The sequence below is a fragment of the Mixophyes fleayi genome, chromosome 8, assembly GCF_038048845.1.
Source record: "Mixophyes fleayi isolate aMixFle1 chromosome 8, aMixFle1.hap1, whole genome shotgun sequence".
Lineage (NCBI taxonomy): Eukaryota > Metazoa > Chordata > Amphibia > Anura > Limnodynastidae > Mixophyes > Mixophyes fleayi.
The window spans coordinates 138,307,731-138,429,626 of NC_134409.1; the positions used below are offsets into that span (position 1 = coordinate 138,307,731).

General features: G+C 40.9%; 7 protein-coding genes and 1 pseudogene across 9 annotated transcripts; 6 read left to right on the top strand and 2 right to left on the bottom strand.

Moving 5' to 3' along the window:
• Positions 1-4,301: 4,301 nt before the first annotated feature.
• Positions 4,302-5,188, top strand: LOC142100277 (olfactory receptor 1L3-like; annotated as a pseudogene).
• A 5,252-nt stretch (positions 5,189-10,440) lies between these two features.
• LOC142100279 (olfactory receptor 5A2-like) lies at positions 10,441-11,382 on the top strand. Its single transcript, XM_075184206.1, has one exon. The coding sequence runs from the start codon at positions 10,441-10,443 to the stop codon at positions 11,380-11,382; it is 942 nt and encodes a 313-aa protein (XP_075040307.1).
• A 6,653-nt stretch (positions 11,383-18,035) lies between these two features.
• On the top strand, positions 18,036-18,977 carry LOC142100280 (olfactory receptor 1G1-like). Its single transcript, XM_075184207.1, has one exon. The coding sequence runs from the start codon at positions 18,036-18,038 to the stop codon at positions 18,975-18,977; it is 942 nt and encodes a 313-aa protein (XP_075040308.1).
• A 9,914-nt stretch (positions 18,978-28,891) lies between these two features.
• Positions 28,892-29,821, top strand: LOC142100281 (olfactory receptor 5B12-like). The gene has a single exon (XM_075184208.1). It carries the CDS (start codon positions 28,892-28,894, stop codon positions 29,819-29,821), a length of 930 nt encoding a protein of 309 aa, XP_075040309.1.
• A 644-nt stretch (positions 29,822-30,465) lies between these two features.
• LOC142100208 (troponin C, slow skeletal and cardiac muscles) lies at positions 30,466-40,410 on the bottom strand. Its single transcript, XM_075184141.1, has 6 exons — positions 40,262-40,410; positions 34,006-34,036; positions 31,913-32,059; positions 31,714-31,828; positions 31,104-31,240; positions 30,466-30,717 (listed from the first exon to the last, which is right to left on the bottom strand). The coding sequence occupies exons 1-6, from the start codon at positions 40,283-40,285 to the stop codon at positions 30,686-30,688; spliced, it is 486 nt and encodes a 161-aa protein (XP_075040242.1). The 5' UTR covers positions 40,286-40,410; the 3' UTR covers positions 30,466-30,685.
• Positions 40,411-53,980: 13,570 nt separating this feature from the next.
• On the top strand, positions 53,981-106,658 carry FBLN2 (fibulin 2). 2 transcript variants are annotated; one of them, XR_012678623.1, is made up of 14 exons: positions 53,981-54,096; positions 56,850-58,167; positions 78,166-78,271; positions 90,523-90,652; positions 92,316-92,502; positions 94,135-94,269; positions 94,686-94,829; positions 95,739-95,867; positions 97,023-97,148; positions 98,960-99,076; positions 99,518-99,646; positions 102,390-102,513; positions 104,048-105,046; positions 105,185-106,658. XR_012678623.1 is itself a non-coding variant. In XM_075183763.1 (13 exons), exons 2-13 carry the CDS (start codon positions 56,901-56,903, stop codon positions 104,403-104,405), a joined length of 2,952 nt encoding a protein of 983 aa, XP_075039864.1. In that variant the 5' UTR covers positions 53,981-54,096; positions 56,850-56,900; the 3' UTR covers positions 104,406-106,658. The 2 variants fall into 2 exon arrangements, 1 of the variants encoding a protein (XP_075039864.1); XM_075183763.1 differs by having other exon boundaries at positions 104,048-106,658.
• A 2,087-nt stretch (positions 106,659-108,745) lies between these two features.
• Positions 108,746-113,933, top strand: BORCS6 (BLOC-1 related complex subunit 6). The gene is made up of 4 exons (XM_075183764.1): positions 108,746-108,888; positions 111,618-111,772; positions 112,189-112,272; positions 113,752-113,933. The coding sequence occupies exons 1-4, from the start codon at positions 108,858-108,860 to the stop codon at positions 113,875-113,877; spliced, it is 396 nt and encodes a 131-aa protein (XP_075039865.1). The 5' UTR covers positions 108,746-108,857; the 3' UTR covers positions 113,878-113,933.
• A 587-nt stretch (positions 113,934-114,520) lies between these two features.
• Positions 114,521-121,054, bottom strand: BRK1 (BRICK1 subunit of SCAR/WAVE actin nucleating complex). Of its 2 annotated transcripts, XM_075183765.1 has the most exons (4): positions 120,890-121,054; positions 118,505-118,587; positions 118,131-118,166; positions 114,521-114,831 (listed from the first exon to the last, which is right to left on the bottom strand). In XM_075183765.1, exons 1-4 carry the CDS (start codon positions 121,005-121,007, stop codon positions 114,805-114,807), a joined length of 264 nt encoding a protein of 87 aa, XP_075039866.1. In that variant the 5' UTR covers positions 121,008-121,054; the 3' UTR covers positions 114,521-114,804. The 2 variants fall into 2 exon arrangements, with proteins under 2 accessions (XP_075039866.1, XP_075039867.1); XM_075183766.1 differs by lacking the exon at positions 118,131-118,166 and having other exon boundaries at positions 120,890-121,052.
• Between the last annotated feature and the right edge of the window lie 842 nt (positions 121,055-121,896).

Sequence of the window (121,896 nt, forward strand, 5' to 3'; positions counted from 1 at the left end):
AGGTAAAGATGAGTAATTTGAATTTGATTCTGGAGGAGCCAGTGTAGGGATTTGCAAAGTGGTGCAGCAGATATGGAGCCGTGAGAGAGGAAGATCAGTCTTGCAGCAGCATTTACAATGGATGAAGTGCGGATATATGGGTGTCAGGAATGCCAGATAGCAGGAGGTTGCAATAGTCAAGATGGGAGATGATGAGAGGATGGATAAGAGTTCTGGTAGTATGTATTCTGGCAATGTTTTTTAGGTGGAGTTGACAGGACTGGTAGAGAGTCAGGAATAAAGCAGAGGGTGGAGTCAAGTGTGAGACCAAGGCAGCGGGCTTGGGAGATGGAGGAAATTGTGGTGTTATTAACAGTGCGGAAGATTTGAGGGCATGTGGTAGAATGGAAGAAGATACGTTCTCTATGGACATGTTGAGCTTTATATATATATCTGATATGTAAGTTGGTTGCTTGTCAACAAAATCGACAGAAGATTGTTTTCTTGTAATTAACGTACACTTACATTTTGCTCAGGGAAATAAGAGTTATCGAAATGTAGCATAATTATTGTTATTATTATCTATTTATAGGGTGCCACAAAGTTCCGCAGCACCTTAGGTGACAGTAGTACAAACGAAGTAGATAGTTTACATAAACAAACAAAAGTTTACAAAAACAATCTAATGTTTACAAAAACTTACATAGGACACATAGAACAGAAAAGCGCATGTAACATGTACAAGTAGTAATACCAGACATGTAAATAAATCTAGTCACATTACAAAGGCCAATTCTCTGGCAATAACAAGGACGACACGAGTAGCCACAGCTGACAAGAGATGGGTACTCTATATTCTGTGAATTCATCTTTACTTGTCAGTTGGGGCTTATTGTTAATTCTGCAAACTCTCCTTTTATTTCTAAAGCAAAATAGAACCAACGCTCCACTTAGAATCTTCCTTCAAATAAAGCCGAAATCTACATAATGGAAGTAAACAGAACAAAGCTCTTTTCAAGCACCGTTGCTGTTAAGTATCATTATTTTATACAGTATTTTGTCACTGGGTAAGATAATCCTCAGAACTATTATTTGTCTGCTACAGAGCTGCTAAGTATCTCGCATTTACTGGCCTGTTATACTAATTATTCCCAAGACACAACAGTGAATTAATTCCATTAAGTTATGTTGCAGATTTGTGTTTGTTGTGTACAGGGACCTAAACTCCCCAGTTAGCTAATACACAGTCAATGTTACAGTTTAATTCTTTGACGTTTCCAGATAAACGATATTAACCTTTTCCATGTAGCCGTAATCCTGAGCTCGGAACATAACATGTTTACATATCAATCATCTACAGAGGCGTGGCTGCCATCGCTCATCTATTCACAGGTGAGAGATGACACTGAGAGAGGGGCGTGTCCAGGGTGGGCCCTGGACCAATAAGCAGCCCTGTCTTACATAACACAACCGCTTAGAATTATATATCTGCCCAAACGAAAACATTTTTAAAAATGTGTGCTTAGATATGACGTCTGTCTGTTGCAATATGGCCGACCACATGCTAAGCTCACAGTTACTGCAGCCTAAAAGTCTCTCTATATTCCCATCACCAAAACTTTATCTCTACCCCATACAATATCCATATACTGTCACACATTTATGCAACACGCTTGGATCTACACACACATGCACTCACCCTCAGACACAGAACCGATGCCCCCCCCCCCCCTATACCTCCAGTCACTCAGTCTCAATTATATGGAAACACAACTGGGCCACTATTCAGCGGTCACCAATGGATTCCCGCACTTCCCATGAGCTGGTTTCTAAACCATGTAAAGTGTATTCATCCCACTTATCATGAGGTTACACTTACCTACACCACGGATTGCACACGTTGGTGTCACCTAATATATATAGCTGATCATGCTCTTTGTCCAACCTCCCAGGGGTATGAAACTCATTTGGCATTAAATGAACTCTTAATCAAATCCACCATATCTGCTTCCATCACCATATAACACCCACCTGATCTTTAACGCCCTTCCACCCTCTTACACATATACTCCTGTTTTTACTAACACTTTGTACCATCACTTACACCAAAACACGTAGAACATATCTCTATTTATTCTAATATTTTTATCCTTACCATCACTCTCTTTTCTTTTCCACCTTAGTGTGCACATTAACCTTAAATTTACACCCTTCTGTAACCCACAGGATAGTACACCAATACATATTTCTCCTTCCATTGGAGTGCCTCGATGCTTCATCCTTGGCCCCCTGCTTCCTCACTCTACATATCCTCTCTGGATTAGTTAATCTGCTTCTTCAGTCTACAGTAACCCCTCTATGCCAGTGATACCCAGCTCTACCTGTCCTCCCTAGACCTTTCCCCCTCTCTCTTATTTCCAACTGTCTCTTCTCCATCTCTTCCAGGATGTCACAACTCTTTCTCAAACTAAATATGGACAAAACCATTGTCCTCTCACTTACTGCTGACAACACCATGATCTCAGCATTTCCTCATGTCCACTATCTGGACATCAACCCTGACTCCTCATTCTCGTTCTTTTCCCACATCCAATCCCTCTCCCACTCTTGTCAGTTTCATATCTGGAACATCACCAGGATTCATCTTTTCATCTTTCTTGATGCCACCAAATCATTAATCCAGTCTCTCATCATCTCCCACCTTGACTATTGCAGTGTTCTCCTATATGGCCTCCCCCTCTCCTGCCTCTTTCCTCATCAATCACTCCATAATGTTGTGATAATGTTGATCTTTCTCTCACTCTGATCTGTTTTAGCCTCTCCCCTCTGCCAATCCCTCTACTGTTTTGCCATCCCCTATAGAATCCAAGTTAAACTCTTTACCCTCACTTAAAAAGGTCTTGCCAGCTCATCTTCCTCTTACATCTCCAACATCAACTCTCTCCACACTCCATCCCACCCTCTCTGTTTCTTCTCCACTTTGATGACCAACACTAACTCCTTCCTCTAGGAACTTTTCTCATACTACTCCCCTGCTCTATCAAACTCCCAGTCTCCAGAGTATCAAATGCGCCCTCAAAATTCACCTTATTTAACAATGCCTACCAGACCGCTACCTAACCCCTACCTACCATCATCCTCTTGTGTCACCCCCTCATCCTTTCACTCCAGGCCATCCCCTTTAGATTGTAATCTCTCACATGCAGGGTAATGCTTCCTCGTGTAGCCTCCCTCCCTCCTATGCTATAAATGCTTCCTATCCTCCTTCACCTTCAACTACCCTCACAATCCTTATAATTGGCTGGGAATTACCATCTGTAATATGATTTGATTTTTGTTCCCCATCTTGTATTACTTCTTGTATTTGTTACTCGCACTTTTCAACTCTACTTCTGCCATGTACCGCGATGCATAACTTTGTGGCGTCCTATAATAAAGGTCAATGATAGCAATAATATTTTATCTTTTATCTTCATCATTATTATTAACACTATTATTAATTATTGCTGATTATTCATCTTCACTAAGTCCTTGAATATTCTCCCAAGTTTAATTGAAAGTATTAACTGACCTGCTACTACTTCACCACTTAGCAACATATCCTTAAGTCCTGAGCTCCTCCACAAAAAATATCATGATCCAGAACATTGAGAGTTTCCACTTAGTACTATGAGCAGATACATATCACTCTCTTCTAGGTGTACTACAAGTATGACACATTACTTCTAGTGTACACAATGTATCCCAAAACAACCATGTGCATCTGTGTTTTACTATACATAAAATACAGTCTAATACAAAGACGGAAGGCACAAAGACAGGTTGAGACAAAGAGAAGTACTTAGATTAACACCAAAACAAGGATGTAGCAAGTTTGAATCCAAGGAAACAAAGCCAGGGTGGACAAAGGGAAGGGAATTCACTAGCAACCTTCACTGTTTTATCAGGTCTTATGTACTCCTGAAGGTTGTTGGGGACTCATTAAAGCTGGGCTTATTTGGATGGAGAAGACACAGAACATATAGAAAATAAACACATCAATAGAACATGTAGAGAAACATATCACAGTGTTTGCTCGAATAATCTAGATGTTAAGGAGCAGAGTCCCCAGGCCAAAACCCCAGCAGAACCTTACATATTATAATTAATAGTAGCTTTGTGGCAAAACATGACTCTACGGAGTAACATGTTTTTCTCACTTTGAATTGAAGTCGAGAGGTTTTGCAGCTGTGGATTTCTGGATTCTCCTAAGACCAAAGCTTTGAAGTTCTTAGTAACCTTCCTCAAGCGTTTACAATAAAGGAGATTTTCAGGAGGACACAATGGGAAACCTGACCAAAGTGACAGATTTTCTTCTCCTCCGACTGTCCCATCTCTCACTTACATTGTGTATCCTATTTTCAGTCTTCCTCCTCGTCTACCTGATGACTCTTCCAGCAATTGTTCTCATTCTTTTCTTGACTATCACTGACTCATATCTTAGAACCCCAATGTATTTCTTGTTTGGTAACCTATCCTTGTTGGACATGTCCTACTCATCGGTCACTACACCAAGAATGCTTTCTGAATTAATCACTAAAGAACGGACAATACGCTTTGCCGACTGCTTGACTCAGGTCTACTTCTTCATTTTCTTTGCTACCATAGAGCTGGTCCTCTTGGCCATTATGTCTTACAACAGATACATTGCAATTTGCCATCCTTTCCATTGCATTGATATCATGTCCCAAAAAGTGTGCATTCAGCTGGCAGCACTTATATGGATATTTGGGCTGTTCTATTCCTTACTGCACAGACTTTGTTTACTTAGACTTACGTTCTGTGACTCAAGAACCATTCAAAAAAAATTTTGCGATTTTCGAACTTGTTCAAGATCCCCTGCACTGACACCTCCATCAACCTATTAGTCATATTTATTTCAGGAGCTGAATTTGAATTTTTTATCTTTGTCGTTACGTTTTTTCCTTATCTTCGTATTTTTAACACTGTCCTTAAAATTCGAACAAAAGGAGGGAATGATAAAGCTCTCTCCACATGTATTGCTCATCCGACTGTCGTAGTTATCTTCTATGGTTAAATAATTTTTATTTATCTGATCCCCACAACAAGTTATCTGTTTGGTTTCAACAAGGTAATGTCAGTAAATTATGCGGAAATCTCCCCTTTATTAAATCCTTTTATTTACAGCCTGAGAAACAAAAAACTGTAAATAGCCATAAAAAGAGCGTTATTTCACAAACAATCTCTTTATAAAAGCTATGAGTTTTCATTTGTGAAGTGGGACAAGGGAGAATAAATTTGAAATTAACCTAAAACATTGATTTATTTCTGATATTTTTTCCAGAAAACCATAACAACCAATTAATTAGATTAATAGAATCTGATGAACAAATATATAAATATATTTTATTCTGCATAATAACATTTTTTAAAATAAGCTTGATTTAATAAACATTGCTATCAAATTAATAGTGTTATGCTGTTTTTTTTTCAAACTAAAAGCTTCCTACATAATGTTGCATTTTCTGCGCTTATAAATAAAAATGAAAGTCTTTGCCAATTCTCCCCTATCTCTAATATGTTGTAGGTATGTACAAAAATAGTAACTTTTGGGTTATATTTGTTTATATAAAGCCCAGAAAATAAGACATAAAAACTCTCAACAGACATGTCCTATGTTATAGCAGCGTTGCTATTAAAGTTTATTGATGCGTATATTTTGTTTTAGCTTTGTCATATCTTTTATCATATCTGTGTATTTCAGTTTTGTCCAGTTAGTATAAACTTAAATCCGATTTCCATTAAATAGTAACTTTTGATTTATAATTGGTTATATAAAGCACTGATAACACATTTATATCATAGGAGAAATAGACAAGTCCTATGTTATAGCTGCATTGATATTAAAGTGTGTGTGTCATACTCTTTGACCTTTTGTCACATATTTTATAATATCTTTCCTCTTATTTTTGCATTTTTCCAGTCAATGTACATTTAAATCAGTCTTACATTAATCACAATTGCCATTTTTTAACAAGAAAACAATTTGTGCGATAGAATAAATGGTGCAAATCCTCAATACTTTTTGAACTTTTCTAGATGTCTGTTTTTTACATTATTTTGCACAAAATACACTGCAAGTTCTCTATTCCGGTATCTAGTTTCAACTCATGAAGGTTGTACTCTGAATTTACTTCTATGTAAAATAAAATACAGTATGCTGAAACAATAAAGGCAGTGTAGAACCTGTAATTCCTATTATTATCCATATAATAATCCCTATAATAATATTCTATATCCCTAACATTTAATGCAGAAAAATGGAATTTCTATTTTTCTGCCAGAGAATTGTTGACGTTAGTACATTTATTTTTCTTTACAAAAGACAGAACGGAATAGAAGATTTTAGATGAACAATTATTGCAAATATTACATGAGAAAATAATACATTTAACTTTAATAATGCTTTTTGATTCATTTTTAACTTAAATAAGACATTCTCACCCTTATATAAAATTGTTTAATTATGTTTTATTATTATTGCGTTGTGGGGGTTTTGGAAGGCTTGGCAGGAATTTAAGACTAATTTTATTTAACTTAAAATGTAAGATTTATTTTCTTATGACTTCTAAAAAATTCTATTTTGCCACATATTTCTATCATACTGGATTTAGTCTTATCCTCTGTTTTTGAAAACTTTAAACCACAGTTCTCTCATAGTCAGAATATTTGTAATAATAAAATAAATAAATTACAAATTTCATTAAATTGGAAGCACTTTATTATTGTTAGTAAGTGGTTATAAATCACTGACAATTTAGAGGACACTGTTTGTTAGAGTTTATACAAAGAGATATAATATGAGTCATATTATATGACAAATAATTTTAACTACTTGCAACTACATTTAATACTTAAAAAGGTATGGAATTACAATGCCCTACTTTTGACTTTAAAAAGATCTATTTAATGATTAGAATGTATTTTATTATATTGAGAAAAGAAATATGAGTGTGATTATACTTTATTTATAAAAACATGCTTTGTTTTTTTAAAAACTTTATTGAGTTTTAGCAATTTTATAAGGTCTGTTAAAATTGTCAACAAATGCAGACCTAAAGACAAGCAAATTTCCCTTACTACTGAAAACAGTAGCACAGAAATTATCATTCAGCAAAAAGGAGCTAGAGTTATAGAACATGTGTTAACATGCTCTGACATGGGCTGGGCTGTTTATGATATCCAAGCCTATGGTTTTACATGTGTAAACACATGTTCTCACAGGGAAAGTAAATTATAACATATCAAATCTGTAAAAAACGAATACAAGTTTTAAATCTATCAACTTAGTTCCCTTAGCACACTTGGGTGGATGTTATTAGCTCCATTGATGGGTATGTCAAATGTAATCGTGTTGAGACTTAACTGCAACTCTTCCTGTGTTAGGGTATGTGCACATGGGTGGTTCTGTCATCTGCTTGATGTGAGTTCTGTTTCTAAGTGGTTGCAGGTAGAGAAAGGGATGATGAATCCCTATTGAGTGATTGACTGCTTGTGTACACAGATTTCCTATCTAATTACCCTATATAAGCTGAACATAAAAAATTAGGACTTAAACTGTATGTTGGGTGATGAAGGATCTTTTTCTTACCTGATGTCCTTTACACATATTTTGACAGGTTCTTTTTATTTACACAATGACTTCTGAGTCTCATCAAGTATTAACAATTAAAATGCTATATATATATATTTCCTTAACACTTCTAACATTCAGAATGTTTAATCTCTTTGCTTATGTTTGAAAAGGTATTTTGCAGTCTTCTCTGAACTGATTAATCGTTGCCATTCTAAAATTCATAGTTTGTGTATCTCCGTTATAAAACATCTTATTAAACCTCAAAACAAGTGTTACCACTATTCCCTAAATAACCCCTCATCTGTACACTTTATACAATATCTGTTCTATTCCATGTCTCAGCAAAATGTATGTAAATAGTTTGTATCAATCTCTGTATTTAACTCCTTATTTTAAGTGAATGTTGGGTTACAGCTTTACTATCGTGAAATATTGATACTAAGAAGGAATAACAACAGACATCAAGGTACAAGTAAATTATTTTTTAAGTTAACTTTGGTTAGAGATAAACATATAGGTTAACATTTTGGAATTAAAAAAATAGCCAATCCGAATATAAGGTTTTTATCAGATGAAGCCTAATTTGAATAATTCTGACTTTCCCCTAGTGACATTTGCCTGCATTGTCCTGCAATTGATAACTTACAACCTAGGGTAACAAGAATAAGTTATTAGGCTCCATAGGCTGCAAGTAGAGAGAGAACAGAAGCAAGAGGTGAATGTAAGGGGTATTCTGTTTGTTTACGGCAAAAAGCGATCTGGTGAAAGACAACGATTGGTAGCACTAGCCAGCAGCCTGTCACTCTATATCAACATTATCTTCAATCTTACTTTTTATGTCAATCAAGTACAAATTAAAGTGAATAATACAGCATGTGTAATAATATTCTGCTCCAGCAACAAAAAAAGAACTGAACTGATTAAGTGCCCAAACACTTGTAATTCTGAAAACTAGACCTCCTGCCTCCCTTGCTATCCACTGTGTACCTATTACTGTGACTATGGGGAAACCAACACTAGGAGGTTCCTCATAACCACATTAACCAGTACCCAGGCTGGTCAGAGCATGGCTCAATGCCTCTAGGGACGTGTGCTTCTTTTACTAGAGATGACAAATGCTGCAACACTGGGGCTCTTGGAAAATAATGAACTGTGGTGGTGACCACTTGCTTAGACAAGTATGTATAAAATAGATCTCTCAACCTCACCCATTTTGTGTCCGATCTGTAGTGTAATTTTACAGAATGAATCAATTATTTTTCCTGTCCTCTTCAGCTCTACTTACCAGTTCTACTGATTATTATCTTTCTGTACATTAGTATTTTGTAGTTTGCAAATTCTATATGTCTAATTAAGGTCAGTGTAATATGTTCACAATAAATTTGCAATGTACAGACCAAAGATCATTATGATTTCAATTCAGAACAACCATTCTGCAACATGTAACCGGCTGACCGTCATACTATGCCCCCTGAATTGCTTTCCAGATCTGGGAGAGGGAAACTTGACAGTATAGCGATGTGAGAACTGATTAGCGCACTTCCCGCAGGCATTGTTCAGTATCCCCACTCTGTTCAAAATAAAATAAGAAATCTGGGGAACTGGGCACCATATTTAGTTAGAAGAGTATTTGATACTGACTGGTGCACTTTAAAATCAGTAAGTATATGTAGTTTTAAATTAAGTATATTTGGAAACTATACACACTCCACAATACTTGTGGTATAAAAATATTTATTACAAGGAATCCATAGAATCTTTTTTGCTTGAGGCAACAGGGCAAAATGGGGGGTTCACAAACTTAGAGGATTCATTGACAATGACTACAAGATCGTTGAAACGCGTTGGGTATGTTGGGGCTTGCAGAAGTCCGCTGCTCATTTCTGTCAGGAGATGGTCTGATGAGGTCCATCCTGGACCCCTTTGATTGTACACTAAAATCAAAGCCTGTTATTTTCGGTAGGAGCAACTTTACTTTATTGATCTTTATTTTAGAATCATTAAAAAGCTACGTATAAAAGGTATTATGCCAGATTGTTTCTTCTTTCACTCTCTGATTATGGTCACATGGGTCTTATGCTGGTGGGCAAATAAGAAAATTATCTTTGGTTATAAGATACAAGAATATATATTCAGCATTGTGGGCATAAAGCTGATTCCAAACTGTTGGAGAGTGAGTGGGACTTCTTAGTCATTGATATCCAACTTGAACAGCTCTATAATAAAAAGCGTGGAAAAATGAAAAATGTTCATTCTCACTTTATTTTTGCTAAATATAAATAACACACTGGGTTTGTGCATTTTTTTTGGTATACTACTTTATGTATTATATTATTATTTTGTATGTTGCAGACAAAAAAGTTTGCACAACAATGTGGATGTTAATAAGACAAGAAAATTAAGACTTTGGGATTCAAAGTACGTAGAAAGGATTTCACATGAATTATTGTGATTACTAGCTTGTGGGTATTGTTAAATGTATGGGAGAGAACTAAAGTTTGACATTTCTTAAATAAAGTTTGATAAATGTAGAGGTCTCAAGTGACAAATGTTTTCTTTGAAATTATAATTAATGCTCTGAGATTTTGCAAAAGCAAATTGCAACCATGCACTCATGGGCAGAGAAAACCTGTCTACTGGGACCATAATGTTTTAGATTTAAATATACCAGAAGTGGGAACATAAATCCAATGATATCAATGAGTAAAACTGCAACCAGCACATGTCATACTTTTTATGTTGTACTTTGAAGATTGATAGTGCTATTATTATTGCTCTATGTCAGTGTGTTTCACAGTCGAGAAAACACAGCAGGAAATAGCATGATGAAGAACCACACAATGATGAATGAATTTCTTCTTATTGGTTTATCAGATCATCCACAAACCATACATGTTCTCTTTGTGACCTTCCTCCTGATCTACCTCATGACTCTCATCATAAACCTTCTAATCATGTTCTTGGTCCTCACCGATTCCCAGCTTCACACTCCAATGTATTTCTTTCTTGGCAACCTGGCCTTCCTAGACATGTCGTACTCATCGGTTACTGCTCCAAGGATGCTCTTCGACTTGGCCACCAAAAGCCGGTCGATATCCTTTCCTGCCTGCATAACCCAAGTCTTTTTCTTCATTTACTTTGCCAGCTCAGAAATCTTCTTACTCTCAGCCATGTCCTATGACAGATACACGGCAATCTGCCACCCCCTGCAGTACACTCAGATCATGTCCTGGAGAGTCTGCACTCACATGGCGTCAGTAGTTTGGGTCCTTGGCTTTCTTACTGCATTGGTCCATACCCTGTGCTCACTCAGGCTGACGTTCTGTGGTCCATACACCATCCACAATTTCTTTTGTGACCTGTCTCATTTGTTCCAGATCTCTTGTACTGACACTTCTATAAACATATTAGTCATATTTATTGTAGGTGGAATTCTTGGTTTAGGAGCCTTTACAGTTACATTTTTCCCATACATACGTATCTTAAATGCAGTTCTCAAAATCCAAAGTAGTAATGGAAAGTTTAAAGCCTTCTCAACTTGCACGTCTCATCTTACCGTAGTCTTCATTTTTTATGGCTCCGTAATTTTTATTTATTTTGTTCCCACCAAAAGTAGCCTATTAACCTTAAACAAAGTGATATCAGTGACATATGCCTTGATTAACCCCTTGCTTAATGCCTTGATCTACAGTTTGAGGAACAAAGACCTGAATAATGGACTGAGAAAGGCATTTCATCACATACACTCGAACAAGTCATCGAACTGACCATTATTTACTGACAGTCAACCCAACAAACGACGGCATTTGAGGCAACCACTAAAATATTAAACCCCTATGATAGACCAAAACAATGAAATATAGATTCATAGGAAGTAGCAAGTGTTGTTTTCACAAGTGTTTTTATATATAGTTAAAGTGTATTTTTTAATAAATCAATATGATTGTATCTTTCATCGTCAGTTCATTCAATTTTACGATGACGCTATTATTGTCTTTAATAAGTAAGATAAATAAACTAAGATTCCTAATTTGAATGTAATGCATTTCACTCACTAGCTACTTTGAATATTAATTAAAATCTCCCATATCACTTGTGAAACATAGATCTATTTATAAAAAATGAAATTTGCATGTCTGTTTATTAGAAACACAGCCTTTTGTTGTATTCACAAGTCATATATAAAAACCTAGGTGTGGAAAGTAATTTCTGATTGGAATCAGCTCCAGTTTAATATTCTGAGATCGACTATAAACAATATTCAATATCTTAATAATAATAAGATACATGTTAAGTAAAAGGTTTAGAGTCTTGGAAAATTATACTATAAATTATGTTGTTAAATCCTTATAAATGTAAGACTAACTATGACTTTGCTAATTGTAATATTTCTATTTAAGGTTAACCTGTGATTCATTTACTAAAGATTCAGATGTGAATATTAATAAAAACAATGGCGCTATTCTATCCGCCCAGAGAGACAGAACTTACTGCATGTTATAACTAACTTATTTTTTAATTGCTGTATAACATTGTATTCATTTATGTATATTTGTGAACAGATCCCATTGTTCAAATAGTATGAAAATTCCACTCTGTGAATCAGTAAGAAATATTTCAGTCTTGAAATCTCAATCTAACACGTTAGCAACACTGCGTAATTCAATTTTAAACTAATGCTTTATTAATAAATGTATTTTTTTCCCTTGAATCAACTGGATTGGACAATCTATTTTTTTTCACTTTATTAATTGGACAATCTTCCTCTCGCCACTATCTACAAAATCACAGACTTCAGCCTACTAAGATAATGTATCATGTTATAGGTACAAAGGTTAGAACCTTTTTGGGTTATTTTATTCTTGTAAAAACAAAATGTTAGAAATATTAGTAGACTGGTTTCTGGATATAGGAGGTTGTTGTATGCTGAAAAAGAATCATCTTGGTAGGTAAGGAAAATTCAATCATATGTTTATTTTCATTTTTTAATGCTTTCCAAATCTGCCATAGGCCTTAATGTTATTACTTTAAATTTGAAATTTAGAAATGTGAACTGCAAATTGTAAGTTAATTTTATATTTGAAATTTGATAGAGCAAAGTGATATATTTTGGGATACTGGTAGCTGATAAAATGTTAAAATGGGAAATGTAATTGAACAACATTTTTAAAATGTTAGTTTAAAATAAGTGTAATATTTCGTTTAGAATATAAAAGTAAATACAAGTTTAACATTTTCTAATTTTGACTTTTTGAAGTTATTACAGTGAAAAAAACAGAAAAAAATTGCATTTTGCATATATGGTGTTACAGAGAAAATATCTGTTATAAATAAAGGTCCTGAAATATCACTGTAAACTTTTTATTCATGGAATAATTTGAGAGAGAAAAGAGTTTATAATTGAATAATGCAAACATGTCACATTAAAGTACAAATATATAGATAATGGATTTTTATAGTGCAAAGAAAAATAAATTACAACAGTGCAAAAATTACAATACGCAATGTAGTTATTGTTGGGCCATTATTAACAACACAATGACATATCTTTTTTTACAAACTTTTAATTAAAGCTGGTGTGAAATTAATAAGGATTTCTCCATTGGTAGCGTTTCAATAATATTGAAACTTAAACAAAATACATTGAATCCTGACACATTTCTATCATATGTGATCATGAATGCACACGGATGGGGAAGAATTTAATGTGTGCATAGTAAAAAAAACATGATTGTATATTTAGTGATCACTTACTAAGCTGAAAGTTAATTTCAACCAATATCTCTCACTAAACAGCCATGTGAAGGTATACACATAATAAATTTGATAGAAAATTAGGATATATTGGACCTAATTCATTAAGGAAAGTAAGACAAAGAATTTAGTCAGTTTTCTCCTAGACAAAACCATGTTACAATACAAGGGGTACAAATTAGTTTATTATTTTGCACATAAGTTAAATACTGTCTGTTTTTTCATGTAGCACACAAATACTTGATAGCTTTATTTGTGCAATGTAATTTAAAGTTGATCTAGGACATGCCCTACCCCAACTATAAATTTGTCCCCACGTTTTAAATTTACCACCCCCTCCAATGCAACATGGTTTTGCCAAGGTGAAAAGTTACTTTTTTTTCTTTTTGCTTTACTATCCTTAATGAATCAGGTTTATTATGTCTATTAAATATATTGTTGTATTAATCATTGATTATTATATTTCAGTCTAAACATAATTTTTAAATCCAACTAACTTTGAAAATACTCCTGATAAATCATTAAGGTATTTCTACAAGTTGATATATAGATGATATGTAAAATTATAAGCTTGAATATAATAAACGGGCAAGAATTCTTCCCAGGGTATTGAATGGTTGGTGTTGTTAACTTGGATAATCACGGTTTATTGTATATCTTTAGTATATTTAATACTTATTGATAGCTACGTATCAGTGTACTGTATTGGTGTGGGGTTTTATCTGTAAACGTATCTGTTGAGTTATGAACTAGCTGGCTCATAGATAAACTGCCATTGCCCAGACGTTTATGAAAATTAAAGAAAAGTTACTACCAAAGCTCCAGAATTTGTTCCAAGAGATTGAAAATATGCCAAGTCAAGAAGAAAAGAAGATTGAAGGACTATCAACCAAACCAAGTCCTAGTTATTTTCTCTTTATTTTACTCTTTATATTTTTCAACATTTTTATAATTCCTTTTTAGTTCATTACCCATAACAGAGAATCCTGAAATTGATACTGAGAGTTCTGTCAATGTTTTAATAAGATAACAAGCTTGGTCAATCCCCTTACTTTGCTCATAGATAAGGATTCCGTAAGCAAAAGATATGATAGTTATGACAATAATTAATATCTGGTGAGTAACATGTATGAGGGTTGTGGTCAGTCCCCAGAAAAGTATATTGGTTGACGTCATAACGGACTTATAAGATGACTCTATTAGGTATGTACAAAATGAAATGCAAGTTTTTATTTTGGATAAGATACTTTTACTTAACCCCAGAAACTGGTGAATATAGTGTTACCTTAGAATGCAAACTTAGAAAAAAATGTAAAAATTACCACCCACAAATGACATATTAATAATGTCAGAAGAATGAAGCAATTAATTAAGAGCTCATGACTTCATAAGCTGACTTGAAGAACTACTATTTGTCCAAATGTTTTAAGTCATATGTAAAAACTTTTGCTATTTCTTTTAAACTATAAAATGTTGGGTATTTTTAAATATTTAGTGGATGGAAATTATAATAATTACATTTTTATTTAGAAGTAGGAGGTTGTAGATATATTTTAATGGAACAGATAACTCAGTAGAGATAACTAATTAATGGTTGTTTGCATAATCCCATTTAAAAGGATTGTGTGATAGAGCATAATTTTGGAGAAACATATAGGTGAATGCATAAATGATTATAAAGGTCTGAATGACAGGTTTACAGAACAATAGGTATATAATAAGGAAAATATATATGTCTGCTCTAGACAAATTAAGCACAAGTTACTGTTCCATCATTGATATAGGCAACAATAGAGTGGTAAAATTGTATGATGTGTTGCTTGTTTTCAAATGTTTTCAAAATAAATTGCCAACAATAGAAAAAATTCATTGCAAGAAAAGATTTAATTTCTAAACTGTTCTTAATTGTTGTTTTCATTTACCATATTTTTGAAACAGTGTAGTCTAAATTATGTTTACATAGATTAGCTTTGAAGTAAGGGTACCGTCAGATGAGAATGGTAGCTTACGGGAGTCTGCATATTTGAAGACATGATTGTGTGTGTGTTTTATGCAGGGGCAAACGCAGGGGTTTCTACGCCACTAGTGGGCATGGTCAGCATGGATGGGGGCGTGGCTATAATATTAGACAGTGCTTGGCTGCTCTCCAACTCTTCCTATCCCTATAATATACATGGGCAATGCTGCATGCACTACTGTTAGGTGCACACAGCTCCTTTTTCAAGTAGAGCCGTGTGAAGCGGGGGCAGGGTCCAGCCACCTCAATTATACAGTGCCCTTGGTTTGGAGGGGGTTTCCAGGCACTAGGAACCCCCCCCCCCCCCCTCGATTTGCCTATATGATGGTTTCCCCTCTCAATTAGAAATGGGATGTAGCAACTGGTGAGGTCCTAATTAACTGTTACCGACCGGTGGTTGGCACGTTTTCATGAGTAACTGCAGCAAGGTTTAGAAAGGTGAGGGTTGGTTTTCGTTGTGTAGTGTCACTGCTTGACGGGTACTTCAGACCAGTGCGGGTGATATAACAAATATCTGTAAGTAAGTGAGGAAAAATGTCAACAAGTAATTAGTTGGGAACAAGTTGCGGTCAGTTTGATTAGCAGCTTGTGGCGTTCCTTTCTGGTTTTGTTTCACTCCCTGACCGGTTCTTCAGACCGTTGAAGTCGTTGCGCAAAACGACATGGATAATACAAAACAAAGGTTGAATATTTCATCATAGTTGTCCTATGTGTACCTATTATCTTTGTGCTCCTCGAGGCAGGCATTTGGTTGTGAAAGCAGCCCATAGCAATTGTGTATCATGTAAAGACAGGAACATTGTAATAATATAAAGTTGAAGTGTATCCTGGTGTCTAGAGAAAACAAGGAACTCTATAGAAAGGGTGACGGATGTGTCAGTCTGCGGAGTTGATCCTTGTATTGGTCTTTGAGGAAAATTAATGATAAGATTATCTGAGAAATAGACCTCTGGTGAAGGCCCAATATTGGGGGGAACACTATAGGAGACTTTTTAACAGTGTGACTACATAAGTCCCCTGGTGAAGGACCTATATCGGAGAGAGCACTGTGTCTGCAATGCAGCTAGAGACCTGCTGTGTTATTACTTTGACTGAAGATTTTCTAGAGACCAGTTGTGTAACACGGGAGCCTGGCAGACGAGGTGTTAAGTGCGTATTGTCGCTAACCAATAACGATTGTCGAACCTCGATTTATGTTTCCAACGCACAAAGATTTATTCGCAAAAAGTAGTATAATATATTCAAGCGAAGTGATAATAAGTACAGCCGTAACTTATCGCAGGCGCTCTGGATCCAGTGTACAGTCATTCAATCCTGAAGTCTGGGGACAAGATGTCTGAACACTAGATGAGAAGCTGCTGCTTATATGCACACAGGAATACAGTAAAACAATGAAGATGGTATAGCTTGCTTCTATTGGTCCAGGTTTCAGGAAGGTCCAAGGGGTTGTCAATCATTGGCTAGTTCATCCTAAAGAATCCAAAGGAGGGGGTCATCTCTCCAGGGGATATGCTCTGCTCTTCCCGCCAAGATTCCTTAGTCTTAAGTAGTTCATAATTCCCTTTCATTCATAACTTTTGTATGCACTCTGCGATTCCTTCACAGAGTGAACCAAACAGTAGAAAATGTTAAGAGGTTTATTATGATACCACACATGATATGATTCCTTCAACCTGTTCCATATATTTCACTAATGTGCATATAACTTATAATATAAAACATAAATACTACTATATTTCGACATAAATGACTATGTGTTGCAACTACCATTAATGTGTACTATTTTACAAGTATGCGTGTTTGTGCGAATGTATGTAAAAGGCTAAATACTATTGCTGCCACGTGTTGCAGCTGCGTACGCCCTTTTACGCCGTAACGTGCCCTTTTACGCTGTAGCGTACCGTACGCATATTTTCAGACAAAGACAACCAAGTTTGCTCGATTTTAATTGAAATGACTTTATCTAATTTGCTGACTTCGACATCACATATACTTGTTCCAGCTGACATATGTCTGGCCCAAATGCTACTATATTAGAGCTGAATGCATTTTGAGATGCGTCCGAATGAACATTTGCATGTGATTATGTTTTTTTTTACATATGCCTTTTCCTATGCACGTTTGGGGTGCAAATGTGTCCATTTCTAAATGTGCCCCTTTGTGACCAAGAGCAAACATTGTCATCTAAACAGAAATCAAAACAAACCAGAGAAATATCTGTGGTACAGAACAAAGTTTGCTTGTAAATCCCCCTACAGTAAGAGTCCAATTGTCTAATTTATTAAAGTGAAAACTTTTAGATTTTTAATAAACTTTAGTAAATGTATATGACTCGTACAGCTCTCAAGTGACAAATGTTTTCTACAATTATAATTTTTATTTTCTACAACTATAATTAAACATCTGAGACTTTGCAGAAATAAATTACAGCCGTGTGCTCATGGGACAGTGAGAACCTGCCTGCTGGGGCTATAATCTCATAGATTTAAATATATCAGTATTGGGAACATATATCCACTAGCAATGAATAAAACTGCACACAGCATGTGTCGTACTTTTTTGTGCTGCATTGTTCAGATTGATAATCCTATTTGTTTTGCTCTATGTCAGTGTGTTTCACAGTAGAGGAAGCCCAGTGGGGCGATGATGATGAAGAACCTCACAAATATGACCGACTTTCTTCTTATTGGTATATCAGATCATCCACAAACCATACATGTTCTCTTTGTGACCTTCCTCCTCATCTACCTCATGACTCTCATCATAAACCTTCTAATCATGTTCTTGGTCCTCACCGATTCCCAGCTTCACACTCCAATGTATTTCTTTCTTGGCAACCTGGCCTTCCTAGACATGTCGTACTCATCGGTTACTGCTCCAAGGATGCTCTTCGACTTGGCAACCAAAAGCCGGTCGATATCATTTCCTGCCTGCATAACCCAAGTCTTTTTCTTCATTTACTTTGCCAGCTCAGAACTCTTCTTGCTCTCGGCCATGTCCTACGACAGATACACGGCCATCTGCCACCCCCTGCATTACACTCAGATCATGTCCCGGAGTGTTTGTACTTACATGGCGGCGGTAGTTTGGGTCCTTGGCTTTCTCTACTCCTTGGTCCACACACTGTGCTCACTCAGGCTGACGTTCTGTGGTCCATACACCATCCACAATTTCTTTTGTGACCTCCCTCACTTGTTCCAGATCTCTTGTACTGACACTTCTATAAATATAATAGTCATATTTATTGTAGGTGGGATTCTTGGGTTAGGAGCCTTTGCAGTTACATTTTTCCCATACATACGTATCTTAAACACAGTTCTCAGAATCCAAAGTAACAATGGAAAGCTCAAAGCCTTCTCAACTTGCACGTCTCATCTTACTGTAGTCTTCATTTTTTATGGCTCCATTATTTTTATTTACTTTGTTCCCACCACCAGTAATCTCTTTACCATGAACAGAGTGATATCAGTGACTTATGCCCTAATTAACCCTTTGTTTAACGCCTTGATCTATAGTATTAGGAACAAAGACCTTAAGACTGCGCTAAAGAAGGCATTTCATCACATTTACTCAGAAAACTGGAGTGCCTGATCCTCATTCATCGACAGAGGTGTCCCAACAAAATATGGCCAGTTATGACCACATGATGGAGAACGAGCTCCTGGATCTGATTAGTTTTATACAATTTGGGGTTGAAACATCAACTTTATTTAATTTAAAAAAATATACAGTTGTAAAGTTGTCAATAGATTGCAATGTCTTCCCAAATTTTCCCCGAACTATCAGACCTGTTGAAAATTATCAGCTGTCACTTCAGCTGTATTTCCTGTTCTGAGACATAGAGCAAGGAATATACAGCTTTGCGAGATAAGTGGTTCCAACACACAGTTCATTGCAAGCATTGAAAGACAGAGAAACTGGCCTCCAGCAGATTTATACTAGTTACAAAGAACGTACAAGTCTTTTTTCCTAAAACTGAAACGACATACATATATAACATACTTATCATGTAATTTAACAGTAACAGCTCGTCTATGTAACATTTCCACAAAGATCATCCTACATTCTCATACCAGACCAATCAATGCATTTTCTGCTCATAATTACTTACAATAGCCGTTCCCAGAACATAACAAGAAACATGAATCATTTGTACTGTTACACAATTCTAAAAATGAAATAAATATGATTTATAGCCATATTAACTCTTTTCATACATTAGTGATGTAGAATTGTTGTCTTTAAAATATCCCCTAACAAACTAAGAGATCGATTCATATGAATTTTATAGTACAGCACTGTAGCAGCACATACGCAGGTGATAATATATTGAATATATTTCATAGTACATCTTTCAAGAGTGGAGACTAAAGTTGGTTATTCATCAGGATGAAGGACACTGTTTTATCCCACCCATATTTAATTTAGAAAATTGCATTTGAATACTTGTAATCCCCTGTTTAATCTTAAAAAAAAATATTAATTATCAAAATGTATTTGAAACCTACTTTCACTCCTGGGGGTAAATATATCAGACTGCGATTTTCCGTTTCCAGCGATTTTCTGGGGTGAGTTTTAAATTGGCGATTTATTAACCGGCGAATTAATGTAAAATCACCGGAGAAGTGTTTCTTTCCAAATTGCCATTTTCAAAATCGCTACAAATCGCAGTTTCAACGTTCTCCAATCGCCAAATGTATGAAGCTGCGATTTTGCAAACTCGCCCGAGTTTGAATTCAATATCGCCCACACTGCTTTCTATAGGCGAGATTGTCAAACACATCACAGTTACACTGCAGGGCAATGTTAACATAACAGGAGCCACAATGGGAGTTTAAGTAAACCATCTTTTTTTTGTAGAAGGGCAAAAATAATTAAACATTTAAAGTACAGACTTGTGACACTACATTTGCATGCTGACACTTGTTTTACCACTTGTAGTACCACAAATATGTACTTTTTAATTGTGTCCCCCATCAGGAAATTGTAAGTGTGCCGTATCATAAATATATAAATATTTCCCCACTGGTGATGACATAGTAAGTATTAATAAAAATTTTAAAAAAACACTTACATATAATCTATAATTAAATTTGGGCCATTAATTTATTCTTAAAAGAAATTGTCCCCCATAAGAAAATTCATAATCATTTTTGCGCCTCTTTAAAAAAAAAGATGGTTTATTCAAACTCCCATTGTGCCTCCTGTTATAGTAACATTGCTCTGCAGTGTAACAGTGATGTGTTTGCCAATCTCACCTACAGAACGCAGCGTGTTGTATCTGGTGGTTTTGAATTCAAACTCCAGCGAGTTTGACTACAACACAGGAGATATAAGGGTTTTAAAATCGACACAAATCGGCAAAGATTGGATTTAGGAAAGTCAATATCGCTGGTTAATACATATGGTTATTTTGCACTTCAAATCGCAGGTTATCTCTCGCGATTTGCGACAATTTTAAATCGCCAAAACAAATCGCAGCTTTATATATTTACCCCCAAATCTGTCTCTATGGGATGTATTCAATAAAAGGGGAGGAATCTAAAGATGTTTCTTAAAAACGTCTTTGATTGGGTGACTATACAATTTTTACACAATGCTCTATTAAAAATGATTTATTTGGGAAGTAAAACCATTCTTTGTCCTTTTGTAGTCTTTAAAACAGTATTTTGTCTGTGCTTTAGTAAAGCATAATTCCATATTTAAATAATACCTGCAATAAAGCTTATATAAATCTCTGTGTTTTGTTTCATTATTCTCGTGACCCTCAGAAATACCTCTTGTAGGAGCTGTGACCCCCGGTATTTGGGTTGTGCATTTTAAATGTAATAGATTTCTAGTAGGGGAAGGGCAACGTGTAGTCACAACACAGTGCTATGTGCAATGATTGTGTTAACTACAATTCATAATGTCCATGGCGGACATACAGCTTACAGCAGCGCTAAACACTGTCTGTGTCTACTGTGACATCATCAGCAAGCCGCTGGTTGAATCATCACAGCGAGAACACCTGCAGAGAAGGTAACAATAAATGTTAGTGGGAGATGGATTTCCAGAGAGTCCCAGGACTGCTACAGTAGAGCCTGCTAGACGGAGCAACCAAACTAAACAATATTAATCCACAGCAATACAGTCACTTCAGAATGATCTCTTTTATCTCTATTATAATGACTTGGCGTCAGATTTGGCTCAGCGGAATATACTTACCACTCAATATAGCACAACTTTGTAGTCAGCACTCATGGCTTATGACACAAGGCTCAGCACGTTATACTAAGTACTATATATGGTTTATACTGGCATCACATATGGCTGGTCATATTTTGTCAGGTGCTAGATCAGCTCAGTCCAGGATAGCTCCTAACTTTTGAATATATTTGTGGATACCTGGTCTTACTTCTAAGTTCCTAGGGAGCCTGTCTTGCTTCCTGCTTTGCAGACATATTTAATGCAGTCAGTGAGTATATAGTAAGACAGGCTGACAATAGCTGGTGATGACTTTTAAAGTTCAGCAATGCACCTTGTCTCCAACTACATTAGAGGAGGGAGTGTAGGTAAAGATAACAATATATGGTAAAAACATACATGCGGGTCTGTGCAATGGAGTTTGTTTAAGTAGCTGACAAACTGGTAAGTGTAGTGTACCAGCAATTGGATAGCAAATGGTCCATGCTCTTTGCACCTGGCCCATCCTCCATCGTTTAAGGGGCCCACAATGTTTCTGCTCAAGGTCCTATTTTACCCAAGATCAAACCTTTTAACTTTTACTACGTTATTTTTAAAAATGTTTTCTAACCTGATAACTGTTAGGTGCACAAAAAAATCCACTAAAATGGGGAAAAAGCTGCACCAATTTTAACTTCACTCCCTTCCCCTCGCCCCACCCCCACAGACCAGAAATAAGAGGAAATTGTACGAAAACAATAAACCATGCAGAACAATAAGAGTCATTTACAAAATTGCATCTTCTGCAATGCAAATGCACCTTTTGGGGCAAATAGTCTAATTGTTATGCTACGCACATGGGGCCTGATTCATTAGTGATCTTATCTGTCATTGTTGGCTTATCTTAAGCAAATCCACTCTGTGCATGCTCAGAAAAAGGAGATAAGAAGCAAAATCCACTGCGTAAGCGAAGAATTTCTTAAGTTAAGATGAAAATCCATCCTAACTTCACTCCTATCTCCCCGTTTCTTCTTAAAAATAAGCATCTTATCTTTTGCACAAGATAAGATCACTAATAAATCAGGCCCATGGTTTTTGCAGGGGTGGAGAGTTTTACATCTTCTGATGGGAGTAGCCTGAGGAAGGCCCTGTTGTGGGCACCTAGTTATGAACCCACATGCGAAAACTAGATGCCCCAATGAATTATATCTCCCATAGGCCCTGATCATGTACACACTCATAATTTGTTACTATCAACTCTGGATCACTTATTAATATGTACAGCAAGTCTCAGACTCCAGGAACATGAATATAAATAGAATGTAGAAGCATCGCTAAAGCTCATTGAAGCTTACTGTATGCTCTTCAGCCCAAACCTCATTTTAGCTTTTGTCACTATTACTTGCACTACTGAGATGAAACGTGGGTCCCTCTAACATCTTGGGCCCCGGCCTATAACCCAAAACACTGCATTTACATTCCACAACTTCTTAAGTGAGATGAAAACAGGTTTGGATCACAGAATGGTTGGGCCTATAACAAAATTTTGGTGAGGGCCCCACAATGATCCACCCACCTGGGGAAGAAAATCAGAGCTGAGGTGGCCTTGAGCATGTGCCGCCCGGCAGTAACGGCTTAGGCAGGGGTTTGAGGCCCATTTCATGAGCCAGCTGAAAAAACCTACTGAGCCCTTCCCGTTGAGCCCTAATCAACTCTTCACTTCTCAGTTAAGGTAGACGTCCAGCCGAGTCATTCGACAATAGAGAGGAGACAATGCTTCTCCAGTAGATTCAAGAGAATATATTCGTCCCTTTACTTTTCTAGCCAGAGCTGGTACTTCCACCAATTCCACACTATCTCCTGGTATGGTGGACCAGGTCATCTGGACAAGGCATCTGTATCTGTTTTAATTCTTCCCAGCTCATATTTGAGACTAAAGATATAGATAGGGCACAAGGGGTCTGGTCAAATAAACCAACCTCCTATGTCCTGTTGCATCTGGCGGTTCAGTGGTTCTGGTGCAGGTGATGGGGCTGTTTCTACATTACCCTACAAGTCAGTGAGCCTGGCTAATATACGGCACTGTCCTTCTTCATGCTCCTGATATAAGACTGCCCCTAACCCTTGCCTGGAGACATCAATTATTATTATTATTATTATTATCATAGATTTGTAAAGCGCCACAGTGCTCCGCAGCGCCGCACAGTAGGGAAGACAAGGACATACATAAAACAGGGACATACAAGGCAGACAAAATGAATGCAGACATGAAAACAAAGGGTATGGTTGACCCTGCTCATTAGAGAGCTTACATTCTAAGTGAAACAGGGCACAGCTAAAACAAGAGGAGCGAGTGTGGCTTAGAGTTGAAATTGGGACAGTTGTGAGGGTGCATTAGTGTGAATAGTGTTATCGAGGATAAGGTCACCTCTAAAAAAGTGACGGGTTTTCAAAGAGCGTCTAAAGATTTGAAGGCTGTGGGAAAGTCTCATTGAGTGTTGTAGGGAATTCGATAAGTGGGGAGCAGCACGGGAGAAGTCTTGTAGGCGGGAGTGAGAGGTGGTTACCAGAGACGAGACAAAGCGCAGGTCAGAGGTAGATCTAAGAGGGGGGAGGGAGAGTATTTTGATATGAGATTTGAGATGTATACAGGGGTGGTGTTGTTGAGGGCTTTGTAGGTAAGGGTGAGTAATATGAATTTCATTCTGGAGAACACAGGGAGCCTGTGTAGGGATTTGTAAAGTGATGCAGCAGATGTGGAGCGGTGAGAGAGGAAGATCAGTCCTGCAGCACCATTTAGGATGGATTGAAGTGTAGATGTATGTGTAGAACATACGGTTTCTCTGGATCTTTATACACCAGAGCCTTTCTCAGATGTTTCTTCAATCCTTGGAAAGCTACCTCAAAGAGATTCATTTATTTCCAAAGGATTCATTTATCCTATATGGCCCATATACTTTGCCAAAGAACACTCCTTGGGAGGCAGGTAACTCTTAGTCAAATTGATTAGTGCTTCTGTGACCTTTAAAAACTGTGGTACAAACCTCCTGAAGTAGCTACAGAAACCTAAGAAGGACTTAAACTTCCCAAAGTTTGCCTACTTTGTCAGGCCTGTGTCCATTGGTTGAAGCAGGATTGGTGGTTATGCCTTGTTGGCTGCATATTTTGCTGACTTGTGGAAAAACTGACATTGTCACAAAACAGCATCAGCCCATTCTCTACAAGTCAGTCTAGAACTTTGAATTGTCTTTGGTTGAGGTCTTCAAGAGTTCACCCACACACAATCAAATCATCAAGGTTCTCCAGCACTTCCTGAAGTTCATGTTCCCCACCTTTCCATCCATGACCGTCTGTAACATTATGGGGGGAGGGGGTACAGAACTCCCTGAGACATCCTCTACAACTGGTAGAACCCCAGAGGACATAGGAAAACAGTTGTCCTCTAACTCGTATGCATTTGGTGGTTCCCACTTCTCAAGTCCAGTAATGAAACCACTGATTATCCACTAGATAGTCTAGGGCTTCATCAATTCAGGGAAATGTGTCCTGGTTCATTATAGAACTTTTGTTAAAGGTTTGGTTGCTAACACACATCTAGATGTCACCAGTCTTCGTTTTGGCCACAACAATTAAAAAAGCACTCACTGACCACTACGACTCCTTTGTCTAATAGACCTCTGTAGTGATATCTCATATCTTCTATAACAGCAGGCGCTAACCTTCTCTGCCTCTTAGATGACCTCTCTTCTTTAAGACAAATGTGATGCTCAACTACTTTGGGCAGCCCCAAGTTTCACTCTCCCAGGGAATATGCTGGACTTCTTCATCTCCTTTATCTCCATCTACTTCTCGATTGGAAGGACGTCATTGTCATAGAACTTGAAACTCTCAGGCTGGAGCATTTTACTCCTTGCACACTCCTTCTTTGAGTACAAACAGTAAGGTAGCAAAAATAATCTTCTCCCCCAGCTCTTTGCAAATGTTTAGACTATATTAGTATTAGTGCCCTCTAAACAGGGGCATCTAGTGGGCCATCAGTAGGCTCTGGACACACTAAAGAAGAACCTTGAACCCCGGCCACTTCTTTCAGGAGCTGGAGAGTCACAGTGGCATACCAAAGGTCAGGATAACTCTTATTGCTAAGACTACTAGGCCGACAGAGGCTGTGGTTGGACTTTGGCTAGATGCCTTCTCAAATTAAATAGTCTTGGTTGGTGATGTGTACTGGCGATTTCAAAAAAGGCTTTCATAGCTGTATAAAGATATATAGATTTATCTTATATAAGATTATATTAAATGTGTTTCATATGCATGTGAGAACCATGGAAAGGCTATTAGTATCTAGTCTCAAAGGACTAGTGAGTAGAGTTAACAGCATAACATTTATTTGTCTAAACTGAAAGGAACACATAACATTGGAAGAGCGTTGTGATTGGTAAAAATAATACCATTAAAATGTAATAAGTTTTTCTGACAAAGAGAATATGATGTAATCCCGAAACGTTATGAACTTTTGTACTTTGACTCTTTTATAACAAAGCCGGATCTCTGAATGTGCGGATGTTCTACTTGTTTGTATACTGGGGGTACCAGCCTAGCTCACCATTATATTGTTTATATCTAATGGACTCAGAGGGAAGACCTAGAGTAATCCAGCTACATAAGTTACCCCATTATCATCATCATCACCATTTATTTATATAGCGCCACTGATTCCGCAGCGCTGTACAGAGAACTCACTCACATAAGTCCCTGCCCCGTTGGAGCTTACAGTACCCCACAGCTAAAAGGTTTGCCAGCCATCAGTGCTATTACATTTATGAAACTTTTATTGTTATAAAGTATAATATATATCTACTATATAAATGCCTAGTGGCGTGTGTGGGGAAAAAAAACCAAGCTGCAGCACCACCTGCTGGGCAGAGTTATACACTGACCTATATATTTCTTGAAGGAGAAGTGACAGTTGGGAGTGGTTGGTGGTTGCCGGGGGTGACAGTGTGGAGTATTTAACACCTTAAGTAGCTTGATGAAGGATGTGGCGATGAAGATGAAGGATGAGGTGATGGAGAAAAATGATGAGGTGGTGACATGTGGACAAAACCACGCTAAAAAAGGGCGCTTGCGTCGGGAAGTAACGCTCTTCCCCTGAGGAGGCCCAAATGCATGACAAGAACCTTTTTAACACCTTAAGTAGCTTGATTTGACTAGAATGCATGAGTATCATGCACGGGTTAACTTGTATATATATATATATATATATATATATATATATATATATGTGTGTAGAGAACAAACCTAAACTCCTGCTGATCCATCTATTTTTATCTATTTTGATTGCAACAATGGGCAATTAAATCTTTTCCAATAAATGCAACTTCTTCCACGTATTATCATTCCCAACAGGATTTCGTCTCTATCTTTGATTTCCCCAGGGAAGCTAAGGAATTATTTTTGTTGAGCTACGACTAATCTCCGGAGGTTTTGATATGAAGATTTAAATACATCTATTGTTCTATATGAGGTCTAAAAATATAGACCATGATCCCAGCATTATTCACAGGTATAAGGATGACTCCTTTATGTACCGATTCCAAAGAACTTCACAATAATGTTTTATAGAATTCTATACATACTCTATATTCAAATATATAGTATACAATATTTTCACAGATTTTCATTTTAATTGCCCATTATGACACATTACAGTGGCACCAATAGAGGAATAATTTTCGAGAGATGTTTCCACCTCATTAATTATAACTCCTATAACATCCAAAAATATAATTTACAGCTCGGAATTGCGATTTTGCTCAACAGAATGTTTGGAATTGTTATAATTTACAGCAGCTGAATTAGAGGCAGCTATGGATATATTTGTCACTGCTGTGTGCAGGGGGGGTTACAGCTGTTTTGGAAATCTAATATATTGTAAGAAAGCTAAAAAGAACTGCGATATCGCTACTAGCAGGTATTGTATAAGTTTACAGGAAGATACTGATCTGTTTGATTCAAATGTTTCATTCCCATTTCATTCTTATATATCATTCAGGATTTTGATCCTGATTTTGATTGATCCTTTGGATAACAAAACCTGAACATTATATTGTGCGGACATCTGTTATGTTAAGCAATGCTGTAGCACAGAATACATTAAAATCTCATTAAACTAAAAAGACTTTAACTACTATGAACCTATCTGATTCCCGTTAACTTCAGTTCATACATTCTGCTACCGAAATCAGTAAAAATATAGGAATAAAATCATTTCTGTCCATTTTCAGCATTGTTTTTAGTGGTGAAAATATTTACAGAGTGTTTTTAATGTTTAGAAGTCTTAGCAAATGTTTTTCGATTTTGCTTTGCAGGTTATTAACCTTTTATGGAGCATTCGCTGTAAGTGTTAAGTTTCCAGTCCTATGAAATTTCTACCGTCAATCTCTTTAGAGATTTTAAAAGATGAAAGGAAAGAAGATTTCTGGGGGCAGCCATTGCTTTTACCACTGAATTCATTGCCCTGGCACAGCTGATAATCTATATGGGTTTTTGATAGGGTAAGTAATATAAAAAGGATACTATAATATTTTTATGTTCCCAAATAATGCTAAAAATTAGTGGCCTCTTAGGTGCCAAATTCAAATCAGCAACATTATTATCTGGTAACTATAGGGTATGCAAAAATAAAAATGAAACCCTTCTATACTGATAGTTAACAACCAAAAATAAACAGTGCTAATAATTCTTTGTGTCACCAAATTAATACTATGCAGCAATGCTAAGTATAAAGAGTGGATTCAATAATTGTATTATTTAAATCCATAAAGAAAAAAATCTAAATAATAAATGTCTATAAGTATGATAGGCTTGCAATAGTAAAAGGTAATATTTATTTATACAAGATAAAGTGTAGATAATGCTATGCAAATGGAAACGCCACAATAAATGATAATGGAACAGATTAGCCTCCAATAGTACCAAAAGTAGCCATTGATAACCCAAGCAACACGAATTCCTCTGAAGGATATAAACTGAGTGAAGAAAATCAGGATAATAATAGCTCGCATTCGGGAATACAATTACCTGTATCTACAACTGTTCATTACTGAAACTGTGGATTAAAAAATTAACAAACCAATAGTCTTATAATGAATTCATCAATTCCAAATGTGGTCACTGATTTAGTTGGCAAATTGAAGATACTGAACAAAAATTTGAATATGTCAAAATATATTTAGTCAAATGTTAACAATATGATTTGAAAAATTAATTATTTGAACCACTTACATTCATAATATCAAAATGTGTGAATTATTTTTCTCCTAGTCTTTCAGTTCTCCGTGATGGGAAACCAAACCCTATGGTCTGAATTATCCCTGTTGGGAATGGCTGACCTTCCAAACATTCAGCTTCTTCTGTTTCTGCTGTTCCTCTACATTTACTGCATGACCCTGATGGGCAACCTGCTTATCGTCCTGCTAATTGTCATGGACTCTCACCTCCATAACCCCATGTACTTCTTTCTTGGGAATCTGGCCTGTCTGGACGTGTGTAGCTCTTCCCTCATTTCACCACGGATGCTCTATGATCTCAACACCAATCGTAGGATGATTTCCGTGCCAGCTTGCTTGACCCAAGTCTTCTTCTTCATTTATTTTGCTACTTGTGAAGTCCTCTTACTGGCAGTGATGTCTTATGACCGATATATTGCTATTTGTCAACCTCTACACTACATACAGGTCATGCATTGGAAGATGTGCATCCAGCTTGCAGCAGGAGTTTGGACCCTTGGCATGTTGTATTCCTTGATACATACACTTTTTACATTGAGATTGAGTTTCTGTGAGTCGAACGTCGTCCAGAGTTTCTTTTGTGACTTATCCAAGTTGTTGCAGATCTCCTGTACCGACACGTTCATCAACATGTTGTCTATATTTCTCCTGGGTGGACTCCTCGGACTATGCTCCTTACTGATGACCTTTATCCCATACATCACTCTATTCTCAACAGTTCTGAAGATCAAAGTCAAGGACAAGAGGTTTAAAGCTTTCTCCACGTGTACCTCTCACTTGACAGTGGTCTTCATCTTCTACGGAACCCTTATTTTCAACTATTTTAGACCTACGACAAGTTATCATCATGCAGCAGATAGATTGGTATCTGTTTTTTACACTGTGATTACACCTCTGCTAAATCCTCTGATATACAGTCTGAGGAATCAAGAGCTAAAAGCCGCTCTGCAAAGATTTTACAAAACCTATAATATTTGTTAAAAAAATAAAAGGATATATGTTTTACCTTTGACTGATGGAGAGTTGGAACTTATCGTGAGACATTAAAAGATTTTCATGTTGCAATCTCACTACAACCCCCTATATGCTATATCCTTGTGCCTGCAAAGCACAGCCATGACCTCTTGCGAGAATCCAATTGTCCATGCAGATGTTTTTTATTTCCACTGAATTTAGATACAACAGATCTGTTGCAGATTGAGCTGTTTTCCTATTCATGAGCTACAAAACTGAACATATCTTCCTGGGAAATAGAATTATCTGAAGGCGGGGTACCCCTTTAAGTTTGTCTTGCTCTGAGGGGTGCTGTAGTAGGGAGCTACTAGTGTAATCCTGCTCAGTTAAGGCTCCTGTCATTTAAAATTAAAAAAACGTGGAACATCTAATTCACATGGGGTTAACTCGTTCTGTAATTACCAAATCATCATTTACAGACGCAAAACCAGTGAAATTGTTATATGTCTTGAACAGAAAATTTAGGCTACAGAATATTTCTCCAGTTGACGTGGAATTACAAGTCACCGTATACCGTCCTTGCTGGACCTGCGAGGTCAGGATTATAGAACCACAGAACCATCTCTGGTCTAATGAGATGGATTCAACACAACACAGCAGAAACATTGTACTACTTGGAAAAACCATTTATTGTAGCCTATAAGATAAGCAATTTACAGAGGACAATGAAATCTCCGTGTGGGGTCTTGTCATCCAATGGAGTCACGCACATAGGGTTCTCAATAGTTTAGATGAAGGTTGTTAAACAGCCCTTAGCCATTATTCATTAAATAATTAAGCAGTCAGGGATTTGAAGAGGTTTGTTAGGGTGGAGCTTCGAGAATCTTCTGTTTATTCAACTCCTTTCATGAACTCCAGAAATTCTGCAAAGACATTAAGATAATATAAGTTCTCAAAGGGAATTTAATGTGAAATACGTTAATTATGTAAACACACACAGTGCATTTTAAGTCATTCCTATACATAAGGATCTTTTGACTGCTGTACATTTTGGAACACAATTTTAATTTTAAACATTTCTGTATAAACATGGATATAAAGTAACTTGATAGAACTCAGAGGAACGACCGAAATTCCTTCTCCAAGGTTGCACTTCTTACAATGTATGGCAACATTTACATATTTATTTCTGACATGACAAAGTGTTTTATCATACACGAGCAACACAGATTTTAGTAATACTTCTACTGTGAGAGCTATAAAATTAGACGCACAAATAACATTGTAGTAAATGATCTAAGATACCAACCATCATAATCAATTCTGCCGTCGTTATTTTTGTCCCCGTCTCTCATCAGTTCCTCTATATCATCCTCAGTGATCATCTCCCCTGTTGCCTCCAACATTGTCTTTAACTCTTCAAGGTCAATATATCCGTCGGCATTTCTGCAGAGAGATAGGAATACGGTTATATATATATATATATATATATATATATATATATACATACATACAGTGGTTGTGCGGCTTATATATTGTGAGGGGATCATACCCAAATACAACAGGGAACATTAGGGAGGAGGTGAGAGATTTCTAGGACACATGTACAAACAATAACATTCAATAAGACGCTTAACCTTGCATGTAGACTTATTAAAACTTTTATGGATGCTAGGAAAAGCCTGCGACATGAATATTATTACACATTCAACTCTTAATAATTCTTTTAGACAAATAAAGAGTTATTGTGCATTTAGTGCAATCATCACTTAACTAAGTCTATTTTCTGTTGTTAAACACAGGCAAAATCCCTTCTGCATCATAGGGGGTTACTCCAGCTCTCTGTAAGTAACACTGATCACAGTATATCAGGATAATGACCCGCATGAGCGAGGAGCGGTCAGTATATTATCACTTACTTGTCAAACATGCGGAAAATATCTGATAGCTCTTCCTCCGATTTCCCTTTACTGTCGTCCTTCATACACCGAACCATCATCACCAGGAACTCGTCGAAGTCTACGGTGCCGCTTCCTGCGGACAAATGATTCTATTAGGAACCTTCTGCAGACAAATACCATAGAAGTTACTGTATCTAACATGATCTCAGCTACTCACCGTCTTCATCCACCTCGTCTATCATCTCCTGCAGCTCCTCGGGGGTGGGGTTCTGGCCCAGCATCCTCATGACTTTCCCCAGCTCCTTCGTGCTGATGCAGCCGTCCTCTGCGTCTTGTACGAATATGTCAAACGCTGCTCGGAATTCTGGGAAAAATAAAGCGTTACATGGGAATACAAATAGGCTCTACTGTAGTAGGCCATATCAGGTTTATATATTCATATTAAATGCTTTATACGCATGTACTATAAGAATTATGCAACTAGGGAGACATAATATTATGAAATGAGTATGTCCTGATTAGTGGGATGTTTTGGGTGGGAACAAGGCAGCTCAAAACACTCTACAAGCTATAAACAAGATAAGGAAAGGGATTTTCGGTGGATACATTAGTTGAACTAATTTTAATTGCTGTTTAAATCTACCTGTTCATTGAAAACAGGGGGTAGATTTTTGGAGACTTCTAAAAGGAAAAGTGGACGTGTTGCCCATAGCAGCCAATCAGATTCTAGATGTCATTTATGCAGTATAGACTAGGAAATAATAACTGGAATCTGATTGGTTGCTATGGGCAACACCTCCGCTTTTCCGTTTTACAAGGTTTGATACATCTACCCCAGGGAGCTACACAAAAATTTAAAGGACATGATCATACTGACAGTGTTTGTTCCAATTTCAATAATGTAATTCTTGCAATCTCATTTTCTGCCGCTTCTGCACAAAATTTACAACAGCGCTCAGAGATTATTGCGGATTACGGACTAGTGAAGTAACTGCACCTATTTTCAGCACCAATATGCAAAACTAAGATTTTGTTATGCAGGATGAGATTATCTAATCAGATAACAGTGGGGCGAGGATGCATGAAACGGCCGTTCCCTATTTTGGGGTAGTGTGTATTTTTTTTAATTTTGGAGATGTTGCCTATAGCAACCAATGAGATTCTAGTTGTCATTTTGTAGAATGTACTAAATAAATGTTAACTACAATCTGATTGGTTGCTATAGGCAACATCTCCACTTTTTCAAACCCGCAGTTTAGTAAATATACCCCTAAATGTATAAAGGGGATGGTTCTAACATGTTAGTAGGTTGAAGTGGCGTTTCACTCTTGCGCACTATCTGCATTTCCAGCCAGATGCAGATCGATTATTCTGGGGGCAGTTTCAAGGATTTTTAAAATCGCCAGTTTGCAAACCTCAGCGTGAGCGGGGATCCATATAAACAGCGCAATGTATGAAACTGCGGTTTACAAAACTGCTGAAAAATATTCACATTTCTGTACATGGTTCTCATCAGTGAGATTAGTCAAATTGCTGCATTTTGAGTTTGAGACCTATAAAAAGATGCCTGATTTATAGTTTCACAGATGATCGTTAAAATTTGGTCACAGAGCAACTGCAAAAATACGCTTTGATCCAAATCTTACATTACCTACAAGTGCAAATATAGCATGACGAGATGTGACTGCCATCGTCAACAAGACCTAAACGTGTATCTTAAAGATACATGTTAGTCCAATCTCAATGCATCACACATCAGGAGCGAGCTGATCCTGCTTGTTGACCGGGTTGCAAACCAGCCAATTCCTACAAACCAAATGTGGGTCACGTCTTTTAAAACTGGCGTACATCAGATCCGAATGAAGCGACTTTAAAACCGCATGAAAAACCACAATTTTATGCGTCCTCAGTGAGTTTAAAAAGAAGGGGCTATTAACCCTTGCACTTAAATTCAAATTTGCAATGACTGAATTAATTGACAGTCAAACAATATCTAAATTTTTTTCAGTGGATTGTAAAGGTTCAGTGATCTGAAACAAACTGTTGTTGGCTGATTCTTGGCTGTACTCTCCTCATAGCTCCTAATCTGACAGCAAATCAGGGAACAACAGTAAAAGTAAATTATTTTATTTATCAAACTGAGGAGAGATAAAAAGATAATTGTGGGGAAACAAGGTGACACGTTTCTGATTTGTAGGAAAACTATGTTGCAATATTTACGAATTTGTTTTGTCAATTTGAAAGAATAAAATAATACAGAATAAATATTATTGGGCTTCATAATGTGTCAGAAAATTCAATAGAATTTACCATTTTTCTGTTCTTCCGTAAGTTGTTCAACCTGGAAAAGACAAAAGAGATTTCCTGAGTGTTTGGTGTCTCCTTGTGACTATATAACAGGGCAGCAATTCACCGTTCACAGCACAATAAAAATAAATAACACAATTAAAAAGTTCTGGATGCGTTTTAAATAACCTCTGGTCCACAAACCCCAATATTTGGGCTGTATAGCCCCAGTATAGAGCAGTGCTGTAATGTAGATTGTTGGGGCCCCGGGGCAGCTCATTGGGGACCTTGTGAAAAAAAAAAAAAAAAGGCTGATTTTTATAATGCTTAAATATTCTATACTGCAACTACCACATATGATATACGTTAGAAATGAACGTCAAGAGGATAAACACTTCAACCAATCACGATTTTTAGCGCAGAATTAAATATAAAATGCCGGGGCAAAGAATAAGGGCAGTGCTTAAAAGAAAGTGGTCAACATGCAAGGTACCGACAAAATCATGAGATTAAGGTGCATGACCCGCGATTTATGGTGCCCTGGGGCTTTCAAAGCTGCCTCCCGGCCCCACGGCCAGGGGACCAAGTACAGCTCTGTACCCATGCTAAATCTAGGGAACATACACAACAAAAACATCAATATCTTCATAAGAATCAAAAGTTCACAAGGAGCAGCCGATATAAAGGATATTTCAGTGACAGTGATGAGAATATTGTTTCACTAAACTACAAATAGTATTAAATAGTTATAGACATAGTTATACACCCGCTAGGAATCAGGGACAGTAACTGATACTGTAAATAAACGCACATAAGAGATAATTCCCCTTATTGGGAATAGAAATCAAAACTAAATTACAACTATATCGCATCACATGATTGGGGATCATAAATTAACATGGAAACCAAACTAATTAGATGTCCTAAAACACCCACTGCGTTACTTAGCTGTAGGGATCATAGTATTATGCAGAAATCAGACTTATTGGAGGGCAGATATTGTAATATAATATAATATTGCTGATCATTAGGTCTGGGAGAGGCTATCAAAGGGTTAAACGACGCAGTCAGCCAAAGCAGCACTCCGAGAACTTGCAGCAAGTACGTCCATCTGTGTTACAACAATCATATTGTCCTCCCCTTGTAGAGTTATATTTATACATTTACATACAGTAATCCCTGTTGTATGTGATCTATTTCTGGCCCAGAGATACAGCAGAGGCTGCGATAAACCGAAATGTTCCCAAGAGCGCTGACATTTATCCCTTTATCTCCTCCAGCTACATCTGGCACCAGTACTGGAACTGTGACCAATTATAGCCCCCTGTTCCCATTACCTTATGTAGATATGAATATGCAGGTACTACAGATATAGACATGAGGATGCAGGTACTACAGATATAGACATGAGGATACAGGTACTGGGATATAGACATGAGGATGCAGGTACTACAGATATAGACATGAGGATGCAGGTACTACAGATATAGCAATGAGGATGCAGGTACTGGGGATATAGACATGAGGATGCAGGTACTGGGCATATAGACATGAGGATGCAGGTACTGGGCATATAGACATGAGGATGCAGGTACTGGGGATATAGACATCAGGATGTAGGTACTGGGATATAGACATGAGGATGCAGGTACTGGGATATAGACATGAGGATGCAGGTACTGCAGATATAGACATGAGGATGCAGGTACTGGGATATAGACATGAGGATACAGGTACTGGGATATAGACATGAGGTTGCAGCTACTGGGGATATAGCCATGAGGATGCAGGTACTAGGATATAGACATGAGGATGCAGGTACTGGGATATAGACATGAGGATGCAGGTACTGGGGATATAGACATGAGGATGCAGGTACTGGGCATATAGACATGAGTTTGCAGGTACTGGGCATATAGACAAGAGGGTGCAGGTACTGGGGATATAGACATGAGGATGCAGGTACTGGGATATAGACATGAGGATGCAGGTACTGGGGATATAGACATCAGGATGTAGGTACTGGGGATATAGACATGAGGATGCAGGTACTGGGATATAGACATGAGGATACAGGTACTGCGGATGTAGACATGAGGAAGCAGGTACTGGGGGTATAGACATGAGGATGCAGGTATTGGGGGTATAGACATGAGGATGCAGGTATTGGGGGTATAGACATCAGGATGTAGGTACTGGGGATATAGATACAAGGATGCAGATACTGCGGATAAAGACACGAGGATGCAGGTACTGGGGATAAAGACATGAGGATACAGGTACTGGAATATAGACATCAGGATGCAGGTATTGGGGATATAGAAATGAGGTTGCAGGTACTGGGATATAGACATGAGATTCCAGGTACTGGGGATATAGACATGAGGATACAGGTACTGGGATATAGACATGAGGATACAGGTACTGGGATATAGACATGAGGTTGCAGGTACTGGGGATATAGACATGAGGATACAGGTACTGGGATATAGACATGAGGTTGCAGGTACTGGGGATATAGACATAAGGTTGCAGGTACTGGGGATATAGAAATGAGGATACAGGTACTGGGATATAGACATGAGGATGCAGGTACTGGGATATAGACATGAGGATGCAGGTACTGGGATATAGACATGAGGATGCAGGTACTGGGATATAGACATGAGGATGCAGGTACTGCAGATATAGACATGAGGATGCAGGTACTGGGATATAGACATGAGGATACAGGTACTGGGATATAGACATGAGGTTGCAGGTACTGGGGATATAGACATGAGGATACAGGTACTGGGATATAGACATGAGGATGCAGGTACTGGGATATAGACATGAGGATGCAGGTACTGGGATATAGACATGAGGATGCAGGTACTGGGATATAGACATGAGGATGCAGGTACTGCAGATATAGACATGAGGATGCAGGTACTGGGGATATAGACATGAGGATGCAGGTACTGCAGATATAGACATGAGGTTGCAGGTTCTGGGGATATAAATATGAGTGATTTTCACTCCCCAAAAAGGATTATATTCATATTTTATCCAGCTCTCAGCTGGGAGTTTTCAGATCTCATTTAATACTATTAATTAGATCATCATATTTTATTTCAGCTGAGAATCTTATTTCTTGCCACATTACATGCAATGTATTACCTAGCGTTACACACAGAAAGTGATATATATATATATATATATATATATATATATATATATATAGATATATATATATATATATATATATATATATATATCCATAGCTTCTAGCTGAGGATTTTTAATGAGGTTAGTTATGATTGACCTTTATGTTTAATTCCTGATGTTGAAAAGATATTTCAGTCCACAATGTACCTGAACAAGGGTCTGCGTTCTCTCTATGTGTGTATCTAACATCTCCTCAATGCACTAATCTAATACTGATTTATGTGTTAGCTTTATACATATGTGCTGAGGGTGTCGTGAGAGGGGGAGGGGGGCAGAAGAAAGAGGGGAACACCATAGATCAGCTTTTAAATTATTATTTGTACATTTTGAATTAATAACTTATTGGGCCTGACTCATTAAGGAAAGTAAGGCAAACAAAATTAGTAAGTTTTCTTCTGGACAAAACCATGTTACAATACAAGGGGTGCAAATTAGTTTATTATTTTGCACATAAGATAAACACTGGCTGCATTTTCATGTAACACACAAATACTTAATAGCTTTAGTTGTACAATGAAATTTAAAGTTGACCTAGGACATACTCTACCCCAACTATCAATCTGCCATCACATTTTAAATTTACCTCCCCCTCCAATGTAACATGGTTTTGCCAAGGTGCAAAGTTACTCATTTTTTTGCTTTACATTCCTTAATGAATCAGGCCCATTGTCTTTATTTACTTCCCAGTTGGCTATGAGCTGTATAAGAAGTATATATTTTAATTAAACTGTAACTGTTAGGAAACTAGATTTTTTTTTGTGATATTAAAGTGGAAGGGGGACCAAAATCAGATCAATACAATCTATGTGCACATACAGTACAGGTGGTATGTTTGTTATTTGCCAATTGTAAAGCGCTACGTAATCTGCTGACGCTATATAAATAAATGTTGATGATGATGATGATATTTGTAGTGTTTGGAGCACCAGCTGCTCTTAGGGTTCTCGCCGCCTTCAACCCCCGTTCAGGATAGAACTCTAAGAAATAAACTATCGCTCCAATGCTGATGCTGTTTGTTACAGTAACAGACGGGCTGGAATGTATTGCCTTAAACACAAACAGTCACTCCACCTAATCCACCAGAGGTTTAACAGTTTCCATTTTGGAATCAAAGCTTAAAGAAAATATTTTGAGGCATGTGTCTTATCTAAGCCTTGATAAGCGGCGTGTGGCGGATATTTGTTGAAATAAACAGGTGTAGTGTAATCCACAGCTCCATTGTCTGTGGGAATGTTACTATATATAGTGCGAGGATTGTGTACTCACACAACGTGGAACGTTGAAGTTGGGTATATTTATTAAAGTCCACATTTCATTTCACGGTTTTATATATAAAATTAATAAAATGACTCTGTGATACAATTAACAATAAAGTGAACACATCGCCCATACACAGAGGACCATTAATGATGGCATAAATATTCAGTATTAAATAATCAGCCAATCAATTCACTGGGAACTAATGAGGTCGTTGAGGCACAATGTTACACTTTGGAGGAGAAGCGAATATCCTAGGCGCATTAAGTGTATTTCCTATGTTTGCCGTTTCGTACAGCAAAACAATTTGCATAATTCTCCCATGATCCCCTGCTCCTCATAGTATAGCCTGGTATTGTGACTTATATCCACCAGTACAAGATGATGTATAAGAATGAGATAACTTGTATATCTTTATCAACCCCTCATTAAACCAACATGACTTGAGTGCAGGAGTTACCCTGCACAGCTGACTAACCCTAACTTAAAAAGGAAACAGCTCTTAATAGTAGATGAAATACAAGAACATATTTTGTTGTAGTCTTTCATATGTGTGTGTTTAACATCATTCTCACCTGCATATGTTTCCCAAGCCCTCCTCTGCATGACATGTATGAAGCACGTGTGTATGAAGCATGTAGGTGCGCAAACAACAACACTTCTCTTAAATAATTTTTGCACCCAAGTAGAAGTTATTGAATACTAAGTTATGAACACTAATCACACAAGCGTCACTCAAGATTTTTCGGTGCCGAGCTGGGCCCCCGGATGGCTGTATTCACTAGGAACGTTTGATTAATTTGCAAGAAGCTGGATAGAAATAATGATTAGGTTACTCCCCGCGTCCTAACCAGCTGCATTCTGCTCTCCTACAGGTGACTGATAAATACTATTCAATTTGGGAATCTCCATTTTGCTTCATAACCACCCAACAAGGCCGTATCACTAATATTTATACATGCAAAATCAGGACAAAATAGGCCCCGCCCCAACCAACTCAAACCCCACCTACTATCGATGGAGTCCCATGTTCATATGTGTAAGTCCCGCCCCTTTCGAGGTCAGCGAATCAGGATGTTTGGGATATTTACATCTGTAATTACTGCAAGAAGCCGTGAATACTGCACAAAGCACTAAGTAAACTTGTGTCTAATTGAATCGGCCTCTTAGTATATATTCTCCCAACTGAACATTCACCTATGCTCCGAAATTACTTTATATTACTAAGTCCAAAGATGCCTGGATAGATACATTGATATTATTTCATCCCAAATTTATATTGTTCTAATAATGTTACCAAATTTTTTCTTAGTATTTGTAACTTTTACTTTAGTGTCCCATGAGGTGCAGAACTGACATTCAGTTCCTCTTTCCTTAATAATAATAATGCAGATATAGGCAACTTAAGGTTCTCCAGTAGAGGTGGAACTACAAGTCCCAGCACTCCCTGACAATGAAAGCCACAGTTCTAAAACACAGTCTTCATTAGTCAGGTCATGCTGGGATTTTTAGTTCCACAACAGCTGCGGAACTTCCTAGTGTGTCATAAATGATATATAGGACACCTCCCATGTTCTGTGTAGCCTGCGAGTGATTATGATACATTGTGTCATTGTTGGTATTTCAAAGATAATAATAATAACAACACAATCTTTACACTTGTAAACTCCAACTATTACAAAAGTAACAACACAATAATAGGATATAATATAATATTCACTATAATAACACTACTATCAAACACACACAGAGAATTGCACTAGTGCTAAAGATATATCATGTCCATGTATATTATTATAGATGTAACACTTACTGCAGCCTTATAGATATCATCCATGGTGAGAGAAGTTAACGAGTGGACTCAGGAGACAGGAATCTGTGCAGAGTAACAACAGACAGGACTTATATGTGTGAGAGGCTCCGGGCACCCACTGATGTCACTTAACAATATCTGTCCAAACCTTTTTGGGAAAACTGGACAACTGAAGAGCTCAGTGTCCCTATTTATACACACAGCACAATCCAGGGCTGGCACAAAGCTGTATTATACTTTCTGCGTGTTTCCCAGCTGAGATGTATTTACTAGAACTCAGCGATAAGTCACGACATTTCAATAAACTTTAGCTGAGCTGCCACTTAAATATAATTTAGAAAATCCTATATATGGCCAAAAAGGGGTATTTAAGGTATAAAAGATATAACCGTTTGAGGAGACTTTACAATATAGATTATTATAACACACAACTACAAACCTCGCAGCGCCCTATAACTGGCAGTAACACACATAAGGGGTAAATGTATCAAGCTGAGAGTTTTCAGGCGGGTTTGAAAAACCAATCAGATTCTAACTATCATTTATTTAGTACATTTTCTACAAAATGACAGCTAGAATCTGATTGGTTGCTATAGGCAACATCTCCACTTTTCAAACCCGCCGGAAAACTCTCAGCTTGATACATTTACTCCATGGTGTTATCAGTCTCCCTCTAAGATGTGCGCTCTGTAAATACCAGATTTAAAAACTGAATTTGTTAGGTAAAAAAAAAATCAATTGTGCAGGGTTACTCTGATTTGCATATTCTTAATTCAGCTCTTCAAGTTCACCTTTATAAGGGGCCAATTTGGACAATCACCCCACCTTCTGCTGCTCTATTTAAAAATACTTGACAGATAGAGTCGCCCTGCACTGCAGATTCACAGCTTACAGCTCTGGTTGGCTCCTGGTTTCAGATAGTAGGAGGGGACTGGTTACGGCCACATTGCGGGGGCTGTTGTAGGTCTTCCGATTGATATCAATTCTACAATAGTAAACTGGAGCCTCCGGAAATGTTATTTTTCGCACCCTTGCCTGATCTGTAAAATGGGGCTGGGGTCTACATTACTTTACTTTGATTTACTCTGCGTAAGTATAATGTTTTCCCTGATCAGTGACTCCTGAGTATCCTGTGTACGGAACTAAACAAGTCCCAGGCTCTTCGTTACCTGCTCCTCCTGTGTACCGAAGTATCAGGAACTACTCAAAATAGTTGAAATTAGAATATTAAGACAGTAATACAACAAAATCATCCTTAAAGGCACGTTGAGGATCAACATTTATTCTCGTCCCCTGGTCAAAGATGTTCAGATGATGAAGAAAATTCACTGCCAAAACATAAGCCTCTGGCACAGGTAAAAAAGGCAAATGTGCTCAAGCAATCACACATTAGACAGTACAAAAAAAAAGAAGCAATGCCTGTGTCAGTGGTAATGAAGAAAAGAAAAATAGTTCTGATGCTTCCTCATCCTTATCCAGTTTATTAAGATTTTTTTTCTTAAATGTAATTTGTGGCAAACATTTGTCAGTTGTGTGTAATGCAAAGCAATATTGGACTGCAGATCCTGGTGACAACGTTTCACAAAGTGAAACAATATATAACCTATTCCCAGAAACTGTTTGTGAAGTTGTATCAACTGGTAATGATGAAGGGGAAACACAACTAGATGCAGCTGTCATACAATAGGCACAGAAACATTCTGCCCCGCCAACCACATTTGAAAAGCACAAATCTTGTCACCCCCACGCTTCCAAAAAAAAGTATTAAAATGTGAAGGAAGGTGTAATTTATCGGAGGTGAAGCCAGTGACATCATAGCCAACATTTCAATGGCTGCTACTTCCCCATTACCCCCTACATTGCAAACCAGTGCCAAGAACGTTTCTATTTCAAGAAATGAAAGCCATATATTATGAAAAATGCCAGAAGTCAATGCAAGCTGACTGACATGGATAACATTGGGATGTGCACAAGGGGTCAGTTGGAGATTCCCGGGAACAAAGCTTTGAACATATACCTTGATCTAACATATGGGAATGCATAATAGCTTGATGTACATGTTGCACTTTCTGGGACTGAAGTTGCAGCTGAAGACAATTGTGAGGTCCAAAAGTTCTCATTTATTGTCATTCAATGCGTGTAATAATTTCACTAAAAAATTCCACAACTATTGCTGCCTAATATCACTGCTGGAAGACAGAGAGAAAAAGTACAGCAGCACACATCTTAGAGCACTCTCCCTAAATGCACACTTACCCAAAAAATATAGTTTTAGAAACGTCGCCTTACATAATAGTTGAACCTACATAATTTCAGGAATTGATGACTTGGGCAGATGATATTTTGTAAAACATAGCTGTACCTGATTAATATGCCAAAATGTAAACCCCTACATTGTACATTTTATGCACCCCTCTAGAGCTCTCACATAGATTGTAAATGACTGATAGGAAGTATATATATATATATATATATATATATATATATATATATATACATATTTTTTATATTTAACTGATATATATATATATATATATATATATATATATATATATATATATAATTTTGAAATCAGACATGAAATGGGACATGAAATTAGATAAATAAAGCTGCTACATAAATTTGGATGCCATATGTTGAATGGCCACTAGATGGTAGTATTACCCTAATATCATCATAATTTATTTATATAGCGCCAACACATTGTATGAGAGCATATATATATATATAACAGATGTTTGGAAACAAACTTCTAAAGTGTCCGGTGAAATATTTGTCTTATTCCACATTTCGACGTAAACTTTTGCACATTTCACTACCTGGAATTTTTCCTTAAATGTTCCAAGTTCTACCCAATCACACACAGCAGAATGAATTGACCCTAACGGGAAGATTGTACCGCCCCCTGTTTCACTGCGAAATGCAATTTGCAATAAATTTTTCCGCGACTTTCATCATCGCTACATTTTTATAGAGTTGTAATAATTATTTTATTGTAATGAGTTTCCAGTTTTACTTACCAAGTGCATGAATCTATCAGCCGTTGATTGCATACTGTAGGAACTCAAAGACAATGAGGATTTTGCATTACAAACTTAGATGATTTGGCCTAAATATGGACTAATATAATATATTTTAGATACATTTACACTGGTAAGTACAGAAGATGATAATTGTGTTCTTTCCACTAAACTTATGCGATATTTGACCACTGGAAACATCAGCTCACAGGAAATATTCTAAATCAATCCTCAGATTACATAACTACAGTAATAACAATTAAACTAATTGTGTCTAATTCATTCTAGTGTAACATTTCATGTAGCTGACTTGTGTTTGTCGTTCTTTCCCACAAACCATTAGACCCGTAACCAGCACTTTGTATCTGTAAACAGGACTGTAACTCCAGACGCCTCTTGGTCTTTTATCGTCTGGGGACACACATGTAACTGCAGGACATACATGTATACATGTGTTACACAGCTGCTCAGTTACATACAGCCCGGTGACTGTACAGTAACACAGATAACTGTAACTGTAGCAAACCTCACAGCAATCCATTGTCCAGGATGGATGGGGTCGATCAGTCTGGGGATGTAGTAAGATGTGGAGTGTTTGGGCAGATCATGGGTGTGTATGGATCAGGAGTACAGACAAACACAACGGCCGTATGGCCCCTTTTTGTCCCATTTTTTTCCCTGGTAACTTGAGAATTAATTGTCCTGACTTTATAGCTGTCTTTATTAACTAACGCTCTAAGATAAATATTCTGATGCTTAGTAACAACAGTAATTGTCTTATCTGATCGTTCAGAACAGACCTTGGAGAGATCGGTCCTAACGAAATGAGGAACAGTGAAATGTTCATCGCGAATATTCATAGTATCATGATGTAAACTGTGAGAACCCATAATTACCAACAGAGAAACCTCTAATTCATTATAACATCAATTCCTCCTCAAATCCTGTTGCATTATAATGACTTCTCCCATTAATCTTAACTCTCCTAAATCCTCCAGTTTATTACAGTTTTATTAAGCAGCTCACGGACACATCTATATACTTCTGTGGTCAAAGAGGAGGTCGATAGCCCAGCCCTTTGTTACTATGTGGTTACCACCCCCATTCACTGACTGCCCTACCCCCTTCTGTTATCATTTGCCCCCCCCCCTCATGTCACTGACTGCTTCACCCCCCGTCACTAGTTCCCCCCCTCCTCTTGTCACTGGCTGCTTCCCCCCTCCTCTTCTCATCAACTGTCCCCCCGTCACTTGCTGCCCCCCCATCACCAGCTGCCCCCTCCCCCTCATGTCACCGTTGCCCCACCACCCTCCTGTCACCAGCTGCCCACCCGCCTCCTCCTAAAACCGGCGACCCACCCACCTCCTCCTGTCAGCGGCTGCCCACCCGCTTCCTTCTGTCACTGGCTGCCCTTCCCTTTGTCACCAGCTGGCCCCACCCCTACTGTCACCAGCTGCCCCCTTTCTGTCCCTGGCTTCCCCCTTCCTTTTGTCGCCAGCTGGCTCCCCTCCTCCCTTCAGTCTGTCCCCCTTCCTGTCACCAGCTGAGCCCCCTCCTATCACCGGCTGCTTCCCCCCTCCGCCTGTCACTGACCACACTCTCCAATAACTGACTGCAGGAGGAAGAGCGGTGACACAACTCCCCTTCTCTCTGTGCCGCTAGTGTATCGGGACCATAGTGACTGGTAGCATGAGTGGAATAGCGGCAGGTGTCGGAGAGGAAGTATTTTGCCTATACCAGCAATACCCTGGCTGCAGCAAGGAGGAGGAGGAGTTGTGTCACCGTGCTTCCTCCTGATTGCAGCGCAGTGACCTCAGAAGAGGGTGGAAGAGCAGAGTGAGGGGTCAGAAGGCGAGGTGAGACCCCAGGAAGGAGGCATCTGAGGCAAGGATCTTACCCCACCTCATGGGATGATCAGCCCCGGATCGGAAGATAATTCTTTATCTCCCCAACCGATAACTTTGTCTCACATTCTCCTGAGCAGTTTCTGTAATTCTCTCTCCTGTGTGGAAACAGCCGGGGATCACGGTCAGCAGAAGGAAATAATCAGACTGGACCCATTTCTCTTCTTACAGACCCTTCACGTTAATTACAGGCTGCGTAACTAGTCTCAGCTGCGTGTAATTACCCTGAAGACTAATAGACCAGAAAATAGATTACTTCTGTCTGATACGAACACACTATACATGGCCCAGACTAACCTCATACAAAGTGCTTCGTTTTGGTAACATGACATATAGGGCTGAGTCCTTAAGGAAAGTGAAGCAAAAAAAGGAGCAATTTTGCACCTGGGCAAAACCATGTTGCATAGGAGGGGGAGGTAAATTTAAAATGTGGAGATAGATTTATATATGGGATAGGGCATGTCCTAGATCAACATTAAATTTCAGGGTAAAAATAAAGCTATGAAGTATTTGTGCGCTACATACTTAACTTATGTGCAAAATAATAAAAATAATAAACTAATTTGCACCCCTTGCATTGTAACATGGTTTGTCCCAGAGAAGATTTACTCCTTTTTTTTGCCTTTTTTGACTCAGGCCTATAGAGTATATCCTGATCCTAATTTGTTCCATATTTTGTACATATAATTGAGTGTGGATAGATAGTAGGGTTCAGTCATAACAATGTGTGCATGCTGGCACTTGTAGTGCTACACGTATGCAGTATAAATGGTGCCCCTATAATTAAATAAAAATTGTTGCCCCTGTTAGCAGTCAAATAATATTACCCTCTTAATTTAATTAAAATTATTTTGCCCCCATAAGTTCATTATAAATGAATTTTGCCCCAGTGCATAATGTTTGCTCAATAATTCATAAGTTAATGGTGACTTCTCTTCTATTACGATTGGCACAACAGTTTGTAGATTGACCTATCTAGCCAATCAGAAACAGGTCTAAAAAAAACCTGACTTGAGTGTTGACTCCACAGTGCCGGATAATACATTGGTTTTAAGGTGACAATCGCCCACGATGTGCGGGGGTTTCAAAATCTTCCCACTTAGACTTTACTATGTCTCACAGAAGCTGTGTAGCTCTAAGATAATAGGGGTGTCATGGTAAAGGTCACATTAGCGACCACTTATCCCCTTTGCAAATATAAATGGAAGCTGCATCCAGAACATAAGGTTTTCTAGAATAAAAAAGCATTGGAGAGGTAGTTTCATTTCTAGGATATGTTCAGGGGAGATCGGAGATAATTTAGGGCTCAGAATAGATCCAGAGATTGATCCAGGTTTATGGTCCGACTTGGATTAGGACTGTGGTTAAAACTTGAGATGGTTCCAGATTTAGGTCTTGAATAATATAAAAGTGTTTAGACCACAAGGTATAAATTGTTATTTATTTGTCTGCGGTGCGGTAACTACTGCCGGGGCGGCCCACAAGGCTGCAGTAGGGGCCGGTGGTGAGGAGGGGGGGGGGGCGTCTATAATACTCTATATGCACTGGAAGCCCCCTCCAACAGATATTGAGTAGATGGACATATATTGCCCCCTCCCAAATGTGCAATGATCACATTTTACACCCCCAACTGGGCGTTTATTTTATGATTCAAGGGGTCTCGTCTTCCTAGGACACCAGAGGGCAGAGTAAGACCCTCTTAGAGCTCCGTTACTAAACAATATAACGTCGGCCCCCTGTCCTGGCCAGTTCAGAGCAGTTGCTCCTTTGCTAATAATAAAGAATAAACATTTGGTATCACAAAGTCTCTGAACACATTTATGTGTATATTGGATGCACTAAAACTTGTGTTAATAAATAGTGACAGGTCCACATTTAATGGCATTTTTCCCAGTTCAGTTCATATTTCCCTGTATAATACAAAAATAATAAAAATCAAGAATCTATTCAAACATGTTATTAAATTAAATACTTTCTAATCTAAAAGGAAGAAAGTAAACTTTACTTAGATACATAAAGTAGTTAAACAGTAATTCCCAGTTTAATCGACCCCTGGTTATCAGGGGGTAAAGGGTATCCTGGAGATGACACCCACGCTGTGGCCTCAGGGCATCCGTGTTCTGAAGAACTCTGTTCCTTAATAAACTGACACAATGTATCAATGCCAATTACAAACAGCGCAGACAATTCCTCGCTGCACCTTTAAATTCTCACCACCTGGAAAACGTCAGAGATCAAATATCTCCCACTACCAAGGGCAGGCCAGTCCTGTGTCACGCACAGACACCTGTGACCGACACTATTCCTCGCGGGGATCAATGTTCCTTGGCACGTTCCTCACCATCATATAACAGAAGATTACAGCCGCCTGTGAGCATTTAGCCTAAAGCCAAAGAGATTATTTTTCTATTTTAAATGCTTTCAGAAACAAATGAGAAGAGATCTGATCAGTAAATTTTGTTATTCATTTCACAACTACCTAAAATCGACTACTGTTAATGCCTTTAAATAGTAACACTTATGGGTGTGGTCAGAACAGAACCATCAAGACTTTATCCGAGTTTAATAATTTCCAGCTCACTTGTCTTTTGCAACTTTTCCCTGCGGATTGCTGAATTTTTCCTATGAGCCAATACAATATTTTCGAACAGATGTCCTCATGCTTAAGGGACATGACATCACCGGCAGCTGCCCCGGTGTCTGCACATTTTCTACCTCATTGTTTCTTGTACACGAATTGGGATCTTTTCATTGCACGTCGCGTTTCACACCTTTTTCTGCTCCCTGAGCTATAATTAGGACACAGAGGACACTTGGGGGCTTGTTTGTGGTCCCTTATGTGGTCGCACAGGTGAAAGGCGATAACTAGAGGACCCTCCTAAAATCAGATTACATAACACCAGGGGAAGATGCCATTTTGCAGATGTCATTGAACTACAAGTCCCAAACTGCCCTGGCTGAAAATATCTGCAGGATTTTCAGGGCACTATTCGTGCATCTCAGTCAATTTAGAAGGTTGCATAAAAATATTCCGTAGGTCTTCCACACACAGACATTTTTCCTGCGCCTGTGGTACAATTGGCCTGAGCTGCAATTACCACTTAAGCATTGGCACACATCTGTGCAACTATCGTGCAGATCATGGTGGCTGCTAACAAATTTACCCTAGTCAGTGTGTGTTTGTCTGTCTGTTGGTCTCTGTCTCTGTGTGTGTATGTTAGGGAATTTAGACTGTAAGCTCCAATGGGGCAGGGACTGATGTGAGTGAGTTCTATGTACAGCGCTGCAGAATCAGTGGCGCTATATAAATAAATGGTAATAATAAGAAGAAAATAGGTGTGTACTCAGCTTAAGTGGAGCAGGAAATGGTTTCATAAAACCCAATGAAGAAAGTGAGACCAGTGATGTACACTCACATGTACATAGGACTCAATGAATCTTGCTTGAGCGCAGCCCAAACATATGACAGACACAGGGAAAGCTTCTGTGTGTATTATGGTCCTGAATAAGCCCTAAGCTCGTATTACCCAATGAATTACTGAAGCCTTTCACTTCTTGGACAGTGAGCCCAACCTGACGCGTCATCATAAATTGTACAGAACAATCTGCCCAATTCTTATGAAGCTTTTCAAGGACTTTATAGCTGGTAAAATTACTAATCAATTAGACCAATTCCCTGCACAGTCAGAGACGTTTTTACTGCCTCTCATTGAGGGTATTTATGGAAAGTGGTTTGGAAACTCTGCAGCAGAGGAATCAGATATGATGCAAATGTAGAATCTTGTGTTATGAGAGGACCGAGGGAAAATGTGTCAGGCAATCTGTCCAGAGACACTGTATTTTTTTCTTATTATTACTAATACATTAATATACTACAACTGACAAGACACATTAAAAAAAATTGCTATTCCTTTTTTTGCTCTTGGCAGTTGAAAGACAATTAAGTCGATCAGCTTCCTCCAGCACTGAGGGGGTGTCTCACAGAGCGCAAACGCTCCAAACTGAATAATTAATTTATATAAGTGATACAGAGAAAATGTTGTACGTAATCGCTCTAGCGGATATTAAAATGCTGAGAATAAGAGTATTGAACAAGAGTCGAAAGGACTCAATAAAAACGCTCTCTAATTGCATATATTTATATTAGAGCAGACCGGGTTACACACATTGTTTAAACGCTTATTATATGTTGTGAGCTGCACTTTTCCTGCTGCAATAAAAATGCAATAAAAATTAGGCATGAGCGCTTCTGAAGCTGGGAAAGAGCCAGTGTTATACCATCTGTAGGGCACAACCATGGGTACAAGGTCGGCAGTGCACCAGGCCCAAGGGTGAAACAGCCAGGCAAACAGTATATTGATGACTTTTGGAGAGTTCTCCCTCCGAAATCCGTATCCCAAAATCACTTAGCAGTTTTATCTCGGCTTTGCCGTCCGTGCTCACACAAACTATGTCTGTCATTGAGGCCAGTTTTGTTTTCAGAACTTGCAATATGGAGCTAACCCTCCCAGATTTGGGGGGGGGGCTGATATATAATGATGCTATCACTGTGTGTAAGAAATAAGGCCACTCTTATTATACCCTGTCCACCCACATTCAGCACAACCATTTATTTATTAACAAAGGACATTAACTAGATGATCAAAAAAGATTTAATTTACAACAGACATGATCTCATTGGGTGTGGGACATTCGCGTAATTCTGGCAGCTGTAGGGGATTTAACGGCTATGGGGCCAGGGAGCGAGGGGTCCCATGTCGCCTGAACCCACTATTATCAGGGAGCAAGCACAGTGAAGCCGATAGAGGGTTCAGAAGAACTGAGCGGGTGTTGAGGGGGGGTGGACTGAATCGGGGCCCTACAGCAAAATTTATTACTAGTAATCGGCACTTACATCCGACCTGTAGCTGGAACAAGTGATACGGCTGAAAAACACGTACCTTAGAGATGCACATAGCTTGAATCGGACACTACTGTGTGCTCTCGACCTTGGCACGTCCTTACTGTTCACTGACTACGTGCATACGCCCAGTCACCTCCCTGCTCCACTCCTAAAATCACAGGCTGCAGTAAGGGTCCTTTGCACTTGCAGATAAATTGGACGCTACTGCACTCTCTGGCGTATGGTTTGTTTCTGGGCATGCGCAGAGCGATTTTACGCGGAATACGGCACCAATCGGCATTTACGCTCCTTAATGGCTCAGACCCATGTGTATTTTCTACATGAGTTGTAACAAACCTAATTGCGCTATTAAAAAGTCTGAGAGGGGTGTACATCACCACTTGTAAACACGGTCTCTGCAGCAACAGAAATAACCAGTCTTATTCGGCATGGGGAAATGACATCATACACAATACGGATTTTATTTAAAGTGGAGCAGAGGACAATATATTGTGCATTTGTGGTGCATTTGGTTGCAATCTCCACATTATTTTTTGGGAGCAGGATGTCAGACAATTATAGTCCACAGGCAGAGCTGTAATTTGAGGTTTCCTGCACCAATTTCCCATATGCACGAGAAAGAAAATCATCGAGCCACAAATCTCTGAGCTAAATCTAAATTCCTTACTTGGCAAGAAATAATAGTCTTGGATCTAGAAATATGCAGATTAGATATTAATTACTGGTACTTGTTTCTCGTGGTAAGGAAGTTGGTATTTGCTGAAAGTATTCCTTTTACAAGTGTGTTTGCAAAATATGTAAATATTTACATCTAATAATTGTATCAAGATCCTCGTTTTACAGGTTTGTTTTAGTTTTTAATCAGATACTAAAATAACAATATGAATATTGCACAAATATATATTCAAAACAAATACCAATGCAATTAAAGAAAAATCAAATTACATATAGTTATTAAACGATGTTCAAAATAAACTGTAACCTGTTTGTATAAGTCAGATTTATTAATACAAAAGCTAAAATTGCCCATGGCTGGTTTGTGTCTGTCTGTGACCTATTGGCAACCAAAGAGATTATTTACTGGGCTTGTGATAGTTTTGGTCCTACTTAATATGATGGTGCTTTAACTCTGTAAGAATCACTCACAAAAATACAGACGCACTTTGTCGATGCCTATTTCGGACTGATTGCGCCCCCTGTTTTAGGCTACAATATGGTGGTAACAAAGAGAGAAATTTGATACGTTGCGCAGATCGGGGCGTTATTTTGCTGAAAATGTGCTGGGTGCATAACTGCCCCTCGTTCTGTGGCCAAAAGTGCAAGTTTGTGTTTTGGGATCAGATTGCCTAGTATGTTGAAGAGGAAGGTGGGGGTGAGGGGGGTGGTGACTGAGTACATATTTTAGGAAATGCTCCCAGTTTTAACAGCAGAACATTTTGGATATTTTTATTGCACTCTGAGTTGGCGGTGATTGAGCACCAGCCTTTATTTCAGTGAGAACGCTCTACACCAACATTTTATACAAGAAAATACATTAATTTGTGCACATGGACCAATGTACTGGTAACAAAGACATATAGAGATATAATAAACACAGTCCAAAATACCCTAATTCTCACGATTCATTTAAGACATAAATCAGTCTGCAACAAGTATTATCTTGACAGAGAGAAGGAAAGAATTAAAATTAATAGGGGGGTGATCCAAAATTCCCCAACATACCCAGAAGAGCCACTGAGCACTGGTGAAAATAAAACATCTCTGGAATGAGAACGTAGAACATGGAGATTTGTGTTGTAATGATGTCATTGTGTCCTAGTGATTCATAGACAATTTTTTTGCTCATACAAAATGGCTTTATCCGTTGTGCGCAGTGGACGGCCGCCTGCCTCTTCCTGCCGGACAACTCCCATTGTCAAGCAGCGGGACACTTCTCCTCCAGGCGCTGCATCCGGTTTACTAGGCAACGAGAAGCTTCTTGCTTCCCATGTCGATGGTCAGTCACGTACTGACTGCCCGAATTCGCCCTGGCCAATCAGGCCTCTCTCCACCCTATGAACAGAAGGTTCTGGCACCACTAGGGTGCCGGAGTATTAGGTCAAATCTAGCTCCACGTTCTCCCTGCTTGTTCCTCTCACCTGTATCCTGATTCCTTGATCTAGTTTTGGCTCCAGACTCAGCCTGTTTCTGCCCCTCCCATTGGTTTGTGATTTGGCCTCCTTCGGATCTCTCTAGCTCTGACCCGCGGCTTCCCTGACCATTCTCTGCACATCCCTTTGTACTGCGCTGCTCAGCTAGTTCTGACCTGGATTGTTTGACTTCTCTAATTTCTCCTACCACTTCGCTGGTGACTGTCTTGGAGAACCGTGACCCTCGCACCCCCTGCAGCAAAATCTATACTCCCTTGCGGGAGTCCCTGGTGAATACTAGGGGTGCATTAGACTCCGCACCTCCCTGTTCAGTTGGGATAATACTAACAAGTGGTCCCATCCAACCCTCAGTTCATGACAGATACATTATGCATTGTGCACAGAATTACTCTGCGCATGTCCAGGGAATGCAGGAGGGAAACATTCTACAAAGGAAGAGAAGTATTAGAACACGAGGACATGCACTGACACTGGGGGGAAGAGAAGTATTAGAACACGAGGACATGTACTGACACTGGGGGGAAGAGAAGTATTAGGACACGAGGACATGTACTGACACTGGGGGGGAAGAGAAGTATTAGAACACGAGGACATGCACTGACACTGGGGGGAAGAGAAGTATTAGAACACGAGGACATGTACTGACACTGGGGGGAAGAGAAGTATTAGAACACGAGGACATGTACTGACACTGGGGGTAAGAGAAGTATTAGAACACGAGGACATGTACTGACACTGGGGGGAAGTAGGTGCAGAGGTAATGTGAGGAAAAGCTACTTCACAGAAAGGGTAGTGGATAAGTGGAATAGCCTACCTTCAGAGGTAGTAGAGGCTAATACAGTAGAGCAGTTTAAACATGCTTGGGATAGACATAAGGATATCCCTTTAAAGAACTAAGGATCGAATAGGGTTTGAGGTCACCATAGGTTAAACAATGGGCAGACTAGATGGGCCAAACGGTTCTTATCCACCGTCAAATTCCATGTTTCTCTGTTAATTAGATACAATACATCAACATACTGTGATCACCGGATTGAGGTTGTAACAGTCAAGATCGGGAGATCCTCTCGCCTGCTCGGAACTAATTTTTAAAAATATCAGTGAAGTTGTCAAAACCCCTCCACTGTGGAAATAATTGGAAGGTTCACAAGAGTCGGGTCTTGATAGCTCAGCTGTCAAAATCTGGGAGCAGTGGTCCAGAGTTGGACCATTTCAGAAATTGATGGACCTTCGGATTGCAAGACGTCAGTTTATATATTATCTTATTGTATCTAATTCCACCCAATAGTAAAAATTTATTTTCCCTTAAATAAAGCAGAGTTAGCATTAAATTCCTTATAACAGTAAACAAATTCAGCGTTTTAGCAGAGAATGAGGCTCTGAAGTCACATTGCACTGAGACAAATTGCTCTCTCTGTAGTTCAGCAGTTCTGATATTTTCTTAGAAACCCTAGAGATTGGCTGTATAATGCTCACTGCAGAACATACAAACCCCTTCACACACGTGTTACTTTCCGGAGTTATAAATGTGGAAAACCCAGCGACATCCTATGTGCTTTATAATTTTAGCATTTTCCAAATCTTTCAGTGCAATTGGAAAGATTAGTTCTAAAATAAACGTCTCTTCTAGCTCTAAATATTGCAAAAATGCCTGAAAACCTAAGTTATTTACTTTAAGATCCTAGGGGGGGGTAATGTGAATTGACTTTATCATACACATATGGTACTGTTCTACTCAGATTACAGCTCAGTCACTTTCCTCCTTTCCTCTGGAAAAGAAAGGACTTGGAGCTGCGTCTGCACAGAAGAGAAACTTCCAGCAGGAATAGAAGGAAGGAAAAGAATTCTGTACTCCTAGGTAATGCGAAACTTGGAAACAAATAATTTTACAATGCTTGGGTTTGTGAAGTGTTTACTTTAGCTGCTCATTTGTTATATAAAAGAGACCAAAGTAATATTTATTTTTCTGTTTACCTTTACAATGTATCAAGTCATTTTGCTTTACAGGATGGGAATTACAGGGCTGTACGCTGGCATTATGTATTATAATTTGCTTAGTTAATATTGGTGTTAAGACGAATTTTTGTATACTGAATATACCCTATAGTCAGCAAATACAGATTCTTTACACATCGGTTTACCACTTCATGCTATATAGTTATTGGAGGACTTTTGGCAGATATATAATATATAGTAACTATTACACTGATTTGTATTTAGCTCTCAGTTGGTGTTCTCTCTTCGTGGTATGAAACTTATGCGGGATCTCTGTTCTGCTCTACGGGTGATGTTGATACATTGAAGTTTTATTACATTGTAGCAGTTCAGAGTTGTTTGTTTTGGGAAATAGATTCATGACTTCCAGAATATTGTGGTGCTGTTACTGATTATAATTACATTTATTTTTTTATTAGATTTATTTTATTATGTAACCAGCCTGCAGGGGGGAAAACAACAAACAATTGGATTATATGTCCACCCTTTTTAAAAAGGAAAAGTATACACCCTATTAGGAAGTGAGGTTTCTAGTCTATACCAAGGGGTGGAAAAAACAATGTGACATTCGAGAGCCAGTCAATCAAACCTAGGAGCCAGCAGGATGTTTTACGGAGCCAAGTAGAAAGTCGAGGAGCTGGCAGTAATATTTTAGGAACGTTGACTACCTGACTCCTGGGATTATTCCAGCCCTGCCTCATGCTATAGGCATTTAAATGTATACATCTGCACTTTATAGATGCCACAGAGACAATATGTGGGAGTTATACATAGACACCAATAGCAACAACGAAGGTTTAATACAAACTGCAAAACCTGCAGGTGCTCAACACATTTTTTTTATGCATAATTATGTCTATTTTCCCATACATTGAATATAAAGGTGTACACCCCTGAGCTGAAATTCTGTCTACTATCCCACTGGGACACTCTTCATTGATGTCAATTTTTCCCTTTTATCTTCTAGTTTTTAACCTCTAATTATATCTAATTATATCTTGTGCACAAATTAGAGTAAGTTGTCCGTTCTGCCAGCAGAAGTGTTTACTTTGAGCACACGGCACGCATGGTATAAATGTAGGAACATTATTGCTTTTATCCCACAACCTGTAGGGAATACTGTTGTGTTTTTACGACAAACAGAAAATGATGCCTGAACTCTCCTGACAGTATATATATATATATATATATATATATATATATATATATATTCCCTTGGAAAAAACATTTATTAGGCTGTCCTTAATGTCTACTGTACATAACGGATATATTTACAGTTGTTAGTGACTGCAAACACATGTTATAGCATGCATCCGATACTGACATCACTAGTGATCAGGACTTAACCTAGACCTGTAACTGGTGCAAGAGATATGGCAGAAAAAAAGCAACTTCGAGACGCACCTGGAGCTTGAGTCGGACACGGCTGCGTGCACTCAAGCCACTTCCCAGCCCCGTTACCCTACCCAAAATCATTGGCTGTAGTTAGTGTCCTTTGTATACGAAGATGGAGCGGACAGGGCGGTGCCTTCTGGCGTATGGGCCGGTTGTGGATAAGCGCAGACTGATTTTCCGTACGCTCAAAATCGGTAGATACGTGCCTTAATGACTCAGGCTCCTTGTAACAAAGCAGCTTATATATACTGACATGATAGATGAGATATCCCTGTGTTATAACATTTGTATCAGCAGCGATACAGCCACTGGAGCACTATGTGCAGACAATAAACACTCATCCTATAGGCAGATGTTTAATAACTTAAGAACAGGTGACTTTAAAATGCTTCTACCTGTATTTGTGCAGAGGGTGTTAGTCTCTCACGCTACGCATTGGCCAACTGCGTTATAGCCATAGTCAGCTCAGTTTCTCAGTCCGATGCAGTGATGGGTTACCTGATACGCTTCAAGGGCCGTGTGGTCCGACCCTCTAACCTTCAAACAGTCCGCACGTTACTCTTAACCTCCCTAATAAGGTAAAACAAGATATTTTATCCATGAAAGAGACACATATCGTTAGTAATGTGTAATAAAATATCAGAGGACATTTGCGATAAGTGGACTAAAGGGAGTGGACTACAGTCCTTCCTATGCTCTTCTGCAAGGTTGTATAGACAAACTGATGATACCAACTGCAAGAATTCTACCAGGTTTCATAAAGGTGCAGCCACTGGACGGCATTGTCCTGTTATAAATACAATATTTAATTTCCACACAAGAGCAAACAATAGCTGATACATACTTATCACATGGTAGGAGATCTACAGAAAATATGGACTTGGCACAAGATAGCAGCATAGATTTAGCATTGTCATTTTTTTAGTCTATGAGATATATCAGGACTGGAGAAGAAGAATATAACTTTCCCTGTGTCATTCAGGACTGGTAAAAATAAGCAAGTATTGTACCATTGTAATCTGGCCACTGGGGGCAGTATTTCAATGGAATGTCTGTACATTTCATTTTAATTAAGCAAAACAAATGAGCTGCAGCATTTATGGGAGCACAAGGTGAAAATAAGCTTTATAGAAAGTTGTCTATAACGAGTTTCGTTTTAATTGGTTTAAACAAGTAGCTCTATTACTGCCTCATATAAGTCAATATTCTTGTTTCCTGCAGGTATCTCCCCATTCATTACTGTCGTAATCTGACCGATGTTTTTGGTTAAACATGGCCCCCGACACGTGTAGAATCGGCCATCTTGGATTTCTCACCTATGTCGTCCTCCTTCTGTCACGGGTGGAATTGTCTTCCTCCCAGACCGACTGTTCCGATGCGGTGTGTGAGCCAACGGTAAACTGCATTGAAGAGGTGCTGGAGGAGGGGTCCTGCTGCCCAACTTGCGCACAGCTTGGGTGTACCTGCGAAGGCTACCAGTACTACGACTGCGTCAATGTTGGATTTAAAGATGGGAAAGTTCCGGAAGGCGAATCTTACTTCGTTGACTTTGGAAGTACAGAGTGTTCCTGCGCCCCTGGAGGCGGAAGGATCAGCTGCGACTTCATCCCATGTCCCGAATTGCCCCGAAACTGCATCGACGTCATACAGCCAACGGATGGCTGCATCCAATGTGGGAGGATAGGGTGCATCCACGGGGATGAGAAGTATGAAGCGGGGCACACGTTCCACATGTCGCAATGTAAGTTCTGCCACTGCCCCGATTCAGGAGGGGAATTAATGTGCTACGCTCTGCCGAACTGCGATACGGATGCCGACAGCACTACTCAACTCATGGACACGACCGAGAGTGACCCAGAGAGACAATACGACTACCCCTATAGCCACGAACAGGACGCTATGGATTCCGTAGACAACGAAGTCATTGAAAAAAACAACAATTACAAAAGAAACGCACTGCAGGATCATTCCATGTTGGATTATGATGATAATATAGACGACGAGTTGAACTCTTCGCCTACAAAGTTGGTAGAACTTACGACTTCACATTATAAAACGCCTTTCACCTCCCAACCACCTAGACTCAGCCTATCTACGGATGATCCCTACACCACCGAGAGCAGCAGTAGTGCGGCACCAACAACATTCAAGGGCAGTAGTGTCGATAACCGGGTAGAGACCACAACACAACCAACTCAACAAGACCTTGTAGATCAGTACCCATCGACTACGCCAACACCACAGAAGCCAACTGATGCGAACAACGTCCCGTCTATTGGAAACAGCACTGAGAGGGGCGAGACTCTGAAATTAGAGCTTCAAGTAAATAACACTCAGTCCACGCTTCCAACAGTAACTAAAGCTAATTTGCCTGAAGAGGAAAACAAAGGAAATGTTTCCTCAACAACAGCTAAGGCACCTACGACGTCTGTTCAGTTCAGCCCAAGTCCCTCTGCAGACCCGCAAGTCCTGTTTCCCATTTTACTAGCAGAGGACGGACTTCCAAAGAACATTTTAAACCAAACAAGATCATATGATGGTAAGATATTGTGCATTCAATGTTAGGAAAATATGAATTTTGTTACAGGAAAAGTTAGATATTTCAGAGTTAATTCTGTAAAAATTAATCCTCTTATTTACATTTTGTGTCTGTGGCATTCCAGCTATTAGAGAACAACAAGTCCCAGCATCTACTTCTGTTCTGGCAGTGCCAGCCTTATAGCTACTAGTCCATATCTTAAATTGCTGAGATCTAAGTTTGAAACAGCTGGCTCTGTAGGTTGAGTTTTGGTCTGTGCATTCATATTCAATGGTGATTTCATTGGTAGAGGTCAGTGTTTCCAAATTCCAGTCCTCAGGGAACCCTAACAGTGCAGGTTTTCCAGGTGACTATTAAGAAAATTATACCACCTGTGGATCTGTTACATTGTATCAGTCAGTAATGATTATACCACCTGTGGATCTGTTACAATGTATCAGTCAGTAATTATTATACCACCTGTGGATCTGTTACAATGTATCAGTCAGTAATGATTATACCACCTGTGGATCTGTTACAATGTATCAGTCCGTAATGATTATACCACCTGTGGTTCTGTTACAATGTATCAGTCCGTAATGATTATACCACCTGTGGATCTCTTACAATGTATCAGTCAGTAATGATTATACCACCTGTGGGTGTGTTACATTGTATCAGTCAATAATGAATGCACCTGTGCTCCAGCAAGGAGACATGGAAAACCTGCACTGTTAGGACTGGGTTTTGGAAACGCTAGTTTAGTTCATCTTAGGAGCAATTTGTATCTTAATGTTCTGCTTCTGTTTGACAATTCTGGTCATTAAGAACTTTGTATTACCAGTTACACATGGTGAACCCTGACAGCAATACAAGCGCGTAGCCATAACAGCAGATTAAAGCGGGCTACGGGAATCCTAAGGAATTCTACTTATTTACAAATCAAAGTGACAAATCTCATCCTGGTGGAAACAATCACGTTGTGTAATTTGTGTTGTGGCTGCTTCCCATGTTATCTGTATGTAGATAAGGATTTCTGGGTAGACATCAGTCAGTGTACTGCGGGATGGATGATGTTATCTAGAGTCGGCTTATCAGTGGGAGCAGAGGAAGGAAGTGCAGTCATTGGAATGTCAGCTCATTGTCACAAAGTAACAGTATTCTGTGCATCATATGTAACATAGTGTTTCTTGCATCTCACATATATCACAGGTTAAACCATGGGGTCTGTTCATAGGAAAAAATACAATTATTATTTTCCTAGACATTACCATATTCATAGAGGAATTAGGTATTTGCACAATGTCCCCAATTGCTGAGAAGGTATAAATGGATTACAATGGGATTGTTTAAATAATTGACACTTAACAAGTGATGGAGGTAACGCTGCGCACACATTGGCGCGTATGGCTATTTCGGCGCCAACCCACCTGTGCCCGGCAGTACCAGCGGCTCTTCTTATTTCCTGGTCAGTTGGTAACACACACCAATGGACATCAATTAATGAAAATCTGATTATTTTGATCAATCTGATCATTTTGATCAATATTGGCCCAATTTGGTTGCAGCTGACCAAATTGTACATCAAAGCTAACTACAATTGTTTGCGACTACACTGAATTATGAATAACAAATTTATCTGCAGTAACAAAATCTATCAGTTTGCTTCATGAAACATGCAGTATATTTACACACGGCATTTGACATGTATATAAATAATTTAAGACATATTTACTGTTACATAAACTTAAAACCTTGGGATTGGATTCTAAGATGGTTGAATGGATAAGGTCTTGGTTTCAGGATACAAAAATAGAGCGTTATAGTAAATGGAGTACATTCACGGGAGGGAAAGGTTACCAGTGGAGAACCCCAAGGATCTGTACCTGGACCAGTGATTATTAATATCTTTATTGGTAACATTGCACGTGGTAATGAAGGGTAAGTATGTCTTTTTGCAGATGACACAAAGATATGTAACAGGGTAGACACACCGGGAGGTGTAAAACAAATGACTGATGATCTAGATAGACTAGAGGGATGGTCAGAGAGCGGCAACTACAGTTTAATGCCAAAAAATGCAAAATCATGTACTTGGGGCTCAAGACCCAAAAGCTTAATATAGTATTAGTGGGACTATAATGGAAACTACTGAGGAGGAAAGGGATCTAGGAGTCACTATTTCAGGTGACATAAAGGCAGGTAAGTAATGTAACACAGCAATGAGGAAGGCAAGTCAGATGCTTGGTTACATAGGGAGAGGAATCAGTAGCAGAAAGAAAGAAGTAATAATACCACTGTATAGGTCATTGGTACGGCCTCATCTAGATACTGTGTTCAGTTCTGGAGGCCATATCTCCAGAAGGATATAAATACATTACAGACTGTACAAAGAAGGGCAACTAAAATGGTGCATGGCCTACAGCACAAAACTTACCCGGAAAGACTAAAAGATCTTAAAATGTATAGTTTGGAGCAGAGAAGGGAAAGGGGGACATGATAGAAACTTTCATATATATCCAGGGTTATAACAAGGTGCAGGAGGGGAACATTCTACAAAGGAAGAGAAGTATTAGAACACGAGGACATGTACTGACACTGGGGGGGAGAGAAGTATTAGGACATGAGGACATGTACTGACACTGGGGGGAAGAGAAGTATTAGAACACGAGGACATGTACTGACACTGGGGGGAAGAGAAGTATTAGAACACGAGGACATGTACTGACACTGGGGGGAAGAGAAGTATTAGAACACGAGGACATGTACTGACACTGGGGGGAAGAGAAGTATTAGAACACGAGGACATGTACTGACACTGGGGGGAAGAGAAGTATTAGAACACGAGGACATGTACTGACACTGGGGGGGAGAGAAGTATTAGGACATGAGGACATGTACTGACACTGGGGGGAAGAGAAGTATTAGAACACGAGGACATGTACTGACACTGGGGGGAAGAGAAGTATTAGAACACGAGGACATGCACTGACACTGGGGGGAAGAGAAGTATTAGGACACGAGGACATGTACTGACACTGGGGGGAAGAGAAGTATTAGAACACGAGGACATGTACTGACACTGGGAGGGAAGAGAAGTAATAGAACACGAGGACATGTACTGACACTGGGGGGAAGAGAAGTAATAGAACACGAGGACATGCACTGACACTAGGGGGAAGAGAAGTATTAGAACATGAGGACATGCACTGACACCGGGGGGAAGAGAAGTATTAGAACACGAGGACATGTACTGACACTGGGGGGAAGAGAAGTATTAGGACACGAGGACATGTACTGACACTGGGGGGAAGAGAAGTATTAGAACACGAGGACATGTACTGACACTGGGGGGGAAGAGAAGTATTAGAACACGAGGACATGTACTGACACTGGGGGGGAGAGAAGTATTAGGACATGAGGACATGTACTGACACTGGGGGGAAGAGAAGTATTAGAACACGAGGACATGCACTGACACTGGGGGGAAGAGAAGTATTAGAACACCAGGACATGTACTGACACTGGGGGGAAGAGAAGTATTAGAACACGAGGACATGTACTGACACTGGGGGGGAAGAGAAGTATTAGAACACGAGGACATGTACTGACACTGGGGGGGAGAGAAGTATTAGGACATGAGGACATGTACTGACACTGGGGGGAAGAGAAGTATTAGAACACGAGGACATGTACTGACACTGGGGGGAAGAGAAGTATTAGAACACGAGGACATGTACTGACACTGGGGGGAAGAGAAGTATTAGAACACGAGGACATGTACTGACACTGGGGGGGAGAGAAGTATTAGGACATGAGGACATGTACTGACACTGGGGGGAAGAGAAGTATTAGAACACGAGGACATGTACTGACACTGGGGGGAAGAGAAGTATTAGAACACGAGGACATGTACTGACACTGGGGGGAAGAGAAGTATTAGGACACGAGGACATGTACTGACACTGGGGGGGAAGAGAAGTATTAGGACACGAGGACATGTACTGACACTGGGGGGAAGAGAAGTATTAGAACACGAGTGTCACGGGCACTAGGAGTCTTTACCCAGGGATCACCAGGTGATAGGCTTACCAGAGCAGTATAGGTGGTAATATGGTACTCTGGTAGCAGGGTGATCACGGAACAGGAAATAGCAGGTGATGAGATGCTCAGGAAAGTCTATGACTAGCAGCACTGGCAATATGGAGGTAGTAATACACGAGGAACTGTATGGACAAAGGACACGTGAAGGTAGTCAGTGGTCTGCGGTAGCAAGTTGTACCACTGCTATAGTGAGGAGGAATGTCCAACAGAAACGAGGGGGTGATGAGAGTCAGCGGTCTGCAGATAGCAAGTTGTACCGCTGTCTGAGTGAAGGAGTGGAATCCAAGTGGAGGTATCCGGGTAGTCAGTGGTCTGCGATAGCAAGTTGTACCACTGCTATGTGAGAGGATACTGGAACAGGTGATACAGGAAACAGGGATCAGTGGTCTGCCTTCAGCAAGTTGTACCACTGAATATATATGTGAGGAGGTGCACGGGGAGAGACTGCAACACAAGATATACACGGGCACCTTGACTTTGAACCACAGTGATATGCACAATATAAATGTATAGATGACTGAACAATACTGCCAATATAGAAAGTCTCTTGAAGTAGTCCAGCATAAGATAACACAGTCAATGATGGCAATAGACTCAGCGGATAGCACACTCCAGAGGAGAACCAACACAGTCCAGCAAGGTATGCAATACACAGCACAGTCAATGAGAAGTATGCATACCGTGGTTCAGGAGGCAGTCAGACAGGAGTGCAGAGATACCTGAACGGCAGGAGGCCGGCAGGATGCGAAGTCCCTGGATGGGTGAAGCGGTGGTCTAGTAGGTGCAGCGCACGGGTAGGTAGACCAGCAGGGAACACAGGAAAGCGTGGAGAGCGGATCAGCAGTAGATGGATGAGTAGTGCTGAGGAGTAGCAGCAGCGGGTCTCTGCGGGAACACGGAGGTAGCCAATAGCAACCAGCAGGTGCAGTAACGATGGGACACGGGAGAGCAGAGTTGAACAGGCACTGTTGATCACGGAGAATAGCGGGTAGCAATAGTGGAGGCAGACTCAAGGAAACACGGGAGCGTTGACAAGGACTGAAGACTGAAGCGCACAGAGGCAGCGGATAGGAATCAGCCAAACAGTCACGATGAAACACAGACGGGTTGCAGGTTGAAGACTGTAGTGCACGGAGGCAGCGGATAGGAATCAGCTAGCAGTCACGATGATGAAACACAGACGAGTTGCAGGTTGAAGACTGTAGTGCACGGAGGCAGCGGATAGGAATCAGCTAGCAGTCACGATGATGAAACACAGACGAGTTGCAGGTTGAAGACTGTAGTGCACGGAGGCAGCGGATAGGCATCAGCTAACAGTCCCAATAATAAATGGTAGAGTAGAAGTGGTTAGAAGACTGTAGTGCACGGAGGCAGCGGATAGGAATCAGCTCACAGTCACGATGATACAGTAGATGGTAGAAGTGGTATGGGAACCACAGTAGGAGAAGTGGTTTGAAGACTGTAGTGCACGGAGGCAGCGGATAGGAATCAGCTCACAGTCACGATGATACAGTAGATGGTAGAAGTGGTATGGGAACCACAGTAGTAGAAGTGGTTTGGAAACCACAGAGGTAGAAGTGGTTTGGAAACCACAGGAATCAGCTGGGCTGAATAAACGAGGAAACACAGGAACACCTTCAGAGACTCATGGGGAATGAGACTCCAAGATCAGGCAACGTGGTGTTGACCACAGGTGCTTAATATAGGGAGGTTGCCTGATCTGCCAATTAAGTTAAAGGAACATACACTGAAGGTTTGGAAAGGGCTGCGCATGCGCAGTCCCTCAGGATAGAGGACGTCCACGGTTCCTAATAGTCCGGGAAGAAGCACTCACAGTCCGGTGAGTGACAGTACCCCCCCTTTTAAAGGTGGGCACAGAACGCCTGGAACCGGGCTTGTCCGGATTTTTGGAATAAAACTTCTTCAGAAGGGCAGGAGCATTAAGATCTTCAGCTTTGATCCATGAACGCTCTTCAGGACCAAAGCCCTTCCAATGAACGAGGAAACGGAGGACTCCTCGCGAAATTTTTGCATCCAATACCTCAGTAATCTCGAAATCCTCCTCCTGATGAACTTGAACTGGCTGCGGTGCTGAGGGAGGAGTCGAGAAACGATTGATAATAAGAGGTTTGAGTAAGGACACATGGAAGGCATTGGAAATCCGAAGATTCTTAGGAAGAAGAAGTTTAACACATACTGGATTGATAACTTGAATGATCCTATATGGACCAATAAAACGAGGGGCGAATTTCATAGATGGAACCTTCAAACGAATATTTTTGGTAGATAACCAGACACGATCTCCAATTTTTAGTGGTGGAATAGCCCGCCTCTTCTTATCTGCGAAAGACTTATATTTGTTAGATGTCTTCTTTAAACAGGTTTTGACCTGAGACCAGATATTTTTGAAGGTCTGACAAGCAGTCTCCACAGCAGGAACTTGGGTGGGCGGGAGGGCAGGAAATTCCGGAAAAGACGGATGGTGACCGTAGACCACAAAGAATGGAGTTTTGGATGATGACTCATGGTACATGTTGTTATGGGCGAATTCAGCCCAAGGGAGCAATTCTACCCAGTTGTCTTGGTTGGCTGAAGAGAACATCCTAATAAAAGTCTCAAGATCTTGATTGACTCGTTCCGTTTGTCCGTTAGATTGCGGATGGTAAGACGATGAGAGTGCTAATCGTATGCCCAAGGTTTTACAAAGGGCCCGCCAGAATCTGGAAACGAATTGTACTCCTCTATCTGACACAATCTCAGACGGACATCCATGGATGCGGAAGATTTCTTTAATGAAATGTTCAGCCAGAGTAGACGAGGAAGGTAAACCGGACAGAGGGACGAAATGAGCCATCTTCGAAAATCTGTCTACCACTACCCAAATAGTATTGTGATTCTTACTTGGTGGCAAATCAGTAACGAAATCCATACTAATATGGGTCCAAGGCTTGGACGGAATGGGTAGTGGTCGCAGCAACCCTGCTGGAGTTCTGCGGGAGGATTTGAACTGAGAACATAAATCACAGGAAGCAATAAACTCTTTGATGTCTCTCCTCATTGAAGGCCACCAGTAACTACGAGAGAGAATCTCAAAGGTCTTATGTTCACCGGCGTGTCCAGAAAAACGAGAGGCATGAAACCACGAAAGGATTTTCCTCCTCAGAGTAGGAGGCACGAGGGTCTTCCCAAATGGTAGCATTTTGGTGGATGAAGCAGCCAGAGAAATACATTTGGGGTCTAGAATAGCATGGTTGGGAACCTCTTCTACATCAGAGGACGTCACAAAAGCTCGAGATAGAGCGTCAGCTTTCTTGTTCTTAGCAGCTGGTTTGAAGGTTATAATTAATTCAAAACGGGAAAAGAAAAGAGACCATCTTGCTTGACGAGGGTTCAAGCATTGAGCAGATTGCAAATATGACAAGTTCTTATGATCCGTGAAGATCGTCACCGGATGGCGAGCTCCTTCCAACAAGTATCTCCATTCCTCTAATGCAGCTTTGATGGCCAGCAACTCCTTGTCCCCGATAGTATAGTTTTTCTCTGCGGGCAGAAGACCCCGAGAGTAGAAGGCACAAGGATGTAATTTTTGTTGCTCCGAGCGTTGGGAGAGAATAGCTCCTAAGCCCACATTAGAGGCATCTACTTCTAGGAAGAAGGGGAGTGTCACATCAGGTTGTCGCAGAATGGGAGCAGACGAGAAGGACTCTTTGAGGATTTGAAAGGCTTGGAGAGCCTCAGATGACCATTGCTTAGTATTAGCCCCTTTCCGAGTTAAGGCCACAATGGGAGATGCAATGGATGAGAAGTCTTGAATGAAGCGTCTATAGTAATTGGCAAAACCTAAAAAACGCTGGATGGCACGAAGAGTAGTTGGCTGAGGCCAATGTAGTACAGCATTTACTTTGTCTGGATCCATCTTCAGGCCAACTCCGGAAACTATATACCCCAAGAATGGAATCTGGGGTAACTCGAATGAACATTTTTCCAATTTACAGAACAACGAGTTTTTCCGTAGTCTGGAGAGGACCTCTGCCACATGTTGGTGATGAGAAGGCAGGTCCTGTGAGAAGATCAATATGTCGTCCAGGTAGACAACGACACATACATATAATAAGTCCCGAAAGATCTCATTGATGAAACCCTGGAAAACCGCGGGGGCATTACACAGCCCGAAGGGCATTACTAAATATTCGTAATGCCCATCTCTGGTGTTAAACGCGGTCTTCCATTCGTCACCGGAACGGATTCTAATTAAATTGTAGGCACCACGAAGATCCAACTTAGTAAATATCCGAGCTCCCTTGATGCGATCAAATAGCTCAGTGATCAGCGGAATGGGATACCGATTCTTGATAGTAATGGCGTTGAGTCCACGAAAATCTATACAAGGGCGTAATGATCCATCCTTCTTTTTGACGAAGAAGAACCCAGCTCCAGCGGGAGAGGTGGAAGGTCGAATGAACCCACGCTGGAGATTCTCCTGTATGTACTCAGATGTGGCTTGAGTTTCAGGTAACGAGAGAGGATAGACCCGACCCCTGGGAGGAGTCTTGCCAGGTAGAAGGTCGATCGGACAATCCCAAGAACGATGAGGAGGAAGACGTTCAGACTGAGCTTTATCAAACACATCGGCAAATGAAGCATACTGAGGAGGGAGTCCCGGGGAGGAAGATGAGATGGAAGATTGCTGTACTTTAAGAGGAATAACTTGAGAGAGACAACGATGGTGACATTCAGGCCCCCAAGACGTAACTTGAGGGGTGCGCCAGTCAATCTGGGGAGAGTGACATTGAAGCCATGGAAGGCCTAAGACAATCGGACTTGTCGTAACAGGAAGAATTAAAAACGAAATTTCTTCATGGTGTAGTACACCAATCTGAAGGGTTACTGGAGACGTACTCTGGGTGATGAGACCATTGATGAGACGTGATCCATCTATAGCCGTCACAGTAATGGGTGTTTTTAAAGTGATCACTGGTAGGGACCATTGATTCACTAGTGATTTAGAAATGAAATTTCCTGCTGCTCCGGAATCAATCAATGCCTGTGACTCAAAGGATTTGGTAGCAAAGGAAATCGTAACATCGAAAGCGCAGACTTTAGATTTCATAGACAATGGAGAGGACTCCAGGGACCCTAACTTCACCTCTCCAGAACTAGTTAGGGCCTGGCATTTCCCGATTTCTTAGGGCAAGAACTGAGCATATGTGTGGAATCAGCACAATAGATACAGAGTCTATTCTTTACTCTTCGTTTCCTCTCTTCTAAAGATAATTTGGAACGTCCTATCTCCATGGGAATCACAGAAGGTGAAACTGGACGAAATTGAGGGTTTAAACGAAGAGGTGCTTTAGCAGAAGTTGTTTTCTCAGATTCTCTTTCACGAAATCTCATGTCTACACGATGGCAAAGAGAGATCAAATCTTCTAGTGACGAAGGAAGCTCTTGGGTAGTCAGTGCATCTTTAATTTTATCGGAGAGCCCCTGCCAGAAGGCGGCAACTAATGCTTCAGTGTTCCACTGAAGTTCAGAGGCTAAGATCCTAAATTGAATGACATACTGTCCTACTGTATGGGAGCCTTGTCGCAAACGAAGAATGCTGGAAGCAGCGGAGGTCACACGACCTGGTTCATCGAACACACTTCGGAACGTGGAAATGAATTTGGCACTATCTTGTAGAATTGGATCGTTTCTTTCCCACAGAGGGGAGGCCCAAGCCAGGGCTTGTCCAGAAAACAATGAGATAAGATAGGCCACTCTGGAACGATGGGTAGAAAAATTTTGAGGTTGGAGTTCAAAATGGACTGAACATTGGTTAAGGAAACCTCTACAAGTTTTGGGGTCCCCGTCATATTTTGACGGAGTAGGCAGGTGAAGCGTAGGAGCTGTAGACACCTGGGATGGCACTGGGGAAACGGAGGAAAGCACAGGAGCTTCAATACTAGCTGTAACAGTCTGTCCAGATGTTCCTTGGGAGGTTAACGATTGGTAACATTGAAGTAACAGCTGTTGGCGAGCATCCTGTTGCTCCACACGGCTGACCAGATGCTGCAGCATCTCTTTAGCGGTAGGTTCCGTATCTGGGTCTGTCATGGCCTGATCTTACTGTCACGGGCACTAGGAGTCTTTACCCAGGGATCACCAGGTGATAGGCTTACCAGAGCAGTATAGGTGGTAATATGGTACTCTGGTAGCAGGGTGATCACGGAACAGGAAATAGCAGGTGATGAGATGCTCAGGAAAGTCTATGACTAGCAGCACTGGCAATATGGAGGTAGTAATACACGAGGAACTGTATGGACAAAGGACACGTGAAGGTAGTCAGTGGTCTGCGGTAGCAAGTTGTACCACTGCTATAGTGAGGAGGAATGTCCAACAGAAACGAGGGGGTGATGAGAGTCAGCGGTCTGCAGATAGCAAGTTGTACCGCTGTCTGAGTGAAGGAGTGGAATCCAAGTGGAGGTATCCGGGTAGTCAGTGGTCTGCGATAGCAAGTTGTACCACTGCTATGTGAGAGGATACTGGAACAGGTGATACAGGAAACAGGGATCAGTGGTCTGCCTTCAGCAAGTTGTACCACTGAATATATATGTGAGGAGGTGCACGGGGAGAGACTGCAACACAAGATATACACGGGCACCTTGACTTTGAACCACAGTGATATGCACAATATAAATGTATAGATGACTGAACAATACTGCCAATATAGAAAGTCTCTTGAAGTAGTCCAGCATAAGATAACACAGTCAATGATGGCAATAGACTCAGCGGATAGCACACTCCAGAGGAGAACCAACACAGTCCAGCAAGGTATGCAATACACAGCACAGTCAATGAGAAGTATGCATACCGTGGTTCAGGAGGCAGTCAGACAGGAGTGCAGAGATACCTGAACGGCAGGAGGCCGGCAGGATGCGAAGTCCCTGGATGGGTGAAGCGGTGGTCTAGTAGGTGCAGCGCACGGGTAGGTAGACCAGCAGGGAACACAGGAAAGCGTGGAGAGCGGATCAGCAGTAGATGGATGAGTAGTGCTGAGGAGTAGCAGCAGCGGGTCTCTGCGGGAACACGGAGGTAGCCAATAGCAACCAGCAGGTGCAGTAACGATGGGACACGGGAGAGCAGAGTTGAACAGGCACTGTTGATCACGGAGAATAGCGGGTAGCAATAGTGGAGGCAGACTCAAGGAAACACGGGAGCGTTGACAAGGACTGAAGACTGAAGCGCACAGAGGCAGCGGATAGGAATCAGCCAAACAGTCACGATGAAACACAGACGGGTTGCAGGTTGAAGACTGTAGTGCACGGAGGCAGCGGATAGGAATCAGCTAGCAGTCACGATGATGAAACACAGACGAGTTGCAGGTTGAAGACTGTAGTGCACGGAGGCAGCGGATAGGAATCAGCTAGCAGTCACGATGATGAAACACAGACGAGTTGCAGGTTGAAGACTGTAGTGCACGGAGGCAGCGGATAGGCATCAGCTAACAGTCCCAATAATAAATGGTAGAGTAGAAGTGGTTAGAAGACTGTAGTGCACGGAGGCAGCGGATAGGAATCAGCTCACAGTCACGATGATACAGTAGATGGTAGAAGTGGTATGGGAACCACAGTAGGAGAAGTGGTTTGAAGACTGTAGTGCACGGAGGCAGCGGATAGGAATCAGCTCACAGTCACGATGATACAGTAGATGGTAGAAGTGGTATGGGAACCACAGTAGTAGAAGTGGTTTGGAAACCACAGAGGTAGAAGTGGTTTGGAAACCACAGGAATCAGCTGGGCTGAATAAACGAGGAAACACAGGAACACCTTCAGAGACTCATGGGGAATGAGACTCCAAGATCAGGCAACGTGGTGTTGACCACAGGTGCTTAATATAGGGAGGTTGCCTGATCTGCCAATTAAGTTAAAGGAACATACACTGAAGGTTTGGAAAGGGCTGCGCATGCGCAGTCCCTCAGGATAGAGGACGTCCACGGTTCCTAATAGTCCGGGAAGAAGCACTCACAGTCCGGTGAGTGACAACGAGGACATGTACTGACACTGGGGGGAAGAGAAGTATTAGGACACAAGGACATGTACTGACACTGGGGGAAGAGAAGTATTAGAACACGAGGACATGCACTGACACTGGGGGGGAAGAGAAGTATTAGAACACGAGGACATGTACTGACACTGGGGGGGGAAGAGAAGTATTAGAACACAAGGACATGTACTGACACTGGGGGGGAAGAGAAGTATTAGGACACGAGGACATGTACTGACACTGGGGGGGAAGAGAAGTATTAGGACACGAGGACATGTACTGACACTGGGGGGAAGAGAAGTATTAGAACACGAGGACATGTACTGACACTGGGGGGAAGAGAAGTATTAGAACACAAGGACATGTACTGACACTGAAGGGAAGAGAAGTATTAGGACACGAGGACATGTACTGACACTGGGGGGGGAGAGAAGTATTAGTACACGAGGACATGCACTGACACTGGGGGGGGGAAGAGAAGTATTAGAACACGAGGACATGTACTGACACTGGGGGGAAGAGAAGTATTAGAACACGAGGACATGTACTGACACTGGGGGGGAAGAGAAGTATTAGAACACAAGGACATGTACTGACACTGGGGGGGGAAGAGAAGTATTAGAACACGAGGACATGTACTGACACTGGGGGGGAAGAGAAGTATTAGAACACAAGGACATGTACTGACACTGAAGGGAAGAGTAGTATTAGGACACGAGGACATGTACTGACACTGGGGGGAAGAGAAGTATTAGAACACGAGGACATGTACTGACACTGAAGGGAAGAGAAGTATTAGGACACAAGGACATGTACTGACACTGAAGGGAAGAGAAGTATTAGAACACGAGGACATGTACTGACACTGGGGGGGAAGAGAAGTATTAGAACACAAGGACATGTACTGACACTGAAGGGAAGAGTAGTATTAGGACACGAGGACATGTACTGACACTGGGGGGAAGAGAAGTATTAGAACACGAGGACATGTACTGACACTGAAGGGAAGAGAAGTATTAGGACACAAGGACATGTACTGACACTGAAGGGAAGAGAAGTATTAGAACACGAGGACATGTACTGACACTGGGGGGGAAGATAAGTATTAGAACACGAGGACATGTACTGACACTGGGGGGAAGAGAAGTATTAGAACACAAGGACATGTACTGACACTGGGGGGGAAGAGAAGTATTAGAACACAAGGACATGTACTGACACTGAAGGGAAGAGAAGTATTAGGACACAAGGACATGTACTGACACTGGGGGGAAGAGAAGTATTAGAACACGAGGACATGTACTGACACTGGGGGGGAAGAGAAGTATTAGAACACAAGGACATGTACTGACACTGGGGGGAAGAGAAGTATTAGAACACGAGGACATGTACTGACACTGGGGGGAAGAGAAGTATTAGAACACGAGGACATGTACTGACACTGGGGGGAAGAGAAGTATTAGAACACGAGGACATGTACTGACACTGGGGGGAAGAGAAGTATTAGAACACGAGGACATGTACTGACACTGGGGGGAAGAGAAGTATTAGAACACAAGGACATGTACTGACACTGGGGGGAAGAGAAGTATTAGAACACGAGGACATGCACTGACACTGGGGGGAAGAGAAGTATTAGAACACGAGGACATGTACTGACACTGGGGGGAAGAGAAGTATTAGAACACAAGGACATGTACTGACACTGGGGGGAAGAGAAGTATTAGAACACGAGGACATGCACTGACACTGGGGGGAAGAGAAGTATTAGAACACGAGGACATGTACTGACACTGGGGGGAAGAGAAGTATTAGAACACGAGGACATGCACTGACACTGGGGGGAAGAGAAGTATTAGAACACGAGGACATGCACTGACACTGGGGGGAAGAGAAGTATTAGAACACGAGGACATGCACTGACACTGGTGGGAAGTAGGTTCAGAGGAAATGTGAGAAAAAACTACTTCACAGAAAGGGTAGTGGATAAGTGGAATAGCCTCCATCAGAGGTGGTAGAGGATAATACAGTAAAGCAATTTAAACATGCTTGGGATAGACATAAGGATATCCTTATAAAGAATAAAGGATCAAATAGGGTTTGAGTTTATCATAGGATAATGGAACATTTGGGCAGACTAGATGGGCCAAGCGGTTCTAATCTGCCATCAAATTCTATGTTTCTATCTTTCTATAGCTATCTAAAGATTAAAACGAGTGGGATATAGACACCAATAGCAACAATCATATAGCTTGTGATATAGCTACGAGCGAGGCAAAAAACTTCTTCCATGTGACAATACAATGTGCCAACACCAAGTCATTCTCATAGCTGGATAACAAAACAAATCCTTGAAGAATGTTCCAAACAGTTCAGTGGAAATGGCCAAATAATGACACAGATAATGACTTCCATCCGTTAATCATTATTCATTTGCTCAGACACTAGTGTAAGGTACGTGCGATGGCATGCGCACCAAGGAAATGTCTTAGTGGCCAACACAACAGTGAGTCAGTTCTTCTGACAGATCCAGTTCCATCCAATTCATCTAATGCTCCAATCCCTTCCACCCGGCCAAAGGCTTCATGATTACTGTTTTGTACGGGGGGTTATTGTGTAAATATATTGAACAAACCTTGCACAGGTCCCGTGTTATGTCTGCATTTGTTGTCCTGTGATTGGCTGTTTGTGAACGCTAACGCTGATAGGTGCTTTCTCCCGTGCACGTGCATATATTAGGCTTTAGTATAAGTGTTTTCATGGTAATTGCAAATACGTATTTTGCAAACAAAGGAAATAGTTATAGACATGGGCGTAAGTGTATGTGACGCATACCTGGCGTAAAATGGGCACATATGCTACTGGTGCAGACCTGCGTGGATCATGCAATAGCTGCAGCTTTGCATTTGCCCAGAAATGCATGTTTGTTAGTGAACGCAGTTTGCGCCTGCTAGTTGCAGCCATCTCTGCCTCAGCTTCTGTCTGTACATACCGCTAAACATAATACCAGTTATTTTAACATTAAAATGCACCAATTGTTGTTTACAGGCCGATCTGTAAATGTTTCATATGAGTAAAGTTGAAATGTTTGTGCGATAGTGAGCGCAAGGAGTGCTTACTACAGCTTCCGACTTCGGGGCGTGAAGTGGGTGGAGAGAGGGCGGATTGCCTACTCAATGTACAATAGGGGTGTGCCAAACTGGAGTGCACGCAGCCAGGGCTGTATCAAGCTCTACGACCGTGGAAGTAAATCGTTTTTCGTCCATATTTCTTGCACCAGCTCTGGGGGTAGTCTAAGTCCCGATCAGTAATGGTGACAGCCTCGTACACATGCTGTAACATGAGTCTGCAATCACGAGCAACTGTAATATAATGTATTTGTACGTTCAGTAGATATTAACAACGTTCTAATAAATGTGTTTCATGGGGGAAAAAACAAAACACAAAGCAAAAACACTTTTTCCCCACTGTTTTATCATTAATGTCTTTATTATTACTACCAGGTGACATTGATTCTATAATTATTTTATTTACCTGTGCGTTCTTTTGAGAATGTATAATCCACATAGGGATTGGACGTATCGTGCAGCGTCTTGTGTAGCAGAGCACAGCAGACCTACAGCTGTATTCATCAGTTCTCGTATCTAGAGATCCGCTCCGTGATTAATTCAGGCAACTGATGGATACGTGCGCAGAATACGGAGCGCACATTGCGCTCATAATGTGTGTCCTAATGAATCAGGCCCACGGTCCACAGTCACATGATGCTGCCGGTGTCCGCGATAGGGCGGAGATAATGTGGCACAAACTGTACACTGACTTAATGCTGATGAGTGGGGTATTGTGTCATAGGATTGTTCCATATATATCACAGACACACAGATACACAGACACATACACACATGCACACATACACATACACACACACACACACACACACACACACACACACACACACACACACATATATACACACACTGATACACACACACACATACAGACACATATACACACACACATACATACATACATACATACATACATACATACATACACACATACACATACACACACACATACACACAGATACACACACACACACATACATACACATACACACATATAAACACACACAGATTCACACATATATATACACACACACAGATACACACACACACACATACAGACACATATACACACACACAGATACACACACACACATACAGACACATATACACACACACATACATACACACACACACATACACACACAGACACACATATACACAGACACATACACACATACATACATATACACACAATCATACACAGTGATTTGTGACCACTTGGGTCTAACATTGGCAGATAACTACAGAGTAACAGATGTGATACTTTCTTACACTTATTGTCCTCACTATTCATGTTCCCGTTGTGTCACGGTCCAGAATCAATGGAAACATTTCTGCAGACGTTTGGCCCAGCGCAGCGATTATCTGCGTTGGGGGACAATGGGGGACATTTATACAATCTATAAAGTGGATGAGATTTATAGCTGTAGGTGCCTTTGGTTCCTAATTTGAAGCTGGTGGGTTGTATTTTGGATTCTGTTACTAAGATCACCGTGAACACTTCACTCGTGAGTTAAGTAGAGTTTTGTATCCAGTTTCCTCCAGAGATATTTTCAGGTTATTTCTATGAAACACAAGTGAAAGAGAATCCCACTAATTACCATAACTACCTCTGTACCCAGTGAGGGGGGTGACCGAATACCTGGCTCTAACTTACATCACACTACCAATCACAGCCAATTCCTTCTTCTAATAGGAATCCCAGACTGACTCTCCTGCACTCAACATGTGACTCATTCTTTCCCAACTTGTAGGTCTTATTACTCAGTTTAAGTGCCTATCTTGGCACAGCTAGATGTGACGTTGGTGCCAGGTTTACATATTAAACAGTTTGCAGTGGATCCAGCGAAGTCGTACAAGAGACTATTTTCAATGTTATTACAGTAAATCACATTAATTCTGAGTATTTTATATCATAAACTTTAGCACCATTCTGACCGCCAGTGACTCTGCGCTATGCTCAGTACGATGATGGCGCAGTGCGAAGGAGGCGACTGTACGGAGCGTAGGAAGGAGCGCGCCCTTGTGGGAGAGATTCCAGGAGGTCTCCCCTTAATTCTGGAGTCTCCTGGACATTCAGAGAGAATAGGCAATTATGGTTATAATCGGTACTAAAACTTTTTTAGGTGTTGTTAATAATCCCATTAATTTTCCCAATAATGACCAAAGACAAATATTTTTTTTTTTAATGGATTTCTTTTACTGCTGTAATAATTTCAGCTAACAGAGCTGAGAGTATATACAGTAAATGGTGATTGTGTCTTCATATTGTATCTTCATCATCAGCTATATATATATATAGCGGCACTGATTCCACAGCGCTGTACAGAGAACTCACTCACATCAGTCCCTTCCCCATTGGGGCTTACAGGCTAAATTCCCTAACACATACACACACACACACACACACAGACTAGGGTCAATTTGATAGCAGCCAATTAACCTACTAGTATGTTTTTGGAGTGTGGGAGGAAACCGGAGCACCCGGAGGAAAGCCACGCAAACACGGGGAGAACATACAAACTCCACACAGATAAGGCCATGGTCGGGAATTGAACTCATGACCCCAGTGTGTATTCGTATTGTGTCTTCAAATAGTATCTTCATATTGTGTCTTCGTATAGTGTCTTCATATTGGGTCTTCGTATTGTGTCTTCGTATAGAATCTTCATATAGTATCTTCCTATAGTGTCTTCATATTGGGTCTTCGTATTGTGTCTTCGTATAGAATCTTTATATAGTATCTTCCTATAGTGTCTTCATATTGGGTCTTCGTATTGTGTCTTCGTATAGAATCTTCATATAGTATCTTCCTATAGTGTCTTCATATTGGGTCTTCGTATTGTGTCTTCATATAGTATCTTCCTATAATGTCTTCATAGAGTATCTTCTTATAATATCTTCTTATAATATCTTCATATAGTCTCTTCATATAGTACCACTTCACCTCACTGTTGATATAATATACAGAGCGTCACTCTGAGAAGTTCATATTCTAGAATGTATGAAATAAATGATAGCTGGAATCTGATTGGTTGTTATGGGTAATACTTCCACTTTTCTATTTTAATTTTCCTATTAGACCTCTGTAGTAACTTGGATGTTTTGACCTCATCACTACGTTTACATTGGCTCAAACTTATTTCTATAATTCAATTTTTTTTTATTTACATACCCCGGTAATTTGGTCAGTTTGGGGCTCCGCTCCCTCGGCTTCACGCATATGTTTTCTGACTTCCATAAAATTACCTTATTGTCCTCCAGCTAAATTATCCCTCAATAGGGAACATTTTTTATTTTTTACAGTTCTATATAAACAATAGCAGAAAGAACCCACAGCTGGAGACTGAATTACCCCCTCCAGGTTATAAGATTATAAGAACGAGCAGGAACGGGATCCAGCAGTTTCAATTCGACAAGTGGAGAAAGAACGAAAGAAAGAAACTGGCTGGAAAAAGTTACAAAACAAAGCATAAAGTGGAAGAAAAGGTGAAGCAAATATGAACTGAGAGAATTGCACCCAACCTTCATGGGCGTCATTTACCAAGTTCACCGGACGCTTCCACAAAACGCGCTGTCACCGGCTCTCTACCCTAGTGTCGGTTTGCGAAGAGTGCGGAAAAAGTCCAACCTCTGACCGCTTTATCCCCATTCATTATGCAAAACTTTTACCTGAAATAATGTTGAGTTTAGCTGCATTTATGGCTTAAATGAATCATAATGGTGAGCGGACATTACATTTTTGTATTAATTGATTTTATTTAACTATCTACAAATACCAATAGCTATAAATACCTATATCTACAAATATCTATATTTATTAATACCTTTATCTATAATTACAACACCGTATGTTGGAGCCCGTCAGGGGCAGACTGGCCTGGGGGGCTGTAGGGCAGGGGGGGGGGCATCTGCCCCCCGGGCCGGTCTCATAGTGGTTTCATAGTGGGCTACTTTGGGCTGGGTCCTGGGGCTACCTGTATTTCTTTTCCCTTAAAATATTCCTAATAGGCTGTCGAGTCAAGTCTGCCCCCCAGGCTAAAATTTGCCAGCCCTCTGCTGAAGACCGTCCTATCAGACATGGCGTTGCCCGGTTGCCCAGTAGACTCGCTGCCGTACCCAGTGAGAGGGGGGCGTGGAGGACTAACAAAGATGGAGGAGAGTTGGAGGACCAGGATTATGTGTTATAAAAAAGAGCATTGTTTAAACTGTCTATACTTTATTTATAAACTTATTTTTGTTTGATAATGTTGATGAGTTGCCTTTTATAAGTCATGTCCTGGTTACCCACGGCAGCACAGACATTAACCATGACTCTGTAATTTGCACCATCTCTAATATCGAGTCTTCTGAGAGGTAACTTATTATCTCTGTTTAAAGGGCATTTCAACCTTCCGATAACTTGCACACGGCCTCTTACAATTTCTACTAAGTGTATTTCTTTATAATCCTCTACATTGGATTCAGTTGTACCCACAGAGCAGCTCTGTGCCATAACCAAGGGTAGCAGATATAAACGACCCTGCCTACACTGTATAAACCTTGCTGAAAGGCACAGAACGATAAAGTAATTTATTTATTGAAGGACAAGTTCACATCAAAGTCATCTGAAGGTCAAGAGCAACTTTTACTTCACACAAGTATATATGATAAACGCTTTCTGTGTATTATTTTTTTACAGTGTGAACGAATCTGTATATACACAGTCCTGTGATAGAAACGTATTATTGTTCATTTATTAATTTGTTGTTCTTTTTGTGTTCAGGGTCAGCGAAGGATCTGCTGGAGACCTGCTGTGCGGCCGGACAGCAGTGGTCTATAGACCACGGAGAATGTGAGAATATGCCCTTCAGTGCAAACAACGACTGTCGGTACGTGGTATCACTGTCTTACCTCTGTCTCTGTCTCCTTAAATCCAAATAACGGTGATTTACTGAGAGATAAAACCCAGCTCCAACTAACCCCCATGAAACATACTGTGACGTTATATGTCAGGGGGTTACCAGATCAATCTTCTATCTCCTATAGTCAGGATCATTATAAGGGCGGCCACAGCGAGACTATAAGACCAGATTACATTCATATGTCACACGTCAGTAACATCATGCTGGAAAAATGCATTAAAACATTTATGTTTATCTTATTACATGAAAGCCGATAAGAGTCTTGTGTTGTTGATGTTCTACATGACTGATAAACTCGTTATATATGAAAACTAAAACTGGGCTTTTAACTCCTTACAAGTATCATGACATTTAGGCAAATTTTGGGGGGTTTTTGTTTTTGAGAGTGTAAAGCTGGGTTCACAACTAGGCCATTATCATGCAGATCACTCAATAAACGACCGTTTGTTTAGATGTTGCAAGAGTTTGTACGCTGCCCCAATCATGGTTTATCATAAAAAACACATTACATCTTCTGATTTGGTTTTCTAAACTTCCTAAAACTCAAGATCAGCGATGGAACGATGTCGGGCAAATGTGGCAGTGTGTAGGCACTCACCACCAGCAGTGTAGGCAGATATCTGTACAGTGTTGAGAGTCACGATCGTTTCAGCAGATAGTTATGAGAGATGAAGATCACAGATCTGACGGTAAATCGTGTAAGTGTGTACACATGGATCGGCTCGTTGGTGAAATCATTACAGAAACTGCATCTGAAGTGTGGGGTGTGTACACATGGATCGGCTCATCGGGACTTTCAGTCGTTGGTGAAATCGTTACAGAAACTGCATCTGAAGTGTGGGGTGTGTACACAACTTTAGAGGTGATTTGACGCTTGGGATAGCTCCTAAAATGCTTCTGTATGATGGTCTAAAACAGAAAGTCTCCTAAATACCTTTAAGGAGTTCTCTATAAAAAGCACCAGGTACAGGGGTGAAAAATGGACGCATAAGGTAAAAAAAAAACACCTTGGTCTGTATGTAGCCTTATAAGTATCAGTTTTGTTAAACATTTCAATCTGAAGTAATGATCGTGTGAAACGCGTGTTATAGAAGGCTTAAAATTCATCCTGTTAGCTGGTAAAATGTATTTATTTATTACTGAGTACACATGGGGCTACCATGTTCTAAGCGTATGTTTTATATGAGTTGTACTATTTTGCATATATCCACATGTGTGTACGTAACCGTATTGGAAGAAGAAAGGGAGACGTACAAAGGAAAATTCATTCCTACAGATCTCATACTCAGTGTGACAGTATGGAAATACATAAATGTATATACGTGAATGTTTGTTACTTAATTAGAGATCTTTTATATAGGGACAATCAGGGGATTTCTGATTTTAGTCCATAATTGTTGTACAGAGGAAAAACGACTCATCCGTGACTCTGTAATCTGCTTGGAGGTCATAGTATAATATTATATAGTGTAATAATATGTAGTGTAATATTATATAGTGTAATATTACATAGTGTAATATTATATAGTGTATTATTATATAGTGTAATATTATATAGTGTATTATTATATAGTGTAATATTATATAGTGTAATATTATATAGTGTATTCAGTCCCCGCACGCTGCCACATGTGCGATTTATCTCCCACTCTCCGCGCTTGTCACAGAGTTTCCTGCGGTTTGTAAATCAGAACATGACGACACAACATAATTGATGTCATCTGCTGTAACATGTATGAACTCACAATACAGAATTATGGCCAGGATTGATGGTTGTGGGGGTGGAACGCTTGTTTCATTATAATATAATACTGATTGCTGGGAAGCAGTTATTATATACAGGCTCCAGTATGTCAGTATATAATACTTTTGGTACTGTGAGGGGTAATTATTTAAGGGGGGTGGTGAGTAATTTTATGTACCTGGTGAGAGACCCCCCCACCCCTGTTTTTACTAGTTAAGAAAGTTCTGGTAGGATTTGTCTTGTCGTTGTGTCTTCCTCTTCTTAATTGGCTCCGCTGTTTAGTCTACCTCTGTCGCCAATAAAAATGGCAGCCTGCGTGATAGTACAATGTTCTCCCACGGTCCCCAGTGCTTAAAATAAGATGTCAGCTGAATCTGCGTAACCACAGTTGTGAATCAGGCAGCGCACAGCGCTCTTCAGTGTGAAACCGCCATATATTCTGCAGCGACCAAAGCTCTAATGCGCCGACGCTCTTCTAAATTAAAGTAGTTTTTGGCGCTTTGGCGTCGATGATGAAGATTGAGGCATCTTTGCTCTGAACACATCTACCTGGGATATAAGGTTGTGCGTATCTTTCGTTTCCTGTTACGCACAATACAGACATGGAAATGCACTACGTAGACTTGTCATTATTATTACGCAATTGGGGCATCTTCACATTCAACCCCAAATCAGTGGGCCCAGTATTGCTGTATACACTTATTCATATCGCCCAACAGCCCCGATGTAGGCGGGACAGTCCCGATTTGAGGGGTCTGTTCCACCACTCCGATCGGGAGAGCTTTGTCCCAATTAGTGGGAAATTAGGGAGATATCGCCTGCTCTGGATTGCAGGTTTTGGAGGAGAGGAGAAAATGGGTAGCCACTCCCCATTTTTACCAAGCGACACCCCCTATCCTGAGACCGCCTACCCAAATGTTGGGAGATATGATTTATTTATAGTCATGTCACATAATACAATAATTGAGCAGATATAAAATCACACGCTATCTAATACACATTAGCATGAACCAATCATGCAACAGAGATCATTCCCTGGAGTCACGGGGTTTGAACAAATGATCACTACTCGGTTCAAATGCAAAGAGGTCAGGTGGGGGTCCAGAAAGTGTATCTAACCAATGACAACATCGGAAAGGGGTTATTTTTGCTAACTATTTTGCAAATGTAATTATTAAAAAGGGTGGATTTAATCAACGTTCCACTAAATTGAATTGACGTTGATGGCTTATTATTATTACCTAAACGATAAAGTCACTGCCAGATTCAAAGACTTTATACTACAGCGCAGAAAACACAGACTGACAACTGTGCAAATTACACCATTAGAAGGAAGTTGGAACTACTTTGAAATGATCATAAACTTTACTATCTGACTTTGTTTTGCAGATATTTTTGCACATAAAACTGAGAAACGTCTCGGATTAAATAAAAAATTCAAAGCAGAACCTATAACTGTTTACAAGAGTTCCTTCGCTCTACAATGTGATGGTCCAGTCGCTTCACACCGGAATATAAACTGCGCTGTTACTTTCCCAGCGTCTAAGAATGCACAGTGAGGTCTCTTGTGTATAGTCTGGGACACACAACACAGAAACAGCTGCGGAATGTCTCACAGAAACATCACAGGGAATATAATAATAAACCAGGCTCATTTTAAAATGGATGTAGTCTGTGGCTGTACGGCCATAATGTTATGAAACAGTTTGATCAACTATACGATATATATAAATGTGGTATTCACACCTAGGGCTAGATTTACTAAGCTGCGGGTTTGAAAAAGTGGGGATGTTGCCTATAGCAACCAATCAGATTTAAGCTTTCATTTATTTAGTACCTTCTACAAAATGATAGCTAGAATCTGATTGGTTCCTATAGGCAACATCCCCACTTTTTCAAACCCGCAGCTTAGTAAATCTAGCCCCTAGACAGTATTCAGTTCCGTTATCATTGTTGTGAGTCTGCAACCGGAAAAGTGAGATGCTACGTTGTAGCGTATTTCAGCTCGAAGTGAAATGCCGCAGAAATTCACGGCAATCTCCACTTGGCAAATTTTAAAAGCACAAAAGTGCTCATTTTATAATCAAGCGAAATCTGGATCTCCCCTTCTATTTTTATTGAATACAAATGTTTTATTCAAAGCAAAGTTTGTCTAAAGGACCCTGGTGCGGTTTTATTTCCGCCTGGGTGCCGACGTCGGTCGCATTAAACCACAAGAAGTCTGCGTGTCAGCGTCCACAATTGCTGGGCGTGATGTGACAATCTGATCAGATTTTTATGTTTCTGACAGAACAATTAGATGATGGCGGCATTTGCGATTCAAACACCAGTGGCAGAAGACGCACATTTGAAAAAGTGCAATTACGCGCAAATGTTCGGTTCAACACATTCACACACGTCCAGCTCCTAAATACTAACACGTGGACCAGGTTTATGTCGGGTAAGCGCAGCGATGCGACGTGACAGTGCTAGTAGTAGATGCTAAGTCACAGTACGTACCATATAATTAAGTGAAATGGAATTAAATACTAACATCTGTTATTTTCCTCTTTAAAAATCAAAAGGCGAGATAGCGATCCAGCAGGAGACACAACTAAATATATTTTCGTCCTTGTCCAGGGGTCCCACCCCTCTTTCCCCTGGCTTCTTATAAGACCCCCTATAAGAGTGGTGCTTCTCCACCTTGCTACGTCTCGTCTGCAAATAACACACACGTGTTAACATACAATACAACATATAACACATCTGTGGGTGGGAATTCTGAAAAACAATTCTACTCTACACTTCTGAATTCCCTTAATTGAATCCTCTCTAATACCCTCTGGCCATCTCTACTACTACTCCCTTCCCTCTTCCATTGGCTCCCTCCGAACCAGCTCCCCCTATATCACACACCTGATTTACCTAACCCCCTTCCCCTTTATCCTTCCCTAACCTCCCACCCCCTCCCAGGGCCGGATTAACCCGAGGTCTAACTAGGCTATAGCCCAGGGGCCTCGGGCATCCAGGGGGCCCTTCAAAGTTTTCAGCAGCATTATTGATTGGTCCGGGGGCGGGGGCGCCCCCAGCGGCGGGTGGCTCACATTGGGGGCCTCACGGGGGAATGGAGGCGCCCTTAGCCCAGGGGCCTCCATTCCCTTAATCCGGCCCTGCCCCCTCCCCTAACCTTCCACCCCCTCACCTACTTGGGGAGCATATTACACACACGTGGGGGTATTAGCTAACTGCGGCCACTTTAGCAAGTAGGAGAGATGGGATTTTCTATTAGCTAAGAACAATAAAGAAAAGAATATAAACTAATAAACAGCTGACTGTGTGTGGTGCACAATATTAACAATCTTTGTCTTCCAGCTGTATAAACTTTCCATAAATTAGTTTGTTATCAGGATCCCATTACTATGACAGAATCCCTACACACGTGACGTCCTCTGGTGGGGATTATGTGTTTATATTGTTGTTTCACCCTCGTTTCACCGATCTATTCTGTCAGCCGGGAATTAGAGAGTCAGATCATATAAATGGATTCAGTGTTTCCCTTCACGCTGCTTTGTAACTTCATGGAAATTGTGGGCCCGGACTATCTTCGGACATTTCCGCTTGCGTGCCGCATCTTGCGCGAAATAGTTCTGCGCATGCGCGGAATCCGACCAGGTGTATGCAAGTAGTATAGACTATAATAACGGATTGTATGTATAGTATGTATTAAGAACACTCTGATTTATGTATTTATTGTTAGAAATATTATTTTTATTACTGATTATAGTATAAAGAGTTGTTCATTTGTCTTATAAAATAATTTATTTTTGCCTGTATTCTGATAGGACTTTAAATTGCACATACGCATGTTCATACACTGCGGTCTATTCTATCTACATATGGCAAGTAACGTTTAGGAAGAGCTCACTTCCAACTGAATTCAATTGGAAACGTATATCGAGATCCGCTTGTATTTGTACGGTCGGAACAACGCTCAAGTTCCGCGCTCCTTTTGTAAATGCAAGTCACGCGCAGGTTGCGTTTGGAGACAAATCAGGCCCTGTATCTCAATTCACCAGTCAGTGCCCCAATCCTTTCTTCACCTTAGGCAGCTGCCTCTCCTGCCTTCTCCTTCTCCTATCTCTCTGGGTTAATAATAGACCTGTAACTACACGATCATTTCAGTGGTTAAACATATTTACATAACAATAAGGGGGGATGTAATCATTTTTTTAAAAAAATGTTGAATTAAGGGGCAAGATTAATCAAAGAAAAATCCTATTGCAGCGAAAACGGGCGTTATCTCACTGCAAAGGAATTCGTTATCACTGCGATAAACATCAATAAAGAATATAATCAGCTTTATCCCAGGAGAAAGGGGCGTATTGATAATTAGACCCCCATAACTTGAATCATTACTCTTTGAAAGTCTATTTCTCAGTCTCTGCATCACTTTTTTCATTATGTGACACATGGGGAACAATAATCGTTTGCATGCTTTGCCCATTATGCTGTCAGATTCGTGTTTCACATTAAACATAGCAACATACATTATATTTGTTGTTAAACAACGGAATTCGTGTTTCTCTCGGGGTGGGGTCCGGCTCCCGGTCGAGGGGCTGATGGGATTAAACGCAGATGTGGCCCTGTTATTGTTTGATGAGTCTACATATTATATTATACATATTATCCGTTCCTTTAGAAGCTGCTGGCCGGCTTTTCGGCGCTGTGACAGGTAGGAGTGATGTACAGCTGGGAGACTTCAGTATTAATAAAGTTGTGAGAGGTTCCTATCCGCAGGGAGTATGAGGTCACATAAAGGGGGATTAATAGGAACTGATTCCTTAACTCTGGTAAGAATTACAGATGTGAGGGTCAGAGCCGTAGGTGTTCGGAAAGTAAAGGTCATAATTCAGTTTTTGGGGCTGTTCCTAATATCTTATAAGAGACCGTGTACAGAATGTAACACTATGTATCTGTACAAGAAGATATAAACTACAGATGTCTGTAGACAGTATTAATCTAATCATCTCATAGATTCCGCGTTTCGCCCACTTTCCCGGAAAGCCCCAGAGGCTGCTGAATTCGGGTGGGGGGGGGGGGACCTCCCCGACTCTGCAGAAAGCAGGCACTTCTCCCAGAGAGCACTTACCTGCCGCAAAGTGGTGTAAACTCTGAGTGTTGCAAATTGCGCCATCGCTCCCTTGACTCTCAACGCTGAAATGCACTTTCCTTGAAAAAAAAATTATTTGTTGGGCTTTTTGAGTTAATGTTTTTTAAAGATGCACATTTAAAAACAACAACAACATTGAACGTGTCACGGTAAGGGTGATAATACGCAGAGGTCTGCTGAAATTATTATAGCACGTCAGTGGTTACTGTATGTAGGGGTCTATTTATGACCCTTCATTTTTTTTACTTGATACTTTTCAATCCTTATCTCCTTGATAAGGATTGAAAAGTAACGGCTATGTATTAAAAAACTTCTCAGGGACAGCAGTGCCGATAGACTGCTGTCCCTGAGAAGTGATCACCTGATCATCGCAGTCTTTTCTCATTTTTCAAGGCTGCGATGATCTTCTCTTTTTTTTTTTTTTTCTGTTTTTGTTAGTGCGCATGTGCCGACTGAATAGTTGGTGCATGCGGAGTAACATCCTGGACGGCAAACTGCAGGATGAGTGACAGGGAGGGATCACATGATCCCTCCACACATGCGCTGTCCAGCTCTGCTCTTCAGAGCAGAGCTGGACAGCGCGAAAGTTTTCAGATATGTTAATGTACACCAGCTTCAGATGGCTCCAGCTTCAGATGGCTCCAGCTTCAGATGGCTCCAGCTTCAGATGGCTCCAGCTCCAGATGGCTCCAGCTTCAGATGGCTCCAGCTTCAGATGGCTCCAGCTTCAGATGGCACCAGCTTCAGATGGAGTACATTAACATGTAAAAAAAGAGAAAATTTTCTCTAGTTAGCCTTTAATACATAGCGGTTCTGAGCACGATAGGAAATGCAAAGCAGCAGATATCTGAGATATCTGCTGCGATGCTTCAATGGTACATAGTGATTTCACTATGTTTTCGGGGGTTTACCACAGGAAAAATGCTTGTTAAATAGACCCCGTAGCGCGTTGCCATCATTATACACTGTTACTTGGCTTTTGGCAATAGTTTCGTGGATCAGAGACATTGACACTCATCTTTGTTTATAAAATTCTTAAAAGATGAACTTTAATTTTGCAGAGGAGACCACCAAAGTCTTCAGACATTAACTGAAGGTGTCTAAAGAGGTAAACTTATTAAATTTCGACAGCCGTCATACTGTGCAAACAGGGGAAAGTTAGAGAAACTGACTCACAAGGAAGCAGAACAGATTATGTATAGTAAAAGAAATGTAAATGAACATAAATCCCATTTTATTAAGTAACGGCGGTGTATTTAGTGTCCCAGGGATGTCTGTCAGGACCGTCCCCGTTCCCAGTCCTCGTTCTCTCCCAGCCGCTCACTGAACTGAGAGCCAATGTCTGCGGAGCTGAAGGAGACTTGTAACTGATGATAATAACATCTGCAGGTTGATATTCTGGGTTACCATGGTTATATAATAAGCTTCTACGGCGTCCTTTGGCAAACAGTACCTGGCTGGGGGATTGTTATGAAGCCTGGTTCAAATAAAGAAAGTACCTCTGATGTTTGTACAGTATGTTCTAAACTAAAGATGAAAATGGCAGAATGTGATTGGCTGTTATCATCATCATCATCACCGTTTATTTATATAGCGCCACTGATTCTGCAGCGCTGTACAGAGAACTCACTCACATCAGTCCCTGCCCCATTGGAGCTTACAGTCTAAATCCCCTAATATACACACACACACAGACAGAGAGACAGACTAGGGTCAATTTTTGATAGCAGCCAATTAACCTACCAGTATGTTTTTGGAGTATGGGAGGAAACCGGAGCACCCGGAGGAAACCCACACAAACACGGGGAGAACATACAAACTCCAAACAGATAAGGCCATGGGCGGGAATTGAACTCATGACCCCAGCACTGTAAGGCAGAAGTGCTAACCACTGAGCCACTGTGCTGCCTTTGCTGCCCATGAGCAACAACACAGCATAGCCCCTAACATTCCAATATTAGTTATAGGGGCGTGTTCACTTTGCAGTGGGGCTTAAATCGTGCTCTCCGAGGTGTTCCTGGTAACTCTGGAACGCTAGGTATCGCCATGCATGATTGTGAATATATTTGCGTAGCGTCTTCTTGGAATGAATTGTTTAATGGCACGCAGTACCTCCCTTTAACCTGAAGGTGTCACTGTTACAGTTATTGCCTATAGAAATCATTTGGTCACCGGCTACAAACAGGCTGTAACATATACTAATAAGTCTGGAACGATGCGTCTAACATTGATTGTAGACCTCTATCCTTACTCATCGGGAATAGCTCAATAATATACAATTCTTTTAAGCCAATCGCCTACAAGGATCATATCATGACTGTAGACCAGGGGTCAGGGAACTTTTTTACCTTTTACCCTCAAATATATTTAGATACGCCGACGTTACCCCCTTGATTTGAAAGGAAGGAAAATCATATGTTATTAATTATTGGAATTCAACATTTTATTGAATCTATTCAAAATTTCTTTGAAAGCTTCAACTTCAAAACTTCAGGTTTTGGAGAAATGATGTTGCTTCATTTTTGATACGAAAGCATCAATATTGGGGAATTTTGATGTCAGAGCAATTTGGATACAGTCTTCACCATCCAATCGATTTCTCTGTTTTGTATTTATGTTCGTTAGTGTGGAAAATCCTTGTTCGCGAAGGTAGGTTGTTGCAAAAGGCAGCAACTTTTTGACTGCCTCCTCATGTGCAATTTTGATGCCTTTGCAACTGTTGACATCCAAAAATATGACAGATCTGCTTTGTTTTCAAATGCAATACGTGCTTCGTTATTGCATCGAAGCTCAAGAAGTGCCTCTGCCAACCCTGGAGGCTCTTCTGGTACAACAGCAATTTCACATTTAAAGGGGTCTACAATCCAACTGACAGCATGTGAATCGGCAGCATTACCTCCAGGAATTTCATTTTTACCCCATTTGGGGTAATTTACCCCTGTTCCCTGACCACTGCTGTAGACCAATGTCTTTATTTAATAACCAACTGATGTATTTGCTTATTCAATATACAACAAAATCCAAAACATTAAATACAGACTTATGCACTTACCGAGGGGTTAACAGTAAGGAATAATAAAAAGAAAACAGTGAATGTCAAGTTGGCGGAGACTTGAGGGAGAACTTTAATTTCACACCACGACCAAAACGTTCTTACACTTTCTTAGTGATTTTTCCAAGTATAACACATAAAACACAGGATTTTTTGTGAACACTTTTAGTGACAAAGGGGGGAAAAAATGTATCAAACCCGAGTTATAAATAGGGGTATTTGTAAAGGATTTTTTTCTTCATAAGGTTTATTGAAAAGGTCAACACTCCCCCAGCTAGAGAAACACACGGGTCTTATACGTGAGGCCTTTCCTGGAACTAGGACACAGGAAAACGCTTTAAATGTTCACTCAATTAATTTTTATTTCTACTGAAGGCTCAGAGAGCCGTAAGTCTGGGTCGGCGATGCCATAAAGGTACGTCTTGGCCATGATACAAGTTAAAGGAGTTACCAGAAGGTCAAAAGTGTCAAATTTAAGTCTGAAGTGTCTGTTTTTCTTGGTTGAAACCACAAGTTATAAATCGCACGGCTGTGAGGGGCCTCATTAACAAATATTATTTTAACAGTGGTTACAATCTCCATGTTGGTGGTATTCACTTTTATAGAGCAAAAAAGAAATATTTGTGTCGGGAGAGTTAATCATCTGAATGGTCCCTAAGTGTTGTGAGACCAATGTATAGCCGAAAGATTGTCACATCTGCCCATCTCTGGGGTATTCTGGGGGTCCTAAACTCCGACCGGCGCAAAAGGTCAAACGACCAGGGGCTTAGTTATACATAGAACAGTGCAGTCTGATCTAAGGATGAGGCAGGAGAATTAACTTGCTGCTTTCAGGGAGCCCAACTTCTTATAGGATCATCCTTATGTCCCCTATCTCCCCCCATGCAAACAGCATTACAGTGTTCCCATCAGGGAACTTGATCAGGAATCTGTGTATCATTAGTGGTATCACTAAGCTCACTGATTCCCCTGATGGCTGTGTCTACACTAGAGATGCTCGGGCTCGGTTTTCTGAAAACCAAACCCACCAGAACTTAGTGGATCCGAGTAGACTCGTGAGACGGGTCGGTACTTTTGCGCGTCCTCGAATCTGAATCGAGGCAAAACGTCATTGTTGCATTGTCGGATCTCACAGGTTTTGGATTCCATAAGTACCTCCCTCCCCAGCAGATCCAGTGCCATTACTCACACAGAAACAGGAGGGTAGCAGTGTTCTTGTCACTCTCCAGTCTCCTGTGACATTGCTCAGTGACGTTGCTCATACAGAAACAGGAGGGGTAGCAGTGTTCTTGTCACTTGACAAAAATTGACTGGAAATGACTGGATATTAATGTTATTGAGAATAATAATAATGCAGGAACAAAAAAAGAGCCAAATTATGTGCTTTTAGCAAAAATAGGGATTTTAGAAAAAAAAAAGGGATCCAAAACCAAAACCAAAACACAATGTTAATCCAGATCCAAAACCAAAACCAAAATCAAAACACGGGGGTCAGTGAACATCTCTAATCTACACAACCTGCTGAGATGCCTTCAGGAACTTTTAAGTCTGTTAGTCCTGTCACCCCATTCCTGTTCTAAATAAACCAGAAGAAATCAGAGTCTCTTGGATCCTGATCAGGATGATTGATGAGTCTGGTAATAGACCGTGGATGTTCTGGTCCTAGAGATGGTCGTTTATAGGTCCAACATAGTCTATTAAGTCTGTATTTGTTCAGTTGTAAGATATTTGAATATGTTTAAATTCACCCATTTAGTGGTGCCCGTTGCTTCCTCTCTTGGATCCTCTCACCCCTCCAGTTCTTTTTGCTATCATTGCAAACACCCAGTTACCATACCTAATGCTTGTACTTGTCAAGCAAAAGCATTTCAAGGTCCCATTTTCCACAGAAATCAATCACTACAGGAGGAGGTGGTAGAATTAGCTCCTTTTGTAAGGGGAACGGTTGGATTAAGATATGAGGCTACCGCAAATCTGGGGTTTATCCTGTGATCACTTTAGATTTAGGATTTTGTCTGATGTTAGTGAGGTGTAAGAGATTAAGACTATTAGACCCAGGAGATTTTAGGATCATCCTGGTCTCACAGCAACTTCATTGAAGAAGGAGCCTCCTGATTGGTTGCTGTGAGTCACTGTACTCAGCAGTATTATATCTATGTCAGGATATAATCCTCAGTGTTCTATCCTTGTACTTTGTGTGGAATCAGGATAAAAACCTGATAGATGTGAATGACCCTAATTCAGTTAATTCATTATTTTGTGATGGGTTCTAGGCTGGCAGAAAGGCAGTGCTGTATATCATACGTCCGAGAGAACACCTGTATCGCTGGGATGATCGCGGCTAAAGAAGACGGAATCTGTTTATCGACCGAGTACGAGAACTGTGAGAGATCCCACTTCAAGGTGGAGATATTACAGTTTCCATCTTCCAGATTCTCCAGATTAAATCTATCTATCTATCTATCTATATATCTATCTTTCTATCTATCTATCTATCTATCTATCTATCTATCTCATATCTATGTCATATCTATCTATCTATCTATCATCTATCTATCTATCTATCTATCTATCTATCCATCTCCTATCTATCTATCTATCTATCTATCTATCTATCTATCTATCCATCTATCTATCCAATATCTATCTATCTATCTATCTATATATCTATCTTTCTATCTATCTTATATCTATGTCATATCTATCTATCTATATATCTATCTTTCTATCTATCTTATATCTATGTCATATCTATCTATCTATCTATCATCTATCTATCTATCTATCTATCTATCTATCTATCTATCTATCGATCGATCTATTTATCTATCTATCTATCTATATCATGTCTATCTATCTATCTATATCATGTCTATCTATCTATCTATCAATCTATTTGTCTATCTTTATCAAATCTATCTATCTATCTGTCTCATATCTATTTATCTATCTATGTATCTCCTATCTATCTATCTATCGATCTATCTTTCTATCTTTCTATCTATCTATCTATCTATCTATCTATCTATCTATCTCATATCTATCCCATATCTATCTATCTATCTATCGATCTATCTTTCTATCTATCTATCTATCTATCTATCTCATATCTATCTATCCCATATCTATCTATTTATCTATCTATCTAATATGTATCTATCTATAGATAGATTGGTGGATAAATATGAGTTATATCTATCAATCTATCTATCAATCTATCTCATATCTATCTATCTCATATCTATCTATCTATCTATCTATCTAATATCTATCTGATCTCAATCTCATGTCTATCTCAGGCTTTGTATATATCCTCTGTATATGAAATCTAAATAATTGCATTATTATAAATAGTTTATAGTGAATAGATGATGCTGGTTATTGACCACCTAGACGCCGCTGTTTCTAATCTGTGCAGCAGGAAGTTGTCTTGGAAATTAAATTTAGTCAATTATGTTTACTTACATTTCAGTATGAACAAAAACGCAAATATCAAAATACATTATACATATGTCCTGCAATGGGTGACACCTGCTGGCCATAATGCGTATTGCTCCACCCATAATAAGTGAATGATATGTATTTACATAGTCAGTTCTATTGCGTGTAAGACAGGGTATTAAACAAAGACCCCTCTTACCTTTTTCTTGTTTTATCACTTTGTTTGTTTCCAACCCTGCAGATTGCGTTGGCGACATATGATTAAAGGATGGGGAGCGTGGTGGCACAGTGGTTAGCATTGCTGCCTCACAGTGCTGGGATCATGAAGTCAGTTCCAACCAGCGCCCTATCTGTGTGGAGTTTGTATGTTCTCCCCGTGTTTGTTTCCTCCCACGGTCCAAAAAACATACTAGTAGGTTAGGTGGCTGTTAATATAATTAACATGAGTGTGCGGCAGAGAATTTGGATTGTAAGATGTAAAACACACTAATATGTAGGTACTATGTATATAAAAGATAATAATAATATTATTTTGATGGGTAATAAATAGTCCTTATAGATCAGGACAGATATTATAACATGATTGTCACTATTAATGTGTTGTCTATTGTGTGTTACAATTTAGCTGTGCTGTGACTGCTGCTCTCTGGGGCTGAAGATTCGGAAGGAGGGACATTCCTGTGAGTCCAACTTAAATCTGGGCTACCCCTGTAATCACATGATCATTCTGTGCTGTAACGGAGAGGAGCAGCTCCTCCCCCCCGACATGAAAGTCCTCCCAAAGTCAGACCCGACTCCTAAGCCGGATAAAGGTAAGTACTAATATATATATATATAATATATACATGTACTAATAACTGTCTGATATACGTCTCCGGGGCCACTGATCCCACCTACTGCGCTCGTCCCATCCGTGTGTCTGTGCGCACCCAGAGAGAGGGGTTCGCCATGTGTCATTAAATCCTCAATTGTAAAGCGCTACGGAATATGTTGGCGCTATATAAATAAATGATGATCATCATCATCATTGTCATTGTGTTTCCCAAAAGGAAAAAAACACATCTAGGCCAAATGTAATTTACTAAATGAAAAGATTCAGGTTTCACTAATAAAAAACACGACTATCAATAGTACTTAGGCCATTTTTAAAATCTGTAACCCTGAAAGATTACCTACAAATCTCCCACTCTTTGGTCCAATTGTTATTTTAAGAATATATAAACCTGTATTCAACATATTGTTTGTTTGGTGGTAAAATTCAACTGACAGTTCTATGACCACTAAACATGAGCAGAAAAGATCTTTCTTGAATCTGCCGGATTATAGTTGATTTCAGTCCCGTTCCAGTTCCTCTGCGCTGGGTGCAGTAAAAACGTTTCCTAAATGGATTCTGGGATCTAGTGGTGGTTAAACAATCTGAGGATCAAAGGGCAGAACAAATATAAATGAATAAACAAAAAAAGATATGTAACGAGTGAAAGTAAATAAAAGAATAACGTGAATTATTATAACAATTAAGACGCACTATTTAGGTGATACCAAGGGATATTTATGAAATAATATAAGAATTTGATAGTAAAATAGTGAAAAAGTTACATGAGATATAATAACTAATAAGAAAGAAACAAGAAAATATAGTAAATACAATGTAATATAATAAGAATATACTATATATTATTATTATTATTATCATTATTTTCGTAGATTCATATATATATATAATATTTATTTTATATATTTATTTTAAATATAATATAAAAGGAAGAAATATTAGTTATGAGAAACAGAGAAACTGCAGAACAATCAATGAATTAACTATTTAATTAGTAAGAAGTGGTTATGTTTTTCCAATTTGTCCCAAAAGGTTTTAACTGAAGAACATGATAATAATATCAAAAGTGGAAATACTGAAATAGACTGAATTAAAACTCGAATACAAATTTTATAGAATGAATAAAATAAAAGAAGAAATAGAGTAGACCACGCAGGAATGAGCCGCGATTCTTACACAAACGCGTTTCGCTTCTTTTCTCTTGCTAAATATCCCATAAGGAAAAAAGGAAGAAAAACAGTTTAGTAAAAGTCGCAGAAGGGTACATAGAGGCCAAAAGGTTAAAGACACCTGAAGGTGGATAACCCCTTTAGGTAACAGCACCAATCCAAAAAGCATCATAGGTACTTTTCGCATTGATTGTGGCCATGAAAATGTGAGCAGTATCTATGTTATAGGGTGAGGAATTCCTGTGTCATGTTATTGTCACTGGGTAATCTGCAGAGTATCCAGGATAGAAGCCGTGCAGTCGGTCTCTCCCTGGTGTACAGAACATGTGCAATAAATCTCCCTGAATGTAATTACTGAGCATAGTTACATTGTTATAGTGTTATAGTTACATATACTGTTATTGTATTAATTGTATCTCTCATTTTTCCTCATTGATTTGCAGAGGTCGATGAATGCGCTGTAAACACGCACACTTGCGTTAAAGGCGAACGTTGCATCAATACAGCGGAATCATTCGTATGTGTCCCGGAGATCTTCTGTGAAGTTGGGTTTCTATTAGAAGATGGAGTTTGTCAAGGTATCTACATCTGTATTCTATGCAGTTGTTTCACTCACTTAATGAAACAACATCCCTGTGTACACAGCTACACGAGTCATCGTCAGATCTGTGATCTTCATCTCTCATAACCATCTGCTAATAAGATCGTGACTCTGTACACTGTACAGATATCTGCCTACACTGCTGGTGGTGAGTGTGTACACACTGCCACATTTACCCAACATCGTAGGAAGTTTAGATAACCAAACAGATGCGTTGTGTTCTGGTACAATAATACCTGATAGTGGAAGCGCACACTCTGAACAAACGGTCGTGTATCGTGTGATCTGCACGATTATTGCATTAGTCTGTACCCAGCTTAAGAAAGACGGTTTTCTCTGTAGTAAACGTCTGTGTGTGAACGCTGGAACATACTCTTTCTTCTTATTCTGCAGACATCAATGAATGCGCATCCAGTCCGGCCCCGTGTAAGCTCGGATTCACCTGCGTAAACACCATGGGGTCCTACGTGTGCCAGAGGAAACATCTGAACTGTAACCGAGGATATAAATCCAACGAGAACGGAACAATGTGCATCGGTGAGAAGGTTTATTACAGAACATTGATCAGCGCTCTGCAGATCTTAATGTAGGGGGGGCTGAGCGGGTGTCTGTGTGCGGATCTGTTGGGGGTCACCGACCTCATGACCCATTGTCCTTTACTTACAAGTTCTGCCTTTAAAACGGCACTATCCTGATTTTGCTATATAAATGCTATATACTATCCTAGTTTTATGCTTTAAAATATAGGGCACAATCTGTCATTAATATTAGAAAAAGAAAACATCTACCTAAATATTTTTATCTAATTTTATTGTTTTGGAACAATAGGGCGAGATTTAGAGTTGAGCGTAAAAGTTAACTGTTGGCGTATGGACAACAACGCTTCAGCACGTTTACATTTCCACCTCTGTATTTTGAGTGACATTTATCTTGAGATACGTAACAGCCTTAAATCTAACCCATACATGCGACCGGAGAATATATGCAGCAAGAATAATGCATCAGTCTTGTGTAACCATCAGATTTGCGCTCTTTGTCAATTTCAACCAATCACAGCAGGGGGGGGCGAGGCCAGGATGACGCATTTAGCCCTGACCTCACCCACTTCACCAACAAGGAGAGCTGGATGCGGGAGGTTACCCTGCTGTCCCGGGAGTCCGGGAGAACTCACAAAGATTCGGGACTCTCCCGGACATTCCAGGAGATTAGGCAACTATGGTGTAACCCAAAATAAGATGCAAAGGTTGAGGGTGTAATATGCAACTGCCCTCCCCCCCCTCTCCCCCCCTCCTTACTGTACAAGTGTTAGATACAAGCAGTTCATAATACTGGTGCAAGTTGTATGCATCAAACTTGACACAAGCAATATACATCTGAGCGGTTTCCTGTCTGTTCTCACAGCTGCACATACAGATTATTTCATGGTTACTCTCTTCCTTGTTCCAGATATTGATGAGTGCAGCCTCGGAGCACACAACTGTTCCAATGAACAATCCTGTTATAACCTCCCCGGAACGTATCGCTGCGAGTGTAAGACTGGGTATCGCTATGACACCTTCAGAAGGAAATGTATCGGTACGTGGGCTTCATCTGTCTTAATATTAATCATTTTTCTTTGAAATTTCTGCATTTCACAAAGCAAACTGACATTACGTTGATATTTCAGAGAGTCGTCTGCTTATCCTACAATATAGAAATGAGCGAGCCTTTCGGGGTACTGTTTGCTGTTAATTTTGGGCTACATCTTTAATTAACCCAGATGGAGCATCTCATTGGTAGCAGTAGCAGAATACGGACTGCGTCACCAGAGGCGCTGGAACGAGCGCAGATCTGATATCGCAGATTGGTGGTTTAATCAGGTGCAATATCGTCCCACTTTCCTATGAAATGCGTCACCTGGTGCTGAGTCAGACCGTCGCCCGTCTGCGCTGTGTAGAACCCACAAATTCATACTACGCATACATATTATGCACACATATGTAGAGGTGCACACATCTTTACTTGCGCCTGCTGGAGACTGTAGATGCGGGATGGGGGAGGGAAGTGGGCGCGTACAGTAGCGGCGTTTGTGTAACTGTGAACAGACAAAGATACACCAATCAAACGCGCATCAATTGTGGATGTCCGAGAGTTGGTGCAAGTAGACGGCGGTGATTTGGTCGCCAGTCCTAGCTAGCCGCTTCTGATTAGACGGTTGTGAATTCACCTCCGGTGCTTTCCACTTTGATCCCGCCTACATTACAGGGTTTCGTGGACGTATTTTTAAAAATATTTTTTGCTACTTCCATTCATAGGTGAGGAGTATTATATCTGCATTATATCACTCCTAATAGAGAATGTGTTCCACACTATGAAGACAAATGTTAACAAACTTTTCCTGCCCTTGTGACCTGTGTGTAATAAGTGAGTGTACGAAAACCTGACGTAACCCTGGAGTATTTGCTGCAGTTGCAGCAGCTGGATGCACCTTGCGTGCAGAAATACACTATTTTTACAAGTTTATTTTTTGTTTAAATCACAACATTTGTCCAGTTCAGCATCAGGCCCTATGTATGTATTAAACATCACGTAAAATGTGTTGGGTCTTTTGTTTGTTTATTGGATGGTGTATTGTTCTTTCACAGTGTTTATTTGTTATTAAGTTCTATTACACCAATGGTTGTACACAGGATACTGTGACTGCTGACGGTGATATTACCTATATGTGTTGTCTCTCTTTCATTACTCCAGACATAAATGAATGCTGGATATATCCGGGGCGCCTGTGTCACCATACCTGTGAGAACACCGCGGGATCTTATCGCTGCTCCTGCTTTGCCGGATTTCGGTTAACGCAGGACGGGAAACATTGTGAAGGTAACGACGTCCATCTTTATTGTCCTGTCTCAGAGGTTCGGTACAAGCTCCTATTATGTTACGGCAGCTGCTACGTCTCAGTAGCAGAAATGGACGAACCAATCGCTTTAAACGAAATAATAATTTGTTGCGTGAGGTTGTTTAGTGCTTCATCCTCTCCGTGTGAGCATTACGTGTCTGTCTGAGCGAGAGCTATGGGAGATCTAGAACTGTATAACTTTCCGACCAGGAAACCGCAGCATTATAATTCCAGGATACGCTGAGTAACGTTCTGGGGACCGGAAGGCTGGTTCAACTTAGTAGCAATTTATAAGAACAATGCAGGAAAGGAAACCAGTTCACTATCTTCATCTAAATTGTTCTAGTGACTTTGTAACTGACCTCCGAGCACTTCGTTAGGATAATTATGTATCTTTCGTCCCTATCACAGGATGCAGTGACTTTGGGGTCTATCTATGAATGGCCGCATAGGCCCCCCCCTGCTAAATATCATCCCCCAAACCTCCAAAATTAAATTGTAGTGACTGCATTGCCACCTAGTGGCAGACTATGCTTAGTGCAGGCTCTGACAACTAAACACTCCAGGGGGTAAATGTATGAAGCTGAGAGTTTTCCAGCGAGTTTGAAAAGTGGAGATGTTGCCTATAGCAACCAATCAGATTCTACCTGTCATTTTATAGAATGTACTAAATAAATGATAACTAGAGTCTGATTGGTTTTTCAAACCCGCTGGAAAACTCTCAGCTTGATACATTTACCCCCAGGAGTGTGGGACTGACAGCAAACAGCGTTCCCCATCCATGTTATTCTTATTTGGGCTTATTACTTGGATGAGTGTAACAGGCCTTCTAAGACCACCCGACACTGTCCTAAACATTCCGAGTCTGATTCATCTTGGACCGCAATACAAACGCAACTTGCATTTAAAAATCGCATGTAGCTTGCGGGCACCTCCGCCCATATACCAGCACAACCAGACCTCAAGAAACGTTTCCTTTTGAATCTGGCTTTCATAAGATACAGGGACTGAAGGCCACTTGCTGATATTTGCGCTGCTAAGTGAGGAGGCGCGGAGTCTAAACACGCCCCCGGTCTTCGACATGGATTCCCGCAAGAGAGTTTGGAGTTTGCTGCAAGGGACGTGCAGATCGCGGCTCTCCAAGTTAGCTATCAGCGGATGGTGAACAGAAGTGGTCGTGCAGGCTGAGGTCAAATCGTACTGGCATACGTGGTATCAAAGGAGAAGGCAAATCGGGGTCAGCAAGCCAAAGGTCAGATACAGCGGGAGCAGTCAGGCCAATGGGAGATCCAGGAGCAGGACCAGAGGAAGCCGGGTCGGTAAACAGGAGGTCAATGAGAGAGCAGGAAGACAGGCAGGAACGCTGGAGCACAGGGAGACCTAGATACTCTGGCACCTACCTAGTGTTAGAGGCAATTTAAATGGCGGAGCCAACTCCCTGATTGGTGGCAGCGGGATTGGTGGTCAGAACAGCTGACCGGCGACAGGAAGTGCAGAGAAGCGTCCCGTTTACAACTGTTAATACGATAATCATTAATAAAAATATGTCCAATGATGGGTCAGACCCACCACGACTTACAGCACTTGGCTCATGTTCCTTGAATCTTAAAGGAAAAAAATTATGTTTGTTTTTTTATGTAGTAACTTTCATCATACGTTGTTTCACTTAAAGTTCGATTACAGTCTAATAAAATCTTTGAATGTTAAGAAAAAATACAAATGTTCCCTCAATGTCCAGCGTTACTCTACGTGAATCCGCCGACGGCGACCTCTCTCTATTTTCTCTCCTCAGACGTGAACGAGTGTGAGGAGAACCCGTGTAACCAGCAATGCAGCAATATATACGGCTCCTATCAGTGTTACTGCAAAGCGGGCTACAAGCTGGGCGAGGACGGGGTCACGTGTGAAGGTAACGGGGCAAACAGGTTAACACTTGACTGTCCAGGAGAAATTATACAACGTTTGTGGCTCAATAGTGAAGTGACCCCAGGGGAGTATATTTACTAAACGGCCGGTTTGAAAAAGTGGAGATGTTGCCTATAGCAGCGAATCAGATTCTAGTTATCATTTATTTAGTACATTCTACATAATGACAGCTGGAATCTGATTGGTTGCTATAGGCAACATCTCCACTTTTTCAAACCCGCAGCTTTTATCTTACATTTACCCCCCTGGTGTTTAAGTAGTATTCCATAAAAATGGTTGAATTTGCGCTGACGTAAGTACGTCTCAGCTCTTGTGCGCGCTCAGACGTGACTCTTAGTGGGTGACAGACGCAGATGGATCAGGATGACACATTTCTGGAACACTTTCACACTTTAATTCATATTTTTCTCTTCTCCATCTCCAGATATTGATGAATGCCTCCAGAGTATTGGAAGTCTGTGCGTCTTCGCCTGCGTTAATACCCCCGGGAGTTACCAGTGCGCCTGCCCGGAACAAGGATACACAATGTCAGCAAATGGGCTCTCGTGCAAAGGTATAAAATAATTGGAACACAAGACGAATACGCACGCAGCAATCCAACAAATGAAACAACACAATATGTCCTCTCTCTAGTGCCATTTATAAAATGAAAACAAACATCTGATTGGTTGCTATGGGCTACACTACCTATGGGATCTGTGTTGCAAGGGGTCGACAAATTAGACCAAAAAAGGTGCAAGTTTCAGAACCAGAACTTTCTGAATCTTTGAATCACGCTGTTGAAACACAACGCAGCAAAACCAGGTTGCGCTGTGGGAGGGGCAAATTTGAAAATGTGGGGACAGATTTAGAGTCGGGAGGGGGGCGTGTCCTAGCTCAACTCTAAATTGCAGTGTAAAAGTATAGCTTTGCTCCTAGCTATAATTGAGCTCCTATATTTCTGGTAAAATATATCACGTGAACAGTTGGCCGACCCAGGGATGAGTGTCACAGCCTGATCTGCTTAATATAAACCTTCATCATATGCAGAGTTATTACCAAGGGAAGATCTTCCGCATGGGTACAGCACTACGAAATTAGTGGCGCTATATAAGTAACTGATGATGATGATGATGGGGACCGGAAAGCTGATTCACCTCAGTAGGAATTTATAGAGAAAATGCACTGAAGGAAAATAGCCTTTATAACTTGATCTAATTGTTATAGAGAATTTGTGACTGACCTCTGAGCTCTTCATTAAGATAATTATATTTCTTTGGTCCCTATTACAGGATGCAGTGATTTCATTGTAGTGACTGCACCGCCACCTAGTGGCAGACTCTTAAAACTACTCCTGTACTTGCATGTATTATACTGTATTATTATCAATAATAAGAAATCAGTGATTACATTAATATTTAATTATATTGGATATTTAGTATTGCAAGGTTTTCTTTTTATAAAATTATTTTTATAACAGTTACAGTCAGATAGATAACCCGTCAATGCTCAACATCTACAATACCGGATAAACTCTCCCTGGCTATAAACCATACTTGCCAACAATTATTTATTCTTCCCCCCCCTGTCCCGAAAGGGAGGTCAGGTGACAAGTTGGGAGGGGACGTAGTGACGAGATCGTAGATCGCACAGCGGAGCCAGGATAGTCCAATTGTGTCATCAAGCCCCGCCTCTGCCTGGTATCCGGGAGGAAGTGAAACTATTATCCCATTAAATATCATCACCATTTATTTATATAGCGCTACTAATTCCACAGCGCTGTACAGAGAACTCACTCACATCAGTCCCTGACCCATTGGAGCTTACAGTCTAAATTTCCTAACACACAGACACACACACACACACACACACAGAGACTAGGGTCAATTTTGATAGTAGCCAATTAACCTACTAGTATGTTTTTAGAGTATCTGTTTAATATTTTAATATAAATACATTGTGCTGGCCGGGCAGTTTTCAGGTTCACAGTGACCGGTCTGCACAGCGCAGAATGATTAAAGTCACGTATACAGCGACGGGGTCCTGTTAAAAAGAAAGAGGACTCTCGCATTGTATAGTATTGTAGGAGCGCAGCTCTTCTGCTATACTTTAGAAACTGAAAACGCTGTGGGTCTGATGTAGAGCTGGAAGCAATTTCCGTAAAATAATACAGATGTAAATTGCGTCTGAAAAGAGATGCGTCCAGGTCTTCATTTATACGCCAGATTCATGCCGTTGTCAACATCACCGTTAGAGATTCGCCTCCTGACGAGCGCACATGCATCTGTGTCCAGGTCGGACAAAGTCGTATTTATGTGAACAAGCCCGTACTGTACTTGGCCTGCGTTTGCCGCCGCTTCCTTCCCCCCTAGCCACCTCTATAAACGTAGGGAGTCGTAAGTATAACATGCACCTGAGTCTACATAGGGACAGTTTCTGTGCGCACGCAAAAAAAGATGCTCATGTCCAACGATACATGGCGGCCCCATTCTGTCCCCATACTTACGAGGAAAGTTACATTTCAGACACTAGCAGTGTGGTACTTGTAGTTCTACAACTGCCAGAGGGCCATACGTTGCCATCTTTTGGCTTAAACACTTGAAGGATAATTCCACTTTTATGAAACCCCCCTCCCCCTCCCTCTTACCTGAATTTTGGATGGCCGATATTATCATGAACCCCAACAGCACAGAGATGTCCTAGGGTAGGATCCCCCATAATTAAGGTAATGGGCAGCTATTGAGGCAGTATAAAGATGGACTTATCCTTATCAGGATGTATTTATGCACATTTCCAGCAGTAAGAATTGTTCTATAAGCATCCATAGTGTTCTAAGGTCCTCAAGCACTCAGGGGTGTATAATTAGCAGAGCAACTGGATACAGACATATATCTATAAATGTTATGCACATTTGTTGGAAATAGCAACGAGTTAGCGGATTGAGCAATATGCGCAATCTCCGCTATGTCCTTACTTTTTGGATATTTACGTTTTTAAAATGTGGCATGCATTATTTCACAGGAGCAGTAGAAACACAGAGCTTAATAAATAGTTGAACGCAGAGATGCTCTTTGCAGTGTGGGACACCGAACATAATCCAACATCCATGTAACGCCCCCGTGTCTGAGCACAGGGGGTCGCAACTGCAAGTTCCTTGCGACTTTAATTATGAATGCAAGTTGTGCATATACACAGGGCTACTCAGTCTGCCATCTATATTTAATGCGAGTGCTCTAACAAGCCGGCCCACAGCCTATGTGATCTCCATGTATTATTCATGCTTTACATTAATACAATATTTTTTGTTTATTGGTAAGATGTTGACGAATGTGAAATTGGGACTCACAACTGTTCATCATCAGAGGAGTGCTACAATGTCCACGGCTCCTATAAGTGTCTGTCCTACGACTGTCCGGAGAATTACAGAAGAGTTTCAAACACGTAAGTTGTATTAACTGTAGGAACATAGATGCCAAAAGATTCCTATTGTCCTATCATCCCTCTATTACATCTACTAAGGTTCCTGCCATGCGGCACCTGTATCGTTCCCATGGCCGTCCCAATATTTATCAATGAAAATCATTAATCTAGAAAGCTTTTTTTGTTCCCAATCCACCTGGATTAACCTAATTAGTAAGATACCTCCCAACACTTGGAATCACAAAATTGGGGAAAAAATAAGCCCCACCCCCATTTCACCCAAACTCCACCCACAAATGCACAAATTTATATTAAACTCCACTTGGTTAAGCCCCATCCCTTTTGCAGAACGCAAATATGGATGTCCTGGTAAAATCAGGACAGCTGGGAGGTATGTAGTGACAATAGCATACAATACATGTGATACTAAATACATAGTGGTCACTCTCCCAAAGCTGTGGTCACGCCCCCTTTAGGAGGGGGTGTGGTCGGTCCTAATTTAGGATTTTTTGTCTTTGGTAGGTATGCTAAATGGACAGATCTAACTTTATGACACATGTATATGACGGTTTTCGATATTAAGCATAGGAGAGCGCTAATAAAGCCCCAAAAGCTCCAGTCAAACCATATCTGCCAACAGTCCCAATTTTTGCCAGGACTGCCCAAAATGGCAGGACCTGAAATGGGTGTGGCCAGTTGAGAAGAGGTGTGGTCTCTCATTAAAACAGGTGTGGTGTGGGAGGATCGGGGGCGTGGCTTATGATTTCACAGTCTTCTAAGCTGATATCTTGCAGAATGCTATTGGATAAACCATATATAAGACAAGTCAATCAGACCGTGCAATGGGGAATCCACGTGCAAAGTGTCTCTCTCTGTGTTGGTAAATTACTAATACCTCTAAAATGTATTAAGGTTCTAAAAATAGACTGAACATAAAATAACTAATTTTACAAATATCCTCAAATTATGCAAAAAATGACGATGTCATTAACATTATGGTGCATTTAAAAATGACGACTGAAAATGTCATAGCAGAAACTCCCAGTTTAAGTAGAAAACAGGATATAAGTGCTAAGGATATTTATTCAGCTTATAAACCAGTTGTAAAGAGCAGGACGCCCACAGTAAATATGAACACGTTTGTACTTCATCTTCCGCTGCCTTATTAAGGCCTATTAGACATGGGCGTGAATCTGAAGCATCTAACGTGGGTACTTAATCCTATTAAATGAGCTTTGATATTAATGGTAAAAGAAAATAATGTAAGATGGCCCTGTACACTTTCTGACCAGTGTTCGCATTGCTTCAAAGTAATTACGACGATGCCTGCAGCGGTAATATACAATGGCGCACCGGCCAACATTTCTGAAGGTAAAATTGGGACAAAATAAGCCACACCCCCAATCCTCTCAGACACGCCCACTGCCTAACAGTCCTTAAACAGATTGTGTCCTTATAGCCAGGCGCGTGTTACACCGTCAGACATGTAATATAACCATTATCGCTCAGTCCTCTTCGCACCCTTCATCATTATAAATATATTTTACTATAACAGGAAATGTGAGCGACTCCCCTGCTTCAACTACCTGGACTGCCAGAACTCGCCCATACGGATCTCCTACCATCGCCTCAACTTCCCGACCGGCGTGGCGGCCCCGGCACAGATATTCCAGATCGCCCCGTCTCCTGCCTACGCCGGGGATAATATCATCATGGACATCAACAAGGGGAACGAGGAGAATTATTTCAGCGCCAGGAAACTCAACCCGTACACGGGAATCCTCTATCTCCAGAGACCCGTCCGCAAACCCAAAGATTTCCTACTGGATGTGGAGATGAAGCTGTTCCGTCAGGGCCTGGTGACCCGATTCCTGTCCAGAATCTACATCTTCATCACAGCTCCGGTCTCTTAATATTCACATTGTGTCACTTACAGTATATTAAATAACGGAGATAAATGGTGAACTGAGATGCACATTTATGTACATGATATACCGAGAGTAAGTCACATGACCCCTCTGTACATGATATACCGAGAATAGGTCACATGACCCCTCTGTATATAGTATGCCAAGAGTAGGTCACATGACCCCTCTGTATATGATATACCGAGAGTAGGTCACATGACCCCTCTGGATATAGTATGCCAAGAGTAGGTCACATGACCCCTCTGTATATGGTATACCGAGAGTAGGTCACATGACCCCTCTGGATATAGTATGCCAAGAGTAGGTCACATGACACCTCTGTATCTCTGTATATGATATACCAAGAATAGGTCACATGACATCTCTGTATCTGTGTATATTATATACCAAGAGTAGGTCACATGACACCTCTGTATCTGTGTATATCATATATCGAGAGTAGGTCACATGACACCTCTGTATCTCTGTATATGATATATCAAGAATAGGTCACATGACACCTATGTATCTCTGTATATGATATACCAAGAATAGGTCACATGACACCTATGTATCTCTGTATATGATATACCAAGAATAAGTCACATGACCCCTCTGTATCTGTGTATATGATATACCAAGAATAAGTCACATGACACCTCTGTATCTCTGTACATGATATATTGAGAGTAGGTCACATGACACCTCTGTATCTGTGTATATGATATACCGAGAGTAGGTCACATGACACCTCTGTATCTCTGTATATGATATCCCGAGAATAGGTCACATGACACCTCTGTGTATATGATATACCAAGAGTAGGTCACATGACATCTCTCTGTATGATATAGTAAGAATATAATTGCGTCATTGCGCAGTGGGGGTGGGGCCGCGATGAAGCCAATCCTGCCATTACACCCCTCACTTACCTCTTGGTAGGTATGACATAACGTATCTCTTCAGTATCGAAAACCTTAAACTGTACTTGTCTCCGGCGCACAGTGTAGGCAGACATTTTGTGGGTGGACCGTTATTCATCCTGTCAATCCTCTAGGAACTAGAGACATCACCAAGTTATGAGGTACCATGTTGTGCCTCGTGCCTCAGTGATGTCACTGGCGTCTAATGAATTGATAGTTTAAATTTCCACAAACACTGGTTCAGCCCACAGTATGCCCGCCTCCGCGGATCCCTTACGGAAGGACGCACAGGATTACGACGGCAAATAGCTATATTACCACAACATGCCGCGGATATCAGCTTAGTAACCTCTGCCTGGTTTCCCCTCTACTTCTCTATATGGGAAGGATGTGAATAGTTCATGAAAGTAGTTATAAAAGTGTTTGTTAAAAAGCAATTGTTGAATTTGAGTAAGGAGATCATTTAAACATGTATTTACCTCATTTATATAGTAGTACAGGACCTGTGCCTAAGACTGATTATCTATGGTGTGTATAACGCAGAACTATATGAAATAATTCATTTGCAAGAAAATATTATTTTGCTACTAAGTGATGTTCCTGCACAGTATGCGAGGTTGATGATTTGATACAGAAACAAACTTGTATATTTTAGTTTATAATTAACGGAGAACTATTCTCCACAGCCCACGTCCCTGGGGTACAAGCGTTAAATTCTTTGGGCCACAGAAACAAATCTGGAATAAACCTGTCAGTCTATCGGAGGCCGTGTAGCGAGATTATCTGTAGTCACAAAGGGCTAGATTTACTAAGCTGCGGGTTTGAAAAAGTGGGGATGTTGCCTATAGCAACCAATCAGATTCTAGCTGTCATTTTGTAGCAAGTACTAACTAAATGAAAGGTAGAATCTGATTGGTTGCTATAGGCAACATCCCCACTTTTTCAAACCCGCAGCTTAGTAAATCTAGCCCAAAGTCTTTTCTTATCATTTTTAATAATATTTTTAAATTCAAATTAAATATGTTTTAGTTCTACTTTATAAGACACAACACATTACCAACACAGTTATCCCTTCTTCACGCCCTCTCGAACTTTGACGTTCTACTTTTCACGTTTCTAGGACTCCCGCCATCGCCTCGTTCCCCGCGTTAGACAGATTCAGTTTTATGTAGTTGGAGAAACGTTATCTTCTAGTAATTCTGATGCTGTACATGGAATCTGCATGTTTCATATCTGTGGTATGTTTTATTTATTGTGTTTTAATTTATGTAAATGAATGCAGCATTGTTTAATCCTACAATTAAAAAATATGCCCTAATAAAAAAGTTCATATATTGTCATTTGTCTGACGGAAATAGAAGATAAATGGAAATCACCACTAAAATCACCTGGTTTCCATTTGTCAATAGCTAAGTCGTTATTTAAAGGTAGCTAAGGGGTATATTTACTAAAACTTGTAAAAAGCAATAGTGGAGATGTTGCCATTAGCAACCAATCAGATTCTAGCTATCATATAATATACCGGTGTTACTAAAACCTGGTCCACAGGGAACCATAACAGTGCAGGTTTTCCATATCTCCTTGTTGGAGCAAAGGTGTAATCATTACTGACTGATACAATGTAACAGATCACAGGTGGTATAATCATTACTGACTGATACAATGTAACAGACCCACAGATGGTATAATCATTACCGACTGATACATTGTAACAGATCCAAAGGTGGTAGAATTATTTCATTTGTCACCTGGAAAACCTGCACTGTTAGGGGTCCCCGAGGATTGGGTTTGTGAAAAACTGGGATATAATACAATAGCCAGAATCTGATATGGACAACACCTCAATTTTTCCTTTTGAGCATATTACATAGGGATCGATGATTTGGGTGCACATTGTGTACTCATTGGTGAACTGAACAGAACACAAAGCGGAGCTGTCAATTGTGCTCGATGTGCTGCAGGATATTGCTGCAGGATATCGCGACTGAGCACATTTCCTCAACACTCACTGTGCGGACACCGACTCTACACTCAGAGACACCCAGCAGAACAGTTCTTAGCGTACAGTAATATAGAAATATAACACCCTGGTCATCAGTCAACCTCTAAAATATCTCACTGGTTTCCAAACAATAAAATAGGTTTTGGAATGTCCCATCAATCTTTCAGAGAACATAGACATGATTATACCCCTTTGTATATTTCTCTGTATATAGCAAATACAGCTCTGTGGCTTATAGTAATGGTGGGGGGTGCACAACTAAATAACTAGGTGTACATTCAGGTGTCGGACCTCAGACCTCAGGTGTCGGTGTGCAATGTCCTAGGACCTCAGGTGTCAGTGTGCGATTGTCCTAGGACCTCAGGTGTCAGTGTGCGATTGTCCTCCAGCGGTTCCCAATCAAGTGCTCTGCATATTTGATAATCAGGTTGACCCAAAAGCAGATTGTGTGGTCTCTAATGGACCGGATCTCTTACTGTGCATAATTCAAGATGTATTGGTTAGATAGAAGTATTACTGTGCACTACACAGGCTGGACTGGTAACAGGATTAGATAGAAGTATTACTGTGCACTATCCAGGCTGGACTGGTATTAGGATTAGCTAGAAGTATTACTGTGCACTATCCAGGCTGGACAGGTATTAGAATTATATAGAAGTATTACTGTGCACTATCCAGGCTAGACAGGTATTAGGATTATATAGAAGTATTGCTGTGCACTATCCAGGCTGGACAGATATTAGGATTATATAGAAGTATCACTGTGCACTATCCAGGTATTAGGATTATATAGAAGTATCACTGTGCACTATCCAGGTATTAGGATTATATAGAAGTATCACTGTGCACTATCCAGGTATTAGGATTATATAGAAGTATCACTGTGCACTATCCAGGCTAGACAAGTAACAGGATTATATAGAAGTATTACTGTGCACTATCCAGGTATTAGGATTATATAGAAGTATCACTGTGCACTATCCAGGCTAGACAAGTAACAGGATTATATAGAAGTATCACTGTGCACTATCCAGGCTAGACAAGTATTAGGATTATATAGAAGTATCACTGTGCATTATCCAGGTATTAGGATTAGATAGAAGTATTACTGTGCACTATCCAGGCTAGACAAGTAACAGGATTATATAGAAGTATCACTGTGCACTATCCAGGTATTAGGATTATATAGAAGTATTACTGTGCACTATCCAGGCTAGACAAGTAACAGGATTATATAGAAGTATCACTGTGCACTATCCAGGTATTAGGATTATATAGAAGTATTACTGTGCACTATCCAGACTCGCCCAGGTAACTCTCAGTATATAACACTGGTAGAAGCCCCCTCCCTCATGCCCCGCCCCTGGTGACGCCCCCACACATGATTGGCCCCCAGGAGTCTGTGACACACGCAGTGGGCGGGGCCCAGTTCGATTGACAGCCGAGCGGCTCCATTGTGCGGGGAAGCGGCCGGGGCGGACTCTCCGGTACCGGGATGTGAGGACTGAGCGCAGCACCCCCAGCACTGTGAGGATGAGCTCCAGGCACAGCTCGGAGCGGGAGTGTGAGTGCAGGCCGGGGAGGGGGCACTGGGGAGGGGGCTGCGGGCACCGGGCCCTGCGGGGCAGCTGCCAGGAGTTATCCCGGGGCTGGTGGACAGCTGGGGTGGGAAAGAGGTTCTGCAGCAGCTGAACACAGAGACTGGGGCAATTACTGTGGGCCCCAATCCCTGTGAGGTTGGGGCAGATGTATCTCATTGCTGTGTATGTGTTACACTAACATGTGGGTGTATCCAGGGGATGGGTCACCCCCAATCCAGGCTGCATGTAGGAGGTGGTCACCCCCCCAATCCAGGATGCTTGTAGGAGGTGGTCACCCCCCCAATCCAGGCTGCATGTAGGAGGTGGTCACCCCCCCAATCCAGGCTGCTTGTAGGAGGTGGTCACCCCCCCCAATCCAGGCTGCATGTAGGAGGTGGTCACCCCCCCCAATCCAGGCTGCTTGTAGGAGGTGGTCACCCCCCCAATCCAGGCTGCTTGTAGGAGGTGGTCACCCCCCCAATCCAGGCTGCTTGTAGGAGGTGGTCACCCCCCCCAATCCAGGCTGCTTGTAGGAGGTGGTCACCCCCCCAATCCAGGCTGCTTGTAGGAGGTGGTCACCCCCCCCCCCCCCAATCCAGGCTGCATGTAGGAGATGGTCACCCCCCCAATCCAGGCTGCATGTAGGAGATGGTCACCCCCCCCAATCCAGGCTGCATGTAGGAGGTGGTCACCCCCCCAATCCAGGCTGCATGTAGGAGGTGGTCACCCCCAATCCAGGCTGCATGTAGGAGATGGTCACCCCCCCAATCCAGGCTGTATGTAGGAGGTGGTCACCCCCCCCAATCCAGGCTGCATGTAGGAGGTGGTCACCCCCAATCCAGGCTGCTTGTAGGAGGTGGTCACCCCCCCAATCCAGGCTGCTTGTAGGAGGTGGTCACCCCCCCCCCCAATCCAGGCTGCTTGTAGGAGGTGGTCACCCCCCCCCAATCCAGGCTGCATGTAGGAGATGGTCACCCCCCCAATCCAGGCTGCATGTAGGAGGTGGTCACCCCCCCCAATCCAGGCTGCATGTAGGAGGTGGTCACCCCCAATCCAGGCTGCTTGTAGGAGGTGGTCACCCCCCCAATCCAGGCTGCTTGTAGGAGGTGGTCACCCCCCCAATCCAGGCTGCATGTAGGAGGTGGTCACCCCCCCCCAATCCAGGCTGCATGTAGGAGGTGGTCACCCCCAATCCAGGCTGCTTGTAGGAGGTGGTCACCCCCCCAATCCAGGCTGCTTGTAGGAGGTGGTCACCCCCCCAATCCAGGCTGCATGTAGGAGGTGGTCACCCACCCAATCCAGGCTGCATGTAGGAGGTGGTCACCCCCCCAATCCAGGCTGCTTGTAGGAGGTGGTCACCCCCCCAATCCAGGCTGCATGTAGGAGGTGGTCACCCACCCAATCCAGGCTGCTTGTAGGAGGTGGTCACCCCCAATCCAGGCTGCTTGTAGGAGGTGGTCACCCCCCCAATCCAGGCTGCTTGTAGGAGGTGATCACCCCCCCAATCCAGGCTGCAGGTGGTCACCCCCCCAATCCAGGCTGCAGGTGGTCACCCCCCCAATCCAGGCTGCATGTAGGAGGTGGTCACCCCCCCAATCCAGGCTGCTTGTAGGAGGTGGTCACCCCCCCAATCCAGGCTGCTTGTAGGAGGTGGTCACCCCCCCCAATCCAGGCTGCAGGTGGTCACCCCCCCAATCCAGGCTGCTTGTAGGAGGTGATCACCCCCCCAATCCAGGCTGCAGGTGGTCACCCCCCCAATCCAGGCTGCAGGTGGTCACCCCCCCAATCCAGGCTGCATGTAGGAGGTGGTCACCCCCCCAATCCAGGCTGCATGTAGGAGGTGGTCACCCCCCCAATCCAGGCTGCTTGTAGGAGGTGGTCACCCCCCCAATCCAGGCTGCTTGTAGGAGGTGGTCACCCCCCCCCCCCCAATCTTCATGTATGACCCTACGAGCCCCTATGTTCTATGACATCAGCAGTATATAATCCTTAGTAATTTATCTGCCACAGCCATTTAAAAACTTTGCAGCAAATAAATCTGAAATTGTGAAAAAATAATCTGATTAGTTTCTTGTAACACTTTTAAGTTTAAAAGTATGATTCTAATTGAATATTAACTTAATCACACTGGATGGGATTTATTCACATATTTAATGTATTCCTTAGGTACAGGGAAGTAGTACTTCCTATATGTAGGGTGTGGTTACTTATGTACTGACCTCATCACAACGATCGGAGTAGTCACAAATGACAGCAAAACAACTGGACACCCTGGAACAACCCACTACATGTGTGTAGTGCTTATTATATGATCACGTGTGACGCAGGCGTGTTGCAGAATTGTCCTGTAGAGGAGCTGATGTGTAGCAGGTCCCATAGGGAAATCTTGTTTACAGGTCATGTGATTCATCTGATGCAATCTCTAATATGATCCTATTGACATGTCCTTGTATAGCCCTAGATTAAAGTGTAGCAACATTGTATCCACAAAGTATAGAGCCGACAGTGGTGGTCTGTAGTCAGGGGTGGAGCTAGCAAAAGAGAGGGAGGGGCTACTTATAAATGAATGGTCATGCAAATGGGCGTGGCCTGTTTGTTTAGTACATACACAGTTATCAAGTGAGCGCAAGAGTTGGTTTTTCTTTAGTTTGTTTTTCGTCTATCAAACTAAATGTTAATTAAACTTCCCTAAACACATTTCCTGGTATTTCAGCCGACACCAGCGTCCGCCATCACGCGCTGCAGCGGAGTAAGGCCGACATCCCGCCCATTGACCTGGAGGTGCTGAAGGATTTGGAGATCCTGACGCAGGACGTTGCCCTCAAAGTGGATCAGATGATGAAGAGTTTGAACGGCACAATTCAGAACGTAAGATCAGGATGTGTAATGTTCAGCTGCTGATTTTTCAGGGAGTGAAACGCGTTTGTCCGGGAAGTTTTTATTGGCCGTATTTAAAGTAACTCTTAGGGGTATATTTACTAAACTGCGGGTTTGAAAAAGTGGAGATGTTGCCTATAGCAACCAATCACCTTCTAGCTGTCATTTATTCAGTACATGCTACAATATGACAGCTAGAATCTGATTGGTTGCTATAGGCAACATCTCCACTTTTTCAAACCCGCAGTTTAGTAAATATACCCCTTAGGCTTCACCCTGCAATATACAGAATACACCAGTGCTGTTTTAGTTGATTTGTTTGTTTCAATACACAATTAACACAACAACAGTCTCATTGCTCCGGTCGTGCACGTTTGTGAGTCTAACGCCTTCTGTGTATTTATCAGATGACGGCGCTCAGCGTGGGGTACATCCAGACGTACAGGGATTCCGTGGACAGCCTGGGGGAGTCCGTCGATATGAGCATCAAGGTGAGTGATACAGTACTGAGGACAGAGGAGGATGTGATACTGAAACGTACATTACAGAGAAGATGTGTTTATAGTTCTTGTGCTGCTTTATGATACACATTGAGGGTATTCTAGAAGAGGAGGAATGAAAACATATTTATCTTGTATTTATATTGTCCTTTATACTGCATGTTCTATAACGTTATATTACTATTACCTCCGCCTCTTATGCTACTGAGTAAAAAGTGGGTGGGGCTTAGTGAACACCACAGTAAAACATCCCCTATCTGAATAGTGCTTCATATTAAAAAGGCAAAAAACAAGATGATAAATCCTGTCTGAGGAGAATAGATGAACTATAAATGGTCTTTTTTCTAACGAAGACACAAAAAAAAAGACTTCTCGCTATCATTAAGTGAACATTTCTAGATAAATAATATATATGTAGTGTGTGTGTGTTATTGTGCATTAAAGGAGCTCTCCAACCGTAGCCTAATTCATAATCCCTCTAATTAACAAAAGTTGCAGATTACTGTCAATAGTTCTTTTGTTGTTAGTTGAAGAACATCTTACTGTGGGAGGGGTGGAGCTTGTCAGGTCGTATTGAATGTGTTGTGACAAGTCCCGCCTTCTGCCATAAGCACCAATCACCATCCAGCTCACTCTACCTACTACCTATGTCATTCGGGCTGATACAACTCCAGACACAGGCCATCTACCCTGGAAATCACTGATTTATCCCATGTAACAATCTAAATGATTGCTTCATTTAGCTAAAAATACTCAGGGACATCCAGAAAACCTGTCTTGTGTCTCGAGGCTTGGTGGTAACCTGAACACACACTATTTGATCACCATAATATGCAGCGGTAAAGATGTGTGCGCACCCTAGCCCCACATGTGGGTGGGTAAGTGATAAGAACGCAGTGTTACAATGTTGCTCAATGATTTCATACCCACACCGGCCAATAGGATTCAAACACCCGACCTTAGTGTTATCACTGTTAATTACATGGGATTTCCATAACAGGTGACTGATGAGTCTGCACATGAGATTTTCTGCCAGTTTATGGTAAATTGCCACTTGTGGCCGGCTTCATGTAGCAGCTGCCGTCTCCTCCAATATCTGACCCCACCCACAAATCTACCCAGCGCATTTCTGAAGAGCAGGTTTGCAAAGCTGTCACTCATACTTTGCCTAATCAGTCAACACCTCCCTGGCTGCAGATGGGCTATAAAGATGCATTTGGCAAACTTATATTATTTAGTCCAGGAATACACAGCTTGTCATCTCCATACATGACCTTCCCTTAGGATAAGTATATTTCTTCCTCTACCACAGATATGCAGTAAAATGTATGAATACCATTATACCACCCCCTTCTGTAGCGCCAGCCTCGCTGTAACACCAGTTGTGTCCTGTGTACGACTGGCGGTATAGACAGGGAGCGCGGTGTTCATGTGTCATGTGTGTAACGGTCTTCTCCGGTTTCCCCCCAGGGCATGTACACGCTGATGGCCCGCTGCGAGGAGCTGGACAGAACCATGCAGCCCATTCATGCTTTAGCCAAACAAATCAGAGACATTAAACGCACTCTGGACATGTTCGAGACGTTATGTAAATAACTTATTGATAAGCAGCTTGGATTATATTTTTAAATAAACACATTTATGCACCACTAGGACAGTGTCCGTTCTGCTCAATGCGTATACAACACAATATGGAAAAGTCTTAAAGGATAATTCCACAGGAAGCTGAGGATTCCGTGAAACCCTGTCCCAAAGAATTACTCAATCTGGTTTAAGTGTTTCACCTTCAGGTCACTTTAACTTATTATACATCCTCTCCTGCAAGTTTTGCTGTCGACATTGCTTAATCTTTCTAGTTTTTTTTCAGCCAGTTCTTTATATCATCAGCCAAAACCTCATCTCTGTAGAACAGTTCACAATGCTGACTAGTAAGCATCACCCCACATTAATATTTCTCTGGTTATACAGAATCTTTATTTGATGTTCAGAAGTCTATTGCTTTTACTAGTTTCTAATGGGTGCTTAAGGACGCTGCAATCGTCTGACCAGCGAACTGCGGCATTCGATCAGCGTCCAATTAAAGTGGATGAGGAACACGCAATCACGTTAGAACGCCGCGGTTTTCTGGTCAGACAATCCTGGTGCTCTGAACCCGTGTTATACTGGCCTAGGTCTTAGACAACCTCATCTGTGTCTGAGGCAGACGTCAGAGACGGTATGAAATTAGGACTCTGCAGGATCTCACCGTTTCCATTTATTTGAACACAATTTAAAGATACAGAAACACCGATACAAAAGAAAATAGAAAAACAATGTGGCACTAGCGGAGCAACAATGTGTCTTGTTTTATCATCAGAGATTCATCAAAGCGTAATACATAGGAATGATCAGGTGACATCTAAGCATTAACCATTGTTTAAAGAAAAAGGCGACACTGTAAACAGACGTTGATGGTTTTACAGGGGGTGAAGTCCATAGCGTATATCTGTATATAAAATATTTAAATGCACGTTGCAGATTTCTCTATGTCAGCGTTTCCCCTTTGGTGACCTGTAAAGACAGAAGGCAGAAAGGATTACGTTCGTGGGACAGGAGGAGAGGCCGTTACTGCACGGGACTCTTACAGGAAATAAAACAAACTAGACATTCTGCAGCTACAGTGAGAATCAGACAGGACGGGTCTATTCAGCAATTACAAGTTCTACAAAGCAGCACAGCAAACGGGAAGTCTGGCACGCGGAAGCGTGGAGCATGCACACGAATAGTCATACAGCAACAGAAAACCCTATAGAAATCCATGACAGTCAGGGGAACTATAACAGGAAGTGGTTTTAGGAGGGAGCGGCTGATAATGAGGGAGGTGCGTCTGGTAGAGAAATAATATCGGGCCGTACTGTATGTGGGGGGTCACCCCAGGTGTACGCAGAAAACGTTGCACAAGACATTTTAATACTAAATCGCTCCTTCGTAGCCAAATGCTGATTGTAATACAGAGAGAAATAAATTTGCTCTGAATTCATTCATCTCTTTCCTTATACATCCCCATTGTCCTGTCTGGGGGGCTATTGTTTAGATCTTTAATGTCACAATTCTACCTGCTCCTACATTCTATATAATAACAAATTGTGCATTGATGGGTCAGAGAATTAATGCAAGTTTTAGTGGCAATAAGTCTGGAATGGTGAAGTTTTATGATCCTAGGGATATACTCAAATTGGAGGGTTGCTAGGAAGGAGACACCGGTGGTTTAACTTGGTAAATAAACTATACATTACCCAAATCCTGGAGCCCATGGTTTAATATTAATACAACTGAAGCAGTCTCTCCCTGTTGGTCTAGGTTTCCTTACAATGTTTATTTAGTACTTCTGGGACAATAATGTAAGTTGACATTTTGGTATTGTGTATCCAACACTTCCTCCCAGGACCCTACAACCAGCACCGCTAACTACCCAACACGGGACATAGACCAGCTCCACGCATCCCACCGATAACACAACGCGTCGCTTCTAGGAAAGAAAGGCAAAACGCGTTGTTGCATCTTACCCAGACATCCCATGCCGTTTAGACAGAGTGTGATGGAGTATTTCCTGCCACCTCTAACACATGCTGCCTGTACGAAGCGGCTGTATTATAAATGATCATGCTTGTATGTCTGAAACCACCATGTGTTACCTAGGAGACTGTAAGCCAATCACTGCTCCAAACAGCCCAGAGATAAAGTCCCACAGATATCAGGGGGGTGGCTAAGGGTCAGAACCCATATTAGGATAGACAGTGCCCAACGATCTTATGGTATCCCCAATATACAATTACTGATCACATTTGTGACAACTCGTTAATAAAAAGGAAACCACTTGAAGGTAAAAGGCCTTTATTGTAATTGCCTCAAAAACAGCCAACATCAGTTTAAAGAAAACATTTCCAGCACATACAGGGTAACGGCTTTACAAAGTCCAAATACTGAGCGATCAGCAAATATTTTATACAAATACAGATATTTTACTCGGATCTTTCCATGCAAATATTTCACCCTAAATACAGATATAATAACTACAGATTGTGGCCTGGTGTGTGCTCACGGAAGCAGCCATACTGCTCGTAAATTCAGAGGAACTTGTACTTAATTTTGTTTCAAAGGAGAAATACGTCCTACTCCAAGAGAAGCCGCCATATTGATAGCTGAAGTGTTATCATCCATCACAGTGGCCAAGGCGCGCTTTGCACTACTCGCGATTGGAATACAGCGTCTGACATAACGAGCTGTCTGTAGGATGTTAGTGAACTAATGTTTATTATATTGTGTCTATACACTATGCAACCTGGTCATTCTGAGCTAACACTAGGTGATTGTCACGGTTGGCTCATGACTCTAGGAGCACAACGATGGCGGTCGTAAGCCAACCTGATTGATCAGATTATAAATTGTTCAAAACAATCCTTTGTGGCATTACGCAATGTTGAAACAATTTGATCTAAAACAACCAAATTAGCCAACTATGTGATATTGTGTGTCTGGCTGTATCCTATGCTCTCCATTCATGTTATGCTCTCACACACAGCTACATATAACCAAAACTAGCAGTGTTATACACACCGACACAGGAGAGATTGTCGGGGAATCCTTAAATCAAGACAATTAGCAGAACGTGTGATGAATTTAAATTGCAGATAAATGCTTGCATGCCACCGGCCATAGCAATCAAAATACCAAAACAAACCTTTTGTCGGTTGCGTAACCTCTTAGAATAAATATTGGAGAGATTAGCCCCCCTCCCGCTCAGTTGGCAGAACCATATCTATCCCAAAAAGCTTACCCTGGCCAGTTACAGACCCTGACCAGTTACAGACCCTCACCTATGGCACCGCTCCTAAGTAAATCTGAATGTAGACACAGCGTAGTGCATTGAACGTGCTCTACTCAGTTTTATCAATAACATTTGATATCCCTGCAGAAGACGGGATACTTGTTGTTCTGCCAACTGAAGGGGGTTGATTAGTCAAATATTAAAGGAAGGTTGCGAAACAGATCATTTCTACATCGACGTGACACTTCTACAGGTAGCGGTGGTTGGCAAAGCTCAACTAAAGGTAAACAGGGATTAGCTGTAGCTTAAAAAATTTATAAATTGGAAATACACTTCTTTAAAAACAGACGTAGGAAGTCCGATCAGTGAAACTCCCATTTGTAGGATGCAGGGAAATGGGAACTATGTGACTGTACTATTTAACAAAAATACTGCACTTTGATCCTATATTAAATGGGAATATCAAGCGTATGCGGCTGACAAGGGGCGATCTTCGTTCCAACACAATATCCTATATCGATCGTTACAAAACATGGATTCAAAACTTGGACCAAACAGCTTCTGAGAAGCAACGAGAAGACCATGCAGCTGTATATCATGCAGCACAACAGTTATTCTGCAGTCACCATTCCAGAGAGGAAGCGGAAAGTAAAAAATAAGGAACAGAAAATAAAGTGAGATTGTAAGTCAGCTCAGTAATACACCAACAGTTTATTCTTCATGCACAGCCAGAAGCTACAATGTCTCCAGCGAGCGTCGCTTAGTGCATAGCTCCATGAACAAGATGTATATCGGGTGTGATAAAGTGTATCTGTCGCCCAGTTACAGTGGCCGTAGAACAGCCACTCACGCAGTCTATAAATTCTCTAGTGACCTCAGTGAGGCATGAGGCACGATGTGCCTCGGTGACAGCAGGTGTTACTGGCGGCTGGATAGGTTGAATATTAATAAAGGCGACAGGTAGGCTTTAAAGCGAATGAGAACACAGCGGGTGGACAAACTTATGTACAATTTAGGAGCTTGTGAGACAATTTTAGCCAACCTGATTTTTGTCAGAAGCATAGACAGAGATGGCCCCCTACAGAAGATACGGTACAGTTAGTTACCCCCGGACCCTAGCTCACATCTGTACATAATTCATCTATACCACACAGAAATGTATTTACAGTATCAAGTCTGCAAATCAAGCATTGAAATACTATGACAGTGACGTACTCTAACATCTAAATGTACAAAGGGGGCTCCGGCTAATCCCTGATATCATGCACGATGGGGGGGACCTCAAACATGCAGAAAGCAGCTGCCCCGGCTCAAAGACCACTTTGGAATTGGTGGTTGGGAGAGTATTTTGCAAGGGACAGCTTATTTAAGACTTAGTAACATTCAATGTTTAGAAACATATTAAGCTTTACATACCCTGGCTTCTATGTATTCGATCCGCCTTTCCAGCGCGGTCAGCTTTTCGTTTAATGTCGCCAGTCGGGAACGGCAAGACATATCTCAAAGAAAATAAAAAGTACATTTAACATCAGCCCCTGTAAGTTACAGCTGCTCCAAGTTATACATAGGAAACACTGAGGGTGGAACTAAACTCCACAAATACACCAGATACAGAAAGGCTGAGATAGAGATATATATATATATATATATATATATATATATATATATATATATATATATATATACACATACACATACACATACACATACATACATACATACACACACTATATGGACAAAAGTATTCAGACGCCTGACCATTACACCAGCAGGGACTGTAATGACATTATATACAAATACATAAACTATAATATGGAGTTGGTCCTCCTTTTGCAGCTTCCACTCTTCTTGCAAGACTTTCCTCAAGATGTTGGAGTGTTTCTGTGGGAATTTGTGCTCATTCATCCTGTAGAGCATTTATGAGGTCAGACACTGATGTTGGACGAGAAGGCCTGGCTCACAATCTCCGTTCCAGTTCATCCCAAAGGTGTTCAATGGGGTTGAGGACAGGGCTCTGTGTGGGCCAGTCAACCCCTTCCACACAGAACTCCTCAAACCATGTCTTGTAGTCCTTGCTTTGTGCACTGGGACACAGTCATGTTGGAATAGAAAAGGGCCTTCCCCAAACTGTTGCCACAAAGTTGGGAGCATAGCATTGTCCAAAAGGACTTGGTATGCTGAAGCATTAAGATTGCCCTTCACTGGAGATAAGGGGCCAAGGCCAAACCCTGATAAACAGCCCCATACTATTATCCCTCCTCCACCAAACTTCACAGTTGGCATAATGCAGTCAGGCAGGTAACGTTCTCTCGGCATCCGCCAAACCCAGAATCTCCTATCTGACTGCCAGAGAAGCGTGATTCATCACCCCACAGAACATGTTTCCACTGCTCCACAGTCCAGTGTCGGTGTGCTTTACACCACTCCATCCGACGCTTGGCATTGGTCTTGGTGATGTCACGCTGCATGCAGTTGCCAGGTCATGGAAACCCATTCCATTAAGCTCCTGCAGCACAGTTTTTGTGCTTACATTAATGCCAGTGGAAGTTCGGAGCTCTTCAGCTATGGAATCCGCAGAGCGTTGTCGACTTTTATGCACCATGCGCCTTAGCAGTCGTTGACCCCGCTCTGTGATTTTACGTGGTCTTCCGCTTCGTGATTGAGTTGCTGTTGTTCCTAAAGGCTTCCACTTTCTAATAATATCACTAACAGTTGACCGTGGAATATCCAGCAGGGATGCAATTTCAGGAACCATCTTATTGCAGAAATGGCATCCTATCACAGTACCACGCCTGAAGTCACTGAGCTCTTCAGAACGACCCATTTTGTATCACAAATGTTTGCAAATGGAGACTGCATGGCTAAGTGCTGGATGTTATACACCTCTGGCAACGGGTCTGATTGAATCACCTCAATTCAATAATTAACAGGTGTGGGCCAAATACTTCTGTCCATATAGTGTACATATAACATGTTATATACTAAATCAGCTCTGCAATTCCATCACCTGACTGAGACATGTAATTATCACCCCTAAGTGGATATAGCTGTTCCTGTGTATACCCCCTCCCTATAATACCAATGATCACCCTGTATGACCAGAGTACACCCCGCATATATATATACCCCCTCCCTATATGACCAGCGTACAACCCGTATATATTGTAAGCTTGGGAGCAGGGCCTTCTCACCTCTTTGTCTGTTTTACCCAGTTTGTTTATTAGTTTACTGTGTTTGTCCCCAATTGTAAAGCGCTACGGAATATGTTGGAGCTATATAAATAAATGATGATGATATATCCCCCCCCCCCTATATGATCAGGGTACACTCTGTATATATACCCCTCGCTATATGACCAGTGTACATCATATATTATATATATATATATATATATATATATATACACCCCTCCCTATAAGACCAGTGTACACACCATATATACCCCCTCCCTATATGACCAGTATATACATATATATAATTATATATCACTCCCTACAAGACCAGTGTACACCCCATATATATATATATATATATATATATATATATATATATATACACCCCCTCCCTATATGACCAGTGTACACCCAGTGTATGTGTGTGTGTATATATATGTATGTATATGTATGTATGTGTGTGTGTATATATATGTATGTATATGTATGTATATGTGTGTGTATATATATATATATATATATATATATACATACACACACCCATATACCCCCTCCCTATAATCCAGGTCTGTGGTGACCCTCCCGCAGGCCCCGCCTCCTCCCGGGCTCTCTATCTCCCGGTACTCACCGAAGGAGTTGAGGAAATCCGCGATCTTCTTGATGCTGCTGGTGATGACCTCGATGTACTCCCGGTTGGCCCAGTCCTGGTGGATCTCCCTCTGCACTGGGTCCTCCTGTCCGGCCATCTTCCTTCTCCTCCGCGATCCGCCGAGGACCCACAGCGCCGCCTGCAGGAGGACGGGCGCCATAATCCCTGGGTGTCTCTACGTCAGAGCTGAGGCCCTGGCCGCCATCTTGGAGATGGGCGCAGCTGACTGATACACTGGCTGCGCCATCTTAGAGATGGGCAGTTACCTACACATACAAATATTGGGTGTGGGCTGGAAGCTGCAGCTACTGTGACATAATGTATTTCAGGGATGATGCCAGGTTTATATAAGTTTTACCCCCCAGGCAGTGCCCCTGCTCTTCCTATGTACAGTTCTCAGATTTATTTAATAGAATGTGATATAAATAAAAGTATCAGCCCAACTACTGAAGTGTTTGAAAACAGAAGCCTTATTATTATATATTTACACACTGTAATCCAACTGTTATTTATGTGATTTATATTAAAGTACCAAAGGATAGTTGCTCACATTGCACTCTCTGGTTTTCCTCTTTCTTCAACTAAAAATGAACTTTTGGGGTAAGGTCACTGAAATGACAAGATACTTTCACAATAAACAGTCTAACAACAATCCAACCTTAACATTCATTTTAAAAAAAACTGCATGTACTCTATTTCCACCAGAGGGCAACATAATACAGGAGCTACAGCAATTAATTAACCTAGTAGCTGATATCCAAATTATGTCTGTTAATCAGCTTCACAACCCATTGTTGTGTTTCTTTCATTGCTAATTAATTTAATGGGTCACATGTTGTACCATAAGCCAATCAGCCACATCTTTAAAACCACCTGCCAAATATTGTATATGTCCACTCTCGTGCCGCCAAAACAGCTCTGAACCATCGAGGCATGGACTCCACCAGACCTCTGGAGGTGTTCTGTGGTATCTGGCACCAAGACGT

What these genes read in the sequence shown, in the direction of transcription:
- LOC142100279 (XM_075184206.1), top strand. Translation starts at nt 10,441, where the DNA reads ATGAAGAACCACACAATGATGAATGAATTTCTTCTTATTGGTTTATCA.
- LOC142100280 (XM_075184207.1), top strand. Translation starts at nt 18,036, where the DNA reads ATGAAGAACCTCACAAATATGACCGACTTTCTTCTTATTGGTATATCA.
- LOC142100281 (XM_075184208.1), top strand. Translation starts at nt 28,892, where the DNA reads ATGGGAAACCAAACCCTATGGTCTGAATTATCCCTGTTGGGAATGGCT.
- LOC142100208 (XM_075184141.1), bottom strand. Translation starts at nt 40,285, where the DNA reads ATGGATGATATCTATAAGGCTGCA. An exon ending in AGACGAGGTGGATGAAGACG is followed by an intron (nt 31,829 to 31,912) that starts GTGAGTAGCTGA and finishes ATTTGTCCGCAG; the next exon opens with GAAGCGGCACCGTAGACTTC. An exon ending in CGGCAGAATTGATTATGATG is followed by an intron (nt 30,718 to 31,103) that starts GTTGGTATCTTA and finishes ATGTCTTTGCAG; the next exon opens with AATTTCTGGAGTTCATGAAA.
- FBLN2 (XM_075183763.1), top strand. Translation starts at nt 56,901, where the DNA reads ATGGCCCCCGACACGTGTAGAATCGGCCATCTTGGATTTCTCACCTAT. An exon ending in AGTGCAAACAACGACTGTCG is followed by an intron (nt 78,272 to 90,522) that starts GTACGTGGTATC and finishes GATGGGTTCTAG; the next exon opens with GCTGGCAGAAAGGCAGTGCT. An exon ending in GGACGGGAAACATTGTGAAG is followed by an intron (nt 97,149 to 98,959) that starts GTAACGACGTCC and finishes TTCTCTCCTCAG; the next exon opens with ACGTGAACGAGTGTGAGGAG.
- BORCS6 (XM_075183764.1), top strand. Translation starts at nt 108,858, where the DNA reads ATGAGCTCCAGGCACAGCTCGGAGCGGGAGT. An exon ending in GCACAGCTCGGAGCGGGAGT is followed by an intron (nt 108,889 to 111,617) that starts GTGAGTGCAGGC and finishes CTGGTATTTCAG; the next exon opens with CCGACACCAGCGTCCGCCAT. An exon ending in TGAACGGCACAATTCAGAAC is followed by an intron (nt 111,773 to 112,188) that starts GTAAGATCAGGA and finishes TGTATTTATCAG; the next exon opens with ATGACGGCGCTCAGCGTGGG.
- BRK1 (XM_075183765.1), bottom strand. Translation starts at nt 121,007, where the DNA reads ATGGCCGGACAGGAGGACCCAGTGCAGAGGGAGATCCACCAGGACTGG. An exon ending in GGATTTCCTCAACTCCTTCG is followed by an intron (nt 118,588 to 120,889) that starts GTGAGTACCGGG and finishes ATTTTCTTTGAG; the next exon opens with ATATGTCTTGCCGTTCCCGA. An exon ending in ATGCTTCTGACAAAAATCAG is followed by an intron (nt 114,832 to 118,130) that starts GTTGGCTAAAAT and finishes CTGTCTTTACAG; the next exon opens with GTCACCAAAGGGGAAACGCT.